Below are 144,179 nucleotides of genomic sequence, written 5' to 3'. Positions count from 1 at the left end.
ACTCCATTTTTATCCTATAGATTCAAATTCAAAATTTCTACTTCTCAGCATCATTGCATGAAAAAAATAAAATAAAATAAAGTTATATCGAGATCGCTCCAGTGTTCTTGACATCACAATTTCTTGTTTATTTTCTATTTGTGGTAGAGGAGCTTGGTAAGTCATCCAGCTGGGTTCCCGACACAGGCCATCAGAAATCTTAAGTGTGATTAACCATGAGATACAGTTGTATAGTTTTGTGAATGGCTTTTAAAGGCACACTTCAGGGAAGAAAGTGTTATTTATCTTTCTCAGAGAACACTTTCCAGTGATTCCACTGTAAGACCTGAATAAAGCATGGTGCAAGTACTTTGCTTACTCTGTCATGTGCAGTGATGCTTTAAGTAGTAGATAATTCCCAATATTTCTAATAATTTGCAAAATGTCTCTACCAATGGGATCAAGTTACTAAAAAATTTTTTTTTGGATCTAAGATTTAAGGTATTTCAGCCACAAAACAAATGAACAATAGATTTCATACAGGCTCATTCTCACTACCTATGATAATTTGATACCTTTATATTTCCCGGTTATTAATAAACTTAAAAGCCAAATGAATTAGGCTTTGTCCGTTGTAAGTCAAAGAAGCACATATTTAATTGGAAATGCAAGATATTTAGCTAGAAATATTTAAGGTCTTTATAAAAAAACATTTAAAGAATTTCACATTTTACCTATGGCTTTTTTTTTTTTTCCTGCCAGGATTTGAGGTTGAATAAAAATCAATATTATAGGCATATTATTTAACCAATTTTGAAAATTTAAGATTTTATGAATTTAATTTAATATTCAAATATGCAATTTCTCAGATAGAAATATTAAGGGTTTACTTTTATTTTTAACTAAACCAGAAGAAGTCTACAGTTAAGGCAAAACCACCCCCTCCTACCAGTTGCACGTGGTAAGGCTGCCAATAGTCTTGTTTGTTATCAACAGCCCACAGATTTACTCTTCATTTACAAAAATGTATTCAATACCTCTGGGCATATCTACAAAACAGAAAACAAACACAAATAAACCTTTATTTTTAGTCAAAGAAATATGTACCAATTTTAGCTTTATGTGCATATTTGACTAAAAATAAGTCATGTTAATTTAAGCTGTCAATAGGAAAGGAGTCTCCTTTTATACCAAAGATAAAATAGAAATTTTCCACTTAATGACAGGAAATTATTTGGCATTTAATATTTACAGGCCAAATGAATGATAAGTTTAAACAGTTTAACAATAATAGACCCCTAGTATAGGAAGATTTGCTATAAAAAGAGTAAAGGCATTACACTCAATCTGACATTTATTTAATTTGACCTGATGGTTATTTTATTTCTTAGATGGTAGAAGTAGGAATGGAATTGGCAACATCTGGATTGAGCGTCATTAATGGTGAGGAACCATTGGAAGAGGTGAAATATATGGGCTCTGGACCAACTGACTCTTGGAATGAACAGGGGAACGATGTAAGGGAAGTGTAAGGGATGTAAGGGATGTAGGGAAGAGTGTAGGATGTAAGGGAAGATGATTCTGAAGAACAGAGAGGAACCTTGGCAGAATTTATGAAAAAATTATGTTCAAGAGAGCTGGAGATCTCAAAAAGTATCATTCCTTACTACCAAACAGTAGTAAGAAGTAGAGAGGCATGTACAGAATACAAAGTAAAGAATCAGGAAACTCTGGCTGGTGGAGGGCATGGATGCAATTACTGGTCCTCTTTCAATGCACAGAGCCCAGTACAGCCTGAATGGTTTAGGTATCCAGTAAATACATTCCGTGGGATATTGAGAAGATGACAATGATTTCTGCCGTGAATCACAGGTGACTTCTCATGAGTCCTGACCTACTTCAACTGGTCATTCTTTGCTCATTTTGCCAGTCAACAGTCACTCAACTAGAGGGAAAAATAGAAAAGGTTGAATCAGTCATTCTGATTGATAGTAAGTGTTTATTATAACATATAACTAAAAGGAATTTAGGCCCAGCTAAATATCAGAATGCATGGCATACTGATTCCAGTTTATCTCATTCATGCAATTCCTATTTTGAATCACCCTACTGTACAAAAATGTTTGTGTTAATTATAACCACAAAAATTAGAAGTACACTAGTAGAAGGAGAAACAAATGAATATTTGCAGAAAATATCTCAATGTATTCCCAGTATTTTCTATATGTACTATAATTCTGTTCACCTGATACTATCAAAGATCAATGGAATACATGACACAACATGTATTCTAACAGGAAATGTTTCATTAAAAAAAATCTTATTTAAAGGAAAACTAGCTCCTTATCGTGAGATAAATTACAAGGAACATTTCAGCTCAGTTGTCATTCAGTCGTGTCTGACTCTGCAACCCCATGGACCACAGCACACCAGGCTTCTCTATCATCAACTCCCAGAGCTTTCTCAAATTCATGTTATTCGAGTTGGTAATGCCATCCAACCATCTCATCCTCTGTCATCCCCTTCTCCTCCCACCTTCAATCTCGCCCAGCATCAGGGTCTTTTCAAATGAGTCAATTCTTCACATCGGGTGGCCAAAGTATTGGAGTTTACGCTTCAACGTCAGTCCTTCCAATGAATATTCAGGGCTGATTTCCTTTAGCATGGACTGGTTGGATCTCCTTGCTGTCCAAGGGACTCTCAAGAGTCTTCTCCAACACCACAGTTAGAAAGCATCAATTCTTTGGCACTCATCTCTCTTTATAGTCCAACTCTCACATCATGACTACTGGAAAAATCATACATGACTACTGGAAAAATCATAACTTTGACTCGACTGACCTCTATCAGCAAAGTACTGTCTCTGCTTTTGAATATGTGGTCTAGGTGGTCATAATTTTTTCTTCCAAAGAGCAAGTGTCATTTAATTCCATGGCTGCAATCACCATCTGTAGTGATTTGGTAGACCGAGCAAAAAAAAAAAAAAAAAAGGTATTTCACTGTTTCCACTATTTCCTCACTTATTTGTCATGAAGTGATGGGACAAGATGCCTGATCTTAGTTTTTTAAATGGTGAGTTTTAAGCCAAATTTTTCACTCTCCTCTTTCACTTTCATCAATAGGCTCTTTAGGTCTTCACTTTCTGCCATTAGGGTGGTGTCATCTGCATATCTGAGGTAACTGATATTTCTCCCAGCAAACTTGATTCCAGTTTGTGCTTCATCCAGCCTGGTATTTCACATGATGTACTCTGCATAGAAGTTAAATGAGCAGAGTGACAATATACAGACTTGAGTTACTCCTTTCCCAATTTGAAACCAGCCTGTTGTTCCAATTCTTGTTCTAACTGTTGCCTCTTGACTTGCATACAGATTTCTCAGGAGGCAGGCAAGATGGTCAGGTATTCTAGTCTCTTTAAGAATTTTTCACAGTTTGTCGTGATATACACAGTCACAGGCTTTGACATAATCAGTAAAGCTGGAAATCTCTTGCTTTGTCGATGATCCAATTGATGTTGGCAATTTGATCTTTGGTTCCTTTGCCTTTTCTAAATCCAGCTTGAACATCTGGAAGTTCACAACTCACATATTTCTCTCTCACTAATGGAGAATTTTGAGCATTACTTTGCTAGTGTGTGAGATGAGTGCAGCTGTTCAGCAGTTTGAATGTACTATGGTATTGGCTTTCCTTGGGACTGAATGAAAACTGACCTTTTCCAGTCCTGTGGTCATTGCTGAGTTTTCCAAATACGCTGGTATATTGAGTGCAGCACTTTAACAGCATCATATTTTAGGATTTGAAATAGCTCATTTGGAATTCCTTAACCATTAGCCATTAAGGATTCATTGGATAGCTAAGAATAAATGGGAAAGAAAATAAGAGAAAAGTGGATGGAAGGAAGGAAGGAGGAACAGGGAGCAAAGGAAGGGGAACAAAAAGAGAAAATGAAGTAAAGAAAGTCTCCATTGATATTTGAAAACAACTTGGATTGTCTCCACACTGAAAGAACAAGCATCTCATTAATGCCTGCAAAACACATGCTCCAGATAACCTCTTTCTCTTGCTTGGAGTAAATCCTACACATTGACTACTTCTGGTTCCTTGATTCATTCTTGAGTGTTTTATCTGTTTTAATTTTGTTTAGTTGCTGCTATAAAAATCATTATAAATTTCGTGGTTAAAATAACACAAATTTATTATTTTATAGTTCTAAACATGAGAATTCTGAAATGTGCCTTATTGGGGTTAAAATCACAGTGTCTGCAAGGCTGCATTCTACTTTGCCTTCTCCAGCTTCTAAATGCCACTGAATTTTTTTTTTTTTTTTTTTTTTTTTGGTCCATGACCCCACTCCTCCTCCTTCAAAACAAGGATTAGCAAGTCAAAGCCTTTTCACACTGTAGTATTGTGATCCCTTCTTTTGCCTCCTTTTTCCATTTTTAAGGACTCCTGTGATGGCTTTAGGCATACTGCACAATTCAGGATAATCTTCCTGTCAAAAAGCCAGCTGATTAACAACTTTAATTCCATCTGCAATTTTAATGCCCTGTTTTCAGGTAATATAGCACATTTGCATCTTTGGGGGAGGGGCTTATCACACTTACTTTCTGTAACATGTTGTATTTTAGTAACACTACCTATCAAGATTCAACCTAGAAGTTCCATTAGTTTAAAAGATACTTTATTTCTCAAATTGTGACTTAATTTGTTAAATTTTGATATTTCTCTGTTTTCTCAACTGTCAGAATTCACAGAAAGAAGCCCGCAAATAGCTAGTACTGTAACAATAATCATAAAGATCAATCTCTCATTAGAAATTCTCATTTGATCTTTCATTTTTATAATGCATAAATGATCATGTTCATAATATTAATTCTTACTACCAAAAGATTTAAATAGTTTTCAAGGCTAGCTGCATATTAAAATTTAGAAACTTTCTTTCTTCATGAGTTCACATATTTCCAAATATGTTCTTCACATTTAGACTCAGTAGTAAATGTGTCTTGTTTTTAAAATAGCTCTGAAAGCCCTAACTCAAATATCCAAAGAAGTAAGAGGAAAAAATTCCACAAACAGCCCTACAATTTGGTGCAGGATAAGCTTAGTATATACCGACAGTAAAAGATGGAATCAGGAATGTTTTCATTATGTGTTTCCTGAATAGCTTTTCATTACCATATGACAGGTTATGAATGTAGCAGTGGGATAATATCATAAATGGTCATTGTAAAAGGAACTTAATGTTCTCTTGACCCAAACCTTTGTTGGTTTGAAACGAGGAATACTTTTTAAAGTTTCTAAAACAAGCATGGTCATAATGTACCTAACACATATTTTATAGGGATGCGGAGCTTGAAAAGCTGGATTACTCCAAATGAATTCTCATTTGAAAAGATGAAGTGAATGATTCAAACTAAAAAGATTTTGCACAGTGAAGGAAACTATCAAGGAAAACAAAAAAGCAACATACTATATGAGTGAAGATATTTGCAAATGATATATTCTATAATGAACTTCCCCAGTGATTCAGCAATAAAGAATCTACCTGAAATCCAGGAGACATGGGAGATATGGATTTGATCCCTGGGTCAGAAAGATCCCCTGGAAGATGGCATGGAAACCAAATCCAATATTCTTGCCTGAAGAACCTCATGGACAGAGGAGCCCAGTGGGCTACAGTTCATAAGGTCACAAAGAGTCGGACATGGCTAAAGTGAATGACCATGAGTGCATGCATATTCTATAAGGGGTTGATATTCAAAATATATTTTTTAATGTATATAATTCAACAATTCAAAAATACAATCCAAAAAAAAACCTAATTAAAAAATGGGCAAGAGGACATGAATAACCATTTTCCCAAAGAAGACAATCAGATAGTAAGTTCAGTTCAGTGATCACTCAGTCATGTCTGATTCTTTGCCAATCCATGGACTGCAGCACACCAGGCCTCCCTGTCCATCACCAACTCCTGGAGTTTACTCAGACTCACGTCCATTGAGTCAGTAATGTCATCCAATCATCTCATTTTCTGTCATCTCCTTCTCCTTTGGCCAAATCATTCTTTCTCAGCTTCAGGGTCTTTTCAAATGAGTCAGTTCTTTGCATCAAGTGGCCAAAGTATTGGAGTTTCAGCTTCAGCATCAGTACTTCCAATGAATATTCAGAAATGATTTCCTTTAGGATGGACTGGTTTTATCTCTTTGTTGTCCAAGGTACTCTACAGAGTCTTCTCGAATACCACAGTTCAAAAGCATCAATTCTTCGGCTCTCAGCTTTCTTCATAGTCCAACTCTAACACCAATACATGACTACTGGAAAAACCATAGCTTTGACTAGATGGACCTTTGTTGGCAAAGTAATGTCTGCTTTTTAATGTGCTGTCTAGTTTGGCCATAACTTTTCTTTCAAGGAGTAAGCGTCTTTTAATTTCATGGCTGCAGTCATCAACTGCAGTGATTTTGGAGGCCCCCCAAAATAAAGTCTGTCATTGTTCCCATTGTTTCCCCATCTATTTGCCATGAAGTAATGGGACCAGACGTAGAAGGCAATGGTACCTCACTCCAGTACCCTTGCCTGGAAAATCCCATTAATGGAGGAGCCTGGTAGGCTGCAGTTCATGCGGTCGTGAAGAGTCAGACACGACTGAGCGACTTCACTTTCACTTTTCACCTTCATGTATTGTAGAAGGAAATGACAACCCACTTCAGTGTTCTTGCCTGAAGAATCCCAGGGACGGCAGAGCCTAGTGGGCTGCCATCTATGGGGTCGCACAGAGTTGGATATGACTGAAGCGTCTTAGCAGCAGTAGCAGCAGCAATGGGACCAAATGCCATGATCTTATTTTTCTGAATGTTGAGATTTAAGCCAGTTTTTTCAGTCTCCTCTTTCACTTTCATCAAGAGGCTCTTCAGTTCCTCTTTGATTTCAGCCCTAAGGGCGGTGTTGTCTACATATCTGAAGTTGTTGATATTTCTCCTGGCAATCTCGATTCCACCTTGTGCTTCATCCAGCCCAGTGTTTCTCACGATGTACTCTGAATATATGTTAAATAATGCAGGGTGACAATATACAGCCTTGAACTACTCCTTTCCCGATTTGGAATTAGTCCATTGTTTCATGTCCAGTTCTAACTGATTTGTCCATTTCTTATCAGTTGGTAAACAGGAATGCAAAATGATGTTCAACATCACTAATCATTAGAGAAATGCATATCAAAACTACAGTGAGATATCACCTCACACTTGATTATCAAAAAGACAAGAAGTAACAAGGTTTGGCAAGAATGTGGAGAAAAGGGAACCTTTGTGCACTGTTGGTGAGAATGCAAGTTGCTGTAGCTGCCATGGAGAACAGTATGGAGAGAACTCAAAAATTTTAAATAGAATATTTTATAATCCAGCAATGTCACTCTTGGCTACTTACCCTTATGCAAAGTTACTAATTATAAAAGATACATTTACCTCCAAATAAGGAAGCAACCTAAATGCTCATCAATAGATGAGTGGATAAATATGTGGTTAATATATACAATGGGATATTACCCAGTCATAAGAAGAATGGAATTTTGCCTATGCTAAGTGAAATAATACAGAGAAGCACAGCTACTATTCAGTTTCACTTATATATTGAATCTAAAAAGCAGAACAAATGAATACATATAATAAAGCAGACTGATAGATACAGAGAACAAAGAGGTGCTTGTCAGATGGGAGGGAGTAGGGGGAGCAAAGTAATAGGTGAGGGAAATTAGGAGGCACAGACTTACAGGTGCAAAGTAAATGACCCATTGGTATGAAATGTACAGTATAAGGAAACATCATCAATAGCTATAATATGGATATATGGTGACAAGTGATTATTAGATTTATTGTGGTGATCATTTATTATTATTATTTTTAATATAAATTTATTTATTTTAATTGGAGGTTAATTACTTTACAATATTGTATTGGTTTTGCCATACACTAACATGAATCTGCCACAGGTATACACGTGTTCCCCATCCTGAACCCTCCTCCCTCCTCCCTCCCCATACCATCCCTCTGGGTCATTCCAGTGCACCAGCTCCAAGTATCCAGTATCATGCATCAAACCTGGACTGGCAATTCATTTCATATATGATATTATACATGTTTCAATGCCATTCTCCAAATCATCCCACCCTCTCCCTCTCCCACAGAGTCCAAAAGACTGTTTTATACATCTGTGTCTCTTTTGCTGTCTCGCATACAGGGTTAGAAATAAGGTGGAGTAAGGCAGATGTAGAATCAAATTACATTACTATGGATCAAGCTGAATCTGATGGATTATAGTGTGTATATATATATATACATATACATATATACATATATACATATATGAGTAGAGGTAAAACTACTGAATCCCAGATTTAGGCAGACTTTTGCAACCAGTAACAGCAGCACCAGACTTAGCAACCTTCTCCATGTGAGATGCTCACTTCTGGTAAATGTGAGAGTTCTTTTACAGCAGAAAGAAAGGAAGAAGCATGCTTGTTGTCTGTGCTCAGAATTCCCAAGAGAAAGATAGAAAAGAGGGTACCATTGATCTAGACATGCTAGCCTTTTCTTTCCAAACCTACCAATCAAATAAAGTCACTCCACTATAAGCTTCCCTTGTGGCTCAGCTGGTAAAGAATCCATCTACAATGCAGGAGACCTGGGTTCGATCCCTGGGTTGAGAAGATCCCCTAGGGAAAGGAAAGGCTACCCACTCTAGTATTCTGGCTTGGAGAATTACATGGACTGTGTAATCTGTGGGGTCGCAAAGAGTCAGATATGACTGAGCAAATTTCGCTTTCACTTCAATATAGGAACAGAGTGCAAGAGAAGACAGATATCAAGAAGGGACTACAATGGCCATCCTTCCTTGGAAACACGATGAATAACTAATAGAATTTGTGGAATAGAGTTATAGAAGTTGTAGTAATATTAATAGAAGCAGTACTAATCATGTTACTAAGTATCTAGTTAAAGGGGCTGCTAACCCTGTCAGTAGAAATGGGGATTTCAGTGTTTTTATAAACAAAATACAATAAACATGAATAGCATTTCATATGTTCCCTTAATAAATTCCATACAGATGAAACCTTAAGACGATAATTTGAATTACTATATAGCTCAGGGTTTCCCTAGTAGCTCAGTCAGTAAAGCATCCGTCTGCAATGCAGGAGACCTGGGTTCTATCCCTGGGTTGGGAAGATCCCCTGGAGATGGAAATGGCAACCCACTTCAGTATCCTTGCCTGGAAAATTCAGCGGACAGAAGAGCTACATGGTGGGCTACAGTCCATGGGGTAGCAAAGAGTTGGACTCGACTGAGTGACTAACACACACACATACACTATGTTCTCTGTCTGTAAAATATAGTTATTTAGCATTGTCAATAAACACATGCTATAAATTATTTATTAAAATAAGTTTATTGCTTCTGGCTTAACTAAATGAACCAAATATTTAAGATTTACAATGTTCATTAGCAGAAGTAAATCATGATCAGTTCAGGTCAGTTCAGTTGCACAGTCGTGTCCGAATCTGAGACCTCATGAATCGCAGCATGCCAGGACTCCCTCTCCATCACCGACTCCCAGAGTTCACGCAGATTCATGTCCATTAAGTCAGTGATGCCATCCAGCCATCTCATCTTCTGTCGTCCCCTTCTCCTCCTGCCCCCAATCCCTCCCAGCATCAGAGCCTTTTCCAATGAGTCAACTCTTCGCATGAGGTATCCAAAGTACTGGAGTTTCAGCTTCAGCATCATTCCCTCCAAAAGAAATCCCAGGGCTGATCTCCTTCAGAACTGATTGATTGAATCTCCTTGCAGTCCAAGGGACTCTCAAGAGTCTTCTCCAACACCATACATAGTGATAATATTAACATATTGTAATCCTAGGAGACCTGCCTAAGTAGCCAGCTAGGTTTACCCTGAAATATGTTATACAAATAGCAATGAATGTTGATAAGCCACATAACTCACATGATTAGTCTGAAAGTATTTATAAGAGGAACTGTCATCTTTATATATTCGCTTAGTTCCACTTAAATGATTTAACTTAACTGGACTTTGACTTAAACAACAGCCTTGGTGATAGAAAAAAAAAAAAAAAACAGAGGAATTGTCAGAAAATTAATATGACATCAAATAGACCACAACACAGAGTATACTGCTACTGCTAAGTCACTTCAGTCGTGTCCGACTCTGTGCGACCCCATAGACAGCAGCCCACCAGGCTCCCCCATCCCTGGGATTCTCCAAGCAAGAACACTGGAGTGGGCTGCCATTCACTTCTCCAATGTATGAAAGTGAAAAGTGAAAGGGAAGTCGCTCAGTCATGTCCGACTCTTGGCGACCCCATGGACTGCAGCCTACCAGGCTTCTCTGTCCATGGGATTTTCCAGGCAAGAGTACTGGAGTGGGGTGCCATTGCCTTCTACAACACAGAGTATAAGATAATCTAAATAATACAAAATTATTAGACAATTGTACCTAAATAACAGCAATAAACTAGTATCAGTAAGACAATAATATTCTTATATTCTGTAGAAGTCAGTCCCATGTTCATATATACTTAAACATTATTTTTCCATCTGTTATAGGATCACTGACCTAAAGATTAATTGTTAATATTTGGAATAAACCTCAGTTCAGTTCAGTTCAGTTGCTCAGTCAGGTCCGACACTTTGTGACACCATGGGCAGCAGCTTGCCAGACTTCCCTGTCCATCACCAACTCCCAGAACTTGCTCAAACTCATGTCCATCGAGTTGGTGATAACATCCAACCTTTTCCTCTTCTGTTGTCCCTTTCTCCTCCTTCCTTCATTCTTTCCCAGCATCAGGGTCTTTTCCAGTGAGTCAGTTCTTCACATCAAGTAACCAAAGTATTGGAGCTTCAGCTTCAGCATCAGTCCTTCCAATGAATATTCAGGACTGATTTCCTTTAGGACTGACTGGTTGGATTTCCTTGCAGTCCAACGGACTCTCAACAGTCTTCTCCAACACCATAGTTAAAAGCATCAATTCTTCAGCATTCAGCTTTCTTTATGGTCCAATTCTTACATCCATACATGACACTGGAAAAGCTATAGCTTTGACTAGACAGACCTTTGTCAGTAAGGTCTGTGCTTTTTAATATGTTGTCATAGTTTTGTTTTGTTTTGTTTTGTTTTCCTTTCAAGGAGCAAGCATCTTTTAATTCCATGGCTGCAGTCACCATCTGCAGTGATTTGGGAGCCCAATAAAATAAAATTTGTCACTCTTTCCATTGTTTTCCCATTTATTTACTATGAATTGATGGGACTGGATGCCATGATGTTACTTTTTGGAATGTTGAGTTTTACATCAGCTCTTTCACTCTCTTCTTTCATCAAGAGGCTCTTTAGTTCCTCTTTGCTTTATACCATAAGGGTGGTGTAGCCTAGTCTGATGTTACTGATACTTCTTCCATTGATCTTGATTCCAGTTTATGCTTCATCCAATCCAGCATTTCTCATGAATAAAGGTTAATAAATACTTACACTTTTGTGAATTCTGAAATGGAAGTTTATTATTAATAGTGATGATAAAATGCAAAAAAAAAAATCCTCAATCCGTAAGGTTTGGAAAAGGCAAAAATAACAGAATATGTATATAAAAACACAGTCATCTAGATAAATTTCAGTAATGCACAAGAAAGGCAAATGTTTGATCATGCCACTTATTTTATTTTTTCAAGTAATGAATTTTTTTAAAATATCTAATAAACTTTGAAGTAAGCCCTATATTTTTTTCTCTTGAAATCTCTCTTCATCCATAGAATTGTAGGGATTAATATATATGCTTCTATAATGTAAGCTCATCATAGTATGGCTATTTAATTTGCACAAAAAAGCTCTAAGGAATGTTTATTCTTAAATATCCCCTTTAAATAATCGTTTTGGAAGTAACTTACAAAAAGTAATAAGTATAATTTAGCAGAAGAGGAAATGAAGAATTCAGATATAGAATGAAAAGTGTAAAATTGTGAAAAGGTTTTGCAAAGAGCTGCCAAGATGAATAACTTTTGAAAAATAAGGCAAATGGGAAAATTTCCAAAGAACTGAGAATTTTAGCCAACCTGAGACAAAGAAAGCACTGTTCCCCTCTCCAACTTTTTTCTCCAACTACTTCCCTATTTCCCATTCTTATAAGAATCATTGAAGAAAAAAAAATCACACTGAGAGGAGAACAGAAGGAAAATATTTGTAATTCAGCATAAAGGCTTAGATTTGTTTGAATAAGAAAAATCAATTATTTCTCAGAGAGGATGGTAAGGGGAGGATGAGTAGAGTTTGACTTTCCGGGAAGGTGGACAAGTTCCCTTTAGAAAGTTGGCATGTGATACTCAGGCATAAAGCTGGACATTGCCATTTCTAAAAGAGTGTAAGGACAAAAAGGACACAGACAAAACTCTAATAAGTTCCAATGCTTGATTAGTTTTGAGTTTCAACTCTGCCCATATCGATACAAGAAACCAGACTACAATTATGGTATGCATTGAGAGTAAGTGAAGATAGATGTGAGGCTTTTCAGTTGCTTTCCAGTAATCTGAATGGTTACCTGGAATTGAAGGATGAAGAGAGCCTTTGCTGCTGTTGTTCAGTTGCTCAGTGATGTCTGACTCTTTGCAATCTCATGGACTGTAGCATGCCAGCCTTCCCTGTCCTTAACTGTCTCCCAGAGTTTGCTCAAACTAATGTCCATCCATTGATGCCATTGATGCCATTCAGTAATGCCATCCCACCACCTCATTCTCATCACCCCCTCTAGTCCTGTCCTCAATCTTTCCCAACATCAGTCTTTTCCAATGAGTTGGCTCTTCGCATCAGGTGGCCAAAGTACTGGAGCTTCAGCATAAGTTCTTACTAAAAATATTCAGGATTCATTTCCTTTAGGATTGACTGGTTTGATCTCCTTGCAGTGCAAGGGACTCTCAAGAATCTTCTCTAGCACCACACGTTGAAACTGTCAATTCTCTGGTGCTCAGCCTTTATAGTCCAACTCTCACATTAGTACAAGACTACTGGACAAATCATAGTTTGACTCTACGGACCTTTGTCAGCAAAGTGATGTCTCAGATTTTAATATGCCATCTAGGTTTGTCAGAGTTTTTCTTTCAAGGAGTGAGCGTCTTTTAATTTCTTGGCTACAGTCATTGTCCACAGTGATTTTAGAACCCAAGAAAATAAAATGTGTGACTATTTCCACATTTTTCCAATCTATTTGCTGTGAAGTGATGGGACCAGATGCCATGATCTTAGTTTTCTGAATACTGAGTTTTAAGTCAGCCTTTCACTCTCTTCATCAAGAGGCTCTTCTGTTCCTCTTCACTTTCTGCCATTAGAGTAGTATCATCTGAATCTCTGAAGTTGCTAATATTTCTCCCAGCTCTCTTTATTTCAGCTTGAGCTTCATGCAACTTGGCATTTCACATGATATAGTCTACACAGAAGTTAAATAAGCAGTGTGACAATATATACCATAGACCTACTCCTTTCCCAATTTGGAACAATGGATTGGTTTTAACTATTGCTTCTTGACCTGCATACAGGTTTCTCAGGAGGCAGATAAAGTGCTCTGGCATTCCCATCTCTTTAACAATTTGCAGTTTATTATGATTCACAAAGTCAAAGGCTTAAGATTAATCAGTGAACCAAAAGTATTAATAGATGTTTCTTCTGTAATTCAATTGCTTTCTCCTTGATTCAACAATGGTTGACAATTTGATCTCTAGGTCCTCTGCTTTTTAAAAACCAAGCTTGTAAATCTAGAAATTCCTGTTTCATGTATTGCTGAAGCTTAACTTGAAGGATTTTTAGTTTAACCTATCTAGCATGTGAAATGAGTACTATATAGTTACTGTACAGTAGTTTGTACATTCTTTGCCCTTCTTTGAGACTGGAATGAAAACTAATATTTTCCAGTCCTGTAGTCACCACTGAGTTTTCAAATTTATTGATATATTGTTATTCATTGACTACATGAAAGCCTTTGATCGTGTGGATCACAACAAACTGTGGAAAATTCTTCAAGAGATGGGAATACCAAACCAGTTTACTTGGCTGCCGAGAAACTTGTATGCAGGTCAAGAAGCAACAGTTAATACTGGACATGGAACAACAGACTGGTTCCAAATTGGGAAAGGAGTACATCAAGGCTGTATATTGTCACCCTGCTTATTTAACTTATATGCAGAGTACATCATGTGAAATGCTGGGCTGGATGACTGGGAAGCTGAAATCAAGATTGCTAGGAGAACTATCAGCCACATCAGGTATGCAGATGATACAACCTTAAGAGGAGAAAATGAAGAGAAACAAGGGTTTCTTGATGAGGTTGAAAGAGGAGAGTGAAAAAGCTGGCTTAAAACTCAACATTCAAAAACTAAGATCATGACATCTGGTCCCATCACTTCATGGCAAATAGATGAGGAAAATCTGGAAACGTTCACAGATTTTATTTTCTTGGACTCCAAAATCACTTGTGGACAGTGACTGCAGCCAAGAAACTAGAAGATGCTAGCTCCTTGGAAGGAAAACTCTGACAAACCTAGACAGCATATTGAAAATAAGAGCCATCACTTTGCTGGCAAATATCTGTATAATGAAAGCTGTGGTTTTTCCAGTAGTTATGTACTGATGTAAGAGCTCGACCATAAAGAAGGTTGAGCACCGAAAAAATTGATGCATTTGAACTGTGGTGTTGGAGAACACTCTTGAGAGTCCCTTGCAATTCAAGGAGATCAAAGCCGCCAATTGAAAGGAAATCAACCCTGAATATTTTTTGGAAAAGTAAAAACAAAAGTTGTTCAATCATGTCTGACTCTTTGTGACCCCATGGACTGTAGCATCCATGGAATTCTCCAGGCCAGAATATTGTAGTGGGCAGCTGTTCCCTTCTCCAGGGGAATCTTCGCAATACAGGTATCGAACTCAGGTCTCCTGCATTGCAGGCGGATTCTTTACCAGATGAGCCACCAGAGAAGCCCCACCCTTTTTTCCTTTTTTGTAAGGACTGAAGCTGCAAAGCTTTTGCCACTTGATGTAAAGAACCAGCTGATTGGAAAAGATTGATGCTGGAAAAGATTGAGGGCAAGAATAGAAGGGGGTGATGAGGATGAGATGGTGGGATGACATCACCAATTCAATGGATGTGAGTTTGAGAAAACTCCAAGACAGTGAAGAACTACAATGCTTGGCTTGCTGCAGTCCATGTGATTGCAGAGTTGAACACGACTTAGTGACTGAACAATAACAACATCATTGAGTGTAGCAATTTAATAACATCATCTTTTTGAATTAGAAATAACTCAGCTAAAAATCTGTCATCTCCCACTAACTTTGTTTTTAGTAATGCATCCTAAGGCTCACTTGACTTCATACTCCAAGATGTTTTCTCTAGGTAAGTGACTACATGATTGTTGCTAAATGGGTCACTAAGACCTTTTTCATACAATTCTTCTGTGTATTCTTGCCACCTCTTCTTTATCTCTTCTGCTTTCGTTAGGTCCTACCCATTTCTGAGTCTCATGCCCGTCCTTGAATGAAGTGTTCCCTCAATTTTTCCAGTTTTCTTGAAGAGATATCTAGTCTTTCCCATTCCATTGCTTTCCTGTTTCTTTCCATTCTTCGTTTAAGAAGGCCTTTTTACGTCTCTTGCTATTCTCTGGAACTCTGCATTCAGTTGGGTGTATCTTTCCCTTTCTTCCCTTTTACTTTTTTTACTTTTCACTCCTCTTCTTCCCTCAGCTATTTGTAAAGCCTCCTAAGGCAACCACTTTGCCTTCTTGCATTTCTTTATTTGGGGGATGACTTTGGTTGCTGCCTCCTGTTTAATGTTACTAACTTCTGTGTATAGTTCTTCAGGCACTCTGCCTACCAGATCTAATGCCTTGAATCTATCTGTCACCTTGACTGTATACTCACAAGGGATTTTATTTAGGTAATACCTGACTGGCCTAGTGATTTTCCCTACTTTCTTCAATGTACGCCTAAAAATTACAGTAAAGAGTTCATTATCTGAGCCACAGTCCACTTCAGGTCTTGTTTTTACTGACTGTATAGAGCTTCTTCATCTTTAGCTGCAAAGAACACAATCAATCTGACTTCAGTATTGACAATCTGGTGATGTTCCTGTGTAGAGCTATCTCCTGGGTTGTTGGAAATAGATGTTTTCTATGACTAGCATATTCTCTTGACAAAACTCTGATAGCCTTTATTCCCCTTCATTTTTTATACTCCAAGGCCAAACTTGCCTGTTATTGTGCATGTCTCTTGACTCCCTACTTTTGCATTCCAATCTCCTATGATGAAAAGGACACCTTCTTTTGGTGTTAGTTCTAGAAGGTGTTGTAGGTCTTCATATAACTGGTTAACTTCAGCTTCTTTGGCAACTTTGGTTGTGGTGTAGACTTGGATTGCTGTGATGTTGAACAGTTTGCCTTAAAAATGAACCAAGATCACTCTGTTGTTTTTGAGAATGTACCCAAGTACTATGTTTTGGTCTCTTTCATTAACTTAAAGAGCTACTCCATTTCTTCTAAGGGATTCTTGTCCACAGTAGTAGATATACTGATCATATAAACTAAATTCACCCATTCCAGTCCATTTTAGTTCACTGATTCCTAAAATGTTGATATTCACTCTTGCCATCCCTTGTTTGACCATATCAAATTTACCTTGGTTCATGGACCTAACATTCCAGGTTCCTACGCAATATTGTTGTTTAAGGTATTGGACTTCACTTTCACCACCAGACACATCCACAACTGGGCATAATTTCTTCTTTGGCCTAGCTGCTTCTCTCTTTCCAGAGCTATTAGTTTACCTTCTACTCTTCCCAAGTAGCATACTGGGCAGCTACTGTGTGGAGAGTTCATCTTTCAATGTCATATCTTTTTGACTTTTTCATACAGTTCATGAGGTTTTACTGGCAGGAATACTGGAGTGGTTTGCCATTTACTCCTCCAGTAAATCGTGTTTGTTATAACACTTCACTATGACCCAGTCATCTTGGGTGGTCATGCATGTCATGAGTCATAGCTTCACTGAGTTATGCAAGCCACTTTCCTATGACAAGGGTGTAATCCATGAAGGGGTAAGATAAGGTAGGGGAATCTTAATGAATAGATCCAATATCAGTCCAGTTCAGTTCAGTCGCTCAGTCGTGACCGACTCTTTGCGACCCCATGAATTGCAGCACACCAGGCCTCCCTGTCCATCACCCACTCCTGGAGTTCACTCAAACTCACATCCATCGAGTTGGCGATGCCATCCAGCCATCTCATCCTCTGTCATCCCCTTTTCCTTCTGGCCCCACTCCCTCTCAGCATCAGAGTCTTTTCCAATGAGTCAACTCTTTGCGTGAGGTGGCCAAAGTACTGGAGTTTCAGCTTTAGCATCATTCCTTCCAAAGAAATCCCAGGGCTGATCTCCTTCAGAATGAACTGGTTGGATCTCCTTGCAGTCTAAGGGACCCTCAAGAGTCTTCTCCAACACCACAGTTCAAAAACATCAATTCTTCGGTGCTCAGCTTTCTTCACAGTCCAACTCTCACATCCATACATGACCACAGGAAAAACCATAGCCTTGACTAGACAGAACTTTATTGGCAAAGTAATGTCTCTGCTTTTGAATATGCTATCAAATATCAGGCCCAAACTAATCATAGGTAACAAGAATTTACATTAACTGCTACATTACTTTTTCTTAATTTATTTACTTTTTTATTTATTTATTTATTTTTAGTTTTTATTTTTTAATTTTAAAATCTTTAATTCTTACATGCGTTCCCAAACATGAACCCCCCTCCCACCTCCCTCCCCATAACTTCTCTGTGGGTCATCCCCATGCACCAGCCCCAAGCATGCTGTATCCTGCGTCAGACATAGACTGGCGGTTCAATTCTTACATGATAGTATACATGTTAGAATGCCATTTTCCCTAATCATCCCACCCTCTCCCTCTCCCTCTGAGTCCAAAAGTCCGTTATACACATCTGTGTCTTTTTTCCTGTCTTGCATACAGGGTCGTCATTGCCATCTTTCTAAATTCCATATATATGTGTTAGTATACTGTATTGGTGTTTTTCTTTCTGGCTTACTTCACTCTGTATAATCGGCTCCAGTTTCATCCATCTCATCAGAACTGATTCAAATGAATTCTTTTTAATGGCTGAGTAATACTCCATTGTGTATATGTACTACAACTTTCTTATCCATTCATCTGCTGATGGACATCTAGGTTGTTTCCATGTCCTGGCTATTATAAACAGTGCTGCGATGAACATTGGGGTACATGTGTCTCTTTCAATTCTGGTTTCCTCGGTGTGTATGCCCAGCAGTGGGGTTGCTGGGTCATAAGGTAGTTCTATTTGCAATTTTTAAGGAATCTCCACACTGTTCTCCATAGTGGCTATACTAGTTTGCATTCCCACCAACAGTGTAGGAGGGTTCCCTTTTCTCCACACCCTCTCCAGCATTTATTGCTTGCAGATTTTTGGATCACAGCCATTCTGACTGGTGTACTTTTTTATTGAAGGATAATTGCTTTACAGACTTTTGCTGCTTTCTGTCAAACCTCAACATGAATCAGCCACAGGTATACATGTATCCCCTCCCTTTTGAAATTCCCTCCCATTTCCCTTCCCATCCCAGCCCTCTAGGTTGATACAGAGGCCCTGTTTGAGTTTCCTAAGCCATTTGGAGGAGAGTCTATAATAAATAATAATTGTTACCCAAGAGATTTGAAGAATCTTTTTTGACAGACTTTAAAATGTATTTCAGGTATAAAAAGAAAAAAAAAATGACATCAAACTTGTCAACCTTGTTTTTTTGACCTTATATAGAATGTAATTCATTATAATGTAATTCTGGATTATGGAACATAAGACATTATATTTCCTCTTTATCAATTTAAAAAATAATTTCTATATAATAGCTTTTGTGCCAGTTTTATTTATAGATAGAGCTTATTCCATTACTATCATCTTCCCCTCATGGAATCAATTGAAATCCTTTTTTTAAATATAAACTCTAAAACATATAATTTATTCATTTAAATCGATGCACATACCTGAGATTTTTTTTAAAAAAGTATCTGGAATGAAGCATTCATTAAAATTCAGTGGACCAACCACTTAAGAACTAAAGAACAGACTGTACTTCATCCTGTTACAATGTTACAATGTTTACAAAGTTGTATTTTTTTTTTTAACTCTATGGCAGCTGTTGGGTGATTATGTTACTTTTGGATCTTTCCTAAGACTTGTAGCATAAGAAAACAAATGTAATATATTTTAGTTCTGTGGAAGTTTTTTTGGGCAGTATGCATCCATAGACAAGTAGAGAGAAAGTGCATTATAAGCTTCACAAAGATGAATTTGTCAGTGTTCTTTGTCTCAAACAACAGAAAATGATGCAAGTTACTGGGACAAGGAATGAAATGATTGGACAGCTACCAGAAAGAAGGCAAGAATCAACCAGGTTACTGAAGAACTCTGCTTGCAACCAAGACTTCTACAGTATGAATGTGACTACTATCATAATATATTCTAATCTAACATCTATATTTTTGTGTTCCTGAGCTAGAGTTCAGATTTCAGGTAAGCGTGTTGAATTGGCTCAGTTAAGTAACTAGCCAGCATTCCACAAGCCAGGTGTTAGAGAAAGCCAGTGTATATCCTTCCAACCTATAATGGAAGCTAGTCTCTTCATTCTCACATACTTATAGCACAGTTTGCCACCTAAGGTATATAAAGCCAAACTGTATATACTATATAAGCTCAGGAAGCCAGGTCTGGTGCTCTGTGATGACCTGGAGTGATGGGATGAGGGGAGAAGAGGGATGCTATGGAGGGAGGGAATGTATGTATAATTATGGCTGATGTACATTGCTGTATGGCAGAAACCAACAGAACACTGTAAAATTTTTAAATATTTAAATTTAAAAAATTTAAAAAAGAAATGAAAGTGTTTTTTTTTTTAACAGTATCTCATAGTAAGGTTGACTTTACAAAATACATTTTGCAATGCATGCACAATTTTTAAATAAAATATATTAGGTCATATGGGCCCCTGTGCAGTGTTTTATATTTTGTTGGAGCTTAGTCAAGTGGATGCTTTTGGTTTCTGGGCCATTTATTGGATATATTTGAATGTCTCATTGGGCTAATTATTGTTTTTGTGTTTTGATAGTTATGTGATGGCTAAAATGAAGAATATACGACAAAGTGTTTTTAATAAATGCTATGATTTTGAATTTAGGAAGCATTAAATGATCAAAATATTTAAACTTCGAACACTACCAGGTATCATGTAAAAAGAAGTACTTAGTAAAATTCTCTTTGGAGTTTGCTTTGACATTCATATTATTTTCAGAATAATACTCTTTCTATAGAATAACTATTTTCTGAGTGAGAAATGGTATTCAGTATTATGATAAAGCAACAATATTGATCGAAAACAGCAGGCAAATAAAGGCATTGATAGTGTATTTACTAGTACAGCAGTGTTATATTTGAACTAACCAATTAACTCCCAGAATTCTGTTGGCTTATGAGAACAAACACTGAATTTTGCTTGCACCACATTCTAAGGCAGTGGTTGTATGGGATGCTGGGAGGAGGATGTCCATGCTTCCTATGGTCTCTTAAGGGCCAGACTGACAAAAGTGTCACCATCTATGGTTGCATGTTTTGGACTATGTAGCTTCTTTACTTGCCACACAAGAGGAAAATGACTGGATAATTGTATCATGTATCAGCCTGAAAATGGCATGCATTATTCTGAAAGCCAATAAATTTAGTTTCCTCTCAACTGGATGCATTAAAGGGATATGTTTAATGCTATTAGAAGGAAGTATTTAGTAGTATGGATTTTAGCTTTCAAAATATATTTCAATCTATATCTGGGTAAGTCTTGTCACTCTGCGAGGACTGTTTGAAGAAACTGTGTGCAAAGTAAAACAATAAGAGCTATGGAACACAAAAGAAGAAACATTATCATCTCATTTCAATTAAAATAATTTCACAAATTAAATGTGTTACTTTATAAGTGGTACTAAACATCAAATTATCTTTATAACTTGTTTTAATTTCTTAGAAAATATAATTCAACCCTACTATCTACAGGTGCATACATCAAGATGAATTTGACAATTAAGAAAAAATGTAATAAATCAAATTATATATATATATATATATATATATATATATATATATTCCAATAATAAGACTTTGCCAGTGGTCCAGTGGTTAAGAATCCATCTGCCAAAGCCGGGGTTCTATCCCTGGTCTGGGAAGATCCCATATGCTATTAGGAAACTAAGCCTGTGCACTAAAACTACTAAGCCAGTGCTTGAGAGCCTGCAAGAGAATAATGCTAAGCATATGTACCACAACTACTGAAGCCTGTGCATCTAGAATCCATGCCCTGCAACAGGAGAAGCCACTGCAGTGAGAAGCCTGCACACCACAGCAAACAAACAGCACAGCCAAAAATAAATAAATAAATAAATCTTTTTTTAAAACCAGCATTTTAAAACAGTAAGACTTTTTTTTTTTCTTAATCACCATTTCGTTCTGTCTATTCTTTTCTAATTACGTATATTAGACTTCAAAACTTGGATATACAGGGAAAGAATGACTTTTCATGGGGAATATAAATGCTTAGTACGGGGAGGGAGGAGGGAAGGGGGTTCAGGATGGGGAATATGTGTATACCTGTGGTGGATTCATATTGATGTATGGCAAAACCAATACAATATTGTAAAGTAATTAATTTCCAATTAAAATAAATTTAAAATGATACATTAAAAATGAGGAGGGTCTTTCTTGGTAGTTTCAGTGGTTGAGAATCTGCCTTGCAATGCAAGGGACAGGGGTTTGATATCTAGTTGAGGAAATAAAATTCCACATGCCTTGGGGCAACTAAGCCTGGGTACCACAACTAGACAGCCCATGCACCACAAAGAAAGATCTCACAAGCTGCAACTAAGATCCAAGACAGTCAAATATGTAACTAAATATATATATATATATTTAATATGAGGAGAACCCTCAAATCAGTCAATTAGAAGTATATGAATTTATCTCAGTTTAAATAATACTCTCAGATCTAAATGAATGATTCAGTTCAGTTCAGTTCAGTCACTCAGTCGTGCCCAACTCTTTGCGACCCCATGAATCTCAGCACGCCAGGCCTCTTTGTCCATTACCATATCCCAAAGTTCACTCAAACTCATGTCCGTCGAGTCGGTGATGCCATCCAGCCATCTCATCCTCTGTCATTGCCCTTTCCTCTTGCCCCCAATCCCTCCCAGCATCAGAGTCTTTTCCAATGAGTCAACTCTTCACATGAAGTGGCCAAAGTATTGGAGTTTCAGCTTCAGCATCAGTCTTTCCAATGTATATTCAGGACTGATTTCCTTTAGGATGGACTGGTTTTATCTTCTGGTAATCCAAAGGACTCACAAGAGTCTTCTCCAACACCACTGTTCAAAAGCAGCAATTCTTCAGTGCTTAGCTTTCTTTATAATCCAACTCTCACATCCATGCATGACTGTTGGAAAAACCATAGCCTTCACTAGAGGGACCTTTGTTGACAAAGTAATGTCTCTGCTTTTTAGTGTGCTGTCTAGGTTGGTCATAACTTTTCTTCCAAGCAGTAAGAGTCTTTTAATTTAATGGCTTCAATCACCATCAGCAGTGACTTTGGAGCCCAGAAAAATAAAGTCTGTCACTGGTTCCATTCTTTCCCAGTCTATTTCCCATGAAGTGATGGGACCAGATGCCATGATCTCAGTATTCTAAATGTTGAGCTTTAAGCCAACTTTTTCACTCTCCTCTTTCACTTTCATCAAGAGGGTCCTTAGTTCTTCTTCACTTTCTGTCATAAGGGTGGTGTCATCTGAGGTTATTGATATTTCTCTCGGCAATCTTGATTCCAGCTTGTGCTTCATTCAGCCCAGTGTTTCCCGTAATGTACTCTGCATATAAGTTAAATAAGCAGGGTGACAATCAATATACAGCCTTGACATACTCCTTTCCTTATTTGGAACCAGTCTGTTGTTCCATGTCCAGTTCTAACTGTTGCTTCCTGACCTGCATACAGATTTCTCAAGAGGCAGGTCAGGTAGTCTGGTATTCCCATCTCTTTCAGAATTTTTCACAGTTTGTGGTGATCCACCCAGTCAAAGGCTTTGGCTTAGTCAATAAAGCAGAAATAGACGTTTTTATGGAACTCTCTTGCTCTTTCAATAATCCAACAGATATTAGCACTTTAATCCCTAGTTGCTCTGCCTTTTCAAAAACCAGCTTGAACATCTGGAAGTTCACAGTTCATGTACTGTTGAAGCCTGGTTTGGAGAATTTTGAGCATTACTCTACTAGTGTGTGAGATGAATGCAATTGTGCGGTAGTTTGAGCATTCTTTGGCATTGCCATTCTTTGGGATTGGAATAAAAACTGACCTTTTCCAGTCCTGTGGTCATTGCTGACTTTTCCAAATTTTTGGCATATTAAGTAGAGCACTTTCTCAGCATCTTTTAGAATTTGAAATCGCTCAACTGGAATTCCATCACCTCCATGAACTTTGTTCATAGTGATGCTTCCTAATGCCCACTTGGCTTCACATTGCCAGGTGTCTGGCTCGAGATGAGTGATCATACCGTTGTGATTATCTGGGTTGTAAAGATCTTTTCTGTGTAGTTCTTCTATGTATTCCTTCCACTTCTTAATATCTTCTGCTTCTGGTAAGTCCATACCGTTTCTGTCCTTTTTGAGCCCATTTTTACATGAAGTGTTTCCTTGATATCTCTAATTTTCTTGAACAGATCTCTAGTCTTTCCTATTCTGTTATTTTCTTCTTTCTAGCACTGATCACTGAAGAAGGCTTTCTTATCTCTCCTTGTGATTCTTTGGAACTCTGCATTCAAATGGGTATATCTTTCCTTTTCCCCTGTGCTTTTCACTTCTCTTTTCACAGCTATTTGTAAGGCCTCCTCAGACAGTCATTTTGCTTTTCTGCATTTCTTTTTCTTGGAGATGGTCTTCATCACTGTCTCCTGTACAATGTCATGAACCTCCATCCATAGTTTATCAAGCACTCTGTTTATCAGATCTAATCCCTTGAATCTATTTCTCACTTCCACCGAATAATGATAAGGGATGTGATTTAAATCATACCTGAATGGTCTAGTGGTTTTCCCTATTTTCTTCATTAAGTCTGAATTTGGCTATAAGGAGTTCATGATCTGAGCCACAGTCAGCTCCTGGTCTTATTTTTGATGACTGTATAGAGCTTCTCCATCTTTGGCTGCAAATAATATAATCAATCTGATTTTGGTGTTGACCATCTGGTGATGTCCATATGTAGAGTCTTCTCTTGTTTTGTTGGAGGAGGGTGTTTGCTATGACCAGTGCATTCTTTTGCAAAAACTCTATTAACCTTTGCCCTGCTTTATGCTGTACTTCAAGCCAAATTTGCCTGTTACTCTAGGTATTTTTTTTTTTACTTCCTACTTTTGCATTCCAGTCCCCTATAATGAAAATGACATCTGTTTTGGGTGTTAGTTCTGGAAGGTCTTGTAGGTCTTCATTGAACCATTCAAATTCAGCTTCTTCAGCATTACTGGTTGGGGTACAGACTTGGATTACCAAGATATTGAATGGTTTGCCTTGAAAATGAACCAAGATCATTCTGTCATTTCTGGGATTGCATTCAAGTACTGCATTTCAGACTCTTTTGTTGACTATGATGGCTACTCCATTTCTTCTAAGGGATTCTTGTCCACAGTAGTAGATATAATGGTCATTCGAGTTAAATTCACCCATTCCAGTCCATTTTAGTTTGCTGATTCCTAAAAAAGCAACGTTCACTTTTGCTATCTCCTGTTTGACCATTTCCAATGTGTTTTGATTCATGAATCTAACATTTCATTTTCCTATGCAATAGTGCTCTTTACAACATTGGACTTTGCTTCTATCACCGGTCACCCCCACAACTGGGTGTTGTTTTTGTTTTGGCTCTGTCTCATCATTCTTTCTGAGGTTAGTTTACCACTGATCTCCAGAAGCATATTGGGTACCTACCTACCTGGGGAGTTCATCTTTCAATGTCCCATCTTTTTGCCTTTTCATACTGTTCATGGGGTTCTGAAGGCAAGAATACTGAAGTGGCTTGCCATTTCCTTCTCCAGTGGACCACAGTTTGTCAGAACTCTCCCCCATTATCCATATGTCTTGACTGGCCCTACATGGCATGGCTCATGGCTTATGCTGGAAGAACCTTATTTTCCTGATCTGGAATAATGAATAATTTTTAACCTGAAGGATTGTCATAAGAGGTAATTGTAATAGAGATTTAGAATCCTAGCATAGCCAGCAGCACAAAATGTGTTGTAGTTATTATTTTTGTAATGAGAAACAAATTATGTCACTGAATAAGCCAAAAATCAAGAATGTTTAAAAAATCACAAGGAAGCATTTAAATGCATAAATGCTGTACAGTTGATGACCTGGTGAAGAACACTTCACAAAAGGGGTGGAAGTGGGAGCCAGTGCAAAGAATTAGAAAGAAAGTGGTTTATGAAACAGTGAAGTTCACAAGTATAAATTTATCTTTCAAATAGTGAGGCGTGAAGAAAGAGACTTGATTGTACTGAAAGTATATAGCAGTTACAGCTTTTTGTTTGTTGTGTTCTTCACTCTGCAAGCAAGAGCAAGTTTACCTTTAAAATAGTCAGTTGAGAAAAGGTTTTAGAATTTATTTAGGAAAAATAGAAACTGGATAAAGGTGTCCCTAGATAAGCCAGAACTGGATAGGGTAAACAGGTAGAAAGATGCTTAGCCTTGGCAAAAATAAGGTGTTCTTCATGAAAAGCAGCATGAACACTGGCTTCAGACTTGAGTTAGAATCCATCGTTATCTTGATCAGTGTGATCTTCAGCAGGCTAATTGATTTCTTGGGGCCAAATTCTCTCACTCATAAGATGGTAGGATGATATTAACACTGATGGCTGTTTTGAATTCTATGATTAAAGTAGGCCTTCAATAAACATTAGCTTCTCCCTTTCTTCCCTAATTTTCCAGAGAAGTAAAATATTACAGGTTAAAGAAGCTGAGAAATTGTCCCTCACCTTTTAGTGAAAGTAAGTCTGAGTGTATAAAATGAGCATGGAGGCCTCTGGCTAATTTTCAAGGGGAATGAAATGGGGAAGACAGAAAGAGATGAGAAAAATAATTGGCCAGATTTTGTGAGTATAGTCGATCTTAGAAAACTTGTGAATTCAGTGAGACAATTGCTTACTAAACAAAGCCATGGGTTCTGTCCTATTAATGTCATCTTTACTACCTCAAATAGATTCTGGATTCCCTGAAGAGTTAATAATGTATAAAAGCCCAGAGTTGCCTGGACCCTGGAATAGACCTGCTTGAAGAGTGCCTCACCAACAGTATTTTGCTTTTTGTGAGCTGTTACAGATAGGCCCTTCTATAAACCCTCAGGGATCAAGTTCTATTTCAGATCATGAGTTTTAAATCATTTATCATTTTCAAAAGAGTTTGTAGCGTTTCTCTGAACAGTGAGTCACTTAGAGCTGGTTGACAGTACTGTGTGTTCAAGTGTGAGAAAGAAATGCTACTGAGAAAGAAAAATGACTTTTATTTCCCTTCTTTAGTGCTTAAAAACCTTAGCTTGCCAAGTGAAAAAAAAATATTATTTAGGTGTCTGAAACTAAGTGCAAAAGGAAGATTGCCCACATTTAATGAGGAGATGCAGCACAGCCAGTGAAGGCAAAGTTTGTTCTCTGGAATACCTATGCCTCAAACTGTGTCATTAATATTAAAAGAGGTTTGCAAACCTCCATGGGCAAGCATATGTTGTAACTCAGAGAAAAGAAGCACATAATAATTCACGTAGTCTACAAACATATATTTGGAAGTTAAAGGAATAATGGGTCAATGAGCAGTGCTTGGCAGGTAAGGGAAAGGCATACTGCCACTGGGAGAATGCTTTTACTCTTCAAAGGAAAAATGTGGCTTTATTTACAATCGTGTAACATTGACAGAGAATTAAATATGCAGTATGCTGTTCTGGTCCTCGAGGTTTATTTTCTTAAAGATAAGCAAAGCAGCATATGGCATTAGAAATTAAACAATATAAAAATTTTATTTTAATTTTATATAACAGGTTTTATTTACAAGCTTGTGATTTAAAAACAAAGCAATATCTATTACATGCTGTCACTGGACAAACAATATTAATTTCTAGCATTAGTTATAGATTGTAATAATTTATGTGTTTTAAAGATGAAGGGATTGAGGGTTATTTATGTGAATTATCTTTCTCACAGTAAAAATCAGTTGAGAATTGAACAGAATTCAAATTCATGCTCTCAGCATATATTGTATGAAGTGAAGTGAAGTGTTAATCACTCAGTTGTGTCTGACTCTTTGCGACCTCATGGAGTGTAGCTTACCAGACTTCTCTTTTTATAGAATTCTCCAGGCAAGAATCCTGGAGTGGGTTGCCATTTCCTCCTCCAGGGAATCTTCCTGACCCAGAGATCAAACTTGTGTCTCCTACATCTCCTGCATTAGCAGGCAGGTTCTTTACCATATGAGCTACTAGGTAAAACCATAGCAGAAATATCTATGTAATGGTTATATAAAGTGCTCTTAATATTTGCATCAAACACATTGAAACAAATGTATATCCATCTTTTACAATATTGAATGGAATATTGTCATTTGATAATCCCAAATTTTATTTTTTGAATTAAAATTCCAAAAATCCCAAATTTTATTCTCCAGTACTCTTTTTTTTTTAATTTTTTTTATTTTTTAAATTTTAAAATCTTTAATTCTTACATGCATTCCCAAACATGAACCCCCCTCCCACCTCCCTCCCCATAACATCTTTCTGGGTCATCCCCATGCACCAGCCCCAAGCATGCTGCATCCTGCGTCAGACATAGACTGGCGATTCAATTCACATGATAGTATACATGTTAGAATGTCATTCTCCCAAATCATCCCACCCTCTCCCTCTCCCTCTGTGTCCAAAAGTCCGTTATACACATCTGTGTCTCTTTCCCTGTCTTGCATACAGGGTCGTCATTGCCATCTTCCTAAATTCCATATATATGTGTTAGTATACGGTATTGGTGTTTTTCTTTCTGGCTTACTTCACTCTGTATAATCGGCTCCAGTTTCATCCATCTCATCAGAACTGATTCAAATGAATTCTTTTTAACGGCTGAGTAATACTCCATTGTGTATATGTACCACAGCTTTCTTATCCATTCATCTGCTGATGGACATCTAGGTTGTTTCCATGTCCTGGCTATTATAAACAGTGCTGCGATGAACATTGGGGTACATGTGTCTCTTTCAATTCTGGTTTCCTCGGTGTGTATGCCCAGAAGTGGGATTGCTGGGTCATAAGGTAGTTCTATTTGCAATTTTTAAGGAATCTCCACACTGTTCTCCATAGTGGCTGTACTAGTTTGCATTCCCACCAACAGTGTAGGAGGGTTCCCTTTCTCCACACCCTCTCCAGCATTTATTGCTTGCAGATTTTTGGATCGCAGCCATTCTGACTGGTGTGAAGTGGTACCTCATTGTGGTTTTGATTTGCATTTCTCTAATAATGAGTGATGTTGAGCATCTTTTCATGTGTTTGTTAGCCATCCGTATGTCTTCTTTGGAGAAATGTCTATTTAGTTCTTTGGCCCATTTTTTGATTGGGTCGTTTATTTTTCTGGAGTTGAGCTGCAGAAGTTGCTTGTATATTTTTGAGATTAGTTGTTTGTCAGTTGCTTCATTTGCTATTATTTTCTCCCATTCAGATGGCTGTCTTTTCACCTTGCTTATATTTTCCTTTGTTGTGCAGAAGCTTTTAATTTTAATTAGATCCCATTTGTTTATTTTTGCTTTTATTTCCAGCATTCTGGGAGGTGGATCATAGAGGATCCTGCTATGATTTATGTCTGAGAGTGTTTTGCCTATGTTCTCCTCTATAGTAAAGTTGCAGGATATAAAATCAACACACAGAAATCCCTTGCATTCCTATACACGAATAATGAGAAAGTACAAAAAGAAATTAAGGAAACAATTCCATTCACCATTGCAACGAAAAGAATAAAATACTTAGGAATATATCTACCTAAAGAAACTAAAGACCTATATATAGAAAACTATAAAACACTGATGAAAGAAATCAAAGAGGACACTAATAGATGGAGAAATATACCATGTTCATGGATTGGAAGAATCAATATAGTGAAAATGAGTATACTACCCAAAGCAATTTACAAATTCAATGCAATCCCTATCAAGCTACCAGCCACATTTTTCACAGAACTAGAACAAATAATTTCAAGCTTTGTATGGAAATACAAAAAACCTCGAATAGCCAAAGCAATCTTGAGAAAGAAGAATGGAACTGGAGGAATCAACTTGCCTGACTTCAGACTCTACTACAAAGCCACAGTCATCAAGACAGTATGGTACTGGCACAAAGACAGACATATAGATCAATGGAACAAAATAGAAAGCCCAGAGATAAATCCACACACATATGGACACCTTATCTTTGACAAAGGAGGCAAGAATATACAATGGAGTAAAGACAATCTCTTTAACAAGTGGTGCTGGGAAAACTGGTCAACCACTTGTAAAAGAATGAAACTATATCACTTTCTAACACCGCACACAAAAATAAACTCAAAATGGATTAAAGATCTAAATGTAAGATCAGAAACTATAAAACTCCTAGAGGAGAACATAGGCAAAACACTCTCCAGTACTCTTGCCTGGAGAATCCCATGGACGGAGGAGCCTGGTAGGCTGCAGACCATGACTGAGCGACTTCACTTTCACTTTTCAGTTTCCTGCATTGGAGAAGGAAATGGCAACCCACTCCAGTGTTCTTGCCTGGAGAATCCCAGGGATGGAGGAGCCTGGTTGGCTACCGTCTATGGGGTCGCACAGAGTTGGACATGACTGAAGTGACTTAGTAGCAGCAGCATATATTTTAAAGTGATGGTGATAAAAAAGACATGCTATCAAAAGGAACATCTTGCATTGAGGGCAAAGTAGGTATGGAAGCTATTTTAAATAACAGAATTAAAAGTATTTGTTGTGCACATTTTACTGCATTGGATAAATATTCATTCAATTTGACAGAAGGTAAAAGGTAATCTTGGATTAACTAAAAATATCTTTAAGAACCTCAGTTTAGCATGATTCTTATTCCATCTCTAAACAAGAGTTGATTTCTCTTAACCACTGTACTTGTTTAAATAGACTCATGGGTAGCTAAATTAGCTAGATCGTAAAATTCTCATATAAGCAATCACAGACATTTGCTACCTAAGATTTTTTCTGATTGTATCCTATTTTCTATTGTGTGAACATACACATACAAAAATATACATGGAGATATGCACACTTTCTGTGCATGTGCGTGCACACAGGTAAGTATTGATATATGCATATGCATATGATAGCTCCAACTGCTCCTGCCTGGAGCTACAGGCAGAGGTCTGGGAATATGATGTATCTTGCAAAAATGAAATGCATTATCATTTGTTTCTATGCATATTTTTATTTCCTTTTTGATTTCTTCAATGAACTGCTTGATAATTTAGGAGTATGTTGTTTAGCCTCCATGTTTGTGTTTCTCATAGTTTTTTTTTTTTTCCTGTACTTGATATCTAATCTTACAACATTGTAATCAGAAAAGATGCTTGATATGATTTCAATTTTTTTATTATTAATTACTAAGGATAGATTTGTGGTCCAGTTTGTGATTTGTCCTGGAGAATGCCCCATGCACACATGAGGAAAAAGTGAAATATATTGTTTTGGGGTAAATGCCAAATAGATATCAATTAGGTCTAACTGTCCCAATGTATCACTTAAATCTTGTTTTTCCTTGCTAATTTTCTGTCCAGATGACCTGTCTATTGGTGTGAATGTGGTATTAAAGTCCCCCACTATTATTGTGTAACAGTCAATTTGTTCTTTAATAGTTGCTAACATTTGCCTTAAGTATTTAGGTGCTTCTATGTGCATGTATATGTATAATTGTTTTATCTTCTTTTTGGATTGATCCCTTGATCATTATGTAGTGTCCTTCTTTGTCTCTTATAAAGTCTACTTCATCTGATATGAATATTGTTACTCCTGCATTTTTTCTTTTTGGTCTCCATTTACATGAAATATCTTTTCCCAGCCCCTCACTCTCAGTCTGAATGTGTCCCGAGGTTTGAGTAGACTATGTATAGGGGTCTTGTTTTTGTATCCATTCAGACAGTTCTTTGTCTTTTGGTTGGAGCATTTAGCCTATTCACATTTAAGGTAATTATTGGTAAGTATGAACCTGTCACCATTTGCTTTATTGTTTTGGGTTCATTTTCATAAACCTTTTCTGTGTTTCCTGTCTAGAGAAGATCCTTTAGCATTTGTTGAAGAGCTGGCTTGGTGGTGCTGAATACTCTCAGCTTTTGCTTGTCTGTAAAGTTTTGATTTCTCCTTTGAAGCTGAATGAAATCCTTCCTGGGTAGAGTAATCTTAGTTGTAGACTTTTTTTTCCCCCTCCTTTTCTTCACTTCAAATATGCCCTGCCATTCCCTTTTGACCTGCAGAGTTTCTGTTGAAAGATCAGCTGTTATCCTTATTGGGATTCCCTTATATGCTATTTGTTGCTTTTCCCTTATTGCTTTTAATATTTGTCGTTTGGGTTTAATTTTTGTGAGTTTGATTAATATGTGTCTTGGTGTGTTTCTACTTGGGTCTACCCTGTATGGACCATTCTGAGCTTCTTGGACTTGGGTGGTCATTTCCTTACCCATTTTAGTAAAGTTTTTTGTTTGTTTGTTTGTTTGTTTGTTTGTTTGTTTTTACTATTATCTCCTCAAATATTCCCTCATGCCTTTTCCTTTTGTCTTCTTCTTCAGGGATCCCTGTGATTTGAATGTTGGGGTGCTTAACATTGTCTCAATCAAAACAAATTGTAAACTGACATAATGACTCCTATAAAACCAAAGATTCAGGAAAGATCCTTACAGAATTGCATGGGAAGAAAACAGACCTGGTCAGGTCTGGAACTTTGCCTGTAGGGAAGACACAGAAGAGGAGGGGAGTCACATGGATACAGACCCTCTCTGAGGATGAACATTTTGAGCCACATATTGGGACCCCAGTCCTGGGGTCCAATACAGGGAACATGAGCCACCTCGGCTGAATGGAGGGTCACTGAGACTAACAGGAGACTATGGATAGCCTGTCCTCCATTTAGAAGCAGAATGCATATTCTCACTGGCTCCCAACTCAGGAAAGAGAAAGCAGACTGAATTACCCAGGTGGCTGCCCTGTTTCCCATGGCCTCACTGGCACATGTACCAGCATGAGCTGAATGAACACTCCAGCCTCATGTGCTTTATATCACAGTTCCACACTGGAGAAAGAGGAGGCTAAGCTGTGACCTAGGAAAGAATTCAGCCTTGAGAAAAGAAGAGGCTCAGACTTGGAGCAGCATCTGAGTAATGTGGAAGCATATATTCCTGGCACTTAAGTAGATACCATGTCAGAATCCTCCCTGACACCTGACTGAGGCCAGACCACCACAGCCTGAGACCTGTCATATGCCCAGGGTACACACTGACCCCTCTTGGCTTATCACTACCTTTGGGGCCAGGGTGCCAGTGTTTGGAGGAGGGAAAGCTCACACATGAAGAGAACAAAGCCAGCTCAAACCTGACACTCAGGGCTTCTGCTATAGAAACTTGGGATGCAACCCCCAACCATGATAGGGAAGTGACAATGAGAAACTCTAGTTTATACCTGGCTCTAGAAGTTTCATCTTAGTCCCACTTCCTACCAAGGTAGCAGCTGCCAACAAACTCAGGGGAAAGATGTGACTAGTGCTCATGTTAAATCCAGCCTTCCACCAAAGCCATAGGGCACATGCAGATTGTATAGGGAAGCTTCCAGATAATGATACCCCTTTGAGACCAGAGTGGGTAATTTTTTCACCAAATTTCATAGAAAGAGAGAAAATTAGGCAAAATGAGATGACAGAGAATTGACCTCATTTGAAAAAGCAAGAAAAGCTCTTGAAAAAAAAAAAAAAGTAATAAAACAGAAATAAGCAAACTTACCAGATCAAGAATTCAAAACATTAGTAATAAGAATGATAATTGAATTAGGGAAAAGGATATATCAGCATAGTGAGAATTTAAATAAGAAAGTATAAAATACAAAAATGAATCAGTCAAAATTGAGGAATATAATAACTGAAATGAAAAACACTGTAAAAGAAAGTAAATAGACTAGGCAATACAGAAGAAAGCATAAGTAGAAGATAGGGTAGCAGAAAGTACCAAATTCAAAAGCAAAAAGAAAAACAAAATGAGAAAAGAAAATTCAAGAACAATTTAAAAGATGTGTGAGGTAACATCAAGGATACCAACATTCATATAATGGGAGTCTCAGAATGACAAGAGAGAGACAAAAGGAATAAAAATATATTTCTTGAAATTATGGCTGAAAATCCCTCAATTATCTAAAAGAAAACAAATATCCAAGTATAGGAAGCACAGAGAATCCCAAATAAGATGAACCAAAATGGCCTATATCAAGACAAAGTAATTAAAATGACAAAAGGAAAAGGAAAACAGGGGAACTTATTAAGGCAGCAAGAGAAAAACTAATTTAAAAGGGAACTCTCAAAGGCTACTAGCTTATTTTTCTGCAGACCAAGGGTGTGTGTGTGATTTTGCAGGACAGGGATGAGTGGCATAATATAGTAAAAGTGCTAAAAGAGAAAAACCTACAACCTAGAATAGTCTACCTAAGATTATCTTCTAGAGTAAATAGAGAAATTAAAAAAAAAAAACCTTCTGAGAGAACTAAAAACTGGAAGACATCATCAATATTAAATTGACCCAAAAGAAAGTGTTCAAGCAATGTGTGCAAGTGAAATAGAAAAGGCTATATGAAGAAGTAAAAATATATAGGAAAGGAAAATTCTCATAAGCAAAGGCAAACATACAGTAAAGGTTGAAGTTCAAGCACATACATAAGTTAATACAAAGACAAAAAGAGAAAATAATTGTAAGAACCAACTATAGAGTAAGAAGTGAAGCAATAATCATGAAGAAATAAACTGAAATCAAAATGTGGGAGATTGAAGTGAAATAATGTAGGTCTTCTAGAATGTGATTGAACTTAAAATTACTACCAGTTTAAATCAAGTAGATATTGTCATACATTAGCATATATGAACCACATAGAATCACAAATTAAAACCTATGATAGATAAATAAAAACAAAAAGAAAGGGACACAAACATATCACTGAAGAAAACCAACCTGTTATAAAAGTAAATAGATGGGGAAACAGTGGAAACAGTGTCAGACTTTATTTTTGGGGGCTCCAAAATTACTGCAGATAGTGACTGCAGCCATGAAATTAAAAGACACTTACTCCTTGGAAGAAAAGTTATGACCAACCTAGATAGTATATTCAAAAGCAGAGACATTACTTTGCCAACTAAGGTCCATCTAATCAAGGCTATGGTTTTTCCTGTGCTCATGTATGGACATGAGAGTTGGACTATGAAGAAGGCTGAGCCCCAAAGAATTGATGCTTTTGAACTGTGGTGTTGGAGAAGACTCTTGAGAGTCCCTTAGACTGCAAGGAGATCCAACCAGTCCATTCTGAAGGAGATCAGCCATGGGATTTCCTTGGAAGGAATGATGCTAAAGCTGAAACTCCAGTACTTGGCCACCTCATGCGAAGAGTTGACTCATTGGAAAAGACTCTGATGCTGGGAGGGATTGAGGGCAGGAGGAGAAGGGGACGACAGAGGATGAGATGGCTGGATGGCATCACTGATTCGATGGACGTGAGTCTGAGTGAATTCCGGGAGATGGTGATAAACAGGGAGGCCTGGCGTGCTGCAGTTCATGGGGTTGCAAAGAGTCGGACACGACTGAGCAACTGAACTGAACTGAACTGATAAAAGGAAGAAACTAAAAGAAGGAATGAACAGAGGAGAACAACAAATACTATTGAAAAACAAGTAATAAAATTATAAGTATATATGTATCAATAATTACTTTAAATGTCAATGGACTAAATGCTCCAATTGAAAGACACGGGGGGTTCATTGTATTAAAAATATGATTCAACAACATGCTTCTTAAAATAGACTCACTTCAAAGCTAAATAAGCAGATACTGAAAGTGAGGAAATGAAAAACAATATTCCATGCAAATGAAAACAAGAAAGCAGAAGTAACAATAGTCATATTTGAGAAACCAGACTTTAAAACAAAGTCTATAACAAAAGACAAAGAAGAAAATTTTAAAATGATGAAGAAATTAGCACAAGAAAAGGATAATATATTTGCTAGCATACATGAACCTAATACAGGAGCACTTAACTTTGTAAGGCAAATATTAATAGACATAAAGAGGAAAATTAGCAATTAAAACAGTAACAATGGGATATTTTACAACTTCACATCAGTGGAAAGATCAAAGGCAACAGTGATCTTAAATGACAAAATAGACTGATTGTGTTTGTAGAAATCCAAAGAAAATCCCATCCAAAACTACTATAATAGGTATTCTTTTCAAGTGCAGGTGGAAATTTCCCGAGATAGATCACATCCTAGGCCACAAAACAAATCTCAACCAAATTAAGAAGATAAAGTTATATCAAGCTTTTTCCCAGACATAATAATACAAAACAAGATAGAAATCAATTACAGAAAGAAAAATGGTAAAGGCATGAACTCACTGAGACAAAAGGAAATGTTAGTACAAAAGCAATAAGTCAAAGAGAAATTTAGAGAACACCTTGAGACAAATTAAAATGGAAACACAACCTTCCAAAATCTATGGAAGAAAATGAAAGTGCTATCCACTCAGTTGTGTTTGACTCTTTGGAATCCTATGGACAGTAACCTGCTAGATTCCTCTGTCCATGGAATTCTTTAGGCAAGAATACTGGAGTGGGCTGCCATCTTCTTCTCCAGGGGATCTTCCTGACTCAGGGATCCAACCACGGTCTCCCACATTGCAAGAAGATTCTCTACCATCTGAGCCACCAAGGAAGCTGCGATTTAGCGAAAGTAGTTCTCAGATGAAAGCTTACAGCCATTCAAGCCAACCTCAAGAAGCAGAGAAAATTTTCAAATAAACAATCTGACCTGTCTTCTAATAGAATATTTTAAAGGAACAAATTGTCAAGTGAGCAAATGAAGGAAGTAATAAATATCACAGAAGAAATAAAACAGAGACAAAAAAAAAAAAAAGAAATGATAAATGAAACCAAGATCTCTTTTTTGAAGAAGAAAACGCTGGTAGACCTTGATGGAGGCTTATCAAGGATAAGAGAGTGGACACAAATAAACAAAAATGAAATGAAAGCAGAGAAGTAATACTATTGCATGCATGTGGTCTAAATTGCTTCAGTCATGAACAACTCTTTGCAACCTTACAGATTGTATCCTACCAGGTTCTGGAATAGTTTGCCATTCCCTCATTCAGGGTATCTTCACAATCCAGGGATCTAACACATGTCTCCCGTGGTTTCTGCACTGCAGGTAAATTCTTTACACTGAGCTATAGGAAAGCCTAAACAATACTAAAGAAACACAAAAATGCCACACACACACACACACACACACACACAAAATACTATGAACAGTTATATGTTAACAGATTGGACAACCTAGAAAAAAAGGACAAATTTCTAGATATATTCAAACTGACAAGACTGAAACAGGAATGAATAAACAAAATAGAATAATTATAAGTAGTGGAATTGAATTTGTAATTAAAAACAACTTCTAGGAAATAAAAGTACAGGACTTAATTGTTTTAAGGGAGAATTCTACTAAACATATAAAGAAGAGCAAATACACTTTAAAAAGTATTACAAAAAATTGAAGGTGACAAAATATGCTGAAATTCATTCTATAAGGCCCCAACTACTTGGACACCAAAATAAGACAGTTCAGTTCAGTCGCTCAGTCATGTCCAGCTCTTTCCAACCCCATGAACCGCAGCACGCCACACCTCCCTGTCCGTCACCAACTCCCGGAGTCCACCCAAACCCATGTCCATTGAGTCAGTGATGCATCCAACCATCTCATCCTCTATCGTCCCCTTCTCCTCCTGCCCTCAATCTTTCCCAGCATCAGGGTCTTTTCAAATGAGTCAGCTCTTCGCATCAAGTGGCCAAAGTATTGGAGTTTCAGCTTCTACTTAAGACAAAGATAGTACAAAAAAAAAAAAAAAATTACTAAGGAATATAGGCCAAAATCTTTGATGAATGCAAATGCAAAAATCCTAGACAAAATATTGGTAAACAAAATTCAGCAATATTTAAAAAGACCAAACACCATAATAAATCAGGATTTATTTCAGGGATGAAAGGATGGCTAAATATTTGCAAATTAATCAATGTGATACATTATAGTAACAAAAGGAAGGATAAAAATCACAAGATCTTATCAATAAACAAAATTCAACATCCATTCAAGTAAAAAAAAAAAAAACCTCATCAAAATGAATATAGAGGGGATATATTTCAACATATTAAAGGTTGTTTAATGTGTGTGCATCTTCTCACACACCAAAGGAAAGCACCAAAATTGCAACTAGCTGATGAACAACATTGTCAGGAAGATACTGCAACCCACCATAAAAAGATGTCCCAAGTCCAAGGACAAAGGAGAAGCAACAATGAGACAGTAGGAGGGGCAAAATTATGATAAAATCAAATTCCATTCTTGCTGGATTGGTGACCCACAAACTGGAGAACCAGAATAACAATGAAGATTTTGCACTGTATTGAAGGTTCTAGGCCCCACACCAGGGTTCTCCACCTGGGGATCTGGCAAAGGGACTAGGATCACCAGGAAATCTAACTATGCAGTCCAGTGGGACTTGATTGCAGAAACACAGAACTAGGAAAAACAGAAACTCCACTGTTGGAGGGCTCAAACTAAACCTTGTGTTCACCAGGACTCAGGGGAAAGGAGCAATGACCACATAGAAGACTGAGCCAGATATACCTGTGAGAACTGGAGGGCCACCTGCCAAGGCATGAGTCAGCAGTGGCTGACCACGGGGATGGGGGCACTTGCATCAGCCATCCTGTAAGACACCCCTTGGTATGAGCCCTCTTGGAGATCACCATTAGATCTACCACAGAGCCCAAAGAGTACAGGCCTGGTTCACCTCATACCAAACAATCACTAGGGAGATAGAGAAGCCCCACCCATCAGCAGATAATCAGATTAAAGTTTTCTTGACTACAGTTCTACTGAACAGAGCAAGATCCAGTTTTCCACACTTCCAGTCCCATCCATCAGGAAACTGACACAAGACTTTTAGCCTTATCCAACAAATAGTAGGCAGAAGCAGCAAGAATAAATACAGTCCTGTATCCTCTAGAACAAAAGCCACAATCAGATATCAACAATCAAACAACAATCAAAATGAACAGGAATAGGATTATTTCCCAGGGAAATGGACAAGATAAATCTCCAGAAAACAACTAAATGAAGTGGAGATAAGCAACCTTCCAGAAAAAGAATTCAGAATAATGATATTGCAAATGATTCAGGATCACTGAAGAACAAAATTATAGAAATGAACAAAACACTAGGAATCGACAGAAGAATAACTGAGACATAAGAAAAGATAAGTGACATGTAAGAAAGAATGGTGGAAATTACTTCTGCAATAAACAATATAGATAAAAGAATGAAATAATGTGAAACCAGTCTAACAGCCCTCTGGGACAATATTAAACGCATTTGTCCTAGAAGGACAAGTAATGCTTAAAATTTTCCAAGCCAGGTTTCAGCAATACATGAACCGTGAACTTCCAGATGTTCAAGCTGGTTTTAGAAAAGGCAGAGGAACCAGAGATCAAATTGCAAATATCTGCTGGATCATCAAAAAAGCAAGAGAGTTCCAGAAAAACAGCTATTTCTGCTTTATTGACTATGCCAAAGTCTTTGACTGTGCAGATCACAATGAACTGGAAAATTCTTAAAGAGATGGGAATACCAGACCACCTAACTTGTCTCTTTAAAAATCTGTATACAGGACAGGAAGCAACAGTAAGAACTGGACATGGAACAACAGATTAGTTCCAAATAGGAAAGGGAGTGCTTCAAGGCTGTGTATCGTCACTCTGCTTATTTAACTTATATGGAGAGTACATCATGAGAAACACTGAGCTGGAGGAAGCACAAGCTGGAATCAAGATTGCTGGGAAAAATAACAATAACCTCAGATATGCAGATGACACCACTCTTATGGCAGAAAGTGAAGAACTAAAGAACCTCTTGATGAAAGTGAAAGAGGAGAGTGAAAAAGTTGGCTTAATGCTCAACATTCAGAAAACGAAGATCATGGCATCCCAGTCCCATCCCTTCATGGGAAATCGATGGGAAAACAGTGGAAACAGTGGCTGACCATTTTTCTGGGCTCCAAAATCACTGCAGGTGATTGCAGCCATGAAATTAAAAGAAGCTTACTCCTTGGAAGGAAAGTTATGACCAACCTAGACAGCATATTAAAAAGCAGAGACATTACTTTGCCAACAAAGGTCTGTCTAGTCAAGGTTATGGTTTTTCCAGTGCCCATGTAAAGATGTGAGAGCTGGACTATAAAGAAAGCTGAGCACAGAAGAATTGATGCTTTTGAACTGTGGTGTTGAAGAAGACTCTTGAGAGATCCTTGGACTGAAGGGAGATCCAAACAGTGCACCCTAAAGGAGATCAGTGCTGGGTGTTCATTGGAAGGACTGATGTTGAAGCTGAAACTCCAATACTTTGGCCACCTTATGTGAAGAGCTGACTCACTGGAAAAGGCCCTTATGCTGGGAAAGATTGAGGGCAGGAGGAGAGGGGGCCAGCAGAGGATGAGATGGTTGGATGGCATCAACAACTCAATGGATATGAATTTGGATAGACTCCAGGAGTTGGTGATGCACAGGGAGGCCTGGTGTGCTGCTGTTCATGGGGTCACAAAGAGTCAGACATGACTGAGTGACTGAACTGAACTGAACTGAACTGAGAAGGACAAGAGAGAGAAAAAGAACACAAGAACATACTTGGATATATAAAAGCTGAAAAATTCCAACCAATTCCAGATAACACAGAGAGACCCAGGCAGGATAAATACAAGGAGAGACACACTGAAACACATAGCAATCAAATTGACACAAATTAAATACACAGATGAAATACTAAAAAAAAAAAAACAAGGGAAAAACAGAAAATAGCTTACAAAGGAACTCCTAAAATGCGATCAGTTGGCTTCTCAATAGAAATGCTTTCAAGGCAGAAGGCAATGGCATAATATATTCAAACTGATGAAAGCAAAGAACCTACATACATAATCTACTGAGCAAGATTCTAAAACAGATTTGATAGAGAAATCAAAATTTTTAGAACTAAACAAAATTTAACAGAATTTGGCACCACTAAACCAGTTGTATAACAATTAATAAAGGAACATCTCTAGGCAGGAAACATTACAAGGAAAAGACCTACACAAAATTAACCCAAAACAATTAAGAAACTAGTAATAGGATCATATCATTACTGTTCAGTCACCCAACTTTGTCCTACTCTGAGACTCCATGAACAGCAGCACACCAGGCCTCCCTGTCCTTCACCATCTTCCAGAGCTTGCCCAAGTTCATGTTCATTGCATCAGTGATGTAAACCAGCCATCTCAACCTCTGACACCCTCTTCTCCATCTTCTTCTGCCTTCAATATTTCCCAGCATCAGGGACTTTTCCAATGAGTCATCTGTTTGCATCAGATGTCCAAAATACTTACAGTTTCAGCCTCAGTCTTTCCAATGAATATTCAGGGTTGATGTCCCTAAAGATTAACTGGTTTGATCTCCTTGCTGCCCAGGGGACTTTAAGGAGTCTTCCCCAACACAATATTTCAAAGGCATCGATTTTTGTCAATCTGCATTCTTTATGGTCCAGCTATCACAACCGTGCATGACCAATGGGAAGACCATAGCCTTGACTATACAAACTTTTGTTGGCAGAGTAATGTGTCTGCTTTTCAACACACTGTCTAGGTTTGTCATCACTTTCCTGCCAAGAAGCAATCGTTTTCTGATTTCATGGCTGCAGTTACCATCCACTGTGATTTTGGAGCTCAAAAAGAGGAAATCTTTCACTACTTCCACATTTTCCCCGTCTATTTTCCATGCAGTAATGGGACTGGATACCATGATCTTAGATTTTTTTAATATTTAGTCTTAAGCTGGCTCTTTCAGTCTCCTGCTTCATCTTCATCAAGAGGTTTAGTTCCTCTTTACTTTCTGCCATTAGAGTGGTATCACCGCATATCTGAGGTTGTTAATGCTTCTCCCACCTATCTTGATTCCAGCTTGTAATTCATCCAGCCTGGCATTTCTCATGAATAAGATCATACATGTCAATAATTACCTTAAATGCAAATAGATTAAATGCAATAGCCAAAAGACATAGGCTGACTTGTGAATACAAAAACAAGACTGTTTATATTGTCTACAAGAAACTCATATCAGACCTAGGAATATTTACTGACTGAAAATAAGGGGATGGAAGTAGGTATTCCACACAAATGGAAATCAAGAAACCTGGAGTATCAATACTTGTATTATTCAAAATAGAATTCAATACAAAGATTGTTAGAAGAGACAAAGAAGGACACTGCATAATAATCAAGGGCTCAACCAAAGAAGAAATCATAACAATTATAACTATGTATGCACTCAACATAGGATCAACTTAATACGTAAGGCAAATATTAACACTCATAAAGAGAGAAATTGACCATAACACAATATAGTAGGGAATTTTAAGACTTCACTTTCATCAATGGACAGATCATCTCAACAGAAAATTAATTTAAAAAGCACAGGCCTTAAATGACACTTTAGATGAATTGGACATAACTGATATTTATAGAACATTCTTTCCAAAAGTAGCAGACTACACATTCTTCTCAAGTACACCAAGGACATTCTCTACGATTGACCACATATTGAGTCTAGATAAATTTAAGAAAATCAAAATCATATTAAGGAACTTTTCTGATCCCAATGCTATGAGATTAGAAATAAACTTCAAGGAAAAAAAAAAAACCCTCTAAAACACAAACACATGGCAGTTCAGTTAAGCAATGTGCTACTAAACAACAAATAGATCACTGAAGAAATCAAAGAGGAAATAACAAAAACTACCTAGAAACAAATAAAAATGAAAGCACAATGGCCCAAAACTTAGGAATACAGCAAAGCAATTTTAGGAGGGAAGTTGATAGCAAAACAATCTTATCTCAAGGAACAAGAAAAATCTCAAATAAACAATCTAAATTTACATATAAGTCAACCAGAGAAAGAAAAAAAAGAAACCTAAATTTAGTAGAAGGAAAGAAACCATAAAGATCAGAGCAGAAAGTAATGAAATAGAAACAAAGAAAACAAATGCAAAGATTAATGACACCAAAAGCTGGTTGTTTGAAAACGTAAATGAAATTGATAAACCTTTAGCCAAACTCATCATAAAGAAAATGGCGAGGGGCAGAGGAGAAAGAATTCAAATCAGGTCCCAAGATGGCAGAGGAATAGGACCAGGAGACCACTTTCTTCCCTACAAACTCATCAAAAGATCATTTGAATGCTGAGAAACTTCCACAAAACAATTTCTGAATGCTGGAGGAGTCCACCAGGGACTTAGAAAGGCTACCCATTCTCTTTGAAAGGAGGTAGGACAAATTATAAAAGACAAAAAGAGAGACAAAAGAGTTAGAGATGGAGACCTGACCTGGAGAGGGAGTTGTGAAGGAGGAGCAGGAAACCCTCTCACAGGCAGGTCTGCAGGGAGATTTGGAATCTCAGAGGGCAACATAACTGTGAGGAAACACACACACACACACACACACACACACACACACACACACACACACACACGCACGCGCACGCGCACGCGCACACACACACACAGAATAGGTGCCTAACTGCAACTGCCAGCAGAGAGGTAGCCCAGACACACATCCGCCACCAGTGAGCAGGGGCTGGACAGGGAGGTGCAGACAGTATCATTGGTCCTTAGGGTAAGGACTGGGCCTGAACACCAAAGGGCAATCTGAAGGAGCTAACATGAGATAGCAATCCAAATTGTGGGATCACCAGAGAGGGGGAAAAAAGAAAAAGGGAGAGAACTTTCCTACTGAAGGCTCTAACTCACAGCCTCGCCTGCTCACAGAACAAATGATTGAGCGAATACCAAAGGAGAGCAAGCCAGCTGCATACAGGTCCCTCTCCCCTACTGGAGGCTGAGAGGCAGGCGTGTGACAGCCAAAGCTGGAAGACAGGGGTTGCTCCAATCTCAGCCCAGAGACTGGCATCCTCCACCAAATGGTGAGCAGACTTCCACTTGCTAACCACATCTTCCTGGGATTGTGGACAGTTGAAATCTGCCAGGAGAATCACAGCCTGAGATTAGCTCCCCAGAGGAGACACACAGCACACCTGGGACTATGTTCTCCCAGTACACCCAGGAAACTGAGCAGCTGGGCCCAGGGAGGTGATTAAGACACACGGTTCATCTGGGATAGTGCACTCGCCAAGCAGCTGGTCACCTGAGCTGCTCAGACCTGGGAAAGGCACATAACTCATGCCCAACAGAGTCTGTGCCCTTGCAGTGTACCTGAGAATCTGAACCTGAGTGGCTTAGACCTGGGAAGCACACAAAACACAGGGTTTGCTTTGGACAGTGCCCTACAGAGTACCCTGGAGCCTGAGCAGTGTAGACCCAGAAAGCACACACTGCTGTGAGCTGGGGCAAACCCAGGGTGGTCCACACACTGCAAGCACTCCCCACACATACCAGCAATATCTGTTTGCAGTATTCATCCCTCCCCACAACACAACTGAACAAATGAGCCTAAATAAGTGACCACCTTTGCCCCTCTTGTGTCAGGGCAGAAATCAGACACTGAAGAGACTTGCAAATAGAGGAAGCGAAAATAAACAAAGGGGGAACCACTCTGGAAGTGACAGCTGCAACAGACTAATATCCTGTAGTTAACTGACTAAGCATTGGAGGGGGCCTATAGACCTTGAGAACAGGTACAAGCTGAAACAAGAAGCTATCTGAAACTGAACTGACCCCACACAACCCACAACAGCTCCAGAAAAATTCCTGGATATATATTTTACTATTACCACTTTTTAATTTTTTTAAATTTAAGTTCTTTATTATTCCTTTAATTTTCATTTGTCTTACTATTACCTTGCAAAACAAGACCCTATTTTTAAAGCAAATTTCATATATAATTTTTGTGATTGATATTTTGGATTTTTAATATTGTATTCTTGAGAGTCTAACCTCTCCTCTAGATTTTTTATCTTTGCTTTTTGGTATTTGTTATCAATTTTGTACCTTTAACAGTCTAATCTTCAGTACCCATTTTCACTTAGGGGTGTGATTACTTGTTTCATTGCTCTCTCCCCTTTTGACTCTCCCTTTTCTCCACAGGTCACCTCTATCTCCTCCCCCCACCTTGTCTTTTCTACTTAACTCTGTGAATCTCGCTTGGTGTCCTTCACTGTGCAGGATTGTTTCACATTTAACTTAGATGTTTTATCATCAGTGTTGTATGGATAGAGAAGTCTTGAGATTGCTAAGAATAAGACTGAAAGCCAGAGGCAGTAGGATTAACTTTGAAACTTGAGAACATCAGAGAATTCCAGGGAACATTAATAGGCCAGAACTCATCCAAAAGTCTCCATACCTACAATGCAACCAAGCTCCACTCAAAAGCCAACAAGTGCCAGACCAAGACATACCATGTTAATTCTCCAGCAAAGCAAGAACACAGCACTGAGCATTAAAAGACAGGCTACCCAAAGCCATGCCAAACCCATAGACACCCCAAGACTCACTACTGGACACTTTATTGCACTCCAGAGGGAAGAGACCCAGCTCCATCCACCGGAACATAGACACAAGCTCCCCTAACTAGGAAACCTTGACAATTAACCAGTCCAAACCCACCCAGAGGGAACAGGTTCCTACATAAAGAGGAACCGCAAACTTCCAGTATACAGAAAGGGCATCTCAAACACAGCACTCTAAAGGAAATGAAAAGGCAGAGAAATATTTAGCATGTAAAGGAACATAATAAATGCCCACTAAACCAAACAAAAGAGGAGGAATTCTGGAGTCTACCTGAAAAAGAATTTGGAATAATGATAGTAAAGATGATCCAAAATCTTGAAAACAAAATGGAGTTACAAGTAAACAGATTAGAGACAAGCATTGAGAAAATGCCACAAATGTTTAACAAGGACCTAGAAGAAATAAAAAAAAAGTCAATCAATAATGAATAATGCAATAACTAAAATTAAAAGCACTCTAGAGGGAACCAACAGTAGAATAACTGAGGCAGAAGATAGGATAAGTGAGGTGGAAGTTGAATGGTGGAAATAAATGAATCAGAGAGGAAAAAAAGAATTAAAAGTAATGTGGACAACCTTAGAGACCTCTGTCACAATGTTAAATGCCCCAGCATTTGAATCATAGGAGCCCCAGAAGAAGAAGACAAGAATAAAGGGTATGAAAAAATACTTGAGAAGATAATAGTTGAAGACTTCCTTAAAATGGGAAAAGAGATAGCTACCTAAGTCCAAGAAACCCAAGGAGTCCCAAACAGGATAAACCCAATGCAAAACACCCCAAGACACATATTAATCAAGTTAGTGGAGATCAAACACATAGAGCAAATATTAAAATATTAAAAGGGAAAAGCAACAAATAACACAAAAGTGGATCCCCATAAGGATAACAGCTGATGTTTCAATAGAAACTCTTCAGGTCAGAAGGGAATTGCAGGACATACTTAAAGTGATGAAAGAGAAAAACCTACAATGCAGATTACTATAACCAGCATTCAAATATGGAAAAATCAAAAGCTTTCAGTTCAGTTCAGTTCAGTCGCTCAGTTGTCTCTGACTCTTTGTGACCCCATAAATCAGAGCATGCCAGGCCTCCCTGTCCATCACCAACTCTCAGAGTCTATCCAAACCCATGTTCATCGAGTCGGCGATGCCATCCAGCCATCTCATCCTCTGCCGTCCCCTTCTCCTCCTACTCCCAATCCTTCCCAGCATTAGGGTCTTTTCCAATGAGTCAACTCTTTGCATGAGGTGGCCAAAGTATTGGAGTTTCAGCTTCAACATCAGTCCTTCCAATGAACACCCAAGACTGATCTCCTTTAGGATGGACTGGTTGGATCTTCCTGCAGTCCAAGGGACTCTCAAGAGTCTTTCCCAACAGCACAGTTCAAAAGCATCAATTCTTCGGTGCTCAGCTTTCTTCACCATCCAACTCTCACATCCATACATGACTACTGGAAAAAACCTTTACAGACAAGCAAAAGCTGAGAGACTTCAGCACCACCAAACCAACTCTTCAACAAATGCTAAAGCATTTTCTCTATACAGGAAATACAGAAAAGGTTTATAAACCTGAACCCAGGACAATAAATAGCAATGGGATCATACTTATCAATAATTACTTGAAATGTAATGGGTGGAATATCCCAACCAAAAGACAAAGAACTGTCTGAATGGATGCAAAAATAAGACCCCTATACATGCTGTCTATAAGAAACCAACCTGAAATCAAGGGACACATACAGACTGAAAGTGAATGACTAGAAAAAGATATCTCATGCAAATGGAAACCAAAAGAAAGCAGGAATAGCAATACTCATGTCAGATAAAATGGACTTTGAAATAAAGTCTGTGAAGAGAGACAAAGAAGGACACTACATAATGATCAAAGGATCAATCAAAGCACATACAACAATCGAAAATATATATGCACCCAACATAGAAGCACCTCAATACATAAGGCAAACGTGAACAAGTATGAAAGGGGAAATTAACAGTAACACAGTAGTAGTGGGAGACTTTAATACCCCACTCACACCTATGGATAGATCAACCAAACAGAAATTTAGCAAGGAAACACAAACTTTAAGTAATACAATGAACCAGTTAGACCTCATTGATATCTATTTTCACATTTTTCTCAAGTGCATACGGAACATTCACCAGGATAGATCATGTCCTGGGACATAAATCTAGCCTTGTAAAATTGAAAACAGTTGAAATCATATCAAGCATTTTTTGCTAATCACAATGTGATTAGATTAGATATCAACTACAGGGGGGAAAAATATGATTAAAAATTCAAACATATGGAGGCTAAATAACCCACTTCTGAATAACCAACAAATCATGGAATAGATCAAAAAGAAAATAAAAATATGCATAGAAACAAATGAAAATGAATTAATGACAATCTAAAACTTATGGGATTCAGTAAAAGCAGTGCTAAGGGGAAGATTCATAGCATTACAAGCTTACCTCAAGAAACAAGAGAAAAATCAAACAAATAACCTCACTTTACACCTAAAGCAACTAAAGGAAGAAGAAATGAAGAACCCTAGGGTTAGTGGAAGGAAAGAATTCATGAAATTTAGGAAAGAAATAAGTGAAAATAAAACAAAGAAGAACTATAGCAAAAATCAACAAAACTAGAAGCGGGTTCTTTTTGAAGATAAATAAAATAGAGAAATCATTAGCCAGACTCATCAAGAAAAAAAGGGAGAAGAATCAAATCAACAAAATTGGAAATGAAAATGGAGAAATCACAAAAGACAACAGAAAAATGCAAAGTATCATAAGAGACTATTATCAGCAACTATATGACAATAACATGGACAACTTGGAAGAAATGGACAAATTCTTAGAGAAGTGTAATCTTTCATAACTGAAACAAGAAGAAAGACAAAATCTTAACAGACTCATCACAAGCAGGGAAATAGAAACTGTAATCAAAAATCTTCCAACAAAAAAAAGCCCAGGTCCAGATGGCTTCACAGGTGAATTCTACCTAAAATTTGGAGAAGAGCTAACACCTATCCTACTCAAACTCTTCCAGAAAATTTCAGAAGGTAAATTCCCAAAATTATTCAATGAGGCCACTATCACCTTAATATGTAAAACCAGAAAAAGATGCCCCCCCCCCCACACACACACAAAGCTACAGGTCAATATCACTGGTGAACATATACAAGAATCCTCAACCAAATTCTAGCAAGCAGAATCCAACAACAAATTCAAAATATCATACATCATAACCAAGTGGATTTTATCCCAGGGATTCAAGGATTCTTCAATATTTGTAAATCAATCAATGTGATACATCACATTAATAAATTGAGGGATAATAACAATCTGATTTTCTCAATAGATTCAGAGAAAGCCTTTCACAAAATTCAACATCCATTTATGATAAAAGCTCTCCAGAAGCAGGCATAGAAGTAACATGCCTCAACATAATAAAAGCCATATATGATAAACTCACAGCAAACATTATCCTCAATGGTAGAAATTGAAAGCATTTCCCTTAAAGTCAGGAACAAGACAAGGGTGTCCACTTTCACCACTACTACTCAACATAATTTTGGAAGTATTAGCCACAACAATCAGAGAAAAAAAAGAAATAAAAGGAATCCATTTTGGAAAAGAAGTAGTAAAACTCTCACTGTTTGCAGATAACATGATCCTCTACATAGAAAGCCCTAAAGACACCACCAGAAAACTACTAGTGCTAATCAATGAATATAGTAAAGTTGTAGGATACAAAATTAATACACAGAAATCCTACACATTGCATTCCTATACACTAACAATGAAAAAATAGAAAAGAACTTAAGGAAACAATCCCATTCACCATTGTGATGAAAATAATAAAACACTTTGGGATAAATCCACCTGAAGAAACAAAAATCTTCTATGTTGAAAGCTATAAAACACTGATGAAAGAAATCAAAGATGACACAAATAGATGAAGAGATATACCATGTTCATCGATCAGAAGAATCAATATAGTGAAAATGAGTATGCTACCCAAAGAAATCTATATATTCAATGCAATCCCTATCAAGCTACTAAAGGTATTTTTCACAGAAATAGAACAAATTATTTCACAGTTTGTATGGAAATACAAAAAACCTCATATAGCCAAGGCAATCTTGAAAAAGAAGAATGGAACTGAAAGAAACAAGCTGCCTGACTTCATACTGTACTACAAAGCTACAATCACCAAGACAATATTATACTGGTACTAAAACAGAAATATTGATCAATGGAAGAAAATAGAAAGCCCAATAGATAACATATACTACCTGGATGAGCTTCTAATTCGGATGGAACACCAATATGTTACCATATTTTAACAGTTCTAAGATGGTTTAAAAAACTTTTAGAGCTGTATCTCTAAAATTGAATGTATCTTACAATTGATGGCATTTTATAACTGGTTAATTTTTTTCTTGGTGATACATTAAATTTTTGAGATCTTGGAATTCAATAAAATGTGGTTTGTGTTTTTAAAAAAATAATTCAGATCAATAAAATTAGAAATAAGAAAGGAGACATTACAACTAACCCCACAGAAACACTAAGGATCATAAAAGACTACTATGAGCAACTATATGCCAATAAAATGGACAACCTGAAAGAAACAGACAAATTTTAGAAAGGTACAGTCTCCCAATGAAGAAATAGAAAATATGAACAGACCAATAACAAACTTTGAAATTGAAACTGTGATTAAAAACTTTCAACAAACAAAAGTTAGGACCTGATGGCACCACACAAATTTTATCAAACTTTGAGAGAACAGTCAACACTTACCCTTCTGAAACTGTTTCAAAAATTTGCAGAGGAAGGAAAATTTCAACTCATTTTATGAGCCAACCATCACTCTGATACCAAAATCAGACAAAGATACCACAAAAAATGAAAATTATAAGACAGTATCGCTGATGAACACAGATGCAAAGTTTCTCAACAAAATACTAGCAATCTGTACCTACAATATATTAAAAAGGTCATACATCATGATCAAGGGGATTTATCCCAGGAATGTAAAGCTTTTTCAACATCTGTAAATCAATCAATGTGACATAACACATCAACAAGTTGAAGAATAAAACCTATATGATCATCTAAATAGATGTTAAAACAGCTTTTGACAAAATTCAGTACCAGTTTAGGATATATTTATATTTGCATTTATTATTAAATAATAAATTATATTATATAGAATATATTAAAATGGTTTATATACAATATTAAAATATTATATTATGATAAAAATTGTCCAGTATGTGAGCATAGAGTGTACATGTCTCAACACAATAGAGGCCATATATGACAAACGTACAGGTAGCATTATATTCAGTGATGAAAAGTTGAAAGCATTCCCTCTAAAATTAGGAACAAGACAAGAATATACACTCTTAATGCTTTTAGTTCCAACAATATAGTTATGGAAGTGCTAGCTATAGAAATCAGAGAAGAATAAGAAGTAAAAAAAAAAAATCTAATTTGGAAAAGAAGAAGTTAAATAGTCACTCTTTACAGATGACATGATACTATACATGGAAGATCTTAAAGATACTACTGAAAAACTTCTAGAATTCATCAAAGAATTTGGTAACGTTGCAAGTTACAAAATTAAGACCTATAAATCCATTGCCAAAAAAAGAGAGAGATAAATCTGTTGTATTTTTATACACTAATACAAAAGATAAATTAACAATTACATTTACCATCACATCAAAAGTTGAAGTACCCAGGAATAAACCTATATAATGAAACCAAAGATCTGTACTCCAAAAATTAAAGAATCCTAACGAAAGAAGTCAAACAAGACATAAACAGATGGAAACATATATCATGTTCATGGATTGGAAGAATCAATATTTTCAAAATGACTATATTACCCAAGGCAATCTATAGATTCAATGCAACCTCAGTCAAACTACCAATGGCATTTTTCACAGAGCTAGAAACAAAAAAAGAAAGAAGTCTTAAAATTTGTGTAGAGACACAAAGATTCTGAATAGCCAGCACAAAGTTGAAAAATAAAAACGGAATCAGAGAAATCAGACTCCCTGAATTCTGAATATTCCTCAAAACTAGAGTCATCTAAACATTATGATACTGGCACCAAAACAGAAATATGGGTCAATGGAACAGGATAAAAAACCCAGAAATAAACCCATTCTCCTATGATCAATCAGTCAATGAAAAAAGGCAAGACTACTCAAGGTTAGAAAGACAGTCTCTTCAACAAATGATAATGGGAAAACTGGACAGTCACATGTTCACAAAATGAAATTAGATCATTCTTTAACTCCATACACAAAAAATAAGTCCAAAGTGGATTAAAGACCTAAATATGAGACTGGACAGTATAAAATTCCTAGAGGAAAGTGGGCAGAACACACTCTGAGATGAATCATAGCAACATTTTTTTTATTTGTTTCTCAGAATAATGTATATCAACACAAAAATAAGCAAATGGGTCCTACTTAAGCAAATGGGTCCTACTTTTGCACAGCAAAGGAAACAATTTTTAAAAAATAAAAAGATAACCCATAGATTGGGAAAAAATATTTTAATGATGTGACCAATAAAGATAAGTCTCAAAAATTTATAAACATCTTATGATGCTTCACAGCATCAAAACAAACAGCCCACTCAAAAAGTGGCCATGAGACCTAAACAAACATTTCCGCAAAGAAGACATACAAGTAGCCAGTAGGCTTATGAAAAGATATTTAACATCACTACTTATTAGAGAAATGCAAAACAAAACTGCAATGAAATATCACCTCAAACCAGCCAAATGGCTATATCAAAAACTCCACAAACAATAAATGCTGAAGAAGATGTGGAAGACGGGATCCCTCCTACACTATTGGTGGGAGTGTATCTTGGAACAGCCAATATGGAGAAGAGGATGGAAATTTCTTAAAAACCTAAAATTAGAGTTACCATATAACCATGCAATCCCATTCCTGGGCATATATCCAGAGAAAAACATGATCCTAAAGGATCATGCACCACATCCTTCACTGCCGCACTGTTTACGCTCCCAAGACCTGAAAGTAACCTAAATGTACGTTGACAAAGGAATGGATAAAGAAGATGTGGTACATACATACAATGAAATATAACTCAGCCATTCAAAAGAATGACATAATGCCATTTGAAGCGACATAGATGGACCTAGACCGTGCCTTACTAAAAGTCAAGAAGTCAGAGAGAAGGAGAAATATTGTATGATATCTCTTATACGTGGAATCTAATAAGAAATCATACAAATAAACTTACTTACAAAACAGAAACAGAATCACAGATTTAGAAAATGAATTTATGGTTACCAGGGGGAAGGGATAGTTAGGGATTTGGGGATGACCATATATACACACTGCTATATTTCAGGTAGATAAGCAACAAAGACCTATTGTGTAGCACATGGAACTCTGCTCAATGTTATGTGCCAGTCTGGATAGGAGGGGCCTTGCAAGAAAATGGATGCATGTATATATATATATATATATATATATATATATATATATATATATATATGTGTGTGTGTGTGTGTGTGTGTGTGTGTGGCTGAGTCCCTTTGCTGTTCACCTGAAACTACCACAGCATTGTTAAATGGCTATACATCAATACAAAATAAAAAGTTCAAAACAAAGCAAACAAAAAAAGACTGTCTATGATTAATTCATAACATCATGTACAATGACAACAAACTGAAAGCTTTTCTTTTAAAATCAGGAACAAGACATGGAAGCCACTCTCACTTCTATTTAAAATAGAATTTGAAATCCTGGCCATAACACTCAGATTTCTATCAAAAGAAATAGAAAAATTGGAGAGGAAAGATTGTCATCTTTTTTCTAATGACATGACACTATACATAGAAAACCTTAAAGGTTTTAGGAAAATCTATTAGAACTAATAAATAAATTCAATAAACAGCATACAAGATTAACATATAAATTTTATTGCATTTCAATATATTACCAATAAATTATTAGAAATAGAAAGCAATACAAAATTTCTATTTAAAAATTTTCACAAACAATAAAATATGTAGAACATAGAAGTAAACTTAACCAAGGAATTAAAGATCTATACACTGAAAACTATAAAACTTTGATGAAAGAATTTGATGTAAATAAAATGGAAATTTATCCCATGGTAATAAAATGGAAGAGTTCATATTGTTAAAATGTCAATAATATCCAAAGCAAATTAAAGGTTTAATGCAATCTCTACCAAAAAAAAAAAAGATGTTTTCCACAAACTTAGAACAAATAATCCTAAAAATGTGTATGAAATCACAAAATATCTCAATAGCTAAGCCAGCTTGTGAAAAGAAAAAAAAAAAAACTGGAAATATGAACCTCCCAGTCCTCAAGAAGACTGGGAAACTACAGTTTACAAAACAGTATCCCAGAAATTAACCTGCTCAATTATGGCCAACTAATCTATGACAAAGGAGTTGAATTGAGACTATTCAATGAAGAAAATGCAGTCTCTTCATTAAGCTGTGCTTGGGAAACTGAACAACTATTAACACATATTCAAAAATGAACTTAAAACATTCTCTAATACCATATACAAAAATAAGCTCAAAATGTATTAAATATTTAAATGTACAACTGGACACCATCAGACTCCTAAAGGGAAACATAGAACTGTCTTTGGTATAACTTGTAGTAATATATATTTTTAATCTGTATCCTAAGAAAAAATAAATAAAAGGAAAATAAACAAATGAAACCTAAAGAAATTTAAGAGGTTTTCCAAAGAGGAAGAAACCATTGACAAAACAAAAAGACAACTTACTGAATGGGAGAAACTATTTGCATATAAAATGACCAATATAGGGTTACTATCCAAAGAAATATAAATTGCTCTTAAAATATGTTATCAAAAAGCAAACAATTAAAAATTGGCAGATTAGGTGAATGGACATTTTACTGAAGAAGAAATAAGATGCCCAACAGGCACTGGACCCCTAATCACCAGGAAAATGCAAATTAAAACCACAATGAGATATCATTACACATCTGTCAGAATGGGTGTCATCAAAATTCTACAAATAACAAGTGTTGGTGAAGTTGTGTATAAAAGAGTGCTTGTACACATCATGTTTCTGGAGATACAAATTGGTTGAAACATAATGGAGAGCAGTATGGGGGCTCCTCAAAAGAACTAAACAAAGAAATACTTTGGGACCCAGTAAATCCAATCTTGGATATATATCCACAGAAAATAAAAAATAATAATAATAATTCAAAAAGTTATATGCACCTCAATGTTCATAGCAGCATTATTTACAATAGCCAAGATACTGAAGCAAACTTAGCACCTATCAACAGATAGGTAAAGTGAAGCAAGAATCACTCAGTCATGTCCAACTCTTTGCGACCCCATGGACTATTGTTCATGGAGTTCTCCAGGCCAGAATTCTGGAGCGGTGGGTAGCCTTTCCCTTCTCCAGGGGATCTCCCCAACTCAGGGACCAAACCAAGGTCGAGTGAATTATAGGCAGATTCTTTACCAGTTGAGCCACAAGGGAAATCCACAGATAGGTGAATGGATTACACTTCATAATTATACTTTGTAATTTTGTGACTAATAAAATTAGTCACACTAATTTTATCATAATCACTAATAAAATATTATATATATATAATAGAATATTAGTTACAAAATTGGATGAAATCTTATTATTTGTGAAAAACATAGATAGACTTGGAGGGCATTGTGCTTACTGAAATGGCAGACAGAAACAGACAAATACTGTATGATATAATTTATATTTGAAAAATAAAAATAAAACAAACAAGTTTAAAAAACAGATTCACAGTGTAAAAAAAAACATAGTGGTTACTAGTTGCAAGGCATAATTCTTTCCAGTTCTCACATTCCCCGTTGGTATCCCTATGTTTGTTTTATAAATCTGTGTATCAATTACTAATTTCTGCTTTGTAAATAAAATAATTTATGCCATTTTTCTAGATTCCACATGTTAATGTTAATATACAATATTTGCTTTTTTATTTCTGACATACATCACTGTGTATGAAAGTCTCTACCCAGTATCTCTGCCAATGACTCATATTTATTCCTTTTTATGGTTGAGTAATATTCCATTGTGTATACAAACCACTTCTTTATCCATTCCTCTATCAAAGGACATTTAGGTTTCTTCCAAGTCCTTGCCATGTTAAGTAGTTCAGCAACGAATACAGGTGCGCATATGTCTTTTGTTTATGGTTTTCTTCGAGCATATGTCCAGGAGTGGGATTTGTTAGTGCTCTTTTTAATTTTTTTAAGGAGTATCCATGCTGTGTCCCTGGAGACTGTATTGATTTATATTCCCACTAACAGTGCAAAACAGATCCCTTTTCTCCATACCCTCTCAAGCTTTTGTTGGTTGTAGGGTTTTTGATGATGGTCATTCTGATTGATGTGAGGTGATATCTCACTGTAATTTTGACTTGCATTTCGCTAATAATTAGTGATGTTGAGCATCTTTTCATGTATTTTTTTGGCCATCAGTATGTCTTCTTCGGAGAAATATCTATTTAATTCTTCAACTCATTTTTTGACTGGGTTGTTTGCTTTTTGGATATTGAGCTGCAGGAGTTGCTTATATATTTTGGAGGTAAATTATTTGTCAGCGGCTCATATGTAAATTTTTCTCCCATTCTGATGCTTGCATGTTCATCTTGGTCATAGTTTTCTTTGCTGGGCAAAACCTTTAAAGCTTAATTAGGTCCCACTTATTTTCATTTATATTTTCATTAATCTAAAGAGGTGTTTCTCAAAAGATCTTGCTGTGATTTATATCAATGAGTGTTATGTCTATGTTTTCCTCTGAGAGTTCTACAGTGCCCATTCTTTAATCCATTTTAAGTTTATTTTTGCATACAGTGTTATGGCACATTCTAATGTAATTATTTTACATTATAGCTGTCCAGTTTTCCCAGTACCACTTACTGAAAATACTATTTTTTCTCCGTTGCACAATTTTGCCTCCTTTGTCATAGACTAAGTGACCATTAGTGGAGGATAGAGGACCCTGGCATGCTACACTCCATGAGATGGCAAAGAGTCAGACATGACTTTGTGACTGAACAACAACAGGTAGCCATGGGTCCTTGGATTTACCTATGAGCTTTCTATTCTGCTCCATTGCCCTGTATTTCTGTTTTTGGACCAATGCCATACTGTCTTAATTACTGTAGTTTTGTAATATAGTCTGAAGTAAGAAAGCCTGATTTCTCCTGCTCCATTTTCCTTGCTCAAGTTTGCTTTGGCTTTAGGATCTATTGTGTCTCCACACAAATTGTAAATTTTTTCGTCCTGATTCTTTGAAAAATGCCATTGGAAATCTGATCAGGACTATATTGATTTTTTTTTTTTTAGTTTTTATTTTTTAAATTTTAAAATCTTTAATTCTTACATGCATTCCCAAACATGAACCCCCTCCCACCTCCCTCCCATAACATCTTTCTGGGTCATCCCCATGCACCAGCCCCAAGCATGCTGCATCCTGCGTCAGACATAGACTGGCGATTCAATTCACATGATAGTATACATGTTAGAATGTCATTCTCCCAAATCATCCCACCCTCTCCCTCTCCCTCTGAGTCCAAAAGTCCGTTATACACATCTTGCACACAGGGTCGTCATTGCCATCTTCCTAAATTCCATATATATGTGTTAGTATACTGTATTGGTGTTTTTCTTTCTGGCTTACTTCACTCTGTATAATCGGCTCCAGTTTCATCCATCTCATCAGAACTGATTCAAATGAATTCTTTTTAATGGCTGAGTAATACTCCATTGTGTATATGTACCACAGCTTTCTTATCCATTCATCTGCTGATGGACATCAAGGTTGTTTCCATGTCCTGACTATTATAAACAGTGCTGCGATGAACATTGGGGTACATGTGTCTCTTTCAATTCTGGTTTCCTCAGTGTGTATGCCCAGCAGTGGGATTGCTGGGTCATAAGGTAGTTCTATTTGCAATTTTTTAAGGAATCTCCACACTGTTCTCCATAGTGGCTGTACTAGTTTGCATTCCCACCAACAGTGTAGGAGGGTTCCCTTTTCTCCACACCCTCTCCAGCATTTATTGCTTGCAGATTTTTGGATCGCAGCCATTCTGACTGGTGTGAAGTGGTACCTCATTGTGGTTTTGATTTGCATTTCTCTAATAATGAGTGATGTTGAGCATCTTTTCATGTGTTTGTTAGCCATCCGTATGTCTTCTTTGGAGAAATGTCTATTTAGTTCTTTGGCCCATTTTTTGATTGGGTCTTTTATTTTTCTGGAATTGAGCTGCATAAGTTGCTTGTATATTTTTGAGATTAGTTGTTTGTCAGTTGCTTCATTTGCTATTATTTTCTCCCATTCAGAAGGCTGTCTTTTCACCTTGCTTATATTTTCCTTTGTTGTGCAGAAGCTTTTAATTTTAATTAGATCCCATTTGTTTATTTTTGCTTTTATTTCCAGCATTCTGGGAGGTGGATCATAGAGGATCCTGCTGTGATTTATGTCTGAGAGTGTTTTGCCTATGTTCTCCTCTAGGAGTTTTATAGTTTCTGATCTTACATTTAGATCTTTAATCCATTTTGAGTTTATTTTTGTGTGCGGTGTTAGAAAGTGATCTAGTTTCATTCTTTTACAAGTGGTTGACCAGTTTTCCCAGCACCACTTGTTAAAGAGATTGTCTTTACTCCATTGTATATTCTTGCCTCCTTTGTCAAAGATAAGGTGTCCGTATGTGTGTGGATTTATCTCTGGGCTTTCTATTTTGTTCCATTGATCTATATGTCTGTCTTTGTGCCAGTACCATACTGTCTTGATGACTGTGGCTTTGTAGTAGAGCCTGAAGTCAGGCAAGTTGATTCCTCCAGTTCCATTCTTCTTTCTCAAGATTGCTTTGGCTATTCGAGGTTTTTTGTATTTCCATACAAATCTTGAAATTATTTGTTCTAGTTCTGTGAAAAATGTGCCTGGTAGCTTGATAGGGATTGCATTGAATTTGTAAATTGCTTTGGGTAGTATACTCATTTTCACTATATTGATTCTTCCAATCCATGAACATGGTATATTTCTCCATCTATTAGTGTGATCAGGACTATATTGATTATGTATATTATTATGTATATTGTTTTGGGTAGTATAGTCATTTTCAGAATACTGATTCTTCCAATCAAAGAACATGACATATCTCTCTATCTGTTTGTGTCATCTTTGATCTCTTACATCAGTACCTTATATTTTTCTGAGTACAGATCTTTAACTTTTTACGTAGGTTTATGCTGAGGCATTTTAGTCTTTTTAGTTGCAAAGGTACATGGGATTGTTTATTTAATTTCTTTTTTGTTTTGTTATTAATTTATAGGAATGCAATGGAGTTCTGCAAATTAATTTTGTGCCCTGAAAATTCAGCAAATTTATTGATAAATGCTAGTAGTTTTCTGGTGGCATCGCCACCAGGGAAGCCCCATGTATGAAAGTGAAAGTGTTCTCTACTCAGTTGTGTCTGACTCTTTGTGACCCCAAGGACTGAAGCATGCTAGGCTTCCCTGTCCTTCACTATCTCCTGGAATTTGTTCAAACTCGTGTCCATTGAGTTGGTGATACCATCCAACAGTCCCATCCTCTGTCACACCCTTTTCCTCCTGTTGAGGTAGTTTCCCTTTATGCCTACTTTCTGGAGAGCTTTTATCATGAATGCATATTAAATTTTATTATAGCTTTTTCTGTATCTATTTAGGTGATCACATGGTTTTTACTCTTCATTTTTTTAATATGATGTATCACATAGTTTGACTTGCATATATCAAATAATTATTGCATCCCTGGGATTAATCCCACTTAATCATGTTTTATGATCTTTTTAATGCATTGGTTTAGGTTTACTAGCATTTTGTTGAGGATTTTTACATCTATGTTAACCAGTTATATTGGCCTGTAATTTTCTTTTTTGTATAGTATCTTTGTCTGATTTTAGGTTCAGGGTGATGGTGGCCAAGGAAAATGAGTTTGAGAGTATTCCTCCTTTTGCAATTTTTTTCAAAGAATTGAGATGTTAGTTTTTCTCTAAATATTTGATAGAATTCATCCATGAAGTCATTTCGTCCTGGACTTTTGTTCCTGAAAGATTTTGTCAGTTGTAATTTATTTATTTTTTCAACTTTTATTGATTTCAGATCTCTCTCTTTTTGTTTTGATGAGTCTAGCTAATTTTGTTTATCTTTTTAAGGAATCAGCTTTTAGTTTCAGTGAATTTGCTATTGTTTTCTTCACTTCTATTTCATTTATTTCTGCTCTGATCTGTATGAGTTCTTTCCTTCTACTAACTTAGGGTATGATTTGTTCCTCTTTATCTAATTGCTTTTGGTTTAAGGTTAAGTTGTTTGTGTTTTTTTCTTACTTTTTGAGGTGAGATTATATCGTTATCCACTTTAGTCTTAGAGTTGCATTTATGAATCCCTTAGGTTTTGATCAATCATGTTTTTGTTGTCATTTGTTTCTAGGGTTTTTTAAAAATTCATTTTCTCTTTGATTTCTTATGTAATATCTTGGTTATGTATTAGAATTTTTTTAGTATCCACTTGTTAATGTTTCTTTACATATTTTTCTTGCAATTGATTTCTAATTTCATGTAGTGTGGTCAGAAAATATGCTTATTAAGATTTTAATTTTCTTCACTTTACAAAATTTTTATTAGTGACCCAGGATGTGGTCAGTCCTGGAGAATGTTCTGTGTGTACTTTAAGATAAGATGATTTCTGATGTTTTCAATTGCAAGGTCCTATAAATATCAATTAAGCCTGTCTTAATTGGACATTTGTTGGAAAAGTAATATCTCTGCTTTTTAATACACTGTCTAGGTTGGTCATAGCTTTTCTTCCAAGGGACAAGGGTCTTTTAATTGCATGGCTACAGTCACCATCTGCAGTGATTTGGTAGCCCAAGAAAATAAAGTCTGTCACTGTTTCCATTCTTTCCCCATCTATTTGCCTTGAAGTAATGGGACCAGATGCCATGATATTAGTTTTCTGAAAATTGAGTCTTAAGCCAACTTTTTCACTCTCTTCTTTCACTTTCATCAAAAGGCTTTTTTTCTTCATTTTCTGCCATTAGGGTGATGTCATCTGCATATCTGAGGCAGCTGATATTTCTCCCAGCATCTTGATTCCAGCTTATGCTTCATCCAGCCTGACATTTTGCATGATATACTCTACATAGAAGTTAAACAAGCAGGTTGCAATATACAGCTTTTTCATACTCCTTTCCCGATTTGGAACCAGTCTGATGTTGCATGTCCAGTGCTAACTGTTGTTTCTTGACTTCCATATGGATTTCCTAGGAAGCAGGTCAGGTGGTCTGGTATTTCCATCTCTTTAAGAATTTTCTACAGTTTGTTGCTATCCACAAAATCAAGGGCTTTGGTATAGTGAATAAAGCAGATGTTTTTCTGGATCTCTCTTGATTTTTCAATGATCCAGCCAATGTTGGCAATTTGATCTCTGGTTCCTCTGCATTTTCTAAATCCAGGTTGAACATTAGGAAGTTCATGGCTCACATACTGTTGAAGCCTTGCTTGGAGAATTTTGAGGATTACTTTGCTAGCATGTGAGATGAGGACAATTGTGTAGTAGTTTGAGAATTCTTTGGCATTGCCTTTCTTTGGGATTAGAATGGAAACTGACCTTTTCCAGCCCTGTGGCCACTGCTGATATTTCCAAATTTGCTGGCGTATTGAGTGCAGCACTTTCACAGCATCATCTTTGAGGATTTGAAATAGCTCAGCTAGAATTCCCTCACCTCCACTAGCTTTGCTTGTAGTGATGCTTCCTACAGCTCACTTGACTTCACATTCTAGGATGTCTGGCTCTCCAGGTTTCTTATAATTTTCATTTGCATGTCATATCTTTTTCCATCCCCTCACTTTCAGTCTGTGTGTGTCTCTAGGTCTGAAGTGGGTCTCTTGTAGATAGCATACTATTACAAATCATGTATTTGCATCCATTCAGCCTGATCGTCAATAGGCAAAATTGTCTTTTGAGGTTTCTCCCTTTCATTACTTCAGATATTCTGCCCCCTCTTCTGGCCTTCCTGCAGAGTTTCTGCTAAAAAAATCACCTATTAACCTCATGGGGATTTCTTTGTATGTTATTTATTGATTTACCCTTGCTACTTTTAAGATGCTTTCTTTATATTTAATTTTTTTTAGTTTTATTAATATGTGTCTTGACATGTTCCTTCTTGGGTTTGTCCTGTAGAGAGCTCTTTGTGTTTCTTGGACTTGATTAACTATTTCATTTCACATGTCATGGAGGCTTTCCATTAAAATCCCTTTGAATACTTTCTCAGACACTTTATCTTTCTCTTCTTGTTCTGGGGTCTCTGTAGTTTGAATGTTGGTGGATTTAATGTTATCCCAGATGTCTCATTCGTCTGGAATTCTCATTTCCTTTCATTCTTTTTCCTTTATTATGCTCCTTAGCAGCCATTTCCACCATTCTATTGATTCCTTCTAGTGTATTTTTCATTTCAGTTTTTGTGTTGTTCATCACTTTGTTCTTCTAGTACTTTGTTAAATACTTCTTTATCTTCTTGATTTGTGCTTCCTTTCTGTTTCTATGATCTTGGATCATCTTTCATTCATTACTCTGAATTCTTTTTCATATAAGTTGCTTATCTTCTCTTCATTTAGTTGTTCTTGTAGATTTTTATTTTGTTCCATTGTCTGCAACATGATTTTCTGTTATCTCATTTTGTCTAACTTACTGTGTTTATGTTCTCCCTTCCACAGGATGGAGAGTCATATTTCCTTTTGCTTCTGTTTCCTGTCCCCTAGTGGGTGAGGCTTCTGGTGTGTTCTAAAGCTTGTGTCTGCTTCCTAGAGGGAGGAACTGGTGCCTGCACTCTAGTGTGTGATGCTGAGTGTATACTATGTACTATACTATAATATATATACTATTATATATATATATATAATATTATGTATATATATACAACTGCATATATATAACTGTATATAGTATACTATAATAAATATACTATTATATATAATATATATAGTATAATATATATACAATTATATATGTATAGTACAAATATTGTATATATAATATATATACTGTACTATAAGTATACTATAATAGTATAGTATATATACTATTTACTATAGTATATTGGGGGCTTTTCTGGTGGCTCAGATGGTAAAGCATCTGCCTGCAATGTGGGAGACCTGGGTTTGATTCCTGGGTCTGGAAGATCCCCTGGAGAAGGAAATGGCAACCCACTCCAGCACTCTTGCCTGGAAAATCCCATGGACAAAGAAGCCTGATAGGCTACAGTCCATGGGATTGCAAAGAGTCAGACACGACTGAGCAACTTCACTTTCACTTTCCATATAGCATATAAAGTATTATAGTATATATAGTAAATAGTATATTAACTATATAATTCTTAATGGGGAAAGAATGGAGGCACACACATTTCCCCAGTTAAGAATTTTTTAATCTCCCCCAAAATTAATGAAGCAAACTTTTCATGATATGTGTGCATATCGATGGATTTTTGAAGATAAGCTGCATCATGTACTGGTATGTAGTATGTAGTTCAGCCTTATGATAATTAAGAAAATCTGTTTAAAATATTGGGATTCCCAAGTGGCTCAGTGGTAAAGAATCCGCCTGCCGATACAGGCGATGTGGGTTTGATCCCTGGGTCAGAAAAAAAACCTGGAGCTGGAAATGACGACCCATTCCAGTATTCTTGCCAAGAAAATCCCATGGACAGAGGAGCTTAGTGGGCTACAGTCATGGTGCCACAAAGTCGCACACTACTGAGTGACAGAGCATGTAGACATGTATAGTATTATGTCTCAAAAATATAATCATCAAGGAATTTTTAAAGGGAAAAATAATCATGAAAAACTTGTGTAACTCAGCATTTGGTGATCTTTTATATTTAAAACATTATTTTCTTTAGGAATGTTGCATATTTTATGACTATATGCCCTGCTGTTTAATGCCAATTTTATCTTGCCTTTATATACATTAGTTACTTATGGGTATGATTAAACAAATAATTTTGCTAGAAATATTCAACCAAATGTTCAATTATGTAAATGAGATGTGCAAGCCAGTTTGTTGAAAGTGAATTAATTTCTAAAGCACCAGAACAATACATAAAAGACAGGGCAATGAATAGATGATGGCTTAGGTTTCAGATGATAGGGCTTCATGCAGATAGCCTAAAATATACAAGGAGTACACGAGTTCAATTTGTCAAAGAAACAAGGACTTTTTTAACCAGTGAACAATTTGCTTCACTTTTCTATGTCACATAACAAATTACCATGTTTAAAGTATATATGTGTGTGTGTGTGTATACATATATGTAATCTTACAGTTTCTGTGAATCAGAACCTCTAGAAATGCTCACCTGGTCCTCTATGAAACTTCAATAGTGGTCTTGACTCACTCACCTTATCAGCAGAATTAATTTTCTTAAAGCTGAAGAAGTTATTTCAGCATGCTTCTTCAAAGCCACCAAGGATGAAAAGACTTTAGAATGAGTCTGCCATGACAGTGGAAACTTATTTGATGCAAGTTATTTGGAGAAGTGACAATCCATCACTTTTTGTTATATTCTATTGGTCACCAACCCTGACATCACTTGAGAACAAGGGAAGAGGGAAGGTGGAAATGATGGGGGCCACTCAATATCTGACTGTCATAGAGGGTGTGCAAAATGCAACTTTTCGGAATAAATAATTAGTGGGGATATATTGAGCTATGTTAGCAATAACAAAATGTTTATCTGCATTTTAAGAAGATTGCAAGTTTTTTGACAGGTTATTGGCACAACCTGATTTACCTTTCAGAAGATAACTTTGGAGGCATGAAATTGATTACTGTACTGTTCACTATATCTCTGACCCTCAAATGATGAAAGAAAGAAATTTCTATTTCAATTATTGGAGTACTTATACAAAGGCAAGCATGAAGGAATCTTATGAGCAATGAATTCTTAACATGAGTCAGGCCCTTTGCACCCTTTCATTTGGTCTACTCAATAGCCCTACAAAGTAAATTCTATTATATCCTATTAAATGAAAGGAAATTGGAGCAGGAAATAATGTTTTACCTAGAATAATAGGGATAGTAACTACCCATGCCTAGATTAAAGTAGGACTGAATTTTTTTTTCCACTTGAGCCAGGCTCTTCCAAGTGAACCAAGTTTTCTTCTTCTTTTTAAAGTAAACATTGTATACAGTTAAGATGTTCAACTTAATGATTTGATGTACACATAAATAGTGAAATAATTATTACAATCAAGTTAATCAATGTTTCTTTTCCTCGCAGTTACCATTTTTGTGTGTGATGAAAGCACTTGAAATTTATTCTTAGTCAATTTCCAGTATTCAGCACAGTAGAATTAACTATAATCATCCCACAGAACATGAGATTTCAATAGACTTATTCATCTTTCATAATGACAACTTTGTACCTTTTAACCAACATCTTTGATTTCCTCCCCCTCCCCACCCCGGTACCATCTTTCTCCTCTCTGCTTCTATGTTTTCAACTTTTTAAGATGCTATATATAAGAGAGATAATGCAGCTTTTTCTTTCTATGGCTTACTTCACTAAGGATAATTTCTTTGAGTTTCATCCATGTCCTTGTAAATAGCAGGATTTCTTCTTTAGAGCTGGATAATATTTCATTGTATATATACAGCACATCTTCTTTATCCATTCACCAATCCACAGACACTTAGACTCTTATAGCATCTTAACTATTGTGAATATTGTGCAAAGGACATTGGAGTGCAGGAATGTATTTGAGGCACTAATTTTATTTCCTTTAGGTATATACCCAGGAAAGGGATTGTTGGATTATATAGTAGTTCCATTTTCAGTTTCTTGATTAATGTCTGTACTGTTTTTTGTACAGGCTATAATCAATATATGTTCCTGCCAACAGTGTACAGGTTTTACTATTCTCCATATTCTCACCAACACTTTTTCTTCCTTTTAATAATGGAATCAAGCTTTAATGCCAATTAGCTGTTTAAATTTCCACAGTCTAATGTTTCTACCTTCTGAAAAGCTGAGGAACAGACACAACCTTTTGAGAAATACAAGACAGTTTTTAGTGCATAATTATATAATCATACCTGTATTTTATTCAAAAAGTATTGTAATTTTTTTAAATTGATCAAAAACTTCTGTGATGCTGAGCCTATTTCAGTCACACCACCATGCTAACTGAATATATTTAACAGATATTGACTATAGTAACATCAAAATTATACTTTTAGCAATATTCAGTAACTTTTTAGGTCACCTCTCATATAGTATTTTTTAAATAAAACATATAGAAATATTATTTTATTCCTATTTTTAGCAATAAGACTAATATAGAATCATAGAATCATGATAAGAAAGACAAATTTAGGTATATACCCAGAAAAGGGATTTCAATGACATTCTTTGGAGCATCATAAATAATAATTTTAAACATTCATGAGAAAAGTATCCATACATGGACTCTTTTAATTAGCATTAGTATATTTTAAGTGAATTAGTGTAAGTAAGTTGTTAGTATATAATCAATATACTGAGAATGGTAATTACTAACATTTACTGAGGATTTATTATGTGAGATATTGTGCTAATCATGTTTAATGTATTATATTTAATATTATTAAATTTTCATAACCAGCACAGGAACAATTTACCATTATTAAATTGTTTAAATAAGTCACCTGGAACATGCAACTAGTAGGGGTTGAGATAAAACATCATTGCTGAGTTTCCTAAGCACAATACATGCAGCATCTATACAGTGTTCAAGAAGCATTAGTGATAGTATAAACAGATTTTTGTTTATATAATCTTTCTGACAGAGTTCTATCCTGCTTGAGAAAAATATAACTAGGAACTCTCAGCAACTATGTAGAAAAGACCAAGGACAGCCTGCTTGGTATAAGATTAGTGCCTCCTCCTATAACTGCTTGAAACAGACACAACTAAGAGTCAGGATGGAGTCAGACCCCTTTCGAATACAGGGAGGGAGGAGGGAGAGGGGTTCAGGATGGGGAACATATGTATACCTGTGGCGGATTCACGTTGATGTATGGCAAAGTCAATACAATATTGTAAAGTAATTAACCTCCAATTAAAATAAATAAATTTATATTTGAATATAGTGATTTGAGTCTCATTAGCTGCTCTACATCACTGTTGGCAAATGTAGGAGAATACATTGGTCATCATTGGACTAAACTGTAGCTAAGCATGCTTTTTCCCCCATCAGCACAAAACTATTAAAACCAGAAGAACTGTTAAACTTACAGAATCATAAGAGAAATTGTATGGACATCATAAGCTTCAGCAAAGGGTGAGGGTCCACTATTTTTCCCAAGTCTCTTATTCTAGCCTCTGATACATTTGGAAATTGTTGCATATAGAAGACAGAGCTGACAAATGTCTATCTGATTTATTTTTTCAGTTAGAGTTCAGAAACAAAGTGACTTAAACACTTTTGGAAAAAAATTTAAAACAACCTGAAGCAATATAATCCACAATTTTACCCTTAGAGAAAGTGATATTTTAAATGTCTAATTCATAAATAAGCTATTTATAATTCCCATGTATTCCTATATATTATCAAACAAGGCACACAAAGTGATTCTATGTGTGTTCATTTTCCCATTTCTCATGATTTAACTTTGAATGTAAAAGCTAGAACTTCCCTGGTAGCTCAGCTGGTAAAGAATCTGCCTGCAATGCAGAAGACCCCAATTCTATTCCTGGGCCAGGAAGATCCCCTGGAGAAAAGAGAGACTACCCACTCCAGTATTCTTGGGCTTTCCTGATAGCTCAGAGGGTAAAGAATCCACCTGCAATGGAAAAGACCTGGGTTTGGTCCCTGGAATGGGAAGATCCCCTGGAGGAGGACATAGTAACTGACTGCAGTATTTTTGCCTGTAGAATCCACGTGGACAGAAGAGCCTGGCAGGCTACAGTCCATGGGGTCACAAACGGTCAGCAAGACTGAGCGATTAAGCACAGCACAGCAATGTAAAAGCTACTAGCAATTGTTCAACATGTTTATAAAAATTTACATTTTATACCTTGGATATCTCTTTATTTTAAGGAAATAAGTGTTATATCTTAAATTTTTTAAAAGGCGCCAATAATTGTATTCAAGTAAATATAATGTAATTGTTTTTAATTCAACAAATGCTTATTAAATTTTTACTGCATTTAAAATTTCTGCTACTAGACAGCTTGAAATGATAGAATTTACATTGATCATTTAAATACATTAATCAATTCTTCAACCTTTTAAGTTAACTCAACAATTGAATACTGTTATTTCCTTCTATCCTCAATTAAGCAACCTGTCAGGAAGGCATAGGATTTCTGTCTGATACTAAGCTATAGCAATCTGAAAAGACACAAATATATGTAGAGAAGAGAGCTCTGAAAATGGGTTTCTTTCATCTAACACAACTGATGTTAAATACCAGGATTAAGTTTTAATCCACGTAACAGATCCCCCCCCACCCCCCACAATCTTTGGACTGAAAATTTTTATCTAAAGGAACAATCTTTATTTCCATTATTTAATTTTATTTTTTATTTTTTAAATTTAAATTTGTTTTAATTGGAGGCTAATTACTTTACAATATTGTATTGGTTTTGCCATACATCAACATGAATCCGCCACAAGTGTACACATCTTCCCAATCCTGAACTCTCTGTTCAAAGAACTTGCTACAAAAGATTGCAATTACTTAGTGCCATGTGCCCTCAAGTGCTTTGCCTATGAAATGCATACTTGAAGTCACCCAATCAAATACATGTCATGAGGCCACATTCTAATACAAAACATTAAAAGTCACAGTCCAATTATATTTGTTATAGTTTATATATATATATATATGCAGATGCATATCAGAGAATTTTATTTTATATATGTGTAATGATGTAGTATATACTTATATAATATAGTTTTAAGTATACATATGACTGTATGTGGGCTCCCTGGTCAGTCAGTGGTAAAGAATCTGTCTGCCAATAAAGGAGACTGGAGTTCCATTCCTGGGTTGGAAAGAACCCCTGCAGAAGAGGATGGCAACCCACTCCAGTATTCTTGTCTGGAAAATCCCATGGACAGAGGAGCCTGGAGGGCTGCAGTCCATGAGATCACAAAACAATTGGACACGGCTTAGCGACTAAACAAATGTCTGTATATATATTAGGAATTATTTATAATACAGCTATATGTGCTTCGATGGTGTTTCAGTGGTGAAGAATCTGACCTCCAAGGCAGGAGATTCAGGTTGGATCCCTATGTGGGGAAGGTCCCCTGGAGAAGAAAATGGCAACCCACTCCAGTATTCTTGCCTGGGAAATGCCACAGAGAGAGGAGGCTGGTGGGCTACAGTTCACGCAGTTACAAAAGAGTCAGACACAACTTAGTATCTAAAACAGTAACAATATATCTACATGTCGCACATATATTCAAAACAATATTCTGCGGTTCAGATAATAAAAGGATAACCAAACATTTAAAGGGCTTCCCTTATAGTTCAGCTACTAAAGAATCTGCCTGCAATGCAGGAAACCCTGATTCGATTCCTGGGTCAAAAAGATCCCTTAGATAAGGGATAGATTATCCACTCCAATATTCTTGGAATTCCATAGTGGCTCAGTCAGTACAGAATTCACTTGCAATGTAGGATACCTTGTTCTAGCCCTGGGTGGGGAAGATGCCCTCGAGAAGGGAACAGCTACCCACTCCAGTATTGGAACAATGGACTGATTCCAAATTGGGAAAGGAGTACATCAAGGCTGTATATTGTCACCCAGTTTATTTAACTTATATGCAGAGTACATCATGCAAAATGACAGGCAGGATGAAGCACAAGCTGGAGTCAAGATTTTGGGGAAAATATAAATAACCTGAGATATGCAGATGATACCACCCTTATGGAAGAAAGTGAAGAGGAACTAAAGAACCTCTTGTTGAAAGTGAAAGAGGAGAGTGAAAAAGCTGGCTTAAAACTCAACATTCAAAAACAAAGATCATAGCATCTGTTCCCATCACTTCATGGCAAATAGATGGGTAAACAATGGAAACAGTGACAGACTTTATTTTCTTAGGCTCCAAAATTGCTGCAGATGGTGAGGTCAGCAATGAATTAAAAGATACTTTCTCCTTGGAAGAAAACAAATTATCAACCTAGACAGCATATTAAAAAGCAGAGACATTACTTCACAGACAAATGTCCATATAGACAAAGCTATGATTTTTCCAGTAGTCATGTATGGATGTAAGAATTGGACCATAAAGAAAGCTGAGCACTGAAGAACTTATTTTTTTTTTTTAACTGTGGTGTTTAAGAAGACTCTTGAGAGTCTCTTGGACTGCAAAGAGATCCAAACAGTCCATCCTAAAGGAGATCAGTCCTGAATATTCATTGGAAGTACTGATGCTGAAGCTGAAGGTCCAATACTTTGGCCATCTAATGTGAAGAACTGACTCACTGGAAAAGACCCTTATGCTGGGAAAGATTGAAGGCAGGAGTAGAAGGGGATGACAGAAGATGAGGTGGTTTGATGGCATCACCAACTCAATGGACATGAGTTTGAGCAAGTTCCAGGATTCGGTGATGGACAGGAAAGCCTGATGTGCTGCAGTCCATGGGGTTGTAAAGAGTGGGACATGACTGAGTGACTGAACTGAACTTAAACTTTTAAAGTAATATTTTAATAACTTTGAAAGTTTTCATAACTGAGAATGACAAGTTGGACAGAAATAAGTCACCTCATAATCACTTTCTGCTTCTCTGTACTAAACACAGCGTAAATGCCTTATGGAAACACATTCTAAGAATACTATCAATTTTACCTATTCAATTTTTTAACAAGATCTAGGCTAGCAAAAGGAGCATGATAATGAGGTATAAAAATCACTATAAAGTCACTTTATTATAATTTGATCAATAAGACTAAATTTAAAAAATATAGCAATATTCATTTTCTTTCCTCCAGAAATAGGAAACTTTTTAGAATAATTTATCTCTTGATGATTTTCATTGTCTGTGTTACATTCAAGTTATACTTAAGAGCTAAATAACTATGTTGAACTTTTATTTTCCATTTTGCTCTTTATTTAGAATAAGAAAAATATATGAGTCACATGCCATTCAAGTTAGCTTGAGATGAGAAACCTGTTTATAATTAGCCTAACTTTGTATCTCAACTATACATAATATTAATACATTTAACAGGTTAAAAAATAGGTACAGAGAAGTTAAGTTACTTAAGATTCCTGAGATGAATTCCTGCTGAAAGCAGTATTCCTGGTCTAACTCCAGAAGTATAAAATTACTCTCTGTTTAAATTGTCTTTTCATCATTAACTGTACCACATCCTGTAAAACTGAAGACTATTATCAGAAAATGCTTCTTTATAACAAAAATTTTGTGATGGAAAAATCCACCATTGATTTGCAAGTTGTAGGTTGGATCTTGTGAATGAGGATAAGGCATTCAGTTTTGGTTTGTTTTGTTTTCAGTCCTAATCTCATAAAGTGAAAGAGTGTGTTGTTTATAAGAATCCTTATGTAACAGGATTCAAGTCTTTTGTAACTTTTTGATACGGAGGACTTAGTTTAGTTTACCACTCTGATTCTAAATAGGCTAACCTGTGAATTATAACAATCCATATAGCTTGGTTTATAGACTGCTTTAACTATTAAGTGGAAAGTGCTTTGCATAGTAGATGACATACTATAAGTGTTCAGCTGTGAATTATTTTATTCTTGTTGTCACTGTTGTGTTGTTTTGGTTTGGTTTGGTAATTTCCTATCAGTAAACATTGGATGAACATTTATTTGTAGTCAGCTTCCTTTTTTGTTCTTTCTACATCCTAAAACTTTGTTGACACCAATCAATAACTAGAGGCCAGCATTAGAATAATGGAATAAAGAAACAAATCAATATTACTTTATATCAAACAGAAAAAAAGATCCAATGGCTGCCATTATTGGCACACATAAGAGGACAAAGAAGATTGGATCAATTGAGCTTTCTACTCTGAATCCTTAACTGTGACTTTCAATAATTTGAAGAAAATGATGGAAATACCTATTAGTCACACCTTTATTTTTAAAAATACAAGTCATTATCCATTCCCATCCCCAAAATTAATGAAAAATAAGAAAAACTCAAAGATTAATCATGCAAGTTATTCTAAATTATAACTGATTATTCTCCTAAAGCACCTATTCTTTTAATAGCTGAACTACTAGAATATAGTTTTCAATAAAAATGAGAGTACTGACATATTTTAATGAATGAATAGATTTTTAAAATATCTCCTCTCTCAAATTTGTTACATCCTCAAATAGACATATATGTGACTTAAATATTAGTGGCAAAAATTATATTTCCTTATGACAGCTATAAGACACATCCTAATATAGACCCTTATATTTCTCTAGAGTCCTGTATTAACTTCTCTAGAAATTCTGCACTTCTTAAGCTTTTTTCTACTTGCTTTCTTTTAATTATTTTGACAAATAAAATTTTATATATCTAAAGGATTCAATGTAGTAATTGCGATAAATTTACATTGAGAAACAAGTCTCATAATCAAGTTAATTAACACATTCGTCACCTCATATAGTTAGTTCCTTTTTTTTTTTCTTTCTGGTGAGCATGCTGACAATCAGTGCTCCTAGCAAATTTCAAACATGCAGTGCAGTAACATTAACTATGACAACCATGATGTACATTAAACTCCCAGAAATTATTCATCTTATAGCTAAAATCTTATACATTTGGACCAATCTCTTCCTATTTCCTTAACAACTAACCCCTAGCACCCACAGTTCTATTCTCTGTTTCTGTATGTTCAACTTGTTTCTAATTAAGGATAATTGACATAGAACATTCTACTACTTTTCAGTATACAGACTAATGATTGAATACTTGTATATATTGCAAAATATCACCAAAATAAGATAATAAATATTTTACACCATACATATTTTCAAAAATATTTTTGCTTTGAGAACTTTTAAGACTTACTGTCAGCAACTTTCAAATAAGCAATACAGTTTTATTAACTATAGTCACCATACTACTCATACATCCCCCATGATTTATTTATTATACAAATTAAAATTTGTCCTTTTAACTTCTTTTCCTGATTTTCCCCACCATCACCACCCCCATTTCTGGCGGCCACCAATCTGTTCTCTGTATCTAGGTGCTTGTTTGGTTGGTTTTTTAAAGATTCCATGTATAAGTGAGATCATATTTTTCTTTCTCTGTCTGACCTATCTCACTTATTATAATGCCCTGAAGTTCAAAAATGTTGTCCCAAATAACAAAATCTCATTATTTTCTATGGCTGAATAATAGTTCAGTGTGTGTGTGTGTGTGTGTGTGTGTGTGTGTGTGTGTGTGTGTGTGTGTTAGTCATTCATTCTGTCTTGACTCTTTGCAACCCCATGAACTGTACTTCCTCTGTTTAATGGATTCTCTAGGCAAGAATACTGGAGTGGGTAGCCATGCCTTTCTCCAGGAAATCTTCCTGACCCAGGGATTGAACCTGGGTCTCCTGCATTGTAGGTTGATTCTTTACCACCTGAGCCACCAGGGAAGCCCCTTTATACATCTACAATATTCTCCTTATCCATTCATCCATCCATGGATACTTAGACTGTATAAATACCTTGCAATTGTGAATAATACTGCAATGAATATGGGGGTACAGATATCTCCTTGATACAGTGATTTCATTTTATTTGGATACACACACAGAGGTAGGATTTCTGGATTATATGGGATCCATCATATTTATTATACAAATTGAAGCTAGACTATCATTCTTTTCCCTTGGCTTTTGAGCTAGCTTTTTAAAAAGTATACTGCATAAATTTAAGCTATCAGATATGAATCCCCTACATTTCTCATCCCTAAGTCTAAAACTGTATTTGTATAGATATTAGTTTCTTAATCCTCAGAGAAATTTTGCTTGTTTTGGTTTTTGTCATTCTTTCACTAGTGCTCTGAACTTCCTTACATGTCCTGAGAATTTTCTGCATCATTTGTCTTTAAATTTGCCCTCATTTTAATTTGTCCCTCTCTGTTGCTTCTTAAAGTTTTCCTTATGTTTATTTACTAATCCTCTAATTCATCCCTCTTTTGATAGGGCTTTATTCAGAGTCCTATGCTTCACCTGACTGATTAATGCTGACTCACATAATTCTCATCAATACTATGCTTCATCAATACCATATAGTCTATTGACTTTGCTTTTAATACCCCCAAAACATTCCATACTTTATTTGTTACATTGCACAAATATTATCTTTTTATCCATGTTGGCTAATCTTTTACCCAGGTTTTTACCCTAACTGAAGTCTTTGACTTCATTTTTATGCTACCTATGAATTCTATACCTAGGACCAAAAAGTTCCTTGTAAAACAAACAAAAAATGTTGTTAACATCTCTCTCATAAAAAAAAAAAAAAAAACAACTTTTTGGTGTTGCTCTCTTTATAAACATAAAACCTGACCAATACAATATTATAAAGTAATTAGCCTCCAATTAAAGTAAATAAATTTAAATTAAAAAATAAAACAAAATAAAAGAAGCACACACACAAAAAAAAAAAACAGTTTTTTTCTGACTCAGTGTTCTGACACATAAATCTCTCCATAATCTCAAACTTTTCTAGCTTTCCAGCTTTCTTTCTTGTCATTTCCCTCATCTACTTTGTGCTCCAGCTATGTTAAATCACAAATTTTTTCTTGAAGAACATAAATACTTCTAAGGATTTAGGTACACAATAATGCCTTAAATGGTATCTGATCCTTCATCTTAAAAACAGAATGAGAGCAACATAAGTCAGAGACAACAACCCACTTGAGATGGAATCTGTTACATGACTGAAAAATAATTTTGATATGTTTAAGCTGGTAAAAAGTTATTATTACTTTTATGAAGAACTATCATCCTATCCCAATATTAACTTAGATTGGCAATAAGTGCTTTTTTATAAATTTATTCATTTCAATTGGATGCTAATTACTTTACAATATTATAGTGGTTTTGTCATGCATTGCCATAAATCAGTCACAGGTGTATATGTGTTCCCCATCCTGAACCCACTTCCACCTCCCTCCCCATCCCATCCTTCTGGGTCATCCCAGTGCACCGGCCCTGAGCACCCTGTATCATGCATTGAACCTAGACTGGCGATCTGTTTCACCTATGATAATATACATGTTTCAATGCCATTCTCCCAAATCACCCCACCGTTGCCCTCTCCCACAGAGTGCAAAAGACTGTTCAATACATCTGTGTCTCTTTTGCTATCTCTCATATAAGGTTATTGTTACTATCTTTCAAAATACCATATATATGGGCTAGTATACTGTATTAGTGTTTTCCCTTCTGGCTTTCTTCACTCTGTATAATAGACTCTAATTTCAGCCACCTCATTAGAGCTGATTCAAATGTGTTCTTTTTAATGGCTGAGTAATATTCCATTGTGTATATGTACCACAGCTTTCTTATCCATTCATCTGCTGATGGACATCTAGGTTGCTTCCATGTCCTGACTATTATAAACAGTGCTACAATGAACATTGGGGTACACGTGTCTCTTTCACTTCTGATTTCCTCCATGTGTATGTCCAGCAGTGGGATTGCTGGGTCATAAGGCAGTTCTATTTCCAGTTTTTAAAGGAATCTCAACACTGTCCTCCATAGTGGCTGTACTAGTTTGCATTCCCACCAACAGTGTAAGAGGATTCCCTTTTCTCCACACCCTCTTTAGCATTTATTGTTTGTAGACTTTTGGATAGCAGCCATTCTGACCAGGGTGAGCTGGTACCTCATTGTGGTTTTGATTTGCATTTCTCTGGTAATGAGTGATGTTGAGCATCTTTTCATGTGTTTGTTAGCCATCTGTATGCCTTCTTTGGAGAAATGTCTGTTTAGTTCTTTGGCCTGTTTTTTGATTAAATAAATGTTATTTGAATGTACAAATTAACAGACGTATTTCATAGGTTCATAAATGTTAAAATACTTGAAAACACTATTCTACAAAATGATAATACTCTATGATTGAATTATTGCATAGTTTACATGATTACAGTGGACATATGAATTAATGTGCTCTAGCACACATAGTTTTTAGTGGTGAGTGCCAATCAAGAACCATAAAACTATTATAAAATTTCATTCTATTTGGTTAAATAGAAAAGAACTAATTGATCTTATAATTCAAGTTATTTCACTCAAATTAGTTAATATTAGAGGTATCTTTCAATTGATTAAATATACTCTGATTTGCCAGCCTGTTAGTTATTTCTGTTATTGAACATTAACTGAAAGTTATGTCATAACTAAGGGGTTAAAACATCTGTAAGGCCTTTGATGAGAAAATCAAGTAGTTTTTTTTGTTTGTTTTGTTTTGTTTTTATCATCGAGCATGCTTTATCATTCATGAAGACATTTAACTATCATTATATATCTTATTTTATGTTTGCATCTTTTAGTCCAAAAAATATGTATTATTATTTTCCTCATTCCTATTTTTACAATGAGGAAATAAAGGCAAGGAGAAATTGACTTTCTTACCTAAAATTATGCCATACATAGAAATCCAGACCACAAAATAGGTCCCAGGGTTCAAATGCTTGCTACTTTGTAAAGATATATTTTAAAATATTTAATTTTAAAATTAAGCTTATGGAAATGAATATTCATGTCAACTGTAATATTAAAAATTAATATATCAATCTATTTTAAGTTATACAATTATGCTTATCACATTACACCAGAGACAAAAAATGAAATCAAAAGTGTTTAAAAAATATTTGCAGTAATTGAATTCAAAAAAGAATATAGAGCTTCTATAAATCCATATGCAAATGTCATTACAACTAGTAAAAACTGGGCAAAAACCCTGAATAGACACTTCACGTAAAAGAATACTCATCATAGAAATGCAAATTAGAATGTACCTCTAGTCCGCACAGCTAGATGGTTAAAGTTTAAATAATAATAATAATAACATAATGGCAAATATTAGCAAGGATATGGTAAAACCAGAACTCTTATACCCTTTCTGTTGGCGAGCAAACTGGCAAAAATTCTCTTTGGAAAGTGATTCTTTGTGTGTTTGAAAGTTAGATATATGGGTATATCCCACAACCTAGAAATTACACTCTGGGCTAAACTAGCAGAAATACACACATGTTCATAATAGAAATATAGCCAATGGATGAAATCTATAAATTCCCAAAAGTTTATCAATAGTAGAGTGGAAAAATAAATTGTACTATATGCAAATAATGCAACATTATGTAGCAATGATAATAAATTATATGCAATACAACTCAAGAAATTCTTTTTTTCTGTTGTTGTATTTTGTTGAAAACAAAATATATGTTTTCCAAGTAATACTGATTAAAAATATTTACACACCTACTTTAAAGTCCACAGTTTAGCACTCTTATTAGTATGGCTTTAAAAGTTATAGCACAAGATCTTTACATTAAGGACTGGGGGAAAAGATTCATTCAAAACAAAGCCTGATATATTATATACATGTTTTTCTCTGTACTTTATTTTAAATACGTTAATTTTTAAATGATACTCATCTTGTTTTCATCTGGTGGTAAAATATTAGTGCAACTTTTCATCAATATAAAGTTTACCACAGATATAAATGAATTTTCCCAATTGAAAATGGCCCTTCAGCTGCCATTAAATGAAATTTCTCAACCTAAGTGAAAAAGAATTGGTAGCTGTCATTATAAGAAAAAAAAACATATAAAGTACTACAGCATCACCTACACTGCTTACAACGCAAATTTTAAAAGAACTAGAGATGCTTTATAGAAGTTTAGTTGGTTTTGAAAAGGCACATGGTTTAAAACTGTTTTGTGGACTTTGTGGAGAAAGAGAAAGAGCCCAACAATGAGAAGACCAACAACAGTATCCACTATAAAGTCCAGTTGCTCTACAGCAATGGGGTCAGAACGGAGCAGGATCTGTATGTTCGCCTCATAGATTCAATGACCAAACAGGCCATCGTCTACGAGGGCCAGGACAAGAACCCGGAGATGTGGCGCGTGCTGCTGACCCACGAGATCATGTGCAGCCAGTGCTGGAACAAGAGTTGCGGCAATAGAAATGAGATACCCTCAGACCCTGTGATCACTGACAGACAGGACGTGATTGACAAGTCAGGGTACAGGAAGTGAAAACAAAGCTTCTGGAACTTACACTCGGAGAAAATGAAAACCATTCATTCCGTCACTGCGCCGGCACACAAGTGCCTCTTGTTTGTTTATCTTCAGAGCAAATCTCCCAAAAATGTTCGTGGTCAGAACTCTATATAATGAGACATTATGCTGGTATTATTAATGCTTTCAAATAAAAATATGGCTATACTTTAGAAATAAATAATAATAACATAATATTGAGTGGGGAAAAAAGGACAAAAGAGTACATACTTTGGCTATTCGAGGTTTTTTGTATTTCCATACAAATCTTGAAACTATTTGTTCTAGTTCTGTGAAAAATGAGGCTGGTAGCTTGATAGGGATTACACTGAATTTGTAAATTGCTTTGGGTAGTATACTCATTTTCACTATATTGATTCTTCCGATCCACGAACATGGTATATTTCTCCATCTATTAGTGTCTTCTTTGATTTCTTTCCTCAGTGTTTTATAGTTTTCTATATATAGGTCTTTAGTTTCTTTAGGTAGATATATTCCTAAGTATTTTATTCTTTTCGTTGCAATGGTGAATGGAATTGTTTCCTTAATTTCCTTTTCTACTTTCTCATTATTCGTGTATAGGAATGCAAGGGATTTCTGTGTGTTGATTTTATATCCTGCAACTTTACTATATTCATTGATTAGCTCTAGTAATTTTCTGGTGGAGTCTTTAGGGTTTTCCAATCTTGAGAAAGAAGAATGGAACTGGAGGAATCAACTTGCCTGACTTCAGGCTCTACTACAAAGCCACAGTCATCAAGAGAGTATGGTACTGGCACAAAGACAGACATATAGATCAATGGAACTAAATAGAAAGCCCAGAGATAAATCCACACACATATGGACACCTTATCTTTGACAAAGGAGGCAAGAACATACAATGGAGTAAAGACAATCTCTTTAACAAGTGGTGCTGGGAAAACTGGTCAACCACTTGTAAAAGAATGAAACTAGAACACTTTCTAACACCGCACACAAAAATAAACTCAAAATGGATTAAAGATCTAAATGTAAGATCAGAAACTATAAAACTCCTAGAGGAGAACATAGGCAAAACACTCTCAGACATAAATCACAGCAGGATCCTCTATGATCCACCTCCCAGAATTCTGGAAATAAAAGCAAAAATAAACAAATGGGATCTAATTAAAATTAAAAGCTTCTGCACAACAAAGGAAACTATAAGCAAGGTGAAAAGACAGCCTTCTGAATGGGAGAAAATAATAGCAAATGAAGCAACTGAAAAACAACTAATCTCAAAAATATACAAGCAACTTATGCAGCTCAATTCCAGAAAATAAACGACCCAATCAAAAAAATGGGCCAAAGAACTAAATAGACATTTCTCCAAAGAAGACATACGGATGGCTAACAAACACATGAAAAGATGCTCAACATCACTCATTATTAGAGAAATGCAAATCAAAACCACAGTGAGGTACCACTTCACACCAGTCAGAATGGCTGCGATCCAAAAATCTGCAAGCAATAAATGCTGGAGAGGGTGTGGAGAAAACGGAACCCACCTACACTGTTGGTGGGAATGCAAACTGGTACAGCCACTATGGAGAACAGTGTGGAGATTCCTTAAAAAATTGCAAATAGAACTACCTTATGACCCAGCAATCCCACTTCTGGGCCTACACACTGAGGAAACCAGAATTGAAAGAGACACATGTACCCCAATGTTCATCACAGCACTGTTTATACTAGCCAGGACATGGAAACAACCTAGATGTCCATCAGCAGATGAATGGATAAGAAAGCTGTGGTACATATACACAATGGAGTATTACTCAGTCGTTAAAAAGAATTCATTTGAATCAGTTCTGATGAGATGGATGAAACTGGAGCCAATTATACAGAGTGAAGTAAGCCAGAAAGAAAAACACCAATACAGTGTACTAACACATATATATGGAATTTAGGAAGATGGCAATGACGACCCTGTATGCAAGACAGGAAAAAAGACACAGATGTGTATAATGGACGTTTGGACTCAGAGGGAGAGGGAGAGGGAGAGGGTGGGATGATTTGGGAGAATGGCATACTAACATGTATACTATCATGTAAGAATTGAATCGCCAGTCTATGTCTGACGCAGGATGCAGCATGCTTGGGGCTGGTGCATGGGGATGACCCAGAGAGATGTTGTGGGGAGGGAGGTGGGAGGGGGTTCATGTTTGGGAATGCATGTAAGAATTAAAGATTTTAAAATTTAAAAAATAAAAAAAACTATTTAAAAAAGTACATACTATATGATTAATTATGCAAATTTTTAAAAACTAAATGAAATAATTTTGTTTGAGGTCAGGAAAGTGGTTAACCTTGGCCAGGGTGGAGGAGGGAATAATTGCCTAAAACAAACCATGGGGAGGAGGGTCTTATGATGGGACAGTAAGGTTCTGTTTTGTGATCTTGATACTTTTACTTTCACACAGATATGTAAAGTCTGAAAACTAATTGTGAGTGTTAATTATACCTTATTTTATGTGTATGCATATATATTATACTTCAATAAAAGCTTGAAAAAATGAACTCAGTCATCAAAATTTGTCTCATTTTCTGGTAATCCATGTTCATTTTATTTTTTTAATATCTAAAGGATTGGTGAAGACAATGATTATCTTCACTACCAATCATAATTATTATCCCATATATAACATGAAGAAAAACAAAAATTAATAACTTAGCATCTGATATTTCAGGCAGCCATATTCAAGTAATGAATGCAATGGCACATGACACAAATAGAAGACAAAACTTATATTTGATATTTGGAAATACTGAAGTTATGTTCACACGTCTAAAATACATCAAAAAATCTACAAATAATAAATGCTGAAGAGGATGTGGAGAAAAGGGAGCCCTCCTAACTGTTTGTGGGAGTATAAATTGGTTCAGCCACTATGGAGAGCAATACAGAGGTTCATTTAAAAATTAAAACTTGAGTTACCTTATGATCCCATTCCTGGGCATATTCCCAGAGGAAACCACAATTCAGAAAGACACATGCACCTTAATATTTTCTGTTGCACTATTTACAATAGCCAGGACATGAAGCAACCTAAATGTTCATCAACTGAGAAATAAAGAAGATGTGGTACGTATTCACAATGTAATATTACTCAGTCATAAGAAGGAACAAAATTGAGTCCTTTGCAGGGATATGGATGGATGTAGAGATTGTCATACAGAATGAAGTAAGTCAGAAACAGAAAAACAACTATCATATAATATTTGCTTATATGTGCAACCTAGAAAAATGGTCCAGATAAACTCATTCACAAAGCAGAAATACACACATATGTACAGAACCAACCTATGGATAGCAAGAGGGAAAAGGGATGAGATGAATTGGGAAATTCATATATGTGTGTGTGTGTGTGTGTGTGTGTGTGTGTGTACACATATATATATATGCATATAATATATACACATACATACATACATATGGGCTTCCCTGATAGCTCAGCTGGTAAAGAATCCACCTGCTATGCAGGAGACCCCAGCTCAATTCCTGGGTTGAGTAGTTCCGCTAAAGAATGGATAGGCTACCCACTCTAATATTCTTGGGTTTCCCTGGTGCTTCAGAGGGTAAAGAATCTGCCTGCAATGCAGGAGACCTGGTTTCAGTTCCTGGGTTGGGAAGATTTGCTGGAGGAGGGCATGGTAACCTGCTTCTGTATTCTTGCCTGGAGAATCCTCATGAGCAGTGGAGCCTGGCAGGCTAGAATCCATGGGGTCTCAAAGAGTTAGACATGACTGAGCGACTAAGCACAGCACAGCACTCATACATATATATATATATATATATATAGTATATAAAATATATAGTTAATGAGAACCTACTGTATAGCAGAGGGGAATCTACTTAATGCTTTACAGTGACCTAAATGTAAAGGAAAATTTTAAAATAGAGGATGTATGTATATGTATAGTTGATTAACTTTGCTGTACAGCAGAAACTAACATAACACTGAGACAACCCAGAGGGATGGTATGGGGAGGGAGAAGGGAGGGGGGTTCAGGATGGGGACGTGTATACCTGTGGCGGATTCATGTTGATGTATGGCAAAACCAATACAATATTGTAAAGTAATTAGCCTTCAATTAAAATAAGTAAATTTATATTAAAAAATCAAAATAAAATATAAAAAAGTTGTAAAGCAACTATACTCCAAAAGTTGTAGCAACTTTTACTCCAATAAAAGCTAATTTTAAAAAGATGTGATATATATATGTATACACACTTATACTCACAACTGAATGTTCAGTTCAGTTCAGTTCCTCAATCATGTCTGACTCTGCAACCCCATGAATAATTCTTCATGATATATCCATGTTGCTGAAAATGGAAGGATTTCATTCTTTTTTATGGTTGAGTTATATAATATATTAACTGAAAGTGAAAGCACTAGTCACTCAGCTCAGTTCAGTTCAGTCAAGTTCAGTAGCTCAGTCGTGTCCGAATCTTTGTGACCCTATGAATCACAGCACGCCAGGCCTCCCTGTCCATCACCAACTCCCAGAATTCACTCAAACTCACATCCATCGAGTTGGTGATGCCATCCAGCCATCTCATCCTCTGTCGTCCCCTTTTCCATCTGCTCCCAATCCCTCCCATCATCAGAGTCTTTTCCAGTAAGTCAACTGAATGTTACTTGGCAATAAAAATGAATGAAATAAAGCCATTTGCAGAACATGAATGGACTTGGAGGTTATTGTAATAAGTGAAATAAGCCAGATGGGGAAAGATAAATATATAATATCTGTAATATATGGAGTTAAAAAAAGATATAAATGAACTTATTTACAAAATAGAAATAGACCCACATATATGGAAAACAATTTATGGTTACAAAAGAGGAAACAGAGGAAAGGATAATTTAGGAGGCTGCTATTGACATATGTACAGCACTATGTATAAGTAGATAACCAACAAGGACTTACTGTAAAATACAAGGGACTATACTCAATATTTTGTAATAACCTATAAGGGAAAAGACACTTAAAGTGAATTCATATGTAACTGAATCACTGTGTTGTATACCTAAAACCAACAGAATATTGTAAATCATTTCTCATTTTTAAAAAATCCATATATATATATATATATATATATATATATATATATATATGTATATATACAGTCTTTGGACTCTGTGGGAGAAGAAGAGGGGGGGATGATTTGGGAGAATGGCATTGAAACATGTATAATATCATATATGAAACGAGTCACCAGCCCAGGTTCAATGCATGATACTGGACGCTTGGGGCTGGTGCACTGTGACGAACCAGAGGGATGGTACAGGGAGGGAGGAGGGAGGGGGTTCAGGATGGGGAACACGGCTATACCTGTGGCGGATACATGTTGATGTATGGCAAACCAATACAATATTGTACAGTAAAAAAAAAAAAAAAATCCCAAAATTAATAAATAAATAAATCTATTTGGATAATATTATTTATTAAATAGCCAGTCTATATTGCAACTGTCTGCTAGCTGATGCCAGCTAGTGTCAGTTTATAATGACACCAATTATAAAAATTATTTTAGCACTATTACAGTCCATTTATTCTCTCAGAAAATCATGATAGATATTGGAATAATGGGAACCTAGAATGGGTAAGTGTAACTTTACTGAAGAAAAATTATGCTTTAAAAAGTTACTTATAAATTTTATTTGTCTATATGCATTTGATAATTCTTAAGCTATTACTAATGAACTAATTTTAAAAATAGTCTTTTGTGTAACTCCTTTCAAAGCAATTATTATTTAGTGCCTACTAATTGCCAGAACTATATATATATGTATGTATTTGTTAAGCATTTAGTGGGAAGCTCAACTGTTTTATGTCCTGAGACACATCAACAATAAAATAAAATAATCTCCATCTCAATTAATCTCTTGGTAGAAGCAGTAGATGTATTTTACCTAACATTCAATATATTTACTATTGTATAGAAAGATACAATGCTTAAAGTTTAATCTTACCTCAATGTATGTTTATTGAGTATTATATGAGCCAGTCACCACAGAGTTTTTGTTCTTGTTCTTGTTGTTGGTAAGTTAATAAGAAATGCATAATCTGTGTTCTTACAGAGCTTTCAGTCTCGTGAAGAACACTTAGTCTTTCTAATTTTTCTAGTAAATTCAAACACCTGGGGGCTGGGGGGGGAGGTCTCAGAGGACAGAGAAAGAGCACATGATCAAAACTGGAGAGAAGATAATATGGATGCCTCCTGGAAAAAAAAAAAAAAAAAAAGTGAATCCTAAGGGTGAATCTGAAAGATGAGCAGGAACAAGCCCAGGTACGCCAGGCACAGAGCAGAGAAAAGTGAAACTGCATGTCTGTAAAGAGGACAGTGTCTTACAGGCTGGAGAGAGCATGTCAAGAGGATGAAAGTAAATGTTAGGTGTGTCAAAGAGTTAAGAGTCTGAGACAGGGAATAGTAAGCTATGAGGCTTCAAATTGAAAGGAGTTTGGGCTCCTTCCAAGGAAAAGAAAATCACTGAAATATTTTGGCATAATAGAATCTCATCATTATATGTAGTCTAGCAAGATCACGTTTGTTTAATTGCTAAGCTGTGCTCAGATCTTTTGCAACCCCTGGACTGTAGGCCACCAGTTTCCTCCATCCAGGGGATTTCCTAGGCAAGAATACTGGAGTGAGTTGTCATTTTCTTCTCCAGGGGACCTTCCTGATCCAGAGCTCAAACCGATGCCTCCTGCATTTCAGGTGAATTCTTTAAAACTGAGCCACCAGGGAAGCCCCTACGGTCACACTAACTTCAGTATAAAGAATGGATTAGAGATCTTGAGACAAGGTACAAGGATAGAAACATTTCAGTATTGGCAAGATGCTATATGATCTCACTCATGTGTGGAATATATATTTTTAAATTAATTCATAGATACAGAAACAGATTGACAGTTGCAAGATACAAGGGGTAGGGGTGGGTGAAATAGGTGAACATGATCAAAAGTTATAAACTTCCATGTTTTAAGTCCTGAGAATGCAATGAATGACATGGTGACTATAGTTAGTAATACTGAACTGTACTACATATTTGAAAGTTTCTAAAAAAAAAAAGAAAGCAAATCATTTATGATTATACAGTTTCTAAATCAAATCCCATATGACTATTTAGCGGACTTGACAAACAGATTCAAGGAATTAGATCTGATAGAGTGCCTGAAGAACTATGGACGGAGGTTCATGATATTATACAGGAGGCAGTGATCAAGATCATCCTTAAGAAAAAGAAATGCAAGAAGGAAAATTGTTGTCTGAGGAAGCCTTACAAATAGCTGAGAAAAGAAGACAAGCTAAAGGCAAAGGGGAAAAGGAAAAATATACCCATCTGAAGGACTGATTCTAAAGCTGAAACTCCAATACCTTGGCCACCTGATGCGAAGAACTGACTCATTGGAAAAGACCCTGATGCTGGGAAAGATTGAAGGGAGGAAGAGAGAGGGATGACAGAGGATGAGATGGTTGGATAGCATCACTGGCTCTATGGACATGAGTTTGATCAAACTTTGGGAGTTAGTGATGGACAGGGAAGCCTGGCGTGCTGCAGTACATGGGGTCGCAAAGAGCTGAACACAACTAAGTAACTGAACTGAAACACAGTAGATCTTGAAACTTCTCATTACAGGCCCCCCTGGCAGTTCAAGGGATAAGAATCCACCTTGCAGTGCAAAGGACACATGTTTGATCTTGGGACCTGAAAATTCCACATGCCAAGCACAACTAAGCCCATGCACCACAACTACTGCAGCTCAGTGTGCTCTAGAACCTGTGCTTCACAACAAGAGAAGCTACCGCAGAGAGAAACCCATGCACCACAACTAGAGACAACTTGCACCTCAACTAGCCACCAGTCACCACAACTAGAGAAAAGCCTGCATGTAGCAATGAACACCCAGTGCAACCAAAACAAATAAATATATTTTTAAAATTCTCATTGCGAGAAAACAAAAGAGTAGCTATATGCGGTGTTATACGTTTATAAAATTTACTGTGATGATCATTTTGTATCAAATTATTATGTTGTAAATCTCAAGCTAATATAATGCTATATGTAAGTTTTACCTCATCTAGACAGATGTTAATGGTTTTCACCACTATCAGAAACATAGAAGTTTGCATAATTTGGCAGTGGTGGTGCTGCTGGTATGATCTTGGTTTTTGTGATGAGTGAATTCAGTGATATCATAAAAAACTCAGCACTCCACATGATCGATCTTTTATACTGAATAACTTTCATAGGTGCACATACGTAAAGTCATGAGTAATTAAAAAGGGATATCTTTGTAGTATCTCTAGAAAAATGATAGAGAATATTATTTTTTACCACATGTAACATTTCTCAAAACTACTTCTCCACATTTCTCTAATTTCATTTACTTGCTGGTGGTTCTAGAGATTTTCACTATGCAGTCCTCTCTGTCCAATCTGCAAAATTTCTCTCACTTTTCTTACACTGTGCCTGTCCTTTAATTTCCTATTACATAGAAGAACTCCTCTCTCAGTTTTCTTTCCCAGTTTTCAGGCTTGTTGCATTTTACATGAATTCTCCTCAAAAATGAGAGTGGGTAATTGACATTACCCTCTAAGAACATTTCTGCTAGTCCCCATCTTTGTCAGGAGTGATCTGTAATTGCAGGGTGGATCCAGGAGCAGGGGTCATAACTACAGATGCCAAGATGAAACTACTTAGTCAAAGGCTATTTATTGTTTTTACGTAAACCTCTATTACCATGTGAAACTTGGTGAGGAGAAATGAATGTAAAAGATCTCACAGACTGGAAATCTGTGACATCCTTATGACACCAAAGTCAGGCCTGTAATGTAGTTCACTGCATTCTGCCAATATTAATTTCTGGTTTTCATAATTTACTCTAGTTGTAAATGTAAGTTGTTGTCATTTGGGAAAGCTGAATATTGAATATAAGGGACCTCTCTGCACTACTTTTTTCAAGTTGCTTTCCAATAATACTTTTTTAAAATATGTTTTAAAAAGAGAAAGAAAATGAAAGATAATGTATAGTACCAGGAGACAGATCAGTGTTTACCTGCTAAAGGGTGGAGGAGAGAGACAGGGAGATTCAGGAGGAAGAGATGATAACATTTGAAGAAATGTATCTATAATGAGATAAGTATATACTTATATATGCATTATTTTAATTGTGTTGATGGTTTCACAGGTATATACAGATGTCAAAACATATTAAATTTTATAGTTTTAGCATGTATACTTTATTGTATGTCAATTTTACATCAATAAAACTTTTTAAAAATTCATTCAGGATCAATTTTAGGAAGCATGTGTATAGGGGGATTTGGAAGCATGACCCAAAGGAACTGAAACTAGTTGTTGAAAAAAGCTTCTTTGAATAGCTAAAAAAAGAGTGGATGAATGGAAGAAAAGGAAAGGGAAGTAGAGAGAGAAAATAGGAAGGGGGAGAATGAAGAAGGGAAAGGAGAAAGGAAAAGAGGCGGGAGGGAGTGAAGTATTTAAGATGATGTCTGCAAATTGCAGGGATAACTCAGAGGAAGAACAACAGGAGAGAAGACCATCCACAGGCTACATAACAGATTAGGCGTTTGTATTTTGTATTTGCAAAAATCTTAAAGAAATGGGAAGAGTATCTGGTAGCTAGAGTATGGTAAGCTCAGAGGTTGAGTAGAAGACACAGAGAATGAGTAAGTATGCAGCAGCAAAAGCTTAAGAAATTTGGATTTTGTTCCAAAAGTAAATTAAAATCCACAGAGTTAAGTAATTTTCTTCTCTGAAATGTATAGAATTTTTTTTTCTTTTAATGGAATAAAAGATGGCATCAAGACACAGGGACCAATACATAAAATACCTGGTATATTTATTTCATATCAGATTAGAGGGAACTCTCTGAAGGAAAGAGTCAGAGTTCTCTAATTCTCTCCTTTTTGCTCTCTCTCCCAGATGATTTCTCACTTTCTTGTTTTAGCTTATTTATGAAATTAATGTTACAAAGGATGCTGCAGGTATTCTGGGCTTCATTTTGAAAGGTGTAAGCCTTGGAAGAACCTTTGAGAAGAGTTAAACCAGAAGATGCTGAAGAGAGACTCCTAGGAAGGAAAGTCCAAAGGTATTCTTTATTCTTTCTGCGAACACACAAATGTTTCAGAAAATAAGGCATTTTTACTGTTCTGAGACTAATATATTTGGCCCATGCTGTTATTTTCCAAAAATACAAGCAGAGGTTTATCTGACTTCGTATACTTAGACTCAATATAAGGACAACTAACCTTCACAATAATAGCATCCTAAATTCCTTTTGGGGAACACCCATCTCCACTTATAAGCATGCAGATTGCATAGAATTGGCAGTTACTCAGTGCCAATATCAACATTGTATAGTTTAAGAGAGTCTGCAATAAACTTTCCATGGGCCACCATAATTGGTCACAACATTTGGATTTGTTACAAAATTTGAATCAAATATCTTTATGATGCAGGTACAAGGAGTTCAGACAATGCTCAATAATGATCTAAAGAAGCTCTCTCCACCTCCATTGTCAGGTAGATATGGAGTATGTTGGGAAAATAGGTTTATGTCGGGCTGGCAGAGTCATATTTGTTAGCAGAAAGGTACTTTATTCCCACAAAATTACATTATTCCATATGTCTGGATCAGAAAGGAATCCTACTGATAATCCTGACACTAAAACTAGCTTGAGAAAGCATGTGGGATAAATATCAAAGTCAAAACGACCTCACGAATATCTAGGGTTTGCCAGCATATTTTTCCCTGAGTCCAGACACTAGAACATGAAGGAAACAGTAGTAGGAGGCAATAACGCATGTTATTAATAAGTGGTCTATTCTGAGATCACCTTACCTGTGTCCTGAGAAATCTGTATGCAGATCAAGAAGCAACAGTTAGAACCAGACATGGAACAACAGACTGGTTCAAAATTGGGAAAGGAGTATGTCAAGGCTGTATATTGTCACCCTGCTTATTTAACTTATATGCAGAATACATCATGCAAAATGTCAGGCTGGATGAAGCACAAGCTGGAATCAAGATTGCTGGGAGAAATATCAATAACTTCAGATATGCAAATGGCACCACCCTGATGGCAGAAAATGAAGGACTAAAGAACCTCTTGATGAAAGTGAAAGAGGAGAGTGAAAAAGCTGGCTTAAAGTTCAACATTCAGAAAATTAAGATCATGGCATCTGGTCCCATCACTTCATGGCAAATAGATGGGGAAACAGTGGAAACAGTGATGAATTTTATTTTCTTGGGCTCCAAAATCACTGCAGCTGGTGACTGCAGCCATGAAATTAAGACACTTGCTCCCTGGAAGAATAGCTATGACCAACCTAGACAGCATATTAAAAAGCAGAGACATCACTTTGCCAACAAAGTTCCATCTAGTCAAAGCTATTTTTCCATAGCTTTTCCATGGATGTGAGAGTTGGCCATAAAGAGAGCTGAGCACCGAAGAATTGGTGCTTTTGAACTGTGGCATTGGAGAACACTCTTGAGAGTCCCTTGGACTGCAAGGAGATCAAAGAAATCAATCCTAAAGAAATAAGTCCTGAATATTCATTGGAAGGACTGATGGTGAATCTGAAGCTACAATACTATGAATATCTGATGCAAAGAACTGACTCTTTGGAAAAGACCCTGAGTCTGGGAAAAATTGAAGGCAGGAGGAGAAGGGGGCCACAGAGGATGAGATGGTTGGATGGTATCAAAGACTCCATGGACATGAGTTTGTGCAAGGTCCTGGAGCTGGTGATGGACAGGGAAGCCTGGTATGCTGCAGTCCATGGGGTTACAAAGAGTCAGACACGACTGACTGACTGAAATGATATTCTGTGATATGAGCCTCTCTGGTGGCTCAGTAGTAAAGAATCCACCTTCCAATGCTGTAGACATAGGAGATTCAGGTTTGATGCCGTATAGTAGGAAATGGCAACCAACTCCAATACTCTACTCTGAAGAATCCTATAGACAGAGGAGCCTGGTGGATTACAGTCCATGGTGTTGCCAAGAGTCAGACATGACTGAAAGACTGAGCAAGCACAGGTAACTTTACATTAGTGTAAGTGTATGCTTTTAATTAATGGTTACCTAATATCAGAGTTTAGAGTATTAATTTATAGCATAAAGTATGACTTTAAATTATATTTTATCAGCACAGAAGTGGAAGTCAAAACCTGAACATTGATATTTTTTCTGAACCTGGGTGTAATAAAACATATTTTTTCTAATTAAATTATGAATAAATGACATAATGTACTAATTGACAAATTAAAATTTTGTCACATGTAAAAGACATTGTTCATCTTATTTGCAATTATTATTTGGAAATAAAACCTAAAGATAAACATAAAATTAAAATGTAATTGATATTTCAGAATTCAGGTTATGTTTTTTATCACTTTCCTTCCAATTTCTTACTCTGTTATGGTCTTTAAGTATTAGTAAGATTCAACATGTAAATGAAAAAATTTGAATATTGAAGAAGCATTCAAATATCTTAAATGCATGAAGAATTTATAAATATGAAATTAAAATTACTGATGGAAAATATTCTGATTCCTTTTGGTTTTAAACTTTTTTTTTTTTTAGTGGCTCAGTTGTGTCTGACTGTTTGTGACCCCATGGACTGCAGCATGCCAGACTTCCCTGTCCTTCACCATCTCCTGGAGCTTGCTCAAACTCATGTCCATTGAGTTGGTGATGCCATGCAACCATCTCATCCTCTGCTGCCCCCTTGTCCTCCTGCCTTCAATCTTTCCCAGCATCAGGATCTTTTCTAATAGGTCAGCTCCTCTCATCAGGTGGCCAAAGTATTGGAGCTTCAGCTTCAGCATCAGTCCTTTCAATGAATATTCAGAGTTGATTTCCTTTAAGATTAATGTTTCTGGACAAATGTCTGAATCTGTCTTATAGATTGTACTTAATTACTAACAGATGGCTAATTTAATTTTTTAAATAGGACTCAGAATCAGAATCTGGGGGAAAGCAGTAAATAAAGAATTAAAATTCTATTTGCATATTGTCTGCATAAAATCAAGTAGAACATATTACCTTTATGTATCTTTAGAGTTTCCTTTCCTAACTGTGCTCCACGAAGAATGTTACAGGTTTATTATTTTCTGTTAATATTCTTGAGGGCTCAATTTTTCCCTCAAAAAGTTTCCATTTGAGATCTGATATAGCAATGGCTGAATATGCATGGAGAAGTCAATGGCAACCCATTCCAGTACTCTTGCCTGGAAAATCCCATGAGAGGAGCTTAGTAGGCTGCAGTCCATGGGGTTGCTAAGAGTCTGACACAACTGAGCGGCTTCACTTTCACTTTTCACTTTCATGCATTGGAGAAGGAAATGGCAACCCACTCCAGTGTTCTTGCCTGGAGAATCCCAGGGATAGGGGAGCTTGGTGGGCTACCGTCTATGGGGTCACACAGAGTTTGACACGACTGAAGCGACTTAGCAGCAGCAGAATATGCATACATTTTATCTTATTTCCTACTGCTCAAGATTCTTTCAAAAACTAAAGATGAGTTGGCCAAAGTGTTCATTCTTTTTTTTGTGTGTAAGATGGCTCTAGTAACATGAAATTTTATTTAAATTCATTTGAAACAATTTTGTTAGATACAGACATTTGGCAGATAGGTGTGCATTTAAAGTAGAAACATTAAAATTGGTGAATTTTGTGTAGCCATTTAAATATTGAATATAGAAGAAAAAAATGTTTCAGCATATTATGCTCTATTTCAACAAAGTTTAAAAAAAAAAAAAGCTTTTACAGTGTACGGAGAAGGTGCTGTGAATGAATGTGTAAATTTTGTGCAAGAGGTTTCTCATTGGATTATGCTTCCATGGTCAGATAGACTAGTGGAAGTTATAGTGACCAAACTGAGACATTAATTGATAGCTATCAATGCTATACCATGTAAGAGACAGCCAACGTACTCCAAATATCTGAATCAAGTTTTGAAAAATATTTACATCATCTTACTTATGTCTATAGCTTTGATGTTTAGGTTACACATAAGTTAAGTGGGGAAAAAAATTCCTTGATTGTATTTTCACATTTGATTATCTACTCAAACATTAGGAAAAGATTCCACTTTTAAAACAAATTGTGACAGATGATTAAAAGTGGATACTGTACAACAGTGTTGAATGGATGAGATCATGGAAAAAAGAGAAATTAACCACCCAACCGTGCCAAAGGCCATCTTCATTCAAAGTAGGTGATACTGTGGTATTGGAAAGTATGGTGGGAGTGGAAGGGAGTCCTCTATTATGAACTGCTTGTGGAAAACCAAATAATTCCAAGTACTGCTACCAATGAAAGTAAAAGTAAAGTCGCTCAGTCGTGTCCGACTCTTTGCGACCCCATTAACTGTAGCCTACCAGGCTCCTCTGTCCATGAGATTTTCCAGGCAATAGTACTGGAGTGGATTGCCCACCAATAGACTAACTGAAAGCAGCACTGCACAAAAAGCACTGGGAGTTAGCCAACAGAAAACACATAAACTTCAATCAGGATATCTCAACAGCTCATGGTTCTTTGATGACCAGGAAAAAACTGATACAACTTGGCTGGGAAGTTCTGATTCATCAGCCATATTCATCAGGCATTCCACCTTTGGGTTCCCATTTATTTCAGTCTTTACAAAATTCTCTTAAAGGAACACATTTCAATTCCTTGGAAGACTTTAACAGGCTCCTGGAAGAGTTCTTTGTCAAGAAGATTAAAAATTTGGGGAAGATGGAATTATAAAGTTGCCTAAAATCGGCCGAAGATAGTAGACCAAACTGGTGAATACGTTGTTCAATAAAGTTTTTTGTGACTATGAAAAATGTGTCTTTTATCTTTATTTAAAGAACCAAAGGGCCTGTTTGGTCATCCCAATGCAAATAGGAGGTAACAAGTTGGACTCCAAGGTCATTACAGAGATTCTCATCTTCATGCCTCCTAATGGTTTGCCCCCTGGTGATCCAGAACCTGCTACTAAAACAGAAGCTCTCATTACAAACCCTTTAAACCACATTCATGGGAGTAGATGTCCTGTGCCCAGGGGTGCAAGCCCTAAGAAGCCTCGATGAAGTGGTCACAGAACAGAAATCAATTTCTTAAACCCATCCCGGCTCAACTCAAAAAATACCTGAATGTGCCCTTTTAGAAACACTAGGAGATAGCATATAATTTAGAAAGAAGAGTTTAGAAAGAAGAATTTAGAAAGAAGACTACTGGAAGCCCCAAGAAGCTCCCAGGACTAGCCTGTTAATAAGTCAAATAATTTTTGAAAAGTCACCTTACTCTTTCTTTTGATTTTTGTTGTTGCTGTTATTTCGTTTGTTTGTAAATAGGAATGCCTTATTGAAGTATAAGATTTTTATAGAAATGAATGGATTTTGGTAATTGCTTTGAAAGTTAAAGTCATCTATAGCAGTGCCAAAAATCTAAAATTACAATAACTTAACATTTAGAATCAATAAAATGCAATTGTTACTAAAAGAAAATTTGTCAGTTTACTATATGGATATTTCCAGAGTTGGAGGAAATCACATAATACTTACATATGTTTATCCTGACAGATGGGTGTGGTAGAAATGTCAAAGGATTAGAGTGAGGTAAGTAACAAGTTAAATTAGTAAGATTTTCAGAGGCAGTTCAACTACTGAGAATTTGAAGCCTTTTAAGGGTATTTTACCTGAAAGAAAAATCTGAAGGTGTTAATGATTATTGACACCATAAGGCCATCTGGCCTTTCTTTCTTTTCTTTTCTTTTTTTTTTTTTCCCTTACCATTACCATGGTTTCCCTTAAAGTAGGAGGCAGCTGGTAGTTTTGGAATTCAAAACAGAATATTTTCAAGATGTGATTTTGTGGAACTTAGGCTCTTTGAATCTTGGTTTCTTAAACTGTAAAAAGAAAAAAAGCAGGATCTTCTCTTTTTTCTGGTAAAATAGCATAATAGGGTTTTATGAATGTTATACATTAATGCTATATTAATGTAACATTCATGTAACAACATTATATTACATGTAGCATACTGTTATGTTATATTAAATGTAATGTAAATATTATGTTCAGTTCAATTCAGTTCAGTCGCTCAGTCGTGTCCAACACTTGGCGACCCCACGAATCACAGCACACCAGGCCTCCCTGTCCATCACCAACTCCTGGAGTTCACTCAAACTCATGTTCATTGAGTCAGTGGTGCCATCCAGCCATCTCATCCTCTGTCGTCCCCTTCTCCTCCTGCCCCCAATCCCTCACAGCATCAGAGTCTTTGAGTCAACTCTTTCCATGAGGCAGCCAGAGTACTGGAGTTTCAACTTCAGCTTCATTCCTTCCAAAGGACACCCAGGGCTGATCTCTTTTAGAATGGACTGATTGGATCTCTTTGAAGTCCAAGGGACTCTCAAGAGTCTTCTCCAACACCACAGTTCAAAAGCATCAATTCAGTGCTTAGCCTTGTTCACAGTCCAACTCTCACATCCATACATGACCACTGGAAAAACCATAGCCTTGACTAGATGGACATTTGTTGGCAAAGTAACGTCTCTGCTTTTCAATATGCCATCCAGGTTGGTCATAACTTTTCTTCCAGGGAGTAGGCGTCTTTTAATTTCATGGCTGCAGTCACCATCTGCAGTGATTTGGGAGCCCAAAAAAAAATAAAGTCTGACACCCTTTCCACTGTTTCCCCATCTATTTCCCATGAAGTGATGGGACCAGATGCCATGATATTCGTTTTCTGAATGTGAGCTTTAAGCGAACTTTTCACTCTCCTCTTTAATATAAATGTTAATATATGTTAAATGGTACATTAAATGTAATATATGTGTTATATCAATCTATATTAAACATTAATATAAGTGTCATATTAATGTAACATTAACATAATATAATATAGCATTATGTATATATAATGTTATATTAATGTTATAGAGTTTTATTAATATTAACATAAAAGGCTTCCCTTGTGGCTAAGATGGCAAAGAGTCTGCCCAAAATATGGGAGACCCAGGTTTAATCCCTGGCCAGGAAGTCCCCCTGGAGAAGGAAATTTTAACCCATTCCAGTATTCTTACCTGGAAAATCCCATGGATGGAGGAGCTTGGTGGGCTACAGTCCATGGGGTCACAAAGAGTCTAATACAACTGAATGACTTTTAATGTTATACTCAGGTGTTCATATCTATGAAAAAACAATGGAATTGTTAAATTAAACCTTTAAAACCAAATATATTGATTCATATTCCATATTGTACTCCCCTCTCAACAAAAAAGTTACTATTTAATGCATTCTTTCTCTATTACATAACTACCTTTTGACATTCTCAAGTATCCCTAGAAACTTAAATTGCTTTAGAAGAAGTAAAGACTGCCTTTAAAAAGAAATTTTATTGTAGTATAACATTCACTATGTCAAGGCTGTATATTGTCACCCTGCTTATTTAACTTATATACTGAGTACATCATGAGAAATGCTGGACTGGACGAAACACAAGCTGGAATCAAGATTGCCGGAAGAAATATCAATAACCTCAGATATGCAGATGATACCACCCATAGGGCAGAAAGTGAAGAGGAACTAAAAGCCTCTTGATGAAAGTGAAAGTGGAGAGTGAAAAAGTTGGCTTAAAGCTCAACAATCACAAAACGAAGATCATGGCATCCAATCCCACCACTTCATGAGAAATAGATGGGGAAACAGTGGACATAGTGTCAGACTTTATTTTCTTGGCTCCAAAGTCACTGCAGATGGTGACTGCAGCCATGAAATTAAAAGACGCTTACTCCTTGGAAGAAAAGCTATGACCAACCTACATAGCATATTCAAAAGCAGGGACATTACTGTGCCAACTAAGGTCCGTCTAGTCAAGGCTATGGTTTTTCCAGTAGTCATGCATGGATGTGAGAGTTGAACTGTGAAGAAGGCTGAGCGCCAAAGAATTGATGCTTTTGAACTGTGATGTTGGAGAAGACTCTTGAGAGTCCCTTGGACTGCAAGGAGATCCAACCAGTCCATTCCGAAGGAGATCAGCCCTGGGATTTCTTTGGAAGGAATGATGCTAATGTTGAAACTCCAGTACTTTGGCCACCTCATGCGAAGGGTTAACTCATTAGAAAAGACTCTGATGCTAAGAGGGATTGGGGGCAGGAGGAGAAGGGGACGACAGAGGATGAGATGGCTGGATGGCATCACTGACTCAATGGAAGTGAGTCTGAGTGAACTCCGGGAGTTGGTGATGGACAGGAAAACCTGGCGTGCTGCGACTCATGGGGTGGCAAAGAGTCAGACACGACTGAGCGACTGAACTGAAGTGAACTGAACTGAACTGAACATTCAGTATACTATAATAATTGTGCTGTATCTTGTCATTTGTAGAATAAGGTGGAACATTTTAATTTCAGTCGTTGCCATTACACCATAAATGTCTCACAATTTGTGGTGTTAAGAAAGCCAAGAGCTAGCTAATGCTCTAATGTTTACAATGGTATTTGTATATTCCTAGCTGCAGTGGGATCCTAAAGGTCAAAAGCTAAGATGCTAACCATTAATAAATCAAGAGATAAGAGCAGGTATTGTGGAGTATAATTTGCTTTAGCTTCACTCTATTTTTATATACTATACCTTATGAAACCCAATCCTGGTTGCTGTTTCCAAAACCAATATGGTTGAAGAAAGGACTCAGGAATATAAATATGTAAGAAATAGATTGAAGTGCAGGGAGAAAGAGATTTCTTAGTATGACAGATCTCTACCTCATCTGTGTATAAATGTTTACAGATACCAGAACATCTAAGACCACAAGAGGTAGTTTCTGTGTTTCCAGATGTAAGGAATGATTGCCCAGCAGGGCTTTTGAGGTAGTTAGAATAGCCAGGACATGGAAGCAACCTAGATCTCCATCAGAAGATGAATGGATAAGAAAGCTGTGGTACATATACACAATAGAGTATTATGCAGCCATTAAAAAGAATACATTCGAATCAGTTCTAATGAGGTGGATGAAACTGGAGCCTATTATACAGAGTGAAATAAGCCAGAAAGAAAAACATCAATACAGTATACTAACACATATATATGGAATTTTAAAAGATGGTAACGATAATCCTGTATGCAGGACAGCAAAAGAGACACAGATGTATAGAACAGTCTTTTGGACTCTGTGGAAGAGGGAGAGGGTGGGATGATTTGGGAGAATGGCATTGAAACATGTATAATATCATATATGAAATGAATCGCCAGTCCAGGTTCAATGCATGATACTGGATGCTTGGGGCTGGTGCACTGAGATGACCCAGAGGAATGGTACGGGGAGGGAGGAGGGAGAGAGGTTCAGGATGGGGAACACGTGTATACCTGTGGTGGATTCATGTTGATGTATGGCAAAACCAATTCAATATTGTAAAGTAATTAACCTCCAGTTAAAATAAATAAATATGTATTTAAAAAAAAAAGAAAAAGAAAAGTCTACTGCATCAAGAGTGCCTGTTCCATAAACTAACCACTTGGTTTGAGAGCTCTGTGAAAATCTGAGAGACATGATCTCTATTTTCCAAAATGCCCTTTTTTAGAAGCAGCCCTTCACATCCAAAGGAAAGAAAGCTATATTTTCAATTCTAATAGAAACGACAGAACATGGAAGAAGCATCAGAGGACTCTGGCTCTTATAAATTAATAACTTGGACTTTAGCCTTCATGTTTTACATATTTAAAGATACTATATCCCCTCAAATCATACAACAAAGATTTATCTTTCATAAAGTTTACAAAAAGTATGCAGCATTAAGGGAGAACCTAAGCCCATTTACTAAGAAAATGTAAAACATTTCAAAAGTTCTGCTCTGATATAGTAACTACAATGTGTCTTTTCTGTGAGGTATTGGAATTTATTGAATTGAACATAGTGAAACAATAATTTAATGAAAGTTAATATGTAAGTACGTATTCAACAGTATGTGAACACAACATTCATGCACTTCAACAGTATAAAAACTGAGAATTTCCAGATATAAAAGCTGGATTTAGAAAAGGCGATGGAACCAGAGACCAAATTGCCAACAGCTGCTGGATCATTGAAAAAGCAAGGGAATTCCAGAAAAACATGTACTCTGCTTTATTGACTACATCAAAGACTTTGTCTGTGCGGATCACAATAAAATTGTGAAATTTGGTTGAAATTTCCTGTGGAAAATTATTTTTTATTTTTTTAAGATTACTTTTGCCTTTATATTTTTTTCATATTCTGATTTTATTTTATATAAATTTATTTATTTTAATTGGAGGCTAATTACTTTACAATATTGTATTGGTTTTGCCATACATTGATATGAATCCACCATGGGTGTACATGTGTTCCCCACCCTGAACCCGCCTCCCACCTCCCTCCCCATCTCATCCCTCTGGGTCATCCCAGTGCACCAGCCCTGAGTACCCTGTATCATGCATCGAACCTGGACTGGTGATCTGTTGGGAATATCTGACCACCTTATCTGTCTCCTTAGAATGCTTTCAGGTCAAGACGCAACAGAACCAGTCATGAAACAATGGACTGGTTCCAAACTGAGAAAGGAGTATGTCAAGGCTGTATATTTTCACCCTGTTTATTTAATTTATATGCAGAGCACATCATACAGAATGCCAAGGTGGATGAATCACAAGCTGGAATCAAGATTGATGGGAGAAATAACAACAGCATCAGATATGCAGATGACATCACTTCAATGGAAGAAATTGATGAGGAATGAAAGAGCCTCTTGTTGAAGGTGGAAGAGGAGATTGAAAAAGCTGGATTAAAATTCTACATTCAAAAACTAAGATCATGGCATCCAGCACCATCATTTCATGGCAAATAGATGGAGGGGGTGAAAATAGTGGCAAATTTTATTTTAGGGGGCTCCAAAGTCACTGTGAATGGTGACTGTTGCCATGAAGTTAAAAGACACTTTTCTTCCTTGGAAGGAAAGCTATGACAAACCTAGACAGTGTATTAAAAAGCAGAAACATCAGTTTGCCACACAAAGTTTCATATAGTCAAAGCTATGGTTTTTCCAGTAGTCATGTATGGATGTAAGAGTTGGATCATAAAGAAGGCTGAGCACTGAAGAGTTAATGCTTTTGATCTGTGGTGTTGGAGAAGACTCTTGAGAGTCCTTGCACAGCAAGGAACTCTCAATTCCAGCAAGGAATTCTTAATTCCAAAACCAGTCAGTCCTAAAGGGAATCAATCCTGAATATTCATTTCAAGGACTGATGCTGAAACTCAAATAGTTTGGCCACCTGATTCAGAGTCAACTCATTGGAAAAGACTCTGATGCTGGGAAAGACTGAAGGGAGGAGAGGAGGATGACCGAAGATGAACTGGTTGGATGGCCTCACTGACTCAATGGACATGAGTTTGAGCAAACTTTGGGAAAGAGTGAAGGACAGTAAAGCCTGATGTGCCACAGTCCATGGAGTCACAAATTGTCAGACACAACTTAGCAATTGAACAGCAATAATATGTAAGAAAAAAATTTTTTTTCAAATTTTTGAACAGATAAAAACACTTTTTGATCTTTAGGTTCCTACTGTTAAAGTTAAAATATCATGTCAGCTCTCTGTATCATCTTGACCAAATTAGACTGATTTCCTTCAATTATTGTGTAGACACTTCTCTACTCACCACTAAATCAGATTATATTGGGAAAAGACTATAAGCAATGCTCTTGGGCTATGTCTGCACTGAAAAATTATTTATAATGTGTTATATGCTTTCAAATCCAGGAGTAGAAAGCCTGGTCATGAAGACTAGATGTTATATTCATGAGTATGAATTCAGAATCATAAAGCCAAAGTGAGTTTCACAAAACCCTCAAATGACAGCTTGTTTAATTCTTGTAAAGTATAAGATGCCATCATTCCTCTACTGGTAAAATATAGGACAGTAGAAACTGGAGAAAGATCTCATCATCACCATGTGAAAGGCACCATTGTTTGCCAAATGTAAAAACTGTCCCCTTCCAGATCTGCTTAGGAAGTGTAGTTATCATACTCAGAACATATAGGAAGCTCTAACATCATTACAACATTGCTAGTTCCTGCCATACAATATTTTAATCAGATAAGCATAAGATTGGCTTTGTATAGGGTAACTCATTTCTCAAATGTGAAGATACAAAGATCAAACAAGGACCAGAGGCAGTAGCAGCATAGAATGTGAGCAATGGTCTCAAAATGAGCCAAACATCTTAGGAAGATTCCAACACAGTTCTCTGTACCACTGTGCTTCTGCTTGCTGAGAGAACAGAGAACCAAGGATATGTCATTCCATTAACTGACACCTGGACGTGTCAAGGCCTTGTTACTCTTTTAGACAAGAGACCCTTTGTGGATAACTCAGTGTCTAACATTGCCTTCTTCTCATATGGTTGAGGGACTCTGAATCATACATTTAATGTTTTCAGAGATCTTAATGCAAAATCACACTCTAAACTCTTAATCTTTCTGAGGTATTAATGAAAGATTGCCTATCCATGCACTTGTTTTTTTTTTTTTTTTTTCCCTAGATCCTAATTTTTCAGCATGGAACTTCTTAATTCTAGCATCTTTTGCAGATTGGACATGATATTTCATCATATCATCCAGATATGGTCCTATTTTGTTTAAAAGTTATTCTTCCAATTTATTCCTTTCATCTTGTACTTTAAGCATAAAAAAGAAGCTAATGAACAATAGGATACATGTGTCTTTTTCAGTGGGATGGGGAGGGAGATGGGAGGGAGGTTCAAAAGGGAGGGGATATATGTATATCTATGGCTACTTCATGTTGAGGTTTGACAGAAAACAGCAAAATTCTATAAAGCAATTATCCTTCAATAAAAAAATAAATTATTAGTGTAATAATGATAATTTATTAAAACCTCAAATAGCCAAAGCAATCTTTAGAAAGAAGAATGGAACTGGAGGAATCAACCCGCCTGACTTCAGGCTCTACTACAAAGCCACAGTCATCAAGACAGTATGGTACTGGCACAAAGACAGAAATATAGATCAATGGGACAAAATAGAAAGCCCAGAGATAAATCCACACACATATGGACACCTTATCCTCGACAAAGGAGGCAAGAATATACAATGGAGTAAAGACAATCTCTTTAACAAATGGTGCTGGGAAAACTGGTCAACCACTTGTAAAAGAATGCAACTAGAACACTTTCTAATACCATACACAAAAATAAACTCAAAATGGATTAAAGATCTAAATGTAAGACCAGAAACTATAAAACTCCTAGAGGAGAACATATGCAAAACACTCTCAGACATAAATCACAGCAGGATCCTCTATGATCCACCTCCCAGAATTCTGGAAATAAAAGCAAAAATAAACAAATGGGATCTAATTAAAATTAAAAGCTTCTGCACAACAAAGGAAAACTATAAGCAAGGTGAAAAGACAGCCTTCTGAATGGGAGAAAATAATAGCAAATGAAGCAACTGACAAACAACTAATCTCAAAAATATACAAGCAATTTATGCAGCTCAATTCCAGAAAAATAAATGACCCAATCAAAAAATGGGCCAAAGAACTAAAGAGACATTTCTCCTAAGAAGATATACAGATGGCTAACAAACACATGAAAAGATGCTCAATATCACTCATTATTAGAGAAATGCAAATCAAAACCACAATGAGATACCACTTCACACCAGTCAGAATGGCTGTGATCCAAAAGTCTGCAAGCAATAAATGCTGGAGAGGGTGTGGAGAAAAGGGAACCCTCTTACACTGTTGGTGGGAATGCAAACTAGTACAGCCACTATGGAGAACAGTGCGGCGATTCTTTAAAAAACTGGAAATCAAACTGCCTTATGACCCAGCAATCCCACTTCTGGGCATACACACCAAGGAAACCAGAACTGAAAGAGACACATGTACCCCAATGTTCATCACAGCACTGTTTATAATAGCCAGGACATGGAAACAACCTAGATATCCATCAGCAGATGAATGGATAAGAAAGCTGTGGTACATATACACAATGGAGTATTACTCAGCCATTAAAAAGAATACATTTGAATCCATTCTAATGAGGTAGATGAAACTGGAGCCAATTATACAGAGTGAAGTAAGCCAGAAAGAAAAACACCAATACAGTATACTGACACATATATATGGACTTTAGAAAGATGGTAATGATAACCCTGTATGCGAGACAGCAAAAGAGACACAGATGTATAGAACAGACTTTTGGACTCTGTGGGAGAGGGCGAGGGTTGGATGATTTGGGAGAATGGCACTGAAACATGTATACTATCATGTAAGAAACGAATCTCCTAGGTTCGATGCAGGATACAGGATGCTTGGGGCTGGTGCACTAGGATGACCCAGAGAGATGATAAGGGGAGAGAGGTGGGAGAGCGGTTCAGGATTGGGAACTCATGTACACCTGTGGTGGAGTCATGTCAATGCATGGCAAAACCAATATAAACTTGTAAAGTAAAATAAAAATAAATAAATAATTTTTTAAAGAAAAGAAATAAATTAGAAAAGAACAAACTAAAAAGGAAGCTAAGATATATTTTAATCCTTCACTTACATATCTTGTCAGATAATCTTCAGTTTTATCACTCATAAATTCAACATTCCATATAACTGCAGGATATAATTGTGCTAAGAATCAGCCACTAGATAACAAAGATAGCTATTCCTCCAGTTCCCAATAACGACCTCTCAATTCCTTTTGAGCCTTCTCCAGCAGCACCTTTGACATTGTTTACCAATAGTCAACAAGACAACTTAAACATTCTGTAAAGCAACAAATGTTTTATCTAGCAGAGTCTTTATATCTGAGTCCTCCCTAGCAGAGACATTGTTATCCATATTTATACTAACAGTAAATTTAAGGCAATCTGAGCTTTTGCTATTGTGCTCCTTCAATATTTTTCTAGCCTCTGTCCATTAACCAGTTACAAACTCACCTCCACAGTTTAAGTATTTATTACAGCTCAATTTCAGACACCAAAGTACATTGCTTATCAGACTTTTGGCTAAGATCAAGTGCAGACACCAAAATATATATTCATTTCTCCTTGCTGCCACACTGAATTACCACAAGTATAGTGTCTTAATGCAAATTTATCATATTACTATGCTCAAGATCAGAATATCAACATAAGTTTCACCAGGCTCAAATGAAGTCATAGCATAACTGTGCCCTTTTATGTATCCTTGAAGTAGGAATGGTTTTCTTTACTTTTTCTGGGCCACCAATTTTCATGTCTGGCTCATAACCCCTTCCCAGCTCCAAAGCCAAGTCACTCTCTTGTTTCTCTCTCTCTTTCTCTGCTTCTCTCTCCCAATTTTCTTCTCTACTTTTCAGATCTTTGTGTCGATATTGGGTCCACCCAGATCATCCATGATCTCTACATACATTAAAGTAAAATGGTTAGAAACATTAATTCCATTATGCCGCAGGCTAATATATTACCAGGTTTATATAACAGAATATGTGTATATAATAGCTGACTTTGTAATTGGTACATGGAATCTATTTATAGATGACAGTGGTTTTACCTTTTTTTTTTTTTTTTAAGGAAAACATGGTTTATGCCATTACTCATAAGGACTCCATGAGGATAGATGCAACTTAGAAATACATTGCCCTCAGACTAGATAAATTTTATCCTTAGCTGTTATTTCATATTGTATTTATGATGGTGAAAAACTCTAAAGCCAACATTAATTTTAGTTGGAAAGAAACAAATTGATCATGCAATATCAAATATTTTAACCAAAACAAACAAGTTGAGATCAGGATTTTTAGCTGTCTTGTATAAACTCTTAGATCAGCTTTACAAAAGGCCTGAAAATTATTTTAAAACATTCAGGCATAAAGAAAGTGAAAATGAGAAGCAGATGGAACTACATTCTTTAGAGAAGAACTGTTTGCTCTTCTTCATGATCAACAGAAATTCAAGAAAGATAAATGGAAGAGAACACTGGGATTTTGCACTCATTGCTACACATGGCCACAGCCTTATTAGACAGCCAGACATCTTCATATGATAGCATGAATTTTTTTACATAATTTATTTTATTAAAGTATAGTTGATTTATGCTGTGCTAATTTCTGCCATTCAGAGATTCAGGTGTGCATACACGTATAATCGTTTTCATTTTCTTTTCCATTATACTTTATCACAAGTTGTTGAATATCGTTCCCTGTACTATAGAGTAAGACCTTGTTGTTTATCCATTTCATACTCAATAGTTTGCATCTGCTAATCCCAACTCCCAATCCATCCTTCCCACACGTCCCCTCCTTCTTGGCAACCATCAGCCTGTTCTCTGTGTCTGTAAGTCTGTTTCTGTCTTGTAGATAAGCTAATTTAAGAACATTCATCCCTATCCAATATGTTTATGCCATTAGTTTGAGTGCTCACTCAGTTTTGTTCACATGTAATTGAAGTTGGACATTCTGTACTTAAATTTTTAGGGTAGATATAATCTGAAGTTTGCTTTAGTCTAAGTTTTAAAATATTCTGCAGTATCTGGAGATTTTAAATCTTGATTTGATCTTCTTATGTCAGCTGTGTCATATAAATACTCTTGGAATCTGTATGTCATACATAGGGAATAGCTCAAAGACATACTCACCGCATCTATATAGTTCATTTTACTTCTTTATGTTCCTTGTCAAAATCCTAAAACACTGTATTTTTAATGCTAATCGCTAATCCCCACTAAATTCATCAGTGTGGCAGAAACATGTAATTGTCATCGAAATGGATGAGAAACATTTGAATGAGAGAATTCAATGTTCAAAAAACATAAATAAAAGGGAAAAAATAACTTTTTAAGATTTATGAATCCGTTGTCCTTCAAATACTTCAAGTTTAGTGTAAACACCCTCTGTGAAGGTGTTACAAATAGAACCAATTAGGACTAGCTTCTCTTCTCTCCATCACACCTGCCACAGAAGCACTCTCTCCTGGTTTCCAGCGTATCATCATCATGCTAGTTCTCAGATCACATTTCTGTCACATCTTCCTCCTTCAGGCTGACAGTCTAGAGGATTTTTCTAGATCTCATCCTGGTGTACCACCCACTGACAAGATACATATGTTCCCAAGATGTTTATAAAACACTGTGCCAAAAATTGCACTTTTCTTGCTAAATTATATTACAATCAAATGCTTTTATAAGGGTAATAATTTTGTTGCAAGCTAAAATATTTACTTTGCATTTTCACTGTTTCATGTCAGGAGACTTGGGAAACTCCTAACAGGCATTTGTTTTTCTCCATGCCTAAATAAAGTATCTTTCACATGGCTTTGATTATCTCATGTGGATTTGCAAGTACCCCATATAAACATTTCCTGTTTTTTCCTACATTAATCTGGACTTTATTACCTGCACACAAATAATTCCTGTCTATTACCCATAAATCTTCATATACTGTTTTTTTAAATATCTCTCAAATCTAGTCTTTCTGATTTTCTCCCACTAGCATTGCCTTGCTCAATGATTCGTGTCCCTTTTTGGGACTGGGCAGTCGTCTGGTTTCCAGCCTCTAGCCTTGCCAAGTTCCCAACTTAATACAACCATTAGGGACACATAGCTGATTCATGTCAATATATGGAAAATATCACCACAATATTGCAAAGCAATTATGCTCCAACTAAAATAAACAAATTAATTTAAAAATTGATTTTCAAAATATACAGTGTACCTGGATTTGAAGGACCTTCATTGGAAGGACTGATATTGAAGCTGAAACTCCAATACTTTGGCCATCTGATGTGAAGAGCTGACTCATTTGAAAAGGCCCTGATGCTGGGAAAGATTGAAGGCAGGAGGAAAGGAGGACAACAGAGAATGGGATGGTTGGATGGCATCACTGACTCAATGGAGATGAGTTTGAGTAAACTCCAGGAGTTGGTGATGGACAGGGAGGCCTGGCATGCTGTGGTCCATGGGTCGCAGAGTTGGACACAACTGAGTGACTGAACTGAACCTGGGTTTGATGCCATATTTGATGCCCTCATCATTGCCTAAAATAGTGCCTTCCTTATTGTGTTTCATGAAATATCAGTTGAAATCCAAAACTGGGTTAGGGGAAAAGGGCAACATTTTCTTGTGCAAGAAAGCTTTAGAAATTGTGGCTGTAAATGGTCTCATTGCTGCAGATTTCTCAGGCTATTTTGATGTTGTATACATCTTTAATATCCAAGAAGAGTAGACATTCAATGCTTTTAATTCAACATTTCCTTAACCTATTTGTTCAAGAAATCTGGGCAGGGAGAGGAGTGTAAATGCCTATGAACACCATTTAAGAAGTACTTTTTTTTGGAAGAATTTAAAACTTTTTCTTGTGACAATATAGGACTGCATTTCATCTTGCTCACTTCCAAAATCTGCTAGTATCAGCTCCTCTCTTTCCTGGATTATTGTTGCACAGAAACCCTTGGGTGACTGTACCTGCTATTTGCCTGACAGGATCTCTTCTGGGAAAACTACCTACTCTCAAAAATAAGCTTTCTTTCTTTAATCTAATATTATCCCACATCTATCTGTTCTTTAGAATCATTCAAGAAAGCTCTAGATCTCTAGTAGTGAGACGCTGGCCTTTTTTTTGTTTTTGTTTTTTTTTTTCATCTCTGAGGTTGATTTTGAGAGAGTCTAAGTATTGAGAGTCATTGCTTTAACTCTTCAACACAAAGGTCTTTCTGGCATTGGACCAATATTTTGGCTGATGCTCCTATTACAGCAATTACAGTACTCATCACACTGCATTGTGTTTATCGGCTTAAATTTTTGTCACTGAATCAGGGTTATTAGTATATTGATATCTGTGTGTCTGCACAGTATTACTGAGTTTCCCTGGCTCAGTGGTAAGGAATCTGCTTGACACCAGGAGATGTGGATTAAATCTCTGGGTCAGGAAAATCCCTTAGAGAAGGAAATGGCAACCCACTCCAGTGTTCTTCCCCGGGAAATCCCCTGGACAAGGGAGCCTGACAACTACAGTCCATGGGGTCACAAAAGAGTCATATGTGACTTAGCAACTCAGTAAGTACATAATACTGTGTTGTGCTGTGTTCAGTCATTTCAATCACGTCTGACTGCAAATCTATGGACTATAACCCACCTGGCTCCTCTGTCCTTGGGATTCTCCAGTCAAGAATGGTGGAGTGGGTTGACAGGCCCTCCTCTGGGGGATTGTCTCAATCCAGGGAAGTATATACTACTACTTACTTATCTAAGTTGGTCTAAAATTCGATTTTAAATTCCCATAGAAATGGATACTTTTATAAATGTTTATTATTTGGTCTTAATAGGAAAAAGAATCACACCCTCATAGAATTTCTGTTATACCATGAAAACAAGATTATCTAAGACAGGAAAATTGGAAAGAAAATGTCATTTTCAGAACTATATAAGCAGAAATTTTATCTTCCTATGTTTGGAAAATAATTATTAAAAAAGCAAACCTAGGAGGTCAAATTAATAATCAAAATCATTGACTATAAATCATTTGAGCTTTGTAAAAATTGGTTACACAGAAACTCAAACAACTTGTGGTCTTTAGCATAATTATATGAAAATCACTATATGGAAAACTCCATATGAAATAAGTGATTTATTTGTCCAACAGCTCAGTGTAAGTTTACTGGAACAAATACTAACAGAATAGGCCTGGAAAAATAATTTTCAAAGCAATAAAGAAGAAAATCAACTTATTTATAAACAATGTTTTTAAAGATTAGCCATCAATACTTGCAGCAGTGCTCTTAAAATCTAGTTTAATATAAAAGTGGCAGAAACCGATCAAGGACATTTAAGCAAAAGCAAAATCTCAGGCATAAAATTTTAAATAAAAGTAAGTCATTGAAATATACAGACTATCAGGCTTCTTAAAAAAATAACATTCTGGAGCATTCACAACTTAGTCCAACTGTGATAAAGGTTTATCATCTATACCTAATTCATTTTTTTCTTCTTCCTTAGTAACCAAACCCTGGTTTTGTTGGGATGGCATTGTGCCCAGCTACAAAATCTTATGTTTCCACTTTTTTTAGCATAAACAATTTGTGGCTGATGAGGTGTGAATGAGTTTTGAGAGGGGTTTCTTGGAGAGTGAATTCAGTTGGCAGGATCCTTGGGGCCTTGTGTATCTCACAGAGACATGATGCTGGAGCTGCAGTGACTACCAATGACAATGAGGTGGCCTTGAGGATGAAGGCATTTGCAAAGAATAAATGATGGATGAGCTACAGAGCCTTTTGTTTTACTGCACTGTGGATCTTATGATGGAGTCCAAGGTACCACATTAAATTATTCTCTTTGAAATTTTTAAATTTTATTTTGCTAGGCTCATTTTTCTCAGATCTCTAGCTGATAATCAGATACAGTATCATATTAATAAACCATTCTACTTTTTGGAGGAATGTCAGGAATAAATAACACCTTAAATAACAGGTGCCATTTAAGACTTCTTCTTCGAGGTCACAGGACTAAACATGTGCTAAAGACGTAAGAAAGGGAAGCCCGGCAGTATGCGAATTATTGGCCTCTGGCTTTTCTGAATGTCTGTCTGTCCACTGACTAAAGAATATTCAAGGTGGCCATACTTTTAAAGAAGAACCCAACCACTATCCATGACCACCTATGAAGTACACAAAGTTTCTCCAGTGCTGTAGTAAAAGTTAACCTGTAAGTAAGTGAGTGATAAGTGATTGGTAAGTGAAGCCGCTCAGTCCTGTCCGACTCTTTGCGTCCCCATAGACTGTAGCCCACCAGGCTCCTCCGTCCATGGGATTCTCCAGGCAGCAGTACTGACGTGGGTTGCCATTTCCTTCTCCAGGTGATCTTCCCGACCCAGGGATTGAACCCGGGTCTCCCACATTCCAGGCAGACGCTTTAGCCTCTGAGCCACCAGGGAAGCTTTTGGGAGTTTTGAAGTATAGAATAGGCATAATCATCACCACATTTCTCTAAATCACTTGGTTTGAGACACTCTTTATGCACCTGCAATCTGATCAAAGTGACCTAAGAATGCTCTCAGAGAGGTATGATTGGATTTGACTGTAACTAAGGAAACACATATTAAAATAATTACATTGAAGTCTTTTCGAGGAGTTTGACAAATATAGAAAGAGCAGGGAGGTAAACTAATAAAAAGAAAGAAATTGAAAGACAAAAGATGTTCCTTTTTCTAGAATTAGTCAGAAGAGAATGTGCCTAATTTAAATAAATAAACTTGGATTCCTGGTAAGCTTCATTAGCATGAATCCAGTTTTGACAGTTAGGCTATAATGAATTCACCAAAATAGTGCCACCCTGTAGGGATGTGTTTGATTGGCCAGCTGGTGTTTTTCAAGTGAATTTTCTCGGAGTCATTAGCATGCATGTTCCCCAAACACGTAACTTTACAGACTGCAACTTTATCTAATACTCTCCATTACGCAGGTATGTTTAGACTGTAACCTAGTTATTCCAAAACCATATAAAAATATCTCGTGTTAGAAGAGGAGTCTTTGGCATTCTCATTTTTGACTCTTATAAAGTCTCTTCTCTGGCTGTTTGCCCTTTATTTATTATATTAATAGCAGTATTTTCAAACACACACACAAGATAAATATTGTAATAGATAGAAAGATAAATGTCCCCCTAAGAGATAGAGCCTCATTTAACTATTCTCCTTTACAGTAAAATCTCTCAAGAACTGCTATCTATGTTGTCTTCAATTCTTCTCCCATTCTCTGCTTAGTCCACATTCATCTCTCCATGAAATTAAGACAATGTCACCAATCCCCTTAATGTTGCTAAATCCAAAGGTCAATATTCTGTCTTCATTTCATGTGATCTATCAGCAGAGTTGCATTTTGTTGATCATTTCCTCCTCATCAATACTCATTAGTCTTTGTTTCTCAGAACTTCATACAATTTGGAAATCATTTACAATTCACCAATTGTTCTTTCTTAGGTTCTTCTGATGATTTCTCCTCTTTCCGACCCTTCACATCAGTGTACAGGACTGAGTTTTGATCCTCTCTTGTTTTGTAAAGATGCACATTCCCTCAGTATCTCATGGCTTCCACATGCCGTCTACATCAAGGGTCCCCAACCTCTGGGCCATGAACCTGTGCCTACCGCCATACCAGTGGTGACATCAGATTAGAAGTAAAGTGCACAATAAATGTAACGTGTTTGAATGATTCTGAGATCACCCCCCACACAGGTCTGTGGAAAAACTGTCTTCCACAAAACTGGTCCCTGGTGCCAAAAAGGTGGGGGACTCCTGAATTTTACGTGACCAAAGAGCTTCAAAATTTTTTATCTCCAGCTTAGACCTCTCTCTGTCCCATCTCATCAGCTTACCTGACATCTTAACTTGGAAGTCTAATATCCATCTCAAAATCATTTATAAAAGCTGAATTAATAATCTTTTCCCCAAGCCATGTGCCACTAGAAATTTCTTTCCTTTGAATCTATAGAAAAATCAATTGTCCCACTTGATCAAGCCCCCCAAAATTGGATCCATCATTGATTCTACCTTAACTCTCAAGTCCCTACATTAGTCAGGAATATTTTTATCTGCCAACAGTGTCAAATTATATTAGGAAGTTGACCAGTGCTGATTACTGCTACGGCCTCTTCCCTTGTATAAGTGAATATGATCTCTCATTGACATTGTTGCTATGTCAGGAGACTTCTTTGCTGCTATCTCAGATTCCACCCTACTTTGCTGCAATGTTCTCACTACACAAAACAGAATGACATTTCCAAAATGCATATTCACTTCAGTTCAGTCACTCAGTCATATCTGACTCTTTGCGACCCCGTGGACTGCAGCACGCCAGGCTTCCCTGTCCATCACTGACTCCTGGAGCTTGCTCAAACTCATGTCCATTGAGTTGGTGAAGACATCCAACCATCTCATCCTCTGTAGTCCCCTTCTCCTCCTGCCTTCAATCCTGCCCCATATCAAGGTATTTTCTAATGAATCCATTCTTCGCATCAGGTAGCCAAAGTATTAGAGTTTCAGCTTCAGCATCAGTCCTTCCAATGAATATTCAGGACTGATTTTCTTTAGGATTGACTGATTTGATCTCCTTGGATTCTATGGGACTCTCAAGAGTCTTCTTCAACACCACAGTTCAAAATATCAATTCTGTGGTGCTCAGCTTTCTTTATAGTCCCAACTCTCACGTCCATACATGACTACTGGAAAACCATGGTTTTGACTAGATGGACTTTTCTAGGCAAAGTAATGTTTCTGCTTTTTAATATGCTATCTACATTGGTCATAGCTTTTCTTCCAAAGAGCAAGTGTCTTTTACTTCATGGCTATAGTCGCCATATGCAGTGATTTTGGAGCCTTCAGAAATAGTCTGTCAGCATTTCCCTTGTTTCCCTATCTATTTGCCATGAAGCGATGGGACCAGATGCCATGGCCTTTGTTTTTGAATGTTGAGTTTTAAGCCAGCTTTTTCACTGTCCTCTTTCACTTTCATCAAAAGAATATTTTGTTCTTCTTCACTTTCTGCCATAAGGGTGGTGTCACCTGAATATCTGAGGTTATTGATATTTCTCCTGGGAATCTTGAATCCAGCTTTTGCTTCATCCAGACTGGCACTTTGCATGATGTACTCTGCATAGAAGTTAAATAAGCAGGGTGACAATATACAGCCTTGACATACTCCTTTCCCAATTTGGAAACAGTCTGGTTACATGTCCTGTTCTAACTGTTGCTTCTTGACTTGCATACAGATTTCTAGGAGGCAGGTAAGTTGGTTTGATATTCCCATCTCTTGAAGAATTTTCCACAGTTAGTTGTGATCTACACAGTCAAGGCTTTGGCATAATCAATGAAGTAGAAGTAGATGTTTCTTTTATATTCTCTTGCTTCTTTGATGATCCAATGAATGTTGGCCATTTGATCTCTGGTTTCTCTGACTTTTCTAAATCTAGCTTAAACATCTGGAAGTTCATGGTTCACAAACTGTTGAAGCCTGTGGAGAGTTTTAAGGATTACTTTGCTAGTGTGTTAGGTGAGTGCAGTTGTGTGGTAGTTTGAAAATTCTTGATTGGAATTAAAGTTGAACTTTTCCAGTCCTGTGTCCATTGCTGAGTTTTCCTAATTTTCTGGCATACTGAGTGCAGTACTTTAACATATCATCTTTTAGGATTTGAAATAGCTCAACCGGTATTCCATCACTTCCACCAGCTTTGTTTGTAGTGATGCTTTCTAAGGCCCACTTGACTTTGCTTTCCAGGATGTCTGGCTCTAGGTGAGTGCTCACATCATAATGGTTATATTTGTTATGAAGATCTTTTTTTCTTTAGTTCTTCTGTGTATTCTTGCCACCTCTTCTTAATATCTTCTGCGTCTGTAAGGTCCACACCATTTCTGTCCCTTACTGAGTCCATCTTTGCATGAAATGTTCCCTTGGTATCTCTAATTTTCTTGAAGTCTCTAGTCTTTCCCATTCCATTGTTTTCCTCTATTTCTTTGCATTGATCACTGAGGAAAGCTTTCTTCTCTCTCCTTGCTGTTCTTTGGAACTCTGCATTCAAATAGGTATATCTTTCCTTTTCTCCTTTGCCTTTCACTTCCTTTCTTTTCTCAGCTATTTGTAAGGTTTCCTCGGACATCCATTTTGCCTTTTTGCATTTCCTTTTCTTATGGATGGTCTTAATCACTGCCTCCTGTACAATGTCAGGAACTTCTGTCCATAGTTCCTCAGGCACTCTGTCTATCAGATCTAATCCCTTGAATCTATTTGTCACTTACACTGTATAATCATAAGGGATTTCATTCAGATAACATCTGAATGGCCTAGTGAACCATTCAGTGGTGGAAAATGCAGATTGTCTTGTCTCTAAACCACCCCATAACTCTCCTTTTCTCTTGGAACAAAAGCTCCACAGACCTTTTCCTGATTCAACCCCTTGCCACATCTCTAATCTGATTTCCAACTCCTCTTATCAAACTATTCCAACCACACTGGGCTTCTTCCTGGACCCTGAACAAACCAAGCAGCTCTCCTATCATAGGGAGATTTACACTTAGTTGTCCCTCTTAAAAGAGGGACACCTCCATTTGCAAACACCTGCAAACACCTCCATTCCTATTTTAATATTTTTGTTCAGCTTTTTAAGCAAATTTACAATCTGAGCCACCAGGGAAGCTTATTCCCTATATATGCCAACTACCAACTCCTTTTTAAGTCCTACCAAATTCTAATATCCACTTTTTATTTTCAACATAGCACATTATCCAATAACTTTACCTATTTATTACCATTTTTATTTTTGTTGTTTGAATGTTTTCTCTCACTAGCATGTAAACTTCCTCAATAGAAAGTATATATATTTTGTTCACTACAAAATGTGTCGAGAACAGACTATAATGTAGAATAATTGCTAAGTAAATATTTCCTGAATATTTGAATCAAATACATTGCCAAGTGTTCTGTTTTAGTTACCATTCCATGACTATGTCTTCTAAATATTTTCCGTCATGCCTTCTATATAAGTCTAGTCTATCCAAGAGAATTATAATCTCTTAACAAGTAGTGTCCAAATCTCATAATCATTGAGGCAAGCATATAGTGGCAGGACAAAAAAAAGGCATTCAGTATTTTTCCTTTCTACACACATCTTATATTTTCTGAGGATACTTTTTTTTTTTTCCTAGCCAAGGCACAAGTACATCCCAGCAAACTTAATCTACTAGAGCAAGAGCATTTCTCAAAAACAATGCAAGCAGAGATGACTTGTGATTAAAAATGTCTGGTACACATTTAAGGGAAAGAGACTGAGTTCAGTGGCTAATACTATAGACCCATAAAACTACAATTCTTAAAGTATCATCTCACTCCTGCTGCCCAGTACCTGTGAAAACATGCATAGGTTAAACAACCTCTCATCTCACTCCTGCTGCTCAGTACCTGTGAAAACATGCATAGGTTAAACCTTTCTGTGCATCATTGCCTTATCTGTAAAACAGAAATAATAGTAACTGCCACACAAGGTGGCCATGAAAAATTAAAGGTTAATTTGCTAAACTGCATGTTAATTTAATATCAATATATTAAATTTAGCTTATTATCCAATCAAGCACTCTGAACCTGATATATGTCAGCTCTTCAGATGTGTGTGACTCAAAGTTTTTACATCCATTTATCTGAGAGTTTTATTCCTGCTTCTTCCATGAGCAATCTCTGTGACCTTGAGTGACTCATTTAAGTATTCTGGCCTTTGTTTATTTACCACTAAAAGGAAGAAATTGATGTTTGATGATTGTGCAGATCTTGAATAGCACTAAGGATGCATGCTTCAATGAATGTTCAGGAGAAAGAGAAAGGCAAACATTTTCACACTAAAATCGGTTCTTGGTCATTGAACATAACAGTCCTGGGATGATTTTTCTTTTCACGTCAATACAAATGCTTATATTTGGGGAAAAGGTGAGATTTTTAGTTCTGTATTGACTAGGAAACAGCTGATGTTCCTCTTCATCCTCTTTATAGTCCACACTTCTGGATATTGAGAATTCAGGGGACAATCAATAGGCTTGTGGGTTAGTCATTCAATTGTGTCTGACTCTCTGTGACCCCATGGACGGCAGCCCACCAGGCTCTTCTGTCCATGGAATTCTACAGGCAAGAATACTGGAGTGGGTTACCATTTCTTTCCTCAGGGTTATATATACTAGCACGTATATATTCAATCCAAGTCCTGATTTATTCCTCGCTTGCCACCCTTTCACCTTTGATAACCGTAGGTTTGTTTTCAATATCTGTAAGTCTGTTTCTGTTTTGTAAATAAGTTCATTTGTATCATTTTTAGAAAATTAGGAGTAATGGCATTTGTCTTTTTCTATCTGACTGCCTTCACGTAGTATGATAATCTCTAGGTCCATCTATGTTGCTCCAAATGGCATTATTTCATTCATTCTTTCTTTAAAAAAAAATTGTTTCATGGCTTCTGCATATTTTTATTTATTTGTTTTCATTTTTCAGCTGCTCCATGCAGCATGTGGGATCTTAGTACCCCAACCATGGATCAAACCCATGCCTCCTGCAGTGAAAGCCAGGAGTCTTAACCACAAGGACCAACAGGGAAGTCCCTATTTGTTCTTTTTTTTGTGGTTGAGTAATATCCCACTGTATATATGGACCGCATCATCTTTATCCATTCCTCTGTGGATGGACAACCAGCAGATAAGACAAGGACAATGGTAGTGATATAAATGAGATGATAATCAGTATAAATAGCAACAGGATTGGCCTGGGCCCTGAGGATGATGCTATCTGTCAGATATGCTGGTGCATTTCTGCTGAATACCAGCCCTGAGTATAGGAAATTATTGGAGGATCAAGAAAAGTCAAAAAAGGATTAGAAGGAATAAATAAGGAGAAACTCAGATCATCCTGAGAATAATCAGAAGTTTAATTAAATAATGTCTAGAAATGAGAAATACAAAATTATTTGGCATAGTATTCCTTTCAAAATACTTTGTGACTCACAATGGACCCTGCCTTAGTCTGTTTAGGCTACTACCTCAAAATACCGGGCTGGGTTTAATCAATAGAAACTTATTTTTTTCAGTTCTGAAGACTGGAAGCCCAAGATCAGGATACCAGAATGGTTGGGTGAGGGCCTTCTTCCAGGACATGGATTTATCAGTGTGGCCTCACAAGATGGTAGGCAAGGAATCTTTCTGGCACCTTTTTAATTTCATAAAACACTAATTCCCCTTGATGATATTCAACTCTCAGGACTAAAGCACCTCCAAAGAGCCCCCCCACCCCGCCCTCAACTACATCTCCCAGAGCCCCACCTATTACATCGGCATTGGAATTTCAACGTAAGGATTTGGGGAAGATACAAACATGAAAAACATAACACAACCCAGCACTCTGAGCCATCAAGATGGGGCCCAAACTTCTTCAAATACATCAGTGACTTAAGAATATCCTCTGACAGGAAACAGTGCAGATACATCAACAGAAGTTTTGTTTTCATCACTCAGTGTTAGAAGAGCTATTTTGATCTCAGTAGATATGAACTTACTCTGGCAGCTCTACAACATTTTGCACAGCGGTGTTTCTGGTCCTGTCTCTCTTTTCTACTCCCTTGCACTGTAAATGAGCAGGAGCTTGAGTCCTTGTGAGCCCCCTTGACAGCTGATGCTCCTGTATGCTCACTGCCACTTGGCTCCTGGCTTCTGGCAGCTCACACTGGCAAGAGTAGCTCCGATGGATTCAAGGCTCAGAGAAGCAAATGCATGCATCACAGCAGTTAGCAAACAGGTTCTAGTCCAGAATGCTGGTCTTCAAAGAATTCCCCTGATACTTACCAAGTGTACAATTGGACAAGACACTTAAATCTCCATGCCTCAATTTTCTGTCTGCAAAATCAGGATAATAATAATACTTAACTCATACCACTGTCTGAGGGTGAAATGAGTTAACATATATAAGATATTGAGATCAGTCCATGGCACTTAGCAGGCATTCAGCAGGTGTGCAGTGACTTATTATTTAGCTTCACTTAATTAATTTATTAACGATAAAAATACTCATAGAAACCTGAGTTTGCATTTGAAATTTTCTCTTTTATTCTAGAAAAAAATTCCTTTTCCAAAAAATCACCGGTATACTCTGAATAAAGTTAAGACCAGCATTCAAAAATATATATTTCCATATTATTCAATATACCACCCCTTTAACTAGCAGCCTTCATATTTTCAATGATTTTTATGATTTTGCATTATCATGGTTGCAAACACATGCATGCAATTGGAACTTAGCTCCCAATATGTCACTTTTGAAATCATAAAACTTCTCAGAATATAATGATGAAATGGAGAGGGATGCTACGACCCTTGCCTGCCATGTCCTTTGCCTGCCTGCCTTCTGTCTGCAGAAAAACTTCAATCAAAGAGTAAACTTAATCAGAGAAATGAGAAAATGCAGAAGCCAAGTAAAACAGTCAAATAAGCTAAAATAATAATAATTTAATCAGTAGGCAATGGGGGGATGGTATCAGCCCTTGGATAGACATCTGCCATCCCTTCCTCTCTCCCCAGTTGCTGGCATCCAAAAAAAGCAAACTTTTCTTTCCACCAACTTTGTTTCTTCATTGGTTTTTGAGTAGTGAGCAGCCAGAACCCACTTTTGGTTGCAATGATACTATAATAAATCTGCTTTCAGTGATTGGTATTAGTAATATTTGGGTGCAACTATTGTGCTAATGCTTAAAGAAATACTTAAAAAGGAGTTATAAGCATGTGCTGGTTACCATGAAAGTAAACCAAGGTGGCCCAACTGATTTTGGTTACACAAAGGCAATTTCTGATCCCTGGCTCTGCAGTGAGATGGAAGAGAAGGCCAACTAACTTTGACTTCTTTGGGATGTTGATCACAGTTACAACAAGGGAGGGAAGGCAAGGTAGTCACCCCAGAAGCTCATTTTCTTCTTCTCATGATGCCTATAATTCCAATGGCTGCCAATCCAGGGGTAGTTTTACCAGTTTAAGGATATCAACAGCATTTCTTAAAGTTCTTTGTTTTATATACAACTCTTATGCGTTTGAATAAGAAAGTAAAGCAGTGAAACATTTATATGGTCAGAATATTAATATTGTTCTTTTTTTCTCCTTGAAAACTGAAGTTTAAGATCAGATTGTGAATATGTTTAAGCCCAAAATGTATTATGAATCAAAGCTCTTTTTATACTGGCCAGGAAAACCAAGAAGCCAAAGAAATGTTTTCATCTATTGCATACAGTTCTCTGAGTTAAAGTAGACAATGTTAAAGTAGTGAATCAATATTAATTAACACTGCCCCACCACATACATTGCTTTGGCAGAAGCTTCTGAGAAAAGAGGCCAGTGAGGTGGAGGGTATTCTTTGATACAACAGCCTTCAGGGAAAACAATTGATGAAACTTGGTTCTGCTCTGACTGTAGAGGCAGGGACTGGAGAACTCTTTTTAAATACCTGAGCCCTGTTCACAGATGACCAGCCCTGTAATAGGTTGACTTAAGACTCAACATTCAGCCAGGAACGCACCTGCATAGAAAATGCATCATCCAAAATAAAAAGAAAATGCATCATCCAAAAGAAGCCATTACACTTCTTCCACAAGAGGGTGCAGTTTCCTGAGACCAAGGAAGAAAAACAGATCAAGGAATACCAAGGAAGCCAGAAACACAAATGGTTCAGGTTCTAATGGTTCCAGATGGTTCTAAAAGAGGGGAGGTGTGTACAATTCATGTCACATATATTCTTTCTTTTTTGTTCATTAGCCATGTTAGTGATTTCTACCCTTTAAGTAGATGTCATTCAAATGTGCTTAATTTAGTTGAACACAAGTAGATCAGAACATAATATGGTACCTCGTCCCATCACTTCATGGAAAATAGATGGGGAAACAGTGGAAACAGTGACAAACTGTATTTGGGGGAGGGGCTCCAAAATCACTGCAGATGATGACTGCAGCCATGAAATTAAAAGACATTTGCTCCTTGGAATAAAAGTTATGACCAACCTAGACAGCATATTAAAAAGCAGAGATATTACTTTGCCAACAAAGGTCCAACAAACTTTACCAACAAAGTTTGCTTTACCAACAAAGGTCTAGTCAAAGCTATGGTTTTTTTCCAGTAGTCATGTATGGATGTGAGAGTTGCACTATAAAGAAAGCTGAGTGCCGAAGAATTGATGCTTTCAAACTGTGGTGTTGGATAAAACTCTTGAGAGTCCCTTGGACTGCAAGGAGATCCAACCAGTCCAATCTAAAGGAAATCAACCCTGAATATTCATTGGAAGGACTGATGCTGAAGGTGAAACTCCAATACTCTGGCCACCTGATGCAAAGAACTGACTCATTGGAAAAGACCCTGATGCTGGGAAAGATTGAGGGTGGGAGGAGAAGGTGACAACAGAGGATGAGATGGTTGGATGGCATCACCAACTCAATGGACATGAGTTTGAGTAATCTCTGGGAGTTGATGATGGACAGGGAGGCGTGGTGTGCTGTGGTTCATGGGATCTCAAAGAGTCGGACGAGAGCAAGTGACCGAACTGAAATGAACTGAAGTAGGTCAGAGAGAGATGCTATAGTGAGATTCTGTTATAAAGTGGGGGCTTCCCTGGTGGCTCACTTGTAAAGAATCAGCCTGCCAATGCAGGAGACATGGGCTTGATCCTTAGGTCTGAAAAATCCCCTGGAAAAGGAAATGGCAAACCATTCCAGTGTTCTTGTCAGTGAAATCCCATGGACAGAGGAGTCTAGAGGGCTACAAGTCCATGGGGTCACAAAAGAGTTGCGCACAACTTAACAAATAAACAACAACATCAATTATAAACTGACATAGTCCAAAAATAATTCTATAAAAGGATTACCTGCTCTGGGTACATAGACCATCTCCATGTATGGATAATTGATATCACATATGTCACACAAGAAATATGTCTAATGCTTTTTTCTGCAGACAATATTATGCTTATTAAGATATTGATAATTGCAAAGATTTCCACAGCCAGTGTGTCCCTAATTCTCACTAGATTATTTCAATATTATTGCAATTGTCTTATTTTCTTTGCTTTCTCTCCAGTATTCACATGTGTATCTGACTTCCATGGTAGTGTTTGTGTATTTTTCCCAGCATCTGACACAGTGACTGACACAGAAGAGATGCTCAGAAAATAGGTACTGAAGTAATGAGTGAACCCCACACCAGAGCTCTGAAAATGCCAATTTCCTGCTCAAAAATTTCAGTATATCCTCATGATCTGCAGCACAGAGTATATTCCTAAGCATAATATTCATATGCACTACAACTTGGCCATCCACTTTACAATCCCTGAGAAAGTATACATTCCAGTCAGACTATACACTCAGTCCAGTTAGAATAGCTCATTCTCACAGAACACCTTGGTCTTAAGCATCTTTACACAACCCTGCTGCCTCGGCTTAGAATTCCTTTTCCTTCTTCTCTATCCTTTCCAATCATATTCATGCTCCAAAAATCAGTTCAAGTTTCATATAATCCATGAGTGATTCTCCAGGTGGAAGAAATGTCTCTGAGTTTACAAACTCTTTGGTTATATTTCATAAAGTATTTGTTCTTTAATTCATCCAAAAGTTACAGCATTTAGCTAAGTGCTGAAGATCTAACATTCTGTGAAATGTGGTTCCTGTCCATGAAATGGATAGTCTGGTAGGAATTCCAGATATGCCGGCAGGTCACTACAATAGAGATGCTTTAGGAACTATTAGTACATGGGTCTAGGTAGTCTGTCAGGGAGGAATTCAACACAGGCTCTTGGGGTGTCAGCAAGGACTGTTTGGAAGACACACATTCTTCATTTGAAATAATGAAGAGACCCAAATTGCAAGTCTGATTATGCCAGTCCCCTCCTCAAACCTTGTAAAGTCTAGTTACAGTCCACAAACAGAGCTTATGCTGTCATAAATTTACAGCTGCATAGGAATTAGTCAAGTGACTGGAGGCCCAAGAAAGGGGAGGAGGATTATCTGCATCACAAAAGAGGCTAGAACCAAAAAAAGAAAAAAAAAAAATAAGCATCAGACTCTGGGTAATTACTATGTGTTCTAGCCTTCTTGACCTCTATATTTTTCCTCAGTGAACCATGAAACAGGCCTTCTATTTGCCTTTGTCTAAAATACTGGATAAATTTTTTCTTTCTTTTTTTTTTTTTTCTTTTTTGTTCATCTACACCACCAGATGGTAAGCCCTTTGTTTGAGAGAACTTTTCCTATATTCTCTGGAATATCATAGACACAGCCCAGAACACTGACCCTCAAATTATCAGTTTAGATCAGTCGTTCACAGTCTGTCTGACTCTTTGCAACTCCATGGACTGCAGCACACCAGATTCCCTGTCCATCACCAAATCCCAGAGCTTGTACAAACTCATGTCCATTAAGTTGGTGATGCCATCCAAACACCTAATCCTCTGCCATCTCCTTCTCCTCCTGTCTTCAATCTTTCCCAGATTTAGGATTTTTTCCAATGTGTTAGTTCTTCACATCAGGTGGCCAAAGTATTTGAGCTTCAGCTTCATCATCGGTCCTTCCAATGACCATTCAGGACTGAATTCTTTAGGATTGCCTGAGATTGGTTAGGATTGACTAGGAAGACTAGGATTCTTTAGTCTTCTCCAACACCACAGTTCAAAGGCATCAATCCTTTGGTGCACATCTTTCTTTATGGTCCAACTTTCACATCCATACATGACTACAGAAAAATACATAGTTTTGACTAGATGCTTCTTTCACTTCAGTTCAGTTCAGTCACTCAGTCATGTCGGACTCTTTGTGACCCCACGAATCGCAGCACGCCAGGCCTCCCTGTCCAGCACCAACTCCCAGAGTTCACTCAGACTCACGTTCATTGAGTCAGTGATGCCATCCAGCCATCTCATCCTCTGTCATCCCCTTCTCCTCCTGCCTCCAGTCCCTCCTAGCATCAGAGTCTTTTCCAATGAGTCAACTCTTCACATGAGGTGGCCAAAGTACTGGAGTTTCTTTATTGGCAAACTAATTCCTCTGCTTTTTAAAATGCTTCTAGGTTGGTCATAACTTTTCTTCTAAGGAGCAAGCATCTTTTAATTTCACGGTTGTTGTTGCCATCTGCAGTGATTTTGGAGGGCAAGAAAATAAAGTCTGTCACTGTTTCCATTATTTCCCCATCTATTTCACATGAAGTGTTGGGACCAGATGCCATGGTCTTGGTTTTTTGAATGTTGAGTTTCAAGCCAGCTTTTTCACTCTCCTCTTTCACTTTCATCAAGAGCCTTTTCAGTTCCTCTTTGCTTTTTGCCATAAGGGTGGTGACATCTGCATTTCTGAGGCTATTGATATTTCTCCTGGCTATCTTAATTCCAGCTTGTGCTTCATCAATCCCAGCATTTTGCATGATGTACTCTACATATAAGTTAAATAAGCAGGGTGACAATATAGAGCCTTGAAATAGTCCTTTCCCAATTTGGAACCAGTCTGTTCTATGTCTGGTTCTAATGATTGCTTCTTGATCTGCATACAGATTTCTCAGGAAGTAGGTGAGGTGGTCTGATATTCCCATCTCTTGAAGAATTTTCCAGTTGTGATCCACAGTCAAAGGATTTGATGTAGTCAGTAAAGCAGAAATTGATTTTTTTTGCATTCTTTTGCTTTTTTAATGATCCAACAGATGTTGGTAATTGATTCTCTGGTTCCTCTGCCTTTTCTAAATCCAGCTTAGACATCTGGACTTTCACGGTTCATGTACTGTTGAAGCCTTGCTTGGAGAATTTGCTGGTGTGTGAGATGAGGGCAAATGGTGACCACAAATGTGAAATTAAAAGACACTTGCTCCTTGGAAGAAAAATTATGACCAACATACACAACATATTAAAAAGCAGAGACATTGCTTTGCCAATAACGCTCCATCTAGTCAAGGTAATGTTTTTTCCAGTAGTAATGTATGGATGTGAGAGTTGGACTATAAAGAAAGCGAGCACCAAAGAATTGATGCTTTTGAACCGTGGTGTTTGGAAAGATTCCTGAGAGTCCCTTGGATGACAAGGAGATCCAATCAGTCCAACCTAAAGGAAATCAACCCTGAATATTCATTGGAAGGACTGATGCTAAAGCTGAAACTCCAATACTTTGGCCACCTGATGTGAAGAAGTGACTCATTTACAAGAAAGATTGAAGGCGGGAGAACAAGGGGATGACAGAGGTTGAAATGGTTGGATGGCATCACCAACTCAATGGACATGAGTTTGAGTAAACTCCTGGAATTGTTGATGGACAGGAAGGCCTGGCGGGCTGTAGTCCATGGGGTCACAAAAAGTTGTACACGACAGAGCAACTGAACTGAACTGAGTGCAATTTTGTGGTAGTTTGAGCATTCTTCGGCATTGCCTTTTTTGGGGATTGAAATGAAAACTGACCTTTTCCAGTCCTTTGAACACTGCTGAGTTTTCCAAATTTGCTGGGATATTGAGTGCAGCACTTTAACAACATCATCTTTCAGGACTTGAAATAGCTCAGCTGGAATCCCATTACCTTCACCAGCTTTGTTCATAGTGATGCTTCCTAATGCCCACTTGACTTTACATTCTAGGATGTGTAGCTCGAGCTAAGTGATCACACCAGGGTGGTTATCTGGGTCATTAAGACAATTTTTGTACAATTCTTCTGTGTATTCTTGCCACCTCTTAATATCTTCTTCTGTTAGGTCCATGCAATTTCTGCCCTTTATTGTGGCCATCTTTTTATATTCATTGCAGTAGAAGAAAATAAAGCATTATTATTTATACACTCAATTATTATTATCACATAATGTTGAATTTATCTCTTGTCCAGAAGTTGTTTTAATTTCTCTGTACTCTGAGGCTTCCCACTTTTTTCTCAGCCAACCACAGCTGAGTTTCCTTCTCAGTACTCAGGGCTCTCCACTTAAGATGTCAGAAGTTGATATAAAGCTTTGTGCCTTGAGCATCAAAATTCTTTCATTTTTCTTGACTATACTGAACTAGAGCTTTATCTCTCCTTTTTCTCCTAGGGTTCTATTTTACTTATACTCCTGGAAATCTCTCAAAGTTAGAGCAAGAAAGTGATTCCATCTATAATCACATTTCCTATAGTTTTCAACTAAAGCCAGAAGAATAAGTGCTGGTCACTTAGTAAGTACTGACACTGTTTCATCCCTTTCCTCAGCATGATGCCTCTTCCGTAAAGCCACTGTTTTCTTACTAGCCCTGCTTTTTAAAAATGTAGCGTGAAAAACTTGAATCAGTTAAAGGTAAATTGAGAAACTGATGTCACTTTCAAATTCCTTAGTGTGAGCAGTCATGAAAACAAAGACATTCTCGAGCATAACCACAGGGGAACCATCAAAATCAGGAAATTAACATTGCTTTCTTAATACCATCTGTTTGGGGCTAATACCATCTGTTTGGGGCTTAATACCATCTGTTTAGGACTACACAGTGTCACCCCAAGTTCATATATTGAAGTCCGCATCCCCAATACCTCAGAATATGACTGTGTTTGGAGATAGAGACTGTAAGGAGGTGATTAAGTTAAAATGAGGCCGGTAGTGTTGATCTCAAACCACTCCCATTTGTGGCCTCCTTAGGAAGAGGCAATTTGGACACACACAGAGACACCACAAGAGGGTAGAGGCCATGAAACCACGATGCAAAGAGGAAGCAAGAGAGTATCAATCTGCAAACTGGGGAGAGAAGCCCCAGAAGAAACCAAATCTGCCTATACCTTGATCTTGGACTTCCAGCCTTCATACTATGAAAAACTAAATTTCAGCCATTTAAGCCCACTCTATATTACTTTTGTTACAGCACCTCTAGCAAACTAATGCAGTCTCTAATCCATAAACTCCATTTAATTCCCCAACTGTCTAATAGTATGTATAATAAAATATCCAAACAAAGCTGACCAGTTGCATTTAGCTCTCATGTCTTTTCACTATCCTTCAAAATGGAATAGATTTTCACTCTCCTTCAGTCAGAAACCATTCACCCTTGATGCTTGAATATATATATATATATATATATATACACACATATATACACACACACACACACACACACACTTCTTCATGGTTATTTCATAGAAAGACACTCAGTTCTTTTGTATTTCTTCATGATTAGATTCAGATAATTCAGGCTGTGCTTTATCTCATTGAATCCTATTTTGGACTTTGTCTCAGTTCTGGTGATGTTATCTTAACCACTTGATTAGAGTCACATCTGCTGTCATTTTCCACTTAAAGGTAGTCTTTTTCCTTTTGCAATTAATTGCTTGTTGCTGTTATTTTTTTGTTCATACAGTTTGAGATTATGTAAACATGCTAGTTCTCATCAATTTTTTTCACCCAGTATTTTGAGGATTCAGGGATAATTCCTGCATGTATTAATTACTATGATATCACTAAATAGTGAAGTTTCAAATTATTTATATATTTATTACATGGCTTTCTACCGTAAGGAAAAAATTTGTCTTCCCTCCATTTATTTACTCATTTCTTTATATATTTATTTTGAAATTTAAATTGTCTCTGGTTTCAGCAGTGGGAAACTTCAGGCTCTGTTAACATCCCCCCAATGTTCTTTGCAGATGTTTTTCATGAGCTTTCCAGCTCATATCTGGCATTTACAATGCCATTCCTGGAATTATCCACATATTTTAAGAATACATGGTTCCTTTTAGTGACAGTGGTGTTTAGAAGCCAAGATCTAGGCACTAAATGAGCTCATTGCTACTGGGGTATAACTGGTCCCAGGCTCACTCAGTGGAAAGTGTGTTGTTCAGTCACTAATTTGTGTCCAACTCTTTATAAACCTATGGGCTAAAGCACCCCAGGCTTTTCTGTCCTTCACTATCTCCTGGAGTTTGCTAAAATTCATGTCCACTGAGTTGATGTTACCATCCAACCATCTCATCCTCCACTGCCCCCTTCTCTTCCTGCTTTCAGTCTTTACAAGCATCAGGGTCTTTTTCCAGTTAGTTGGCTCTTTGTATCAGGTGGCCAGGGTATTGGTGCTTCAGCTTCAGCATCAGTCCTTCCAGTGAATATTCAGGGTTGACTTCCTTTAGGATTGACTGGATTGGTCTCCTTGCTCTCCAAAAGACTCTCAAGAGTCCTCTCCAGCACCACAATTTGAAAGCATCAATTCTTTGTTGCTCAGCCTTCTTTATGGTCCAACACGCACATCTGTACACGACTACTGGAAAAACCATAGCTTTGACTAGAGTACCTTTGTCAGCAAAGTGATGTCTCAGCTTTTTAAAATACAGTCTAGGTTTGTCATAGCCTTCTTCCAAGGAGAAAACATCTTTTAATTTCATGGCTGCAGTCATTGTCTACAGTGATTTTGCAGCCCAAGAAAATTAGATCTGCCACTGCTTCCAATTTTTTGCCCATCTGTTTTCCATGAAGTAGTGAGACTGAAAGCCATGATCTTTGTTTTTTGAATGTTGAGTTTTCAGCAAGCTTTTTCACTCTCCTCTTTTACCCTCTTCAAGAGGCTCTTTAGTTTCTCTTTGCTTTCTGCCATTGGGGTGATATTTGCATATCTGAGGTTGTTGATGTTTCTCCCAGCAAAGTGGAGAGTGTGGACACATACAAATGTGAATTTACACTGATACTCCAACACAACATCATCACAGGATTTATTATAGCTTTCTTTTATTTTTAAATATATACATCTACCCTCAGCTGAAACTTTTAGGAAGCAAATGAAGGAAGCATTTGAACTATTTTTTTTAATCTAAACATTTCATCTTACTAAATCATTAAATCCTAGACACCTCAGGTCTCACCAAAATGTGAGTACAAATGACTCTCAAATTAAAATAGCCCATTCTGCAGGTGTTGAATTAGACAATCTCACTTATTTTAGGGCCTTCCAATAAGGTTAGAAACAGGTGAGCTGTTGGGTAAGCACTTTAGTTCTCTCAATTTTCTAAGTATTGAAAGCACTCGTGTTCACCTAATTAAACAGAGAATCACCTGGGAGCTTTTAAAACAGACTGAGGCACTAATTCTAGTCCAAGACAATTAAATTATAAACCCTGGTTTAAGGCACAGTTATGAGCACGTTCTAACAATCTCAAATTCTCTTCCTTTTGTTAACCACTGGTTTAAACTGCTTTTCCACCTCATCACAGATTTACTTGTCACAAAAATCACTTGTGATCTAAACAATGTAAAAGGCAAAGGCTAAGATGGAATCTATGCTATCTACACTCTGAGTATCCACCCATATTCTCTCCTACCCCAAGTGTGGTGGGACATGCCTCTAGCCAATAGAATAGGCAGCAGTGAGAGAATTTTGCAGATTTAATATACTGTCCTAAAGCAGTTGATTTGAACTAAATGAAAAGATGTCATCTTGGGAAGGCCTGACTTAATCATCTGAAAGCATTTAGAAGAATGTGACCATCCTTGATGAGAAGAGCTGTCTCTCCTCCTCTGGTTTAGAAAATGTGAGCTGTCACATTGTAAAAAGGCAACAAAGAGGGTTGTGAAGCAAGGGACTGAGAGGTTCCCAGGAAGGGAGGCAACAGCCAAGAAGAAAACTCTGACATCAGCCTCACAATGGCAGGAAGCTGAATTTTCCTAACAACTGCAGAGATTTTTGAAGATAATCCTTCCCAAGCTGATCCTCTAGGTGAGAATGCAGTCTGACCAACACCTTCATTGCACCCTCGTGAGATCCTGAGGAGAGAATCCAGGGAGCTGTGTCCAGATTCCTGATCAAGAAATATGAGAGAGTAAGTGTGTATTGTTTTCATCTGTTATTTGTGTGATCACTCATTTTGCAGCAACGTGAAACTAATAGTTACAACCTCTTTTTGGCTGCCAGGGAACATTTCCACTCATTAACAAGTTAATGATCTTGTTTAGATCTGAAGATGGCAAAAATAAAGCACTGGGCATAGGGTCAGTGAGTAGTAAAACTTTTTGACTGATGGTAATATCCAGAAAAAAAAAAAAAAAGAAAAGAAATGATATGGTGAGCATGTCTGCTCTGCTATGGCTTCCCAAAAGTATTTACACTTTCAAGGACACTTTTGATGTCATTGACTCCTACTCTGTGTGAGAAGAAAGGCAGCCCTTTGACATCCTTTTCCTAAAGGGTCAAGTGTGAAGAATGCAGTTCTACAAAATAGCATGCTAGGAGGTTCTTGTAGTAAAGTTCTGAGAGCAATGTTCCCTGTAATGATGAAATATTTTAAGCAGAAGATGTTCATTACCCATGAGAGGGGGAAGCTTTCTGCATCGAAATATTGAAATTAAATGAAATTAAACAATTTTTTTTCTTATTTTTAGGGCTACTTAGAATCTTTGTTCTACATCTCCTAAAAACAAAATCATGTTTATTGAATTTGCAAAAGCCCAATGACTTTTTCAATTACTGAACAAATTTTAACCGAGGAAAACAACTGGGTAAACTTATATTCAACATCAGTGATTCTTTTTTAGAGAAAGAGAACACTTTTATTGTTGAATAAGCATTAAACCAGAATGTGCTGATTATTGTAGGCAATCAACTTCAACTGCAATCCATTATTCACATATCTTTAAGATAAACAAAACTGGTCCACATGTACACCGATGGCTGATTCATATGAATGTATGGCAAAAACCACCACAATATTGTAATTAGCCTCCAATTAAAATAAATTTTAAAAAAAGAAAAAACTGGTCCTCAAGAGAACTTGACAACACCATTTGTCACACACAATTCATCCTAATTTTACCTGGAAATTGGGGTGACCATCTGTATTATCTGAAGGCCTTTTTTTCAGAGGAAAAACTAACTTCTCACCTCTTTGTGATAAAGAGGTAGTTTTGTAACTTGGAGCAAGATAACCACTGAAATTAGGCTCATGTCTTCTAACAGAAGCTAGGAGATGGGCTGCTAATTCTTTTGATGCTAAAGTGTGTCTCTCAGACTAGAAGCCTCAGCATCAGTACCTCCTGGATTCTTGTTAGAGATGAGCTCTGTATCCAACTCCAGACCAGCTGAATCAGAAACTTGAGTCTGTTTTAACCTACCCACATGCCAATTGATTCTGATTCACACTGATGTTTGAGATTCATCTCCTTACTCCACATATGATTTGTGATATCCCAATCCACTCCTCTCTTCATGACAGACTTTTACTCTAAGGTATATATATATATATATTAGTAAAGAATTAGTATATATTAGTATATATATTAGTAAAGAATCAGCTCTGGAAACTGTGTAACCACTGAGAGTGGGAACACAGTTTCTCCCTATGGAGTTATTAAATGCTTAGCAAGTGTAATTGAAGAGACATGAACAATGTTTAACAGCTCTAAAAGACTTCACTGAAGACATTGACTCTAAAATCAAAGGTGTTTAATTGATAGAAAAAATATAGATATGTTTCTTCTTTCCAGCCTGTTAGTCTGACAATTTACAGCCTTACAGATTTCTTTTTCAAATGAACGTCCAAGAAGTAAATGTGTTAAACGTTAACATCTGTTCTGAAATGATTCATCAGTGTTGCCATACACAGATGAGGTGAAACTTTCTTAAATGCCTGTTTAAGCCGCCCAAGTTTGCATGTCTTAGCAAAAAATACTATTTAATTTCTAAAATCCCAGCGAATATAGTGGTATATCAGATCTTTATAGTTATTAATAAACAAAGTTATATAATACCAAAAGGCAATAAAATTGTAGAAGAGGATTAGTTTCTATCCGTACTGAAAGGAGAAATTAATAACATCAAAGTCTCAGCTGGCTGATTGTAGCTTATCTAGGTGGCCTAAATACCATAGTGGCTATTTGTGTCACTTAAAATTTTAAGTAAAAAATAATAGCGCATATAATGTTGCTTAAAATGTTAAATTTTAAAAATTATATGTTGTTGAGTTACAGTGTTTTGTTAGTTTTATTTGTACAGCAAAATGATCCAGTTAGTCAATCCTAAACCAAATAAACCTTGAATATTCATTGGAAGGACTGATACTGAAGCTGAAGCTCCAATACTTTGGTCACCTGATGCGAAGAAGCCTGATCATTAGAAAAGATCCTGATGCTGCGAAAGATTGAAGGTGGGAGGAGAACCTCTTCTCCTCAACAGAGAGCGAGATAATTGGATGACATCACCAACTCAACAGATGTGAAGTTGAACAAACTCCAGGAGATAGTAAAGGACAGGGAAGACTGGCATGCTACAGTTCATAGGGTCACAAAAATCAGACATGACTTAAGAACTGAATATATATACATATAAATATATATATTCATATATATATTCATGTATTTGATCCTTTTCCATTATAGCTTATTGTAATGTATTGAATATGCTTCCCTATACTGTACAGTAGATCATTGTTGTCTATGTATTTTATACATAGCAATATCTGTTAATCACATACTCCTAATTTATCCATTCTCCTTTTCTTGAGACAGTTGTTTGTTTGCTATGTTTGAATCTGTTGCCTGTTTTGTAAATAAATTCATTTGTACTATTTTTTAGATTTTGCATATAAGTGATATGATGTAATATTTGTCTTTCTCTGTTGGACTTACTTAGTATGATAATCTCTATGCCCATCCATGTCACTGCAAATGGTATTATTTCATTCTTTTCTATAGCTGAGTAATTTTCCATTGTGTGTATGTGTGTGTGTGTGCATGTGTGAGTGTGTGTGTGTGTATACACATACCACATCTGCTTTAGCCATTCTCCTGTTGCTGGACATTTATATTGTTTCCAGTTCTTGGCTATTGAAACAGCAGTGCTATGGACATTGGGGTATAAGTGTCTTTTGTGTCACAGCTTTTGTCTTTTCTGTATATATGCCAGAAAGTGATTGCTGGATCATATGGTAACTCTATTTTTAGTTTTTAAGGAGCCTTCATACTGTTTTCCATAATGGGCACAAGATGTTGCATTTTTGAGACTTCCCTTATGTAATAATATAATTTGTATTTTTCTTCACTTCAGAAACATTTTTCCCTCTTGTGTCTCATAAAATTTGTCTTAATTCTCATTCCAGAGTTCTTTCCTTGGAAAATTGAGGGGGGTAGCAATAGTGATTGATAGTTAAAGTCTTAAGTGTTTTAAAAGCTGTGATGAGGTAACAGAATTGCAGACATGTAGAAGTTATCTATACCAAGACTTTAGTGAAGCAAAGAGAACTTGAGTGGAGAGTAGAAATGGTCCACTCTAGGAAGAGTGAGATCCCGTGTGTATGGAATTGGAGATGTTCTCTGTGTATGATACAGACAAAGTCCCCATCAGAAGGTATGAATGGTATCCAAGCTCGTTGAGGAAAAACAGTAGAGGCTGTACACTGTGCTTTGCCAAACTAAAGAACAGACTGAAAGGTCAACATGTGCAAATTTGTGGGAGCAGAGTGTGACTGACATCTGTCAAACATACCTGGTTCTCTTCCTAAGTACATGGTGGGATTTTATTTTGCTGCTCTTTGAGATTTAAGTATGCCCTTATGACTTGCTTTGACCAACGTTAAATAAAGAAGTAGCATGCCACTTTTTGGTAGACACTCTAAAAGTTAAGTAGTGACCCATGATGATTTTTTCTTTCCCTCTCCCATGGTGCACCAAAACCATCTATTTTCTTGGGTCCCAAAATGTTCACAATGCAGAACAGAGGCGTCCAGCTGACCAGGAATGAACATGTAACAAGCAAGACACAGATATAAAGAATGGACTTGTAGATGCAATGGGGAGAGGAAGGAGTGGGACAAATGGAGCAAGTAACATGAACATATAAACACTATCCTGCATAAAATAAATAGCTGGTGAGAAGGTGCTGTGTGACACAGGGAGAAACTTGACACTCTAATGATATAGAGGGGTGGGATGCGGGGAGGGGAGGGAGGTTCAAGAGGGAGGGGATATATGTGTAATTGTGGCTGATTCACATTGTTGTGTGGCAGGGTCAGCACAACATTGTAAAGAGCTTCTGCACAACAAAGGAAACTATAAGCAAGGTGAAAAGACAGCCATCTGAATGGGAGAAAATAATAGCAAATGAAGCAACTGACAAACAACTAATCTCAAAAATATACAAGCAATTTATGCAGCTCAATTCCAGAAAAATAAACGACCCAATCAAAAAATGGGCCAAAGAACTAAATAGACATTTCTCCAAAGAAGACATACAGATGTCTAACAAACACATGAAAAGATGCTCAACATCACTCATTATTAGAGAAATGTAAATCAAGACCACAATGAGGTACCACTTCACACCAGTCAGAATGGCTGCAATCCAAAAGTCTGCAAGCAATAAATGCTGGAGAGAGTGTGGAGAAAAGGGAACCCTCTTACACTGTTGGTGGGAATGCAAACTAGTACAGCCACTATGGAGAACAGTGTGACGATACCTTAAAAAACTGGAAATTGAACTGCCTTATGACCCAGCAATCCCACTTTGGGCATACACACTGAGGAAACCAGAATTGAAAGAGACACATGTACCCCAATGTTCATTGTAGCACTGTTTATAATAGCCAAGATATGGAAACAACTTAGATGTCCATCAGCAGATGAGTGGATAAGAAAGCTGTGGTACATATACACAATGGAGTATTACTCAACCATTAAAAAGAATACATTTGAATCTGTTCTAATGAGATGGATGACACTGGAGCCGATTATACAGAGTGAAGTAAGCGAGAAAGAAAAACACCAATACAGTATACTAACACATATGGAATTTAGAAAGATGGTAATGATAACCCTGTATGTGAGACAGCAAAAGAGACACAGATGTATAGAACGGACTTTTGGACTCTGAGGGAGAGGGATAGGGTGGGATGATTTGGGAGAATGGCATTGAAACATGTATACTATCATGTAAGAAATGAATCGCCAGTCTATGTTTGATACAGGATACAGGATGCTTGGGGCTGGTGCACAGGGATGATCCAGAGAGATGATATGGGGTGGGAGGTGGGAGGGAAGTTCAGGATTGGGAACTCATGTACACCCGTGGCAGATTCATGTCAATGTATGGCAAAACCAATAGAGTATTGTAAAGTAAAATAAAGTAAAAATAAAAATAATAATAATAAATTTAGTAACTGAATAATAGAAACAATTACCTGAAAAGGAAAAAAAAAAAAAAAAAAGACCCTGGCACTTTCCTCAGATTTTTGGTGACCTATGGGACACTATAGGGGAGAGGAAGCACCAAAGGTACTTCAGGCTGATATTCTCACATCAAGAGAGGATTTGATGCAGTTTTTGAACTGTGGTGTTGGAGAAGACTCTTGAGAGCCCCCTGGACTGCAAGGAGATCCAACCAGTCCATTCTGAAGGAGATCAGCCCTGGGATTTCTTTGGAAGGAATGATGTTAAAGCTGAAACTCCAGTACTTTGGCCACCTCATGAGAAGAGTTGATTCATTGGAAAAGACTCTGATGCTGGGAGGGATTGGGGACAGGAGGAGAAGGGAACAACCCAGGATGAGATGGCTGGATGGCATCACTGACTCAAAGGATGTGAATCTGAGTGAACTCCGGGAGTTGGTGATGGACAGGGAGGCCTGACATGCTGCGATTCATGGGGTCACAAAGAGTCGGACACTACTGAGCGACTGAAGTGAACTGAACTAACTATGAAATGTATGTTGGCTTTGTGCACTAAAATTGCCACCTGCTACATACGTTTTGTGAGTGGAAATTTTTGCAATCCAGTGGTCTAACCTGCTCCATCAGCAGGTAACATTTAACCCTGACTTTGAAGACCAAAACATGAACTAATGCTCCATGTCCCACTTCTCAAGAGGGCAATTAACATTGATTTCACAAGCAAATTTAACATCATTAATAATAATGTCACTGACTTGTTAAAGGCTTAAAATGTGTCAAGCCATCTGTTAAGCAGCTTACATGGAATGTCACATTTTTCCCTTTCAACATATCTATGAAAGAGTTGTTACCCTTATTTACCATCTAAGGAACTAAGAAATTGGAAAGGCTAAAAACCATCCACCAGTCACACAGCTAGGGGGTGGCAGAGTCAGAATAGCAGTTCAGGTCTGCTGGAAGCCAATGCCATTGCCTGTGGAGCTACCATTAATCACCTCTCACCTGGATTATTGGAACAATGGTCTGTCTCTGCTTCTTGTCTGGTTCTCTCCATTACCCCTCTTCCATTCTATGTTCAGTATGAGTAAGTAATGCACATCTGACCTTGGAAATTATTAAAATGGTGCTGACTCCCAATACTTCTTATATAATATATAAAATCTAAACTCCTTATTGTGTCAAAGGAGGGCTTCACAGACAAGATCCCAGGGTAGTTCTTGACATAATTTGCCACCACTCCTATTTTTCTACTCTTTGATCTTCTAATATTATCATTTCTCTGTTGATTCTGCTAACGGTCATTTTGCTATGTACTATCTCTTCTACTAGCAATGCCCCGCAGAGGAAGACCCTTGCACTCTTCCAGCTAAATCTCTTAGTTAGTAAGACAGTGTAGGTATAACCTGTTCTGTGGGGACTTCTGAAGTATTCCAGTCTGGATTAGATATTCCTATTCTCCCATAGTACATTGTATAGCCCATTACTGTATAGATAATATGATACTTCAAGGACATCAATCCTGGAGTCAGAATATCAGGTGTTTGAATATCAACTCTGCCACTCTCTAAATATGCTTTGACAAGTTATAGAACCCCACAAAATGTCAGTCTCAGAGTTGGAGGAAATAATATAAACATAGAATTTTCTTGGACAGAATTTTTGTCGTGGTCTGTTTTAAAATTATGTTAAATAGTGAGTTTAATACCATGCTTGTCTATAGTCAGAGTTCAATACTTGCTAAGATGCTTATTTCCCTTATCACACAGTAGAATGACTATCTAAATAGCAGTTTGTGAACTCCTTAATGTCTCATTTTTTTTCTTTAGACCCACTGCCTAATATAGTAGATCCTGAGTAAATATTTGCTAACTGAATGAATGGGATATTAAAAAAATTAGGAGGATGCCATTTAAAATGCTTGAATTCAAAGGGATTAGCATGCATTCAGGGTTCTTCAGGATACCCCAAAAATGGCATCAAAAATACAATTCTATATTATGGGCAATCCCATTCCATTCTTTTCTGAGACTGTATGGAAGACTTATGAAAAATTTAGGAGGACTGGGAAAACAAAGGGCTCCTTCTGAATTATATCAAAATGCTCAGTGAAGTAAGAGCTCTGATCTCACTGATATTTAGGAAAAAACTGGAAGCCTATGAGCTGAAGAGACTTGAAATATTTCTGAGAGAAACGAGCCAAGCAGTCAATGAGGGAGAAATATCAGGCATGCTGGGATGTGGTCAGAGCCAGGATGCAGCTGGTGGGTATAAGCACTGAGGAGGCCAGGTCTGCTTGGCTGTCATTCTTCCTCCAGCACAGATAAGATGCAAGCATAAAGAAAGTGTCTTCATGCTGGATCCCATGGGAGGATCAAGGGCAGCACAAAGGTTCCATAAGTAGAGCACAGAACTTTACTAGAATCTTCTTCAGTGTACCAGTTGGGTCCAAAAGGGTTAGCACATAGGAAAGGAAAACAAAGTGAAGTTTCTCAGTCGCGTCTTACTCTTTGCGACCCCATGGACTGTAGCATAACCAGGCTCCTCCATCCATGGAATTTTCCAAGCAAGAGTACTGGAGTGGGTTGCCATTTCCTTCTCCAGAGGATCTTCTTGACCCAGGGATCGAACCCAGGTCTCCTGTGTTGCAGGCAGACACTTTACCTTCTGAGCCACCAGGGAAGCTGGTAGCACATATGAAGTTTTTAATAAATATTTATTAAAAACTTTAAAAGATATGAATGACCAGCTATTTCATTTCTGGGGCTTATATTTCATGGATAAAGTTCAAAAGAAACAACAGTTTTACTTTCAAAGTATAATACTCCTCCTATAGAGCAGGTATTCTGTGTTTGAGATACAAAATTCTAGATTTCACTTTCCAAAGTATACTCAAAATAAGATGAGCAGAAATAAGCAAATGTTTCTACAAATAATGTCAAAGAGACTTCCTTTGCTTGACTGTTTAGAGGATTAAATTTAGAGGGTAGAGAATAGCTCATGATGAAATGAATCATTGCTTGAATTTTCCTTTAGAATCACAGTAAGCACAAAAGAGATAAACTGAACTCAGTTTGAAGAATTAACCTATATAAATGCAATCAATTTTGATATGATTAAAATGAGAAACTCTACAATAAATTAATGTAGACATAACTTTTTTCTTGACTTCAGTTTTACTTTATTATGCCTTTGGTAGCATGATGGGAAAAAAAGTGACAAGGAGATGATTAAGAAAAGGGATTATTGGAAGCAGTATAAGTAAAACTTTAGATTTGGAGCATTAATATTTAGAGATGGAAGGAGAGAATGAACTGTTTCTTTTGGACTGTTTATTTAGAGTCTTCCAAACTCATTAACATCTCTAGAATCACCTTTAGTGATACTGTAGGGCAGTATGACAGATAGACCACGAAAGAAATAACAGGATGAGTAGGTGACAAGTCTTGGGGAATTAGACACCTTAAAAGCATTTAACTCTTCCTCTACTTGAATTTTCACACACAAGAAAAGTAATTTTAATTCCCACATGGCTGCAGAACTTTAAGTGCATTAAAAATTACAGACCTTTTTGGTTTCAATAACATAACTATAAATATGTAGGGAGTTTTGATGCCCATAAAATACAACTTGTTTCATATTCCAGCATTTAATACAAAAGTGAGATCTGATTTTTTCCCACAATAAGAAAAGTTGCCAAGGGGAGAACCGCTCCCCTCACAGGGCTCAACCTTGACTCTGCCTCTCCAATCGACCAAGAAGAAAGTATAACCATTTTTCTAAGCACTATTGTACCTAATACACCAGGGAAGAAGAGCATGAGGAACAGTACTGGGAATCTCAGCATTTTAGGGGAAAAGGGCATCTACTTTCCAGAGTAATCAAAAGTAAGGAATCAAATGATTGCATCTGAGTCATTTATTTGTGTCAGGTGAGGGAGAAGTGGATCAAGCTACTTATAATGGTTCTGGAAGGACTTGCCTCTACACCTTGTTACACCTCTGCAGGCTTTACCAATCTTTCCATAGCCTCCCACCCTGCCCATTTGGTACATTTTTACCACCAAGTTGAGAAACTGCACTCCACTCCCAATGCAGAATGCATGTGCTTCTTTGTGGTTTGCATTTCTGGTAGCTGTGGACTCAGGAAGATTTTAGTAGAGATCTTCCTTTTCCCAGGAAAATAATTAGATTGTGCTCTGGCATAAACAATGTTTTAGAGTTTCTGAAGAAAAGGAAGAGCTGCACTAAGAGTATCCATAAGACAGACTCATCTATTCTGAGGTGTCAGGGATAATTTACTGAAAACATTTTGTTCAGCTGAGACGTGAGAATAATGCTACAACCATGGCAGATGATGAGGAGAAAGGGATAGCCAGAAGGGAGAAAGTAGGAGCATATTAAATAGTATTTACTTTCTATTCATGGTGCTGTTCAAATATCATATCTCTTTAACTGAGATGTACAGAGGTTTTACAATAGTTGTTTGTTGGACATCACTGTATATTGATACAAAAAGGATATTCTGAGAATTTTCATATTGTTGCCTTTTAACAAATATTTCATGTCTTGGGAATTTATACTAAAATTTGATTTTGCCTTTCTTTCAGACAAGTATAATTTAGGAATAGTAAATAGGTATTAAAGAAATATGAAATGTTCTAAGATATAACAAAGAAAATATTCTCTTGCATAAACTGAGGATGAATTAAATAATAATGATAAATAAGTTGGCCTTGAATTATAACATACTTCCCAAAAGCGGTTGAATATTATAGTGGATATAATTATATTTGTATTTGATAATATAATACTGGTTGTATTTGGTTTGCCTGAGAGGGGGTAGCAAGGATATATACTAAAATCCATGTGCAACATGCTAGAGTAGGGTAGTGAGGGGCACTCTTCATTGTAACTATTTTAGTCAGGTGAATTGTAGTATAAAGTACCAAAATGGAGGACTCACAGCTCTTTTACCTAGGTATCAGATGCACACATGCACACACACACACACACCCACACAAGTTACCCAATAATGCTATGTGATTCTGGGAAGGAACTATCCATGCTTCAGCTGGCTCAAAGGGAAGAAAATTGGAAAGTCCAATCAGGCAGCAAGTCCCTGCTTTGGACTGCCATTGTTCCTGGTTTGGTAACAGAGTAATTATTTTGTTTAGTCCTGTGTGCCCTGTTGCAAACTCAGTTTCTGTAACATGGCCTGGATAGCTCAGATCCCTATCCAGACCATTCATGGAAGGGCAGTCCTACTTGTCTTTCTCCTACTATATTCACTCAGCTCTGCATAATATGGTGGACTGTAAAAACAGGGTACTTGCAAACCACCAAAAAATTGCATGTATACTACAGGAGATGTTTAATATATTATCTACTCCCTTATAATTGGTCAAATACTCTTCATTTCCGCCCTGAAAAATAGCTTTCATGCATCTCCTATTTTCTGGATGCAGGTCTTATCATACTGCAGGTACTGTCTTCAGGATAATTGCTTCGAAACTTCTTTAGTACTATCATTCAAAGTATAAATGAAATGGCATCTTTTGTTTGAAGGCTACCAGATAGACTTTTTGAACAATTAAGGTTTCAACATGTGTCCTCATTGAGAGACTCTACTGGGGCAGATTATGCTGCCAACCTCACTCATGTTGTACTCTGTATTCATTTCCTTGTGGTTGTAGACTGAGGATATCATTTCTTCCTGCCTGTTGGCCAGAGTTGCCCATCAACTCCTAAAGGCCATGCCCAGCTTTCTGACAGGGAGTATCTACAATATGGCTCCTTACTTCGCCAAAGCTCACAAGGAATATTTCCAAAGTACATCCAGGAGCAACATTATATACCATAATCAAAGCAGCGGCATCTTGTCACCTTTGTCATATTTTATTGTTTAGAGCAAGTTACAAGTCCTACCCAAACCCCAGTGAAGGAAATGATATAGAGTCATGAAGACTAGAAGTCAGGGATTGTAAGGGTTCATGCTTGAATAATCTGTTCACCATGGTGCAAATTGGATGGTTCTCTAATGACAATAGTATGCAGATGAACCAACCCTGAAATCATCTACATCAATGCTTTCTCTTACATGACAATAACAGCTCTTACACTTCAAATTCACTTTTGATAAGAAGTTGTGCTACTTTCCTCAAAATATCCAAGGAACAAGAAACATTAAGAACTTCTTAGTTTAATCCTCTATTTTCTTTTTGAAGTAGAGGGGATGCTGTGTTTCTATGTCTTTATGAATGAAGGTTGAATATGGCACCTATAGTGAGTTGAGAATGAGTTGTCTAGCATCATACATAGGAAACCTGGGCAGTTTTTAGAGACCAGATAAGATTAGAAAGTCTGAGTTTTTTAATCACAAATTATTGCAAATTGTGAGTTTTTCCCCTCTCTGTTCAACAACATAAATATGAGCAGAGAAAGCAGTTAGTTAACTAGCCAGATGAGAGCTGTGAAGAAAGAAGACTTATGATATAAGATGGCTGACAGGAGAATGAATGAGTAGATGGATCAGGATCAAGCTGGGAAAAAATAAGATAGTCAAACATAGGCTTTCTCACCATAGTCAGAAAAAAGATATTAGAGTGAGCAACTTCAAAAATAGAAAATAGAATATCAGACTCCAGAAGCAAAAATGTTATCACAAAAACCCACTTCAGTCTGTGAAAGTTGAGAAATGACTGGTGTGGAAAAGGAAAAAAAAAATCTTGAAAATTGGAGGCAAAAAAAAAAAAGAGAGAGAGAGAGAGAATCAGAATGCTCTAAGATTGCCCATGGAAAGACCAGAATGATGTCGAGGCTTAAGGCACAGGGTAAAACTGTTAACTAAAGACTTGGGGGAGGATGGTCCTAGGTGTAGGCTACTGATAAGTGGTTAGATGACAGAGGTGAGAAGGCCCCATAAAGCCTGGTGTAAGCATCAAAGCAGAGCATGCCTATTTATACACACTTTGGGTTGTAAAGGTTTAGAAACAAAAAGAATGTAGCCTCCACATCCTTCATTATAAAAACCCTTAAAAAAGTGAAAGTACAACCAACTTCTTAGGAAAGATCTAGGTGCTAGTGAAAGCCAACAAAGAAGACAGTAGCTTGATGAGGGGTTTGTGTACATGAGAGTAGGGCTCCTGGATGGAGACACACAGGTCTTAGTGTGGCTGGAGGACGGCTCTTGTGGAAGAGCACTGACTTGTGGGGATGCAGTATTGAAGATAACACATTATCTACCACTACTGAGTTATCAGATCTGTTGCTTTTAGCACAATAAGACTCCAGCAGATGTCAAGACATTTGAAGTCCTACATTATTGCTGTATCTTCCTTCTGTGACAGCTTCACAACTGATATTTTAGAACTATTTGCAGGGCTGAGAACTTTCATCTTCTTCCACAGCAACATCAGTTATGATCATCTTTCCATTTATTCAAATGTTCTATCCTGAGATCCAGCCTCAGATTCATGGATTCCCATCCAGCTGCACACCTCCTTGGCATAAAGAAATACTCCTCCATATGTTTACTCCATCTCTTTTTATTAAGAAAACAATCTAAGCATTCCAGTTCTAGGCTCCTTCCTTAGAAAGTTTCTATAATACATATGAGGTGATATTAGCTGACATACTTAAGTGTCTCTTTCATATTTTATATTATGTGTTCTCAGTATTTTTATGTCCATGTATAAGGCCCTTACTATATCTTTGCCAACAAAGGTTCATCTAGTCAAGGCTATGGTTTTTCCAGTAATCAAGTATGGATGTGACAGTTGGATTATAAAGAAAGCTGAACACTGAAGAATTGATGCTTTTGAACTGTGATTTTGGAGAAGACTCTTGAGATTCTCTTGGACTGCAAGGAGATGCAACCAGTCCATCCTAAAGGAAATCAGTCCTGAATATTCATTGGAAGAACTGATGCTGAAGGTGAAACTCCAATACTCTGGCCACCTGATGTGAAGAACTGACTCGTTGAAAAAGACCCTGATGCTGGAAAAGATTGAATACACGAGGAGGAGGGGATGACATAGGATGAGATGGTTGGATGGCATCACTGACTCATTGGACATGACTTTGAGCAAGCTCCAGGTGCTGGTGATGGACAGAGAAGCCAGGGGCACTGCAGTCCATGGGGTCACAAAGAGTCGGACATGACTGAGCAATTGAACTGAACTAGTATATCTACTGGGTACCTTTTCAGTTACTTTACATGATGCATTGGAATTTAGCTCCTATAACAGTGTTTTCTTTATTTCTCTATTTCTTGTTTTTTAATTGAAACACAGTTTACATATCCACTCTTGCCTTTTACTTTCTATAATATTCCACTTTCAATCATTTTTAAAGAGCATCAACCATTCAATAAATTTAAGTGACTTTTGTATAGATTGGCTTAACTTCTGACAAAATTTATTTGCAGTTGCCCTCTCTTATGTATCCAATAATGCTGTTATTAAAGGTATTTTACTCAAATCCCCTTTAGCATAAACTGGAGTAGAGTTTATATATAATAACAGAGCCAAAAATTACTTTGATCATAAGAACTAGAGTGATGGATCCTGGGCTCCTAAAAAATCTTCCCACTATGGATGTGGTCCCAAACACCTGGGCTTGCCCCCTGCACATGACAGAGTCAAACCATTGGAGCTAGATTCAAAGTGGGCAGTCAGATTTACTCCCAGCCAGAAATGTTGATCATAGACAGAGAGATTCAGGCTGGGATCTCAGGAGAGAGGAGGCAACCTGATGGCAATGCTTTGGTTAAAGCACGTTCCTTGTCCCTAAAGCTGTTTTAGTACCTGCCTTTGCAGAGGTTTTGATTCCCTGCTTTTTCATTGCCTTTTGAGCACCATGCAAACTCATAATAAATTTCCTTGTACTTAATTAAGTAGGCCAAGGTCTACTGCTTTCTATTGCATGTGCTCAAAATAGCCTTAACAGATACAGTAAACTTGTTAGTGCTACACTGAGAAATGTTCTATGTCCAAGGACAGTACATTTAAATTTAACCAAATTTTTAAAAATGTGAGCTGTGGAGAAAAGTTGAATCTGAAACAAAAAATATAGGTGAATCAGTGAAAATCTATTGTCTTTTTTTGGAAAATTAAAAGACCATGTATAAATTATTCTAATAGTGGATATAACATAAAAGCATACTTCAGGTATATTATATGTTCATGTTTTGATTATAAAGACTTATGCCTCAATTTTTAAATGTATCATAGGAATGATTTTATTAATATATGACAAATGTTTATCATCTATGAACAAAAATTTTGTATCCTGAATTTCTGTAACAATTCCCTTTTTGTAAAATTTCTTAAGAAAAAATAAAGGGAGAATGAAGAAAGATAAGATTAATCCATCCCTTATACGTACTCCAGTTCACTCTGTAAAGTAAAATGAAGGTATCTGGAGAAGGCAATTATGAGATTTAGTTTTCTCTCTAAGAAGCTCAGAGTACTTACCTGTCATTATTTAATTGATTTTGTAGTATCCCCTAGAGAGTCGTGAGAAACAGCTATTTTATAACCAGAGAAATTAATGCAAAAATGCCACATGCTGTGTTAACTGTAAGAGCAGGATTAAGAATCACAACCTTGGAGTTTATAAAATATTGTTACCCTATTGAATTATGCTGGGTCTGTCTTACTGCTTGTACAGTCCCCTCATCCTAACTGTGCTTTGAATGCAGTCATGAGCTAAATGGCTAAACATTTTATGAACCTTCTGGTGTATGGTGAAAGAAATCATTTAGTGTCAATTAACTTCATTTATGGATCGACCCCTGCCTTTACAGTTGTCTATGAAGACATCTGCATCACTATTAAAATATCACATGCATCCTGATTTGTCAAAACCGTTTTAGAAATCAAAGTCACGCTTTCAGTTTTCTATGAGTTATCTGAGCCCATATTCCGTATGTTTTCTATCTTATCTTCCAATGCCCTCTACTTTTGGTTGTCCACACTTACCATTCAACTTACCATCCATGTCTGCCCCCATGAGGTGGGCATTGTTCTTTCCTACTTCTTGTCTTTTGCATTCTTATTACATCTTTCAGTAGATATTTCTCCTGAGAATTGTATATCCTAAATCCTGCTTGTTCCACCTTCCCCATGGAGTCTTACATGGAAGTTAAAATTAAGCTATCCTCTCCATTTCAAATTCAGGTCATATGTCTGTCTTTATTGTAAGGATGCTGATATTCTTTACTTCAATGCTCTCTCTTTTCTTAAACATGTACTTGGTTACTTTCTGAAATTATATACCTTCTTCACAAAGAGATTAAAATCTTCTAAGGACAGGAATGACAACTTACTCTAACACAGATGACATCAAGCACATTCTTGCACTTATTATTAATAGGTGTTTAACAAATGGAGCACGTAGTGCTGATTAATTTGCTAGCATGATTAAGGGAATTTGAAATTAGCTTTGGAAAGCAGAGAAAAGGTTTAAATTCTTAATATCTATGTATTAATAATAGAAGGGAGAATTAAATACTCCTATATTCACGAAATAAGGAAGAGTTCACAAAAACATAATTTTAGTTTGTAATTTCCTTATGCTGAATAATGGGCCTTTTGGTAGCAATTTAGTCTACATATGGTAAGCTAAATAGCACAATCAAGAAACCCCTTTAGGTTAGTATTAATCTTAATTGTTCAATCATCTAAAGTGAAGTATCATTTTTGTTTATTGGGCTTTCCGTTCTGTTGTCTATTCAGGCAGTCATTGGCTTCTGCACAAATAGCCAAGGGCTATCCCAAACCTATCTTAAACTATTATAATCTTCTTGTGTTTTTGACACACCTATCTACAATAGTAATAATCTTTCCCTCTGCATAATTGTGTAGTTGATAGCTGATTAAATTCATATGTTTTAACTTCTGTGTAAAAATACATACTCTAGAGAACCCTGTACATGCTACGTCACTTCAGCCCTGTCCGACTCTTTGTGACACCATGAACGGAAGCCTACCAGGCTCATCTCTACATGGAATTTTTCAGGCAAGAATACTGGAGTAGGTTGCCATGCACTCCTCCAGGGGATCATCCCAATCCAGGGATTGAACTTGCATCTCCTGCACTGCAGGCAGATTCTTTACCAAGGAGGCCCACATTGCAGCAGGGTTCTTTACCATAAGAGCCACAAGGGAGGCAATTTCTAAGACGATGAGTATGTTTTTTAGCAGAAACTTTGCAGACCACAAAGGAATGTCACAATATATTTAAACTGATGGGGGAAAATCTACAACCAAGAATGCACTATTTTTGAGAGAGAGAGAGTTCTACAGAAAAGGAAAAGCCCAAAGAATTCAACACCACTAAACTGACTTTGGACTATAAAGAAAGCTGAGCACTGAAGAATTAATGCTTTTGAACTGTGGTGTTGGAGAAGACTTTTGAGAGTCCCTTGGACTGCAAGGAGATCCAACCAGTCCATCCTAAAGGAGACCAGTCCTGGGTGTTCATTGGAAGGACTGATGCTAAAGCTGAAAGTCCAATACTTTCGCCACCTCATGCAAAGAACTGAATGACCCATTGGAAAAGACCCTGATGCTGGGAAGGATTGAAGGCAGGAGGAAAAAGGGACGATAAGATGAGATGGTTGGATGGCATCAACGACTCAATGGACATGAGTTTGGGTATAGTCCGTGAGTTGGTGATGGACAGGGAGGCCTGGCGTGCTGCAGTTCATGGGATCCAAAGAGTCGGACACTACTGAGCAACTGAACTGAACTGAACTGAAACTGAGTTTGCAAGAAATATCAAAAAGGCTTAGCTAAGTGGGAATAAAGAGGTTGTGTCTTTCTTCCTACCCTAGAAACCTACCCTAGACCACCAAGTTTCTCTGAGCTCCTTCTGCATCTCATCCTATTTTTTTCCTCAGAAACCTACACATTCAATTAAATATCTCTTGTATCCATATTAGCAACAAGGTATTGGACTAGCTCTTGCCAATGAATTTCCTGCTGTGTCAAAATATTTAAGAAGTTATGGAATGTTAATTATTTGATCAAGGAATTCTATTCTAGATTTTATCCTCAGGAAGCAATCAGAATTAGGCAACAATGTTCA

This window comes from Ovis aries, chromosome 9 (genome assembly GCF_016772045.2).
Source record: "Ovis aries strain OAR_USU_Benz2616 breed Rambouillet chromosome 9, ARS-UI_Ramb_v3.0, whole genome shotgun sequence".
NCBI lineage: Eukaryota > Metazoa > Chordata > Mammalia > Artiodactyla > Bovidae > Ovis > Ovis aries.
Note: the sequence above shows the minus strand (reverse complement) of the source record.